The sequence below is a fragment of the Anser brachyrhynchus genome (assembly GCF_964034855.1).
Source record: "Anser brachyrhynchus genome assembly, chromosome: 12".
Taxonomy (NCBI): domain Eukaryota; kingdom Metazoa; phylum Chordata; class Aves; order Anseriformes; family Anatidae; genus Anser; species Anser brachyrhynchus.
The window spans coordinates 20,979,743-21,123,921 of record NC_137707.1 but is presented as its reverse complement, the minus strand read 5'-3'; the positions used below and the strand labels follow the sequence as shown (position 1 = coordinate 21,123,921).

Sequence of the window (144,179 nt, the reverse complement as noted above, 5' to 3'; positions counted from 1 at the left end):
GGCCCTCTTGCAGGTTTCAACATGCTTTAACTCTGAGTTTGTGGCTCCAGATTCTCTCTAGTTTAATAGGTAGGGCACCAAAACTCAGATGCCAAACAATTGCTGAAGGGACTGACTCCAGCTGTTTGAATATGAGAGGAATATATTACTAAAAATCTGCAAAGAGAAGTAATAACCATTACTATTATCATTATTTCTATTCCTATGGACCCTTTTTCTGTGAAAAGCTGCAAGGGCTAATCCTTAGTATTTTGCTACTGAGTGGAGAGTGAAGGGGTGTCAGGCAATTAGCGGTGCTCACTTACATTTCCTACATGAGCGAGTAGAAGAGGAGAGAGAGAGAAGAAGGGCCATCGTGCCTGGGTGAATTCTGGTGAGGGAGAAGATGGTTGCAGTCCTGCTGGACTGCCTGTTGGAAAGGGCAGTCTGACAGCCACTGCCTGTTACAGAGGGCTGATCCTAGCTAGCCTGACCTTAAGCCATCACGTTGGCCAGTGCAAACTAGGCATGAATGCTACCATTTCTATAACAATTTGTAGCCACTTTGTACAATGTACTCAAGGCACATGGTGAAGGAGAACAAAACCCATGTCTCGTTAACAAAAGGTTTCCAGTGGCTGTCACTCAGACTGTTCACTTCATCCTCTTCCCAGCACCTCTGTCTCTTAAGAGATGTTCTTCGGTTTAAAGTGTTTATAGATTTTAATTAACTAAGTCTAATAACAATCTTTGAGAGGTAGAAGCTCTCTTCACCACCACTAACATGCAGCTGCTCTTTCAGTAGTGAGCAAGAATGCTATTTACAGTTTGCAGCAGGAAATTAAGTTTATCCCAGGCAGTTGAAAGTGTAGGTAGGCAGAGAGGAGCTGGAAAGTGGCCAGAAGGCTGAGGCGCAGAGAAAACATCCACCAACTCTGGTTTACATCTTATCTGAAAGCTTTCTCCGTTAGCATTAAAGTTCTTCCCTTCATACCATGCTTGGTCATATTGGCCCATAAAAGAAACAGATGCCTCGAATCACTGCCCACTTCCTGCACCACCCAAGAGGTTTTGAAGATACTCTGTTCAGATACTGACTGGACATGACCCCACCTCAATATGCATTTTTAATATGTCTTAAAACTTTAAAAATCATCTTTACAGACAAAAACAAAACAAAACAAAACAAAAAAAAATTAGTGACAGAAACTGGAAATTTCATCTCTTATTGCCATCCTCCACTACACCAGTAAAAAAAGTATCTTCTAACACTAGACTCATCATCAAATCAAAGCCTTACTGTTACCAGGATAATCTACTTAACAGCATTGGGAAGGATGAAGTATTGTCAGTTGGTATTTAGCTGGGGGCCCTTCTTAACAAATTTGAATTTAACATGAGTCCTTTTGGAAAGAGGAGCTGAGCTTTTCTGGTTCTTAACAGGACAAATGTCACTCTTGTTAACCCAAACATTAGAAAACTTTTGGGAAGCTTAGATTTAAATTGAGGCTGTGTAATTGTGTAGTGGTAACTCCACTTTGGTTGGTCTCAAGGCAACTCCAAATGGCAGAATGCCAGGTGAAATGGCTCTAAGTGCAGAAGTCTTCTGCCCTCTGCAACCTGCACAGAGTCACACTTCATTGGAGGTGGTGGAGGAGGCAGCATACCTACGGTAGGAAAATATCCACTCTATTCCATACAAAATAGAAGCATTTAAACATGTCCATTGCTATTACTAGAGCAAAAACTTTGCAGAAGCAGGAGCAGTTGTATGCTGCAGAGCTGTATGTATACCTGAGCATTTGGAGCACCTCCGAGACAGGAATAGGTGCCAGAAGCTGTCTGATATATTTTTGGGTGGCATTAAATTAGCTTCACTTGCAAAAAAGAAATGATTTGGTAGAGTATACTATATCCATCAATGGAAAAAGGTGGTCAGGTTGGAAAGTATAGTATGACTGGCTTAGGCAAAAGGCCTTTTTTTTCCAATTACAATTAATTTCAGTGGACTTGGGCCTACAAGCCCCTGGCCTTGGGCACTTTTCACATCATAACAGTCGTGGGGAGGGAAAATGCAGAGATGAAATGCAGCCGTTCAAAACTAGCCCAAAGCTGTTCTAGCAAATAGACAGACTTTTCTCATTTTCATGAAACCATCGAATATATGAATTTCACTGGATTCACTTTCTTGTGCCGAAGAAGTCAACATAGTTCATCCTGGCATGTTCAAAATTGGAGGGATCTGATTGACAGAAGAGGGAGATGGCAGATTCAGAATATTCAAATCTTGCTGTTGCACACTTCACTGCAATACAAAAGATACACACACAAAGAAATACTGCTGACAGTCCATCCATTGCACTGTGCCATGTATACTTTACATCTCCTTTAAAATAATTTGTGTTTTTCTATTTTACCATATCATTATTATGTTTTACTCTTCATATTATATTTTCATATTTTAAGCTAGATTCCTCATGGGTCATCTTTTAAAATTGGAGTCCCACAGTGCTGTTCTTCCTTCCTCTATTTAGGGGGCATATCTAACTATATTTTCTCTTCCCAGAATGGTCTCCCTCACTAACTTTAATTTTTTTTTTTTGATTTAGTGTGTCTAGAAATAAAATTTACCTCAAATCAAAAGTATTTCTTGAGAAAATGTGGGATTTCAACTCAGAACCAATAGGGAGCAAATACATGAAGCCCCATAAAGAATCTGTGACCAAAAAGCAAGCTTACGTGGTGCACTGAAACATGGTATATGGACACCCAAGTTATCCTTAAGCAAACTAGGGTGATTAGTGGAAGTAGTCCCCCGTGGTGGTGTGATGCTTCACACAGGTACATCGCTCTGTATCTCCACAGTATAAATGCCCCAAGACTTGCCACAACCTAGAGAATGGGCTGAGCCCTGAAAATCTGGAAGGGTTTCTTTGTGTGTCCCCAGAGAGCAGTGCCATTCAAAGTGAGAGAGATGTTTGATGTTCTGTGACAGCATCGGGCAGTAGTACCCCCCAGCACTTTGTGGAGCTCCAGTATCTGCAGAGACTCATCCTGTGCAGCTGAGCTCCCTTCAGCAGTTCATGAAGGAACAGGTCAAACATCTGGCTCCTGCTTGTTCTCTCGTCCTCTTCCCCAGTGCATCTGCTGAGGGATTGTTTTGCTTTGAAACCTTTCAATAATATATAGGTACATTGGTGTGCATTTATGTCAGAGAGGGCCAAGCCAAAGGCAATGCCTTGCAGTTACTAGAGAGAGAGTGGTGTTGATCCTCAGTTTCTGTGGGATTTCACTGTCAGGGAGCAGTTCCCATGGAAAGGTGATAGGCTGCTGCTTCTCTCCTTTGCGTGGGCTCAATGCAGACCTTCCCTGGGCACTCCTTGTGAAGGAAGCACCTGCAGAGGGAGGCCAGCACAAAAAGGAGGGCAGCTGGGAGATGAGCAAAGCTCCTCCACCCTCCCCTCTGTACCTGGGAAAATGGCTTTCAGGTAGGACTCTGACAGAGAGATGTGGCCATGCTTCCAGGGAGCAAATGGGTGGGAAATTCCTAGGTTTCTGCACAGTGTTAAACTCAGTGATCGGTTTGGTGTGGGGAACAAACATCATTTTTTATTTATTTTTTTCTCAACAGGAATGAGAAATCAGTCACAAATTTCATCTCACTGGAGGCAGTTAAGGAAAACTAAGCATTTGGAGAGCATGTGCATTCTTTCAAGGTTTCCCTCAACTGACCATGCACATTTTCTTAAAAGGGGAAAACACGATCAGTACAGCTTGCAGGTATGTTCTGAAATTAGGGTCTCCATTTTTGCACTTCTTAGTTCTGAGGCACACCCCGAGTAACTTGAGTTATAGCAATGTAAGACCTCAAAACCCAGTCCAGCAGTCAAACATTGTCAGATGATGAATGAATCCCAGTTGAACACTGGCTTCGTAAGGAAAGCAGGTGAGTCCTGTCTGGTCTCAAGTTCAGTTACAAACACTTCAAACAGCTCTAGCTAATATGTCTTCTCATCTGCTGCTTTATTTGTCATTAAGTGATCCTTCCTTGGGCTTTCTTGTGTTCTGCATAGTCATTCATTTGAACTGCCATTCTCCCTGGCAAGTTGCAGGATTTTCAAATGCAGGTTAAGCCAGCTATTTCCCAAAGCAGCTAGTGCACATACTTCTGGGATCTCTTTGTAGCATGTACTCTACTAAGGTCTAGCAGCTCCTATTTGCCATTTGTCTCATTTCTATCTTGCAATTAAACGTTTTATCTTAACCCATCAAAAAGTGCTCCTTACAACACTAAGTAGAACGCTTCACATGAAAACTTTCCTATGAAAAGAAGGTTTCTGGATATGAGACATACAGCAATTAATGCTGCTTGATAGAATCTATAAATGTACACTGTAGCAATGCTATTTGCTTTAAGTACTACTTTAAGCAGGAAAAGGCAATGAATCCCCCTTCCAGTGTCTGATTTTATGTTTAAGAACTAATGAACTGAATTCTTCGTAAACATTGGCAAAAGATGCAAATGAACAGACAGATTCTCCAAATGCAAAGGGACATATGAGAAAGAGCTAATTTTACACAATTGACTCTCTAACCTTTTTGGATCAGTGGAATTAGAGGCTGATTAATCTGCCATGATTAGCATTTATTGAAGCTTTTGACACTGCTGCATTGTTTTTCTTTTCCTTTTCTTTTGTGTCTCAGAGAGTTAACAGTTTATAATACATTTAACTGCCAGTCCATCACCCTGACAGGGTCATAGCTTTCCTTTATGGACTTTTAAAATTAATAACAGACAGTTCTATTTTGACATGCCCTTGCTTCTGCTGCAGAGCTCGGCTGTTTAATTGTAGAGCTGGCCTCTTGTGGCCAAATGCTCCCAATGTTTAGCAAGGGTTGAAAATATGGATGTTAGGAGAAAAACTGGCAGATGGCTGACAAGGCATTTTTACTCATAACACACCAGTAAAACTTTAACTCAGAAGATTTAGTGCTAGAGCTTTGCAGTCAGCAAGCTGCAGCCATATGCAGATTTTTTTTTCAAACTTCTAAACTGATGGTTTTGCAAAGTGTGCATAAGCGGCCTTTATTGATTATGATGTTAAAAATTGAAAGCGTCAGTATCATTTAGCTTGAGATACTTTTAAAGAAAAAATGAACATTTGTTTTCATTATGAATTCCTGATAGGCCAGACACCAGTAGGGTCTATGGTCTTTATTTTTTAAACTAAAGCGAGGAACATTCTTACCGTGCTTTTTTCTAAAAGAAATGTTGTATATATGAATCAAACAGCACCTAACATATATACAGTAACTGTTGGTTCTTACACATTCATAGACTCCAGATGATGTCCCGACCCATGAAAGTGACTTGTTAGCTGGATATAAAATCACAGACACCATAAGCCTGGGTGATAGCTTCACAGCCTAACTTTCAGACACAAGTTAGTATTTATAACACTCTCAGTACCTATCTATCACCGCAAAAAGCGTGTTAAATAACTTTAAAGGCCTGACAAACCCACAAAACTAGGAAATGAAGATTTATGGGTGCACAGTCCATGAATTCATTCTATTGTGCCTAGGTGTTACAGCACACACAGCAGTGACATACGTTTGCTTTAGTTTAACTGTGAAGTGATGCAAGTACATTATCACAGGTATCCTGCAGTGGCTAGGTAGCGCTGCCCACCATTTTTGCTGTTGAACACAGCCAAACTTTGTGCTTGGTCACAAAATATGGTGTAAAATAGTCAGTTACTTAAATCCTTTCTCTTTGCTTCTACACCATAAGATATTCACTTGTGTATCAGCTAATCATAAACATAATTTATACCAAAAAAATGGAAAACACATTTAAGTCTACATTTATGAAAAGAAACATTTAATCTCAGCTTAAAAAGGACAGATAAATTTTCGGTTAGGCAAGTAAAAAGAAAGAACATAATTTTTTTTTTCCATGCCCTGTGAGATAATTCTGTGTCATAAACACAACATTGGTTAAAAAAAAAAAAAGCAACACAAAAACTAGATACGTCAACTAGTGCTGCTGAACTTCAAGTCTGTCTACCTAGAACAACATTAGTAGATAAAAGTTTGGTAACTGTGCGCTTAAATAGCTTTGCTCGCACATCAGAAGAGTCTGCAGGTAGATGACTCTGCACCTTAGGTTGGTGTTTCTCTTGCAGACACACCTCTTCCTCCCACCAGAGCAGTGCTGCCTCCCTGGCAAACTTTTACCTGATATCCTTTTTAGAAAGAAATGCTGGAGGTGGAATTCTCTTAAACCCTCAAACACAGTGGTGCAGTTATATCACAAATCAAATTAATTAAACAGTATTTAAATCTATCAGGGCTTCCAAGAGGCCTGACGAATTTCACCCTGCTAGCAAGTCAAAAGGGAAGCTGAATTGTAAGGAAGGAGGCCCCTCACAGCCATTGCTAGCCTCATTTTTGCAAAGGACAGAGCAGCCCTTCATCATGGGCACTGCAGGGGAGAGGAGCAGCAAGCAGAGTCTGTCTCCAATAACCAACCTGGGGCAAGTCATCCTGATTTTCTGGCCTTTCCCAGCTGGCTGTTGTCAGGCAGCTCCTCCTCTCTCCCCGTGACCAGTCCTGCTCTCCTCCTGGGTTCAGCTTCACACAGCTGCTCCCAGTAAGAGAGGCATGTGTCCTGCTGCCTGGCACCAAGCATCCAAACCCATCCCTCACTGTTTAATGCACGTATTTTCCTAATTTAAGTTCTAATGAGCCTGCCTGCTTTGGGCATCTGGTACAGCCACCCCAAATAGCCTCTACATGGGGCTGAACAAGAGTATGTTCTGCTGATGTCTATGCTGTGAAGGAGGCCAGGGTGAGGAGCCTGTTGCAGACCCAATTCAGCTTTGAGAGAGCAGGTGGGGAGCTGCCTTCCCCAAGTCCTGTGATCAGCCTTCCAAACCGGGGACAGGGTATTTCTGAGAAGGGTTTGTAGCTCTCATGCCAGGTTTCTGGGAGCCAGTAGGTCTCTGCTGAAGCCTTCGCCTTCTCCTCACACCTCCAGGCCCCAAGGAGAGGAAAAGACGCCCTGTGCGCTGCGGCCTCCTAGTCATGGGGAGAAGGGAGGGAGAAAGGGGGGTTGTAGGAGAGGAAGAAATTCTTTGTATATAGCAATCAGGAAAGCCAAAGAAAAACCTCCTTCATGAGACACCAGAATGAAACAGGGACAGGATTTTGAAAAGACTTTGGGTTACAGCAGCAGTGCTGACAGCATCAGCAGATTGCCCGACTCTTTAATTTCATGTTACCAATTACTACAATCAAATTGATTACATGAACTGAATTCATGTGTATTACCTGAGTGTGTGGCCCCTTGTGTTTTGAATACTTATGCATAAAAATTGCTATAATTCTTGTTAATAGTTATTATAGTTCATCTATTGCTCATCTATAATCTCTTGAAGATATAATAGAGAGAGAGACAATGGGGTAACGGAGTCTAACACCCCGACTGAGGCTGAATCGCACCAGAGCCAGTGTTAGTCAAGCTTCGACTGAGGAATGCCCAAAACATTTCAAGTGAGTCAAAACTGCTGAAAACCTGGCCGAGTTCCCTCCTTTATGAAAACTTTCCAAAGATTTACCCAGCTTTTTGCCATGGAGTTATTTCCTTTGAGAAAGATAGTGCAAGGGCAGGAGTTCATTTTGCCAAATAAATATTATTCAATGCTTGTGAAGTCCTGGCATTTCCAAACCTAAAGCAACAAAATCCATTTAGCACCAGGAGTCGGGATTTCTTGCTCCGTTGGTACCCTGCCAGCTCCAGGCTGTGCCAAAGCCACTATTGCCAAGGGGATAATGAGGTAATGTGCCTGGGTGATAAAATTCTGGCTTTCTGGCTTGTCGCCTGAGATATAAGATGGCACACACCTATGATCATATGAAAAGGCAGTGTGGGGTCTTTTAGGAGGCTTTCCTGCTTAAAATAATGTATCTGAGAAAAGAAAGAGCCAGGAATTAGAGAAAAGCATCCCTTAACTGCTTATAAACTGAAAGGAAACTTCAGTGGCAGAATACTAGTCAATGCCTAAACCAAAGTCTGCTTTAACTAATGCTTGTTGGATGTTGAATTACAACAGAAAGCCTATGTTAATGCATGTGAGAGCCACATGAATATCAAACAAATTCATTATGATCAGTGCTATTACAGTGAATACCAAATGAGTTCATAATGATGGAACAATGAAACTGTTACTGATAGATTTTATTTCTGCAACAAATCCTCTGTATAAGGGTCCACTCCTGTAGTATTAATTCTAATATGACTGCATCTGAATATTAGTATCATCAGATAAGTTATACCTTTCAATAGTCTGAACTATACAGTTGAACCTTTTTTTCCCCACCAGTACATCATCTTTTTTATCTCAAATTGTCCTTAAAGTTTGATGACTATTGTAAAGGGGTAACACTTTATTTTAAGTATCCAATCATTAGAAATTCATTTAGTATTCATTGCAATAACACTAATACAATAGAATTGAATGAATAAAAAATTCATTTAGTATTCATATGGATGTGAGATGTACCTCTAAAAGAGTTTCACTCTAATTCAGCATTATTTTAGCATTGTTTAATGGACATTTACTGGTAAAGATGACTTAATTTCTATACTTAGATATTTAGATTATTATTATTATGAATTAATTAATTTTTTATATTTTTAACAAAAAGTATTAGGATATATGGCAAATTCATCAGAATATGATGTGAGTGTTTCATACCTGAGCAAGAGCATCAGCTTTATGAAAATGGTTAAAAGGAATTCTGAACACTTTTTTTTTTTTTTTCCCCGTTTGGTATTTACATATTTACAGAACTTGCTAGTTACAGAGGTTGCATAAATTATTTGATAATGCAATGCATCCTTGCTGATTGGAGAACTATTATTTTGTATCAGACCTTAAAGCACAGAAATATCTTGTTTATTATCCTGAAGGACTTCTAATGTATAAATTGCAATTATAAGAACAAAGGCAAATCAAGCTTTCCTGCAGATTATGATCATTAGAGGCAGAAAAGAGCTACATCCGTGTTCGACTGTTGGATGCAGTTTAAGTAAATTGAAGAAATGCCCCTACCCAGCAAAGGCAAAGCCTTATAGATAACCTTTCCTTCCTCTTTAAGCTTACTCTCTACTATCCATTAGTGATGGTTACTAGCAAGCTGCAGCCACATCACTGAATTTGACAAAGTTATTCTGAACCCAGAGGGATTATGATGGTTTGCCTATAATTTCTGGACTTCAGCAAACACACAAATGCATTTATGAAGTACCAACCATCCTTTCAGCTAACTCTTCATTAAAATGTATTTAGATGTCCTTCAAAAAAAAAAAAATCGTCTTACAGTGAAACTCAAACTGGCTGATTCCCAGGCTTACAGTTACTTTCCTATCAAGAATTAATGCAATATCATGCACACACCATTACTGAAAAATTCTACGCTGTTTTTTGCCAAGTGTTCCTATATAACAGTTTTATCACAAGTCTGACAGCCGCCATAAAAATTCCAGGCATTCTATATCAACAGCCCTCTTTGTACTAAGTTATTAAACATTAAATTTTTATTCGTCATTTGTATTCTGTTATGCAAAATAAGCTCCTTGATAAGATGTGTCTTCTTAATTGGGCCCTTGATGCTTCTTGGATCGGAGTTGTCAGATTAGCTGGAAGAAGAGGCTCTGCATTGAGCCAGCTCGCTACCAGGAGACCAATAGCTTTGTAACAACGATATTAAGTTAGAGGGGCCAAATGGAGGGCAGCACTAGGCTCAGGTGAGACTCTACATCTGTGCATGTCTTATGCTCAGGCACTTTTCTCATAGCATCAGCAGGGCTGATGGAAATAGATTTGTTTGTTGTTTACAGCATGCAGCTGTGGATGCTGCTGCATGGGAGTTGTATAAGATTGAAGCAAATTTGTACTGAGACTAAAATATTGAGCTTTTCTCCAGTCAGCAGTCTCTGGAATCTTATTGTCGAAACTTTATCTAGTTGTAACCCTCCCCAGGGTGATTTTCATTTGCAGCTGCCCTGCTCTCTCTCACCGCCTGTCCCACACTGCCTCTGCATCAGCCAGTGCAGGGGTAGACTCCTGGTGTGCAAGTCAGTGGCTGGGCCGTGCATGGGCAGCAACAACTGGGTCAAGCAGCTTGTACCCTGGGTTTTCCAGAAAGCTGTTTGATTCCCACAGACCCCTCTGACAGCTGTCATTATGAGACATCATTATTTTCATCTCTTTTAGCTATAACCTGAAGAAAGGGCTCAACATTTAATGTGGCGCTTGGTCACAAAGCATAATAAGAAATCTCTCGAGCACAAGGAGGAAAAAAAGTCATGAAAATGTAGGATTTATTATCTTCATAAGGTAGACCAATTTTAACAGAAGTATGGTACCATTCCAGACAGGTGCTAGAAATTTAACTGATTAATACTTTTGGTACTTGTTTTACTGAATTCTTCTGTAATTCTGAAAAAATGACTCTTTCATTTAATGCATTATTTTCTGCATTGCAGCCAGACATGGAGGCATACATGGAGACCTAACCAACTTAAGAGTCTTTGCTGTGTGTGGAAGGAATACAACTGCTGCCTCAGTAGACCAACCACACCAAGAATATGTGAAGGGAATCATGTTTCCATTTTGCAGATGGGAAATGGAGACTAAATGGTATGGCCAAAGTCACACTCAGAAGCTGTGCTGGAACAGCACATTAAACTGAAATTTCTCATATTTGACAAGGTGTCCTAACCACAAGACCTTCATCTTGTCATAATTAAACAAGGCTTATTTAGTATTTAGCAAAACACTATACTTCGGGCTGTTGTATGACCTTTCACAATGCATTGCTTTTACTGGTTTAACTTCAGAAACCCATCTGTAGTTTTCATTTAGGACACTGATTTTTCAGACTTTTCCATGAAACAAACAAACAAACAAACAAAAAACCCTGAGAAATATCAATATGCAATATTATATGGATTTAATAACCTATTGCTCTGAGATTGTTTTCAGTTGTTGTCTATGAAAAGTTTAGATTTTTTAATATGGATTTTTTTAAGAAGTCTTTTAAAGGAGTATAAAGCCTAATCCTATATTCTGGTGTATATTTTCATTTCAGTACACCTGCTGCAATTTAGATTATGGGTGACACCAAGGACTAGCGATCAATCTCACATCTTTACTATCTTCTCTTTAGCCACAGTGATATTTTTTAAGCACCTTGTCTCTACAGGACATTTGACTGAAGTTTTGATATCGAGCTGCAGAAATGATTTCTGCAGAAGGAAGGAGTAGTAATGAATTCCGTATGTACGACCCTATGCATTCTTTTTCTAGTTTAGTATGAAGGCCTTCTGCAAATCTTTCTGTGTTTGTTCATAGGTGTCCTCATGCGGGCTGTGTAACTACAAGGCTGTGGTGGATCAGTGGATATTTCAGCAGCAGAGCTGATAATATGAGTTTATGCCTAACATGCCTTGTGCTTTTAGCTGGGACGAGGGTCAAACAGCAGAAGCATGGTGGGGGGAAAAAGCAGCTGTAATGTCCAAAGCCATTACAAATGCTTTCAGAGACATTCTTTCTCTCTGTTACGCATGCTAAGGCCTGCTTTCTTTCTTTCATGCTAAGGACATCTGTTCCTCTTAAGGACATTCGGTGCTTGCTTCCTATTCTAAGACCACCCAAGCCAGATGTGTGTTCAAAGATGAGAAAAAGTAGTTGGTAAAGGCACGTGTCCCAACATCAGCATCTCACACAGCCCAAGGGGAAGTGGGGGAGATGGTGCTGGCAGTGCCCTCTCCACATCTACAGTCAGCTGTGAAAGGAGGGAAGAAGACATGCATTTCCAGCACTTCTCCATTGATTATTTGGTGTAAACCTCTTCAGTATTCAGAACATTTTCCCTGGAGCAGGGTAGAACAGCTTGCTCACTCAGTGTCCCTGTGCCTGGTGCCCAGCGGGTCTCCCCATCAGGCAGCACACTTCCCTTCCTTGGCTCAGAAAGTTCCTCACAGCACTTAAGACATTTTTTAAGCCTTGTTTGTAGAAAATTATGAAGATTTCAAAAGGAGAAAGGGAGGCGAGTCTTCAGATTCTGGGGGGAGCTTGCTCTTATCTGCAGAATTAAAACCCATGATCCTGAGTGGCTAAATAGATACATTACAACCATAATAATTCTTTTAAGAGATACCAGCTCACCCATGTGATTTCAGCAGCCATGGCTCCAGCATCTGGCTGTGTTTTGACGTTTCGAAGATGTAGAGGTATTGTGTGCAATTGCAATGTTTTTGCTCAAACGTCAGTGATAATATTCCTGGCATGCTCAAGCAGTGGATATTCCTGTGCCGAGATACCTCATTATCTGCAGATGCCATAATGAGAATATGAACGCTGTCAATCACTTTAAGACACTTGTAAAAGCAATAATATAGGAAAGCTTTCCTTGATTTTCTGTTACTGCAGCATGTTGGTTGGCTGGGAAAATTGTTCATGTGTGAGGAACTGGGACTTTGGCCTCTTCTTTACTTGAATCTGTCAAGTCTTGAGCTACTCTCGTTAAATACCTCCCATTCATCTTGTCTTCAGAGGGGGCTAATGACACACAGGAAATTCTCCCTTAATTTCTCAGATAACTGTTACCTGTAAGACTGATTGTAGGGGACCTGCAGTGGCTCATCCCCAGATATGACACCACTGCTGCCAGATCATTCTCAATTATACCATTGAGGTTTATGGACTCTCCCTCACTGTTTACTTCAAGTCCACACAGGCAGTCATACTTTCAACCCAAAAAGCTATTAGAACAAGCTATCCCTGGAAGTCACCTTTTCATCTAGAAGAGCTTTCCCAAGCAAGATGTCTGAAGCTTTTAATAAGTGTTATGAAACCCCTACAGATGTAGATACAAAGCATCTGCAATAGTTGACAGCTTCACAGATTTATTTAAGTTATTTCTGAAAGGCATATTCTGTAAGTAAACATCTTATGGTTCCTAATTATCAAAAGGTTAAATAGTTTGACTACTTTCTCCTTACTTTTTGCTCATTTCAGTTTGACATCCATGGAATACTGGATATATAATATAATCTTCCTTGACTTTGATATCTAAAAGTTAGACAATTAAGTCTGAGCTAGCTACCCTTTAAAGTCAGTGGAGTGAAACAGGGCAGTTTGTGCTAAGACGGAGTCTTAGCATTGGTCAAATGAAATGGATTTATAGTCTTCACTGATTATAAAATAAGATGTAGCTTAGTGAGTAGTGCAGGTTAGATACCTGACTTTACATATTTAATGCTGTGTGAGATTGATTCCACTCGTTACTAGCCGGCATATTGCATTATGTGTTTGTGCTCTCCACACATCTGAACAAAAAAAAAACAATACAGAGAAGCCAGGGGTGGCTCACCAGGAGTGCCAGTACCCGAGGCTATGCCACCAGCTGGGAAGCTTGCCTCACCCATATGTGCTGCAGGCCAGCCCAGCGAAATGGCTTTTTGCCTTAGCAATGCCTGGGTGCCCCTGTTGATTTTCTGTGTGTCGGTGTTATAATGAAAACTGTGTTAAGCTGAATAAAATCAAAAGCAGGGGCAGGAGAGCATCTCTGTTTCCCTGAGGAAGCACCTCTACATTTCCTGCTTCCTTGGCCAAAGTCACAGAGTCGGGCTCCTACCTCTGCACACCCCCTGGGTCTGTTCTGCTCCAGCAGGAGGAGGTGTAATGTTTTATGCAGAATATGCTCCTGCCTGACCATTTCTGGAGGCTGCTGATGTATTCCCCTCTCCTCTTAATTGATAAATTAATGAATTCAGCACTGATTTCACTTTGCCCTTTTGAGCGTTGGAAGGCATGATAAACAGTAATCATTATTGCACTGGTGGGAGGCTGAACATGGCTTTGGATAACAGCTCTTCACAAATGTTGAGAAAGTTGTCTTGGGTGGCCACAGACGAGCAGGCGACATGGCTGTGTAGCACTGCAGAGGTTTTGGGCTCCGTCACTGGATGCACCTGATCTGCTGGGCAGCTTTGATGTACTGGAGTTGCTGGCACACAGCCTTTGCACCACTCATAGACCAACGACACCTGAACAAATCTCTTGAGCTCCTTTCTGCAAATCGGTTGAACTTTCATTCTGGACTTGCACCTTTTGTATTTTACACCAGTCTTGCTACATATTTTTTGAACACAGCTCCTCCCATCTTACCATTGCATTTAACATAAACATAACGTAGCATAAATGTGAACTTGATTTTATCATTTCACCAGGACTCCACACAGAAATTCAAACACAGTGTGTGTTTTCATGGAATTCATTTTACCTGTATAATTTCACATTATAACGGTATTGCTTTCCAAAGGGTCATTGCAGACTTGCACTGAGGTCATTTTGTCACTGCAAGCTTGTGTGATAATAGGATTATCATAGGCGTGTTTTCAAATTGTTGTAAGATTGCTGTGAGGACTTTAAGTCTCAAGTGTTTGCGTCACTAAGTGTAGTACAGACCAAGCTAGAAAACCTGAGAAATGCAAATGTATTACAAAAAGAAAGATACTTGATGTATCTTGCTCATGAAGTAAAACCATTTGTATTTGTAGAAGTTGTGCAACAAGCATGAAAGTAAACCAGGAGAGCTGGAGAGAAATAAAATATTTATTGCAGGTCAGATTTACATATATACATGAAAGTACACACGGAAAAATAAAAACGAAGTTACTATCGGTGCCTATAGAGGCAAATGTGCACGTCAATACCTAATTAAACAGCTGTATATGGCACTGTTTTATCAGAGCAGTAATGGTGTCTGTGTGCTAGGGCTGCCCAATTGTGTCAGCTCTTTTACTCTTAAATAAAAATGTCTGGTTATTAACACTACCACTGCAATAGTGAGTATCCTGGTACATACACAAACATATATGGTTTCTCATTTGAAATGCTGATAGCTATTATATGCCATAGTTCTGATCGAATAGGAAGTGAACGAGACCATAAAATTAACATCATTGAAATAAAGAATTATTATACTCTACTTAAATTTTACACAGGTAGTGGGAAGTATTTCATTTGTGCTTATCCTTTTTGATGCTCTTTGTGTTCTTAAGACTTATTTAATGAAAGAAGAGCTTGTGGATGCTTTGGGGAAAACAACTCCACACAGAAAGGTGTATCGTATTCTATTCTAATTCTGTCAGATTTATTTATTTAATATGGATATTAAGACTACCTACCATTCTGAAAACTAGGCAAACCTCAGATCACCCTGAATACTTGCCCATCCAAATCTTAGTCAGTGACAGGTTAGTTTAGCAAAGGGCCTTACTTGGCCGTCCCAGCTGGCTTCTATACTCACTTCAAAAATATGTTTTCATCAAATGCTCTTCAGCTGACAGCTGATTTGGGGGGCAAATAAGAACAGAAAAACTCTTGGCAATTTAATTTTTCAATGAAAGCTTTGACAAAAGAATATACTTTTTTCATTGTTAAATTCTAATAATTTTCAACATTATTTTCTGAATAACTCTTAAACAACCTGTAGGTTTTGTCATTGGTTCCAGCTCAGAAGCCACCAACCTTTAGGAGAGTTAAGAGAATTTTCAGCTGGTCCTGAGGAGACTCCCGTCCACACATGGCTTGTTTAAATGCATCAGCATGGTATGAGACACATCTGGGGTCGCTAGGTACGGATGATATGTTAAGGGCTGGAGCTGTGGGAAAAGGGCTTGGAGTGGCAGCTGTTTTAAACCCAGTGCTGCCAGACGCTGAAATCATTGAGTCGTAGAATAATTTATGTTGAACAGGACCTCTGGAGGTCTTCTGCTCCGACCCCTTACTTAGAGGCGGGTTAAACTTCTGGAATATCTTCATAACCTTTTAATCTTATCTAATTTCAGAGTTATCTTACCTTTCATTCAAGGGTATGAATGCACCTTTGAAAATGGAGTTTTATATTCATTTTGAAGTTTGGCAAGCTTATTCCTCAAGTAAACTAAAGCTGCTGGCTGAATCAGAACCACAGGTTTCACATCCTGGCTCCCAGTTTTGTGCTCTGCCTGCTAGACATGCTGCTTGTCTACAGTACAAGTGGTTATTATTTACATGGAGGCACGGGATCCTTGTGATGAAATGCCCATCAAAGAAACAAAGTGGTCATCACTGCAGGCAGGCTCTTTTTTTTTAAATCTTGATACCATTCAGAGTTGTATACATGTGTTTCCCACTGGCAGATTTTGACCCTTACTGCACAAATTAGAAAAATAACTTGGTTATTAAAGAAATGTGGTCTGAAACTGCTTGGCTAGTTGCTAAGCATGTCTGTGATTACCTCAATTCAGATTTACCTAAAAATATAAAGCTTCCAGTGAAATGTAAGGAAAGCAAGGAAAAATAATGCTTTCACATGTAAATGACATATGTTGGACAACCCAAATAAAAACCTGCATGTGATTATATTCAGGGCTCCCTTTTATTTTGCAGCTCTGTGTATACTGCATCAAGGTCTACAGTTGCTGACCACTGCTTTGATTATCTCACTGTAGCACATAATGTTTCATACCCAGAGACTGTATTCCAGCAAGCCCCTAAATTGTATTTGGACAAAGAATAATTGAACACTGGACAGAATAACAAATGCTATGGTCAAGTTTGCTTCATGGGTTTATCGTGTTGTATTAACATGATAGAAATATGAATACTTAAATCTTATCTCAGGTATAGTTTATAACTGCATTAATCATTTATTGTATTATATATTTTTCATGTCACTAAGATTGTGAGGAAAAGATTCAATTTTCCCAGTGCAGTCAGTTGAATGTGGTTTAGATAAGTTAAAGGCGTTGCATTAAACAGTTTCAACATGGCTTTCTCTTATAGATCCTATAAAAGGATGGGAAACATACGTCAAACAGTAATAACTGGTATATTTTACTTTTTTAAAATAGTCGTATAGCAGTACATTTTCCATTTTCATTAAAATCAGATAAATGAAGTTACTAAGTTTGCCACTTACAGGTAAACATATTCAAATTTACATGGTCATTTTTACCTACTATATTTGCTTAAAATTGTTAGGGGGAAATGCTCTCCTATCAATTAAAGCAGCAGCTTGATAGACACTGAAATTATTCAGAGATATTGCAAAGAGTGACGACAAATACCCTCAATACTCCCAACAGTGTTTCACTTGCTTATATTTACTGGTGATGTGGAACATAAGCCTTCCAAAAAAAGAGAGTGACTCCCCAGCATGAATCTCTGAGGTTTCAGCACACCACAAAGCACTCCCATTTCACTCCACATAAAAAAAGGAATAGGTACCAGCATATGCATCATGCACTGCTAACTGCCTTTTTAGATCATTATATGAACATTGCACATTCATTGCCCATGAATTATATGTAGATTCTCATTTGCAAGAGAGAACTGATTCATTTCCTCGAAATCAAGAGGTGACTGAAGGAAAACAGCAGATGAAAAGATGAAGTCTGCTGGGAAGGCTGCCCTCTTCTGCAGGCTGAGCTGGGGATGAAAAACCATAACTGGATGAGGCAGCACTAATCTGTGAAGGTGTCTTGTCCAGCTGAAGTGGGTTGGGACGTACAGGTGAGTGTCTGGTGATTAGGTCCTTTTGGAGTGCCTTTTATTGATGGTTTCATATGTAGCCACGGGGGCTCATACCATAGGGTGCTGAGCAGCTCCTCCTGCTCCTTGGGGAGCAGTGTGGGGGATCAGGTCTGGCTGGGATCAAGTGTGGCCAGGATCTGGTCTGGTGATACCAACTGTGCCTAAACACTGTGGCTGGAGATGAATGCAAACTTTCACAATTGCTCCTAGCCACGTTTGGGAAAGTCCTGTTTAATACTAACAAAAACAAACCAAAGCAAAACAAAAATGGTAATTGCATTGCTATTGCTGTCATGCTTTGCCATCAGTCATTATTACAGCTTTTAAAAGTTTTGCTTCCAGGAAGCCAATTGAAATTCCAGAATCCTTACATTGTGACCATTCTTTTGATGCAGAATTTTCCTCAATTGTTTGTATCTACCTGTGGGACTTCAGAATCATGCTCTGCTTGATTGATTATTGTAGAAATAAGTAGGATGTTATAAATATACTGTACAATAGTAACTTATTTTTTTTGGTTAGATTTCTTCTAATAGAGATCAACTGAAAAAATCGTAATGAAGTTGTACAATATGGAAGATTCCCTGCCATGGAAGATTTATGTGCCTAGGCTGTAAGTGATGAGTGAAGTGTTTGCCACCACTCAATTAGTAGTTCGTATGTCATTACTGATTTTTTAGAGGGTTTTTCTTAAACTACTTTGAAGTGCAGTGTCAAAAAATGCTAAATCAATTACATACATGTCCTTGTATCTACCCCATAAGGATATCTGCCATGATTTTTTAATGGTCATTTTAGACTTCATGTTTACTTCCATGAAGTGAAGTAAAGGTCACAATGCAGTGCAAATTATTTCTTAAAGTTTAGAAAAAAAAAAAAAAAACACAAACAGCAGGCCATAGAATAGAAAGGTGAGATTCAAAGACACAAATCACTTTACAGTCACAAAAATTGCCAAAAAATAGCAGCTTGCAGCTGTGCACAGCAGGGACAGAAAACATTAAACACATGTTAAGTAACAAATAGGAGACTTAAATATAGCTAAAAGTGGACCTTATTCTGAATAAATCATGTAAACTGCATCATAATGGTTCTAAGGAATGTAATGGATCATGTGAAATATGCTAAATTTATGTTGTTAAAAAAATCAATAGTTAACCCCCTCCCTCTTAAAAAAAGGACTGTTGAGTCCATGAGTAAATATTTTGTCTCTCATTTTCATTCTATATGTACAGCTGGATTTGTGAAATTTCATTTCGGTTAAGGGCAAAGCAGGACTTGCATTCAAAGCAGTTCAGGTTTTGGGTATGAAACTATTTAACATTCTCTTTGCAGAGGCTGGACTTTTAATGAAATTGTCCTTTTTCCCTTTCTTCCATTACAAATGCAAAGGATGTGGATTATCCCATTTTTGATATACTCCTTGCAGAGTGTCTGAATTAGTCTCTCCAGCATCCTGCATTCATTTGTAGTGCCTGTGAAAGGGCAGCCATTGCTCAATGGGCAATTCTCATCCCATCCTTTCTACTGTCTGGGAAAGAGCGAGTGAGCGCGAGAGTGAGGGAGAGAGGAGGGGAAGAAAGAATCTCTCCTTTTTATGAGAAGCATGAAAAATAAATCACTGGTTTGAGTATTCAAATCAATCCTGCTGGCAACTATCTTTCCCTTGAAATGTTTGTTGCCTGTATATTTCTGTCTTCTGAATATTTTCAAGCCTTTTTGCTTGCCTTCCACAGTGAGGGGCATGTTTTACTTTTCCTGTATGTATCTTGTTTGAGATTAATGCACCTTAATGACATAATTGTGTACAGTGATGGGAAGGTCCCCAAGTTTGCTTTTCTTCTCATCTCAGTTGCACTTAAATCAGCTCTCAGGCTTTGATGTTTTTTCCTTTAGGGCTATCTTTCTTATAGGCAATATAGCTTACCTACACATTTAGCGAGTTTGCATTCTCTCATTAGATGCATTTTTGTCATCAACAATAAGTTCCCAAGGAGCCTAATGTGAGGGGTAGCGGATACAGTGTGGAATGGAGCCATTGTCTGATAATGCAATATCTCTCATAACAATGTAAATAAGAGGCTGAATACATTTCAGGGCTCCTTTGTGTTGCACGTTATTAGATGGTGCCCTATTTCCAATCTGAATATTCATAATATGCTCCTAGAGTGTAGCATCGAAGTAAGTGGCTTTGAGGAATTTTTTTTTTCTAAGTGGAAGAAAAAAAAAAAAAGAAATGAGGAGTGTTCTAATGAGGAACAGTTGAGTACTATGATTTAACATACTTCTGAGGTTTCTATCAGCCTGAAGCCGCTCTTTCTTGGCTTGTACACAGTGCGTTTACATGGAGCTCTGTTTGGATGAGTGCCTTCCAAAGTACTAAATGCTTTAATGTTCTGAAGAATGTTAAAAGTGGAAAATGCACACATGCATACACACACACACGTGCAGATATGTATGCAAACATGTCACACACATCTGCACGCACAAACACCCTATCCCATACAGCTGTTTTCCATTTCTCAGTGGGTGAAATTTCAAAGGCAAAAATAAAATTGTACCTAGTTTATTTATTTATTACATGACATTGCATAATACTGAAGTGCTGTTTAAAGGCACATGCTTCCACTCCTTCAGTGTGGGACTGAAGAACAGGAACAGAGAGAGGGGAAGAAAAACATGAAACAAACAAACAAACAATAAAATGCATGTGAGTGTTAGCACTTCCTCCCTGACCTGCTGACCCTGCTAACCTGCAAATGAGGCAAAGAAGGGTTTGGTTTTAACCTGAACAAGAAGCTGTGCTGCTGGAAATAAGATACTGTAAGTGCAGGCACTGAGCTCTGGAAAGCATCTCTGTTTACCAACAGGCTCTTTGCAATGACCTTCTGAGCTAACAACAGTGATGGGAGTAGAAATGGTAATTGTGATTTTTATAGCACAGGCTTTGCTAATTTCTTTCAGTTCATTCCTAAAAAATCCTAGACCACAGAAGAGAGAAATAAAATCACGAAAACAAAGCTGAATAGGTTAATGAAATGACAATAGAAAAGTGTCCTTAATGGGGATACAATTGCTGCCTGAAATATTTATTACTTACATTTATTTAGATCCTTCACGAAAAAATGTGTCTGTTTTCCTATACTTTGATTTTTGCTCTGAATTTTCGAGGAGTTTTTGTGCTTTTTCGTCTAATATTCCTCCTCTAACTCTCCCAACATGATTCATTTCTTTAAGATCTTGTTTTATTTTTAAGTCATCAATTACTCAAACTTTGTTGGCCTATCTATTCTCTGCCATCTGGACCCCATACCTTATTTTAAAGCATGTTCAAATAATGACAACCTTCTTTTCTCAATTAATTTATGGGCTGTGGGGGCCATTTTTCATTTGTTATCATGCACTTCCATTTGATCTCTCATATCTTTCTTCTGCATCTGCAACCATAGTGTATAAATCTTCCTCTCAAGCATTGTCATGGTGCCCAAGATATATAGGTGTAACTCCCTATTAGTTCCACAAAACTGACCTTAATTTCTAAAAATGGTATCAGATGCGAATAAAGTTTGGTAAGATGATTTGTTTTGATTTACTTTGTACAACTTATCTTGGAGTTTTCTTCCTACTTTTCTTTTATCTAATTTAGACAGTATAGTCTTGCAAGCCCAGTTGCATGTTTATCCATTACCTTGCTGCCAATGCTGCTCCTTAGAGAGACGGTGCTGTAAGATTTTGGATGCTAAGAATAATAAAATGGCATTTTTCAGTAACCTGTAGTAAGTACGCAATTTCTTTTTGCATTTAAAAATGGTAATTTTGCTTCCAGTAAAATACAGGGATTTTGCAGGTCTGATTGAGGTGACATTAGTCTGGTAAAATGAACAGAAACAGACAAATCCAAATAGCTTTCATTTTATTCTGCTGTGTTGACAAATTATAAGACTTAAAAATTCAATTCTCCCATGGAGCACTTACAAGGAGCTGGTTTGGACTCCTGAAGGGCTGTGACTCACAAAACAAAACCCCCTCTTTTTTAGTATTGTTACGAAGAGGGAGAGTGTGCACGCGTGTGTGTGTGTGTGTGTGTGTGTGTTTTGTTTTACACAAACAGCCTTCAGTCCAAACTAAGGATTGCTAATTAAGCAAAAACCAGGACCAGATGTTTATTAACACCTCTCAGGTTCATGGGATTTGGATTGTGTGCAGTTTTCATGGACTAATTTGAGAAGGGAAAAACCTTTATTGGAATAGTGGCCAATTATAATTGCCTACTTTGCCTATTTTTCTTTTATCTGGTGTACAGGGGAAAAAATAGAAGCCCAACCGATCATCCTAGCACTGTTGATATTAATTCTGCACGTTATTAGGTACATATTATTAATAATAAATACGTAATAATGTACAGATGAAAAATTCCTAAGCCATTTACTTTACGACAAGTTTTTGTGTGTGGTGTTATTAGTTTATCACATGCCACCATTGTTAACCTATTTATATGTAGCCTGCCACGAGGTTTGCATCTGCCAAAGCAGCGATGTGTCACTAGGATGCCAAAAAGCACTGAAACAGGAAGAGTTGCTGTTGGGTCCCAGCATGGTGACTTTATCACAGGCCTCCGCTTCAAACTGTGGAGTAATAAAACTGAATAGCACAATATAAAACTCCATGTTTCATAAGACAAATATTGCTTTACGCATTCATGTCCCTTGTACTATGTTAACTGTAGGAAGAAATGGAATACAGTTTTAGTGACCCCCTGGGACCTATAAAGGCTATTTCTGAGTCTGAATCTTGCTGTTTAATTTAATCATTTATTATATTAATATTCAAATGGGCTGCATCTTATTAGCTACTGCAAAGATGTTAGTATGTCTGAAATAAATACCTAATTATGCTTTTGAAGAGAGAGGTTCTAAAGACTTTTGTACATTTGTGCTAATAGAACAGTTCATTTGCAGATTTTTTCTGCAGAAATCAGCAGTCTGAGCATTTTGTTTTTTTCGCCTCCTTACTTTGAATAAAATACGAACACAGATCAAATATACCATTGTGATGCCCAAATAGCACATACGAGTTCTCCCCTTTGTACTGTTAGACTTCATTCTCTGAGTGAGTGAGTTATACAGTAGCAAACTGACCAGTGCCCTCAGCTTCTAGCTCAATAACACATTAATAAAAATAACTGCTTTAACCAAATTACCATGAAATTAAGTATGTTCTTATTCAAATTAAACAAATGGATATGCTTTTGAAAAACATTTTTGAGCCTGACATGGTCATGTTTAAAACACATTGACATTTTATTGTTTTAAAAGCCCATAATTATTTTTTCCCTTGAGTGCAAACCAGAAAAGATGAGGACTTTGAAATTCACGTTTTCAAACAATGGACAGCAGTTTTTTGCAAAACACATATTGCGATAGTGCAGTAAATGGGCAGCAGGATACAGGGACATGGAAGACAAACTGTCGGTGGATGCCTTGTGCCAGCTCCTCTGCAGGATCTCTAGGAAAAAAATGTTTTACTAGGTCTGCAAGAGGATGAATTGAACTGCAAATACTATGTATGTAAATGGCACTAACAAATTTTAAAGTAGATGCACACAGTGTGTTTAGAGCAGTGCAGAAAATTAGCAATAAATGCAAAAGTTACAGTCGAAAAAACTAGGCATTACAAGTTACTATCTTTCAAAAGATCACCACAACCAAACTTGTAATACTCTTTTTTTTAAGTCTCTAAATCCGCAGTTCCTCCTAATACAAAATTACTTCTTTCATAACTGTTTGCTGAATAAATGATGGTGTTAATAAAAGGTTAAAAGACAGAGACTGCTGGAAGCTGAAGTCCTCATCTTATCCGCCAGCAGCCATGTCTGCGAGCTGCAGGATGAGGTCCTCTGGCCAACCTGCAAAGGGGCTTGCCCTCTCTCAGTGGCAGTGGTGTGGAAACCTCTCCAGAACCTCTTCTGCTGGAGAGGAAGACAGGGATCACAGCTATTACCGCTGTGCAGATTATTGTCCCTCATGCACCCAAAGAACAAGGTGGGTCCGTTCCTCCCGCTGCTGCCAAAGGGAGCATCGCCTGTGGGTGCTGAGACAGGTGAACCCAACAGAACTGTCAGGTTGTACCTCGTCTCATCCAGCTCCACAGCTCTTCCCCTGTATTAAAGGCACCCTTAGGATTGGAAGAACAACAGTCAGTCACACCCCACCATTTGCAGGAGACCCTAGTGACAATTATGTGGTTACCCAAAACAGCTGCAGGACTGTAAGGAGGATCGCCGTACGTTACGCTATGCAATGCATGATGTTTTAGAACCACTGCTATTCTTAATGAGCAACTGACATAATTAACAAAGGTCACCTGAACTATCCTGTATAGAAAACAATAGCCTGGACAGTTTTCTCATTAATGGAAGCAACATATAAGTAGGTGATGCATTTCCCTGTTGGAAGATACTTAAAAATATACATTGTCGCTCAGTTTTGCCATCATTATTCCTGCAGAGTAGGTAAAGATTAGATTTTCACCATTGGTTTAATGAGTGGAAGCAAAGCGAGGGCATCAATAGTTAACCTTATATTACCCTCTGCTGCACAGACACAGTATCAATGTAGGGGTTTAACTACCATACCACTAAAAACACATATTCCTGCAGTTTTAGACCAGCCGTAAGAATGCTGTGTATATGTTTTCCTCATTATTTGGATGTGCTGTTTGAATGTTGTGATCAGTGATTCAGAGCACATGATTCATCAGGAAGACATTTGCTAGGCAGACATGTGAGGAGCTGTCTGCCTCTTCAATCTCACTGACAGGGCAAAAATGCTGATTTATAGTAAATCATTAAAATCTGCTTATTATTGCACTGCTTGTTCCTCTTCTCCACTTCAAGCCAGCATCTTGATCTGCATCATGTCTCTTACAATTTTATACTACAGCAAGCAGTTATTTAAACAAGAGAGAAATGATCCTTAGTCTTTATTAGTGCATATGAAAGGATATTTTGTTTAAAGAAGACTAATTAAGAAAGCAGACTCTATTTTCTTGCTCAGTTTAGGGAAAAATAAAGATTTAAAACATCTAAGTGCAAAGAATTGTTGCAAAAAAAAATCAACAGTATTTTAAAATGATTATTGAATAGCTTGTTGTTGTTGTTGTTTTTAAAAATCATAAAGAATCAGCTCAAATACTACCAAATGTATTTGGAAGAGAAGAGAGGTTGGATGGTTATTCGGCTTGTAATAGACCTCAGGGAACACACCGCTAAATATTACGTGATTTTTGGTGAACCCCCCCACCCCTGAAACCAGCACTTGGTGCCACCTGGGTACAGTAACCATGGGAAGGGTCTTTTAAAATCATTTCCAACAAGGAGGGGAAAAAGTTTTGTTTACTTTGAAAGAGATGGTTTTGCGAAATCATACAGTATGTAAACATGCTATCTGATAGAAAAATAAAGAAACAATACAAAGAGGTCCATATTGTGTATGTGTTACTTACAGTAAAAATTTTAATTTGACGCCTGGGGACAGAAATCCTTGCCACTGAATTACAAAGAAGTGAATAAACTGACTCAAAATTAATCCATACAGATCTGTCCCCTTAATAATACTAATTCCAGAGAACAAAGCAGTGCATAATGCATTTTAAATTAACTTGGAAAATGCATAATTTATATTTGTTTTATTTCTTAATATTTGAACACAGGTACATTTTAGAATGCTAAGGACAAGAAAGGAGAGGACAGATTTTGTTCATATATTGCTGAATTTAAAAAAAAAAAAACAGACAAAATTTTTCAAACGCTCTTAGAAAAGGACTTCAGCTGTGAAATATTACAGAGAAAGGATAAACACAGTTAGAGGAGAGAAAATGATTTTTAACATGCTGTGAAATGAATATGTTTGGTTAAAATATAAAAAGGGTCCTAATTCCTAATAAAACATTCTGAAATAGATAATTACATATTAGTTTGGATCAAAAATAATGTCCTTACTCATGAGAAGCAATTGAGGGATACCCCACAGGGCGCCCTGTCGGGCATGGCAGGCAGAGAATACCAGATGCGAAGGGCAGGGTAAGGCAGAGCCAGGCAGTGCTCTGCTCCACAAGGCACACACCATGCATACGGCAAACGTTGGGATTCCCTTCTGCTTCATTGTGAATGCTCTACACCTACACACGTAATGTTGTCACCTGCCTTTTATAGATCATATTGGCAAGGAGAAAACCAGACATCCTGTGAGTAATCCAGAAAAGCCATGCCTGTGACGCCAAGATGCATTTATCCACAGCCTGCAGGGTAGCTCAGCAAGTTAGTGTTCTCCTTCCCAGTCCAAAGAGCAAACCTTCAGTTACCCATGCCCCACATCACCACACAGAAGATGCAAAGAGTGTCATGTAGTGGTATGGCGGTCTCCTTCCAAGCTGTTGCCTGGGGGACAGACTTGTAGGTGCCACACTGCACTGTGTCCATGCTGCTGGGTTTGGAAGGTTATTGTTCAGCTGGAAGGAAAAAGAAAGAAATGAAGAAAAAAAAAAAGAAAGGAAAAAAAAAGAAAAAAGAAAAAAAAAAGATTGCTGTTACAGTACAAGCATAGAGGCAGAAGGTAATGTAGTACAAGGAGAGAGCATCTGGAATTAAAGATTTGCAGTTTGGAAAATTTGTCCTCCCTGTTTTCCTCTCTTTTCTTCCAGAATGTCTTTGGATATAGTAAATTGGAAGGGTGTTTGGAGAAGGTCAGGTGAGTGTGTTTAGCATGGCCATATATGCAGGGATGGGGAGTGCCTATGTTGGATGGGGGCTGTCTGCATTCCCCCTCCAGGGCTCCGTTCTGGGGAGCTCCTAAGAAGAAAGCTAAGCTGTCTTAAAGTCAAGAAATCCTGCAAGCATTTCCTTTCTTGTGTCAAAGTTATGGTGCTGAGTGAGGATAGTAACCAGAGTGAAAATTGAATAATTGGTCTTGGTTGACTATTATTTACTTGGGGGAACGTCAGCTCACCCGGTGTTTAAATCAGTGACGGTACATGTGTAACTGCTAATCAGCAACAATTTAGAATAATTTGCTTGGTGTAGATTTCAGTTAATACAACCAATTGTTAACGCTCTTGGAGTGGCTGTCATAGGAGCACATGAAGGGTAAAGAGTATATTTCATGGTGATTTTGCTAAATAATCTTTATGATGTTCCAAAGAGGTTAAATTTGCCTGAGACCAGACTTGCTTACAACACAGAAATTTAGCCCCCAGTTGCTAAGTTATAAATCTTTCTGCCAGATTGGGTAGAACATCACATTACCTTGAACTAAATTTGTAAAGAATGACCACTGTCCTCACAGCTGTAAGAGAAAAATGTAGAGCTTGTCCCAGACCATGGGCTTTAATAGGCTGTTCACATGAAACTAAAAGGTGAGGAGATAAAATGCAGCCAGCTCAAATTTATCCAGACTGATTACTTCCACCATGACAATTTGTTAAATAATGACTTTACTAGAAAACTAAATTGATTACATTTTGCACACTTTTAGTATTTTAACTACCTGGAAAAAAATATCAGCTTATGTTTATAGGAAAACATTCCTAGTTAATTCCTTCCTTGGTGCTATGGTTGCAAGTTATTTTCAATAACTTAATTTACAGGCTAGCCTTATCATGGGCTAATGCAAATTAATGCTTTGAGTCATAAGTGTTTCCCTTGGAAACAGTAATTTCAAGTTAATGTCTCTTGATGTGAAATGGAGTGCAGTGTCACAAGCTCTCTCTCACCAACCTACAAATTAACTTCGATTCCCTCTGTACAAGAAATATGGATGGCATCCTGCTTCACTTCCCTTAAAAAGTTATATACATGGGAGTGTGTGTGTGTGTCTCTCTCAGTTCACTCGCTAATGACATGGTTATCTTGGATTTTCACTAGTGCAAAGAAAACTATGTGAAACAGCTGTATGCCGCCACTGGAAATAAAAGAGAAACCAAACGCTGAGATTTACTGAACATTTACACAATGATGATTCATGAAGGCTCACTGTTGATCCCCAAACGGGGCCTGCTTGGGCTGGTTGGTTTGGTTTGTACGTAGGACTGTAATACAGAATTTGCAGCTAGCAACTGTGAGAAGCAAGTAACAGAACTGAAGTAGGAAAGAAAACAAAGAAAGAAAATAGTGAGTCGAGGAAGAAAACATGTTTGTTCATTGTATTAATGACTGTATTGTATTAAAATGTGTGACATATTTTAAATCAATCAACAGTTGATAGTCTCCAGTACACTGCATATAATCAATTTAGTATTTTCAGTCCAGTATTTTTAATGCAGCCTGCAGAACTCCAGCAATTGGGTATTACACAGACAGAAGCCAGAGCATTTATCTCCATCCTTGCAGCACTCTGTGCATGGATGCCTTTCTCGTAGTTGGGTGAGACTAAGACCAGAGTTGTCTGAACTGTGAATGGAAAATTCGGTTACTGTTGAGTCAAAGTAGACTCGTTCTCCTGGCTGCGCCCTTGACAGTGCTTTTCCTGAGAGCTGTTGTGTTCTGGAAGGCACCTGTAGTTTGGACTGTTGGCTGTTTCTTCTTCTTGCCAAAAATCCTTTTCTCTTTTCCTTCTTATTAGTCCTGAAGTCAGACCTCTGGTTTTATTTGCAACTATCTTCCAGAAATTATTTAAAGCATAAAAAAATAATAAAAAACCCTTTTCCACTTGCCCTTGCATAAGATAGAGCTAAGCTACACCAAACAAACTTTGTAAACAGAGAAACAGCAGAATCCCATTGTACAATATAGAACATTTTCTACCTTTGCATATTCCTAAACGCCTTTTGGAGATGCTCAGCTCTCTGTCCCATCATGGACAGTATTTGTGGTCTGCTACTCTTTGACCTTCACAAAATCCCACAGCATTCAGCAGACTTGGAGGTGCCCTAGTAATACTACTTACTTTATTCTAGGAAAAGGAACTATTCTCCAGATGCCTAGGGAATAAAAACAAGTCATGTCAAGCCAAAAAGAAAAAAAAAAAAGGCAGTAAATAGCTGTTAATATAGGGTGTCCACTGAGCATCAGAAAGGACAGTCCCAACAGTCCTCTGAGAGAGCACACAGCTCAGCAAGCTTTAAGACAGCTACTGGAAATTATGTGGTACTGCCTGACAGCATCTTGCTCCTGAGAGAAGCATCTCTGCATCCTTGGGAAATACCTTCCCTCATCTTGAATACAGGTGAGAGGAATGGAAGTAGCAGTGCCCGTCAGCAGCCAACAGTAGATGTGGCATTTCAGAAAATGGGGAATCCAGGGCAATAATAAGATCTGAGAGAGAGAACAAGGGAGATTCCTGGAAAATGAAATGGAAGAAAGAAGAAGCAAGACTGCAATAAAAGGAATGGAGAATGGAGGACAGTGCATTCGTAAACCAAGATGAACAAATAAGATGATAAAAACTAGGGAGAAAAAGGAGAAGCATGACTGCTCTTTAAAAACAAAGGTGCTGATGTCTGTAAGAGGAAGAAAGGAATAAAAAGACTGGTGGAAAAAGAGGAAATAAAGACAACTGAGTCTGGTGGAAATAGCAGAGACAAAGAAAATGAAGGAACAACAGTAGGAATGGAGAGCACAAATTCCTTTGGGAGGAGGCAAAAGAGAGAATGGCGATGTGGTCTGGACAGAAAGGGATTGCTTTGTATGGAGAAAACACTGGCAAAAGACAACAGTTGCTATCTGTTAACATGGATTGTTAAATGGTTCCTTTTATATAAGATTTGGAGCCACTTACGGGACTCAGGATGGTAAACAAGGATGGAGAAGAGAGAAAATAGTTTAGGTTCTTCAGGTGAGCACAATGTATAGTTTTCTGACTGTCTTGAAATAGCACATACTGAATGAAATTGCAGAAAGTATAATAGCCTGTTTACAAGATCAAGGCACAGAAGCAAATCCAATGAAAGGTTAATAAGATCAGAGTTCATAAATTAGGGTTTAAATTCTCTTTTTCTTAAAGAGAAAGATTTAGATGAAAGATCATGCAATCTATTTTAATTGTAAGAATAATTAGACGTATGGAAGAACAGAAGGGCTAATATGTAATCAGTGAAAGGACCTGGTCTTCTTGACCAAGGAAATGTCCTTCCAGGCAAAGTCAAAGACATCACATATTCAGAAATCAATACATCTTTCTCTAGTTGAAAAAGTCGCTTATTGTCCACCTTGATTCATGTCATCCAACTTTAAATGGCTTTACTTCATCAAAAGAAGTAAAATTCTATTATTATTATCATTATTGCTATTATTATTATTGCACAGATAATTCATTCTGACTGAGAAGCTAAGAGTCAGATCCATGCAACCAGACCAGACAGACTACTGGGGAAGACTCCATTTAGTGCTTTGATTTAAGAGATGTGAAAAAAGCTGAAAAAATATTTTTAAATATATTTCCAACACGAATAGCTTCATGTTTAGAATTTTATTTGCAATCAAATTCTTAAGTCCAGCGATATCACTTTAATGTAGAGGCATAACTTTTCTCTTTTGGAGATTTGTCTAGCGGTACATTACTTAAAAGAGTGCAGAAAAAAGTACTGCAGATTCAGCACTTAAGAGAAATGATAATCACATTTTAGTCATAATATTGCATTACATTGCAACACCTTGGTTTTCTTACAGCTCATGGTAATTCCCTGAGGACCATCACTCTCTAGAGAAAATAAGAGACTTCATCAGTAAAAATGCCAAGAGAATTCTTGCACTTTGGAAGATTTTTTTATAAGACATTTTACACACAAGAATATGGCTGCAGATGTGATAATTGGGGCTCACTTCACAAAAATGCTTTTTCTTTTCACAGCTGCTCCTTTTAGACCTCATTCTGTGGAAGGGTGAAACATAAGTCCTGGCAGGATGTTACAGCCAAATGGTAGAAGAAAGCAGGCTGCCGTATGGAGAGCTGTGCTGGGCAGAGGCAGCAGAGGGTCCTGCCTAAGGTCACCTTGCCTGTGCCAGAAGAGGCTTCCCTGGCAATGAAGAGTACGTCACTTCTGAAAAGCAGCCATGCTCACTGCTTTTACCTGCCTGCAGCACCTTGCCATGGGGCAGAGGAGGAACACAAAGGCTGCCTCCACTCTCACAAGCATCTCAAGCATCTTCTCCTCCTTGAGCTGCTTTCCCCAAAGCTTGCGTGGTTCCTGAGCACTCAGCCAAGCCTTTCAGGTCCGAATGATTTGAACATCCATCTGCATAGCCTCCAAAAAAAATGAAACGCAGAAATGTAAGCAAAAATGAGCCTGAAAGACAAGTCTGTGCTGCAGCAGGTGGTGGACTGCTGAAGAGGCCAGCAGTGCTCACTATTGCAGGTGGGAGAGATCAGGCACCTGCACATCCTCTGCCACGGCCAAATGCCTGGCAGACACCGGCCACAGCAGGGGGGTGGGGTGGGGAGGGGGTGGGGGGGTGGTTCCCAGCACCTGGGACTAACACATCACCTCAAGGGGCCAGGAGCAACATCAGTAGGGACTGCCGCCTCCTTCCTTGTCAATGAAACAGCTCGTTTCAGGGATTTTGTTTTGGAAGAGAACAAACAGAACTGATTGGCAAACGTTACTTTGCATGTGCGTATATCACTGGAGTGCTCTAGCTGCTCTAATGTGATCTCATACATCAGAGTCAAGAGGGATTAACAGCTCTGTCAAATGTCATCAGTGAGATCTGTGTACGTACAGTCAGCTCCTTTGGAAACACTTCTGAGCAGACCAAGTTTAATTCAAATAGTTTTCAAAAACATCCTCAATTGTCATAAATAGGAGAGTCCCTGGAGAAGCAGATGTTAGTTCTACCAAATACAGTAAAACATATTAAGGAAAAAATCATAAATACGGGCAAAGTTTACTGATAGAATATTTGCTAGAGAAAGACTGAAAAATTAACTGTGGATGTTATTCGGTGCTTTAAAATACTATCATGTGTGTCATTAAAAAAGAAATATTCTCCTAAATGTCTGTTATTTAGTTTTGAAATGAAAAATATCAAATAGTTAAACTTTATTATGTGTAAAATTTTTTTTAGATCATGATGTAAACGTTACGTACAGAAAAGCAAACTTAAAAAGCAAGAATAAGCAGCTTGCTTCAGAAATATTCAGAACACCAAAACCAAACATGTTTTTAAGCTGATCTGAACGCAATAAGGACCATATGCCATTGCCTATTTCCGAGCCCTCGAGGAGGGAGGCCAAGATCACTGGGGCTACAAGCCCTGCTTCTGCTGTGAAGAACTGTGTTGATCTTTGAAATTCCCTGGGTAAAATGCAAAGGGGCCTTCTGCCTGGTGCAACTCCCACCTAGCAAGAAGTCCTGGTTTAACCTGCTGAAGAATGGCTACGGGGACACAGCTCTGCTTCGCTCCCCAGCATCAACTCCTGCCCAAGGAGCTCAAAGAAATACAGCAGAGTATATTGCAGTGGAAAGTCCACTACCTTCTCCTGCCATGCAGATCCTAGCAAAGGCTTGCACCCCATATGTAATAGAATAAAATTTCCTGAAAAGGGAAAGGGTTTTGTTTAAAATGCTGGTCATGCCTCTTCATGTCTCAAAGGAGTCTAGCACCAAGCTTATCCTAGTTAAAGTTGTGTAAAAGTAGTACATTTGCTTGCTAAATTTAATCCTTCAAAATAAACCAAGTTCTAGAGATACAATAGTAAAAGAGCAATATCCCACGACAAATTCTGTATCTTCCTGGGCTGATTTTTTACGCTATCCTTCTTGGAAATGACTGAGATGAGCTATGTTCATGTAACATGTTCGTGGACACTGACCTCCAAATGCTGCTTATGGTGTCATTAAACCAAAAGAACAGTTCATCAGGTAATCAGGTCTCGATTCCTTGCAGCAACATCACTGTAGAGGTGACTGGCCCCTTGCAGACCAGCTAAATCCCTTTCTCTTTCTTTACCTTTTCTGTAGGCCTTGGTAGCTGACCTGTTGCTTTTACAGACTCATACTTACAATGTCATTCACACAGCTATCACAAAAGAACACTATAGCACCCATAACTTTTTGGCAAGTAGGCCACCAAAGACAACATTAACTAACCAGAAAGCAGAGGTATTAATGGCATGTAAGCAGTGTCAAAACGGTTGGGGTTACATGGCGTATTGGCAAAGCATGAATAAATCTTTAGTGTTCTTTAATTTTGCTAAGATTTTTTACTTCAGAACTCTTATGTGCCAAACTGAACATACAATTACTATATCTAAATGGTGACAACCTAGACCAGTAAACTGCACTGTTACATGAACGAGGGATTAACTGTTCCAAATGTGTGGTGGCATGAAGGTAGCCACGAGAAGTCAGTGATTCTTCAGAAGAATATTATTCCAAACTGACCTTGCTTGTTCCTTTGCAGGTAGCCAGCACTGTTCACATCATATTACAACAGGATGCTTACGAGCTCATCAAGGGAAGACTGCAGTGGGTCATGTGCCTTATAAAACTGATGCTGCAGTGCAAACATACAAAGGATGTGCCTGGTCTGATGAGTTGCTGAGAACAGCACGGAGTCCTGCTATGGCTTGTGGCCTGTTTACTGTCCATGGATTCATGCACCCACCCATCCCCCCAGCCTCCTGTCCTGCAACATTTTGATGTACGTACCCAGAAACTGCTGGTAGGATGGCAGCCATAAGCTTCCAAAGCCAGGTATTATTATTATTTTTTTCCTTTTAACTGGAAAATTGTATGTTCTATCCACTTTACAGTCTAAATCAAACTGCAGGATGCTAATAAAAGAAGTCATGACTAACAGATTAAATTTCTTCTGTATTAGCCTTAAACTTCTTGAGATTTATAAGAGCCTCAGATTTTTAGCTTTAAAGAGAAAAAGTATTCCATTACTAGCAGATCAAATTTTGATAACAGATCTATTGTTGTTCAACAGCATAAGAAAAGCCCCAAAGTGCAAGAAACTTGAATCACCTGACCGTAAACTTTGCTTATACCAGGCCAAAATATTGTTGTCTATCATATTTGGCATCTTTCTTTACCTGACAGTTCACAATTAATTCAGCTGCAAGGCCTTTTCTAATATCCTGTATTCCACTGGAGTTTAAAAGGTCAATGTCTATGCTCTTATTAAGGTTCAAAGAGTTTAATTACTATTTATGACCTTAAAATAGTATTGAAATTTTAGCTTTCCGAACATTAATTATACAATGCATAATTAAATCCTAGGAGTACTTTTAAGTGACATTTGTTGGGTGGTATGAATCAGACCTCCAGCGGTAACCTTGTGGCCGCAGGGACCTGAGGACAGCAGCAGGCTTCAGCAGGACAAACGGGGAGAGCCACTGGTCCCATGGCGTGTGGCTGGAGGGCAGCAGGAAGACTGCACAGACCTGCCACGGAGGGGACGCATCTGGCTCAATTTCCATTTATATTCAACTACACTGTGGAAAAGACTTTGTGTGTGAATGTCTCCACGATACCACTCAGTAAGGTGGACATAAACATAATTCTTTTCCTTAGAACCCAGATATATATAGTCAGAACGGTGCTAAAGGGTTTCCTTAGCCAGGGGAGACAGGCTCTCTAAATCATCTTTGTTTTACAGCATCATGTGTTATTTCAACTATTAATGAAAATACACTGGTTAACGTTATTTAAAATTTATTTAGTATAAAGGCTGCATATGAAACAACGTCAAAAGGAAAACAAAAATCAAAATAATCATAAAAGCCAACTTTCTTGGAGAAATATTGCATTGGATTTATGAAAGAAAGAAAGAAAGGCAGGCTTGATATTTTATGTTTGGAGGATTTTAATGAATAAATGCTATTCCTATTTATTATTTACTACTTTCAAAATTTAATGAATAGTCCTGGTGATAATTCCTTTATTTCTATATTTATAGAAATACAGCATTTCATACATACTGAACTGTGTTATTATCTACACATGTTCCGCCTTTCTGTAAATACAGAAATTTGGTGTTTGCCAGCAGGACTATTCATTACAATTTGAAAGTGGATAAATAATGAATAGTAATGCCATTTCTTCATTAAAATTCTACAAAAGGAAAATATATATTCGTTATTCCTTTCATGAATTCGGCCCATTGAAGGTTCATAAATAATTGTGCTTCACAATTGTGTCTAATTAGCAGTGAACTTAATCCACTGCATCTAAAAGCCTGAAGCAAAGGGAGGGATTTTTTATTGTTGTTGTTGTTTTATTTCTCACTCTCAGTGGCAACTGTCTAATTTTCCGAATGCACCTTTGCTGATTACACAAAACGACTCATCTTCAAAGATCAGTTACATGTATACTTTTTTTTGCCCCAGATTCGCTCTTTTAAGTACCGAGTTCGTAACCACTGTCCTCATCGCACTTAAGACGAGCTCAACGGGAAATCAGCAGTACAGTAGCAAATAAACAAATCTTAAAAATACTTCTCAAAATACTCAGAGAGGCTTGTTCTCGAATGTGAGCTTTCCTGAATGCCGTGTTACTGTAGGAATGTCTCTCCAAGAAATAGCACATATGTCCTGGAGTAAGCTCAAGCAGCAGCAGCAGCTGTGGTGAAAACCTTACAGAGAGGTTGTGCCCAAGGCAGGCTCTTCCCAGGTAGCCTGGTGGAGTACCATCACAAAGGCAGCGCCACAGCCCATGTTCTTTCCCTGCACTGGCTTCAAAATCAATATACAAAATAAACTGACCATATTGTTAATACGTATTTCCCCAACAATGCACCCTGAAGAGCCGTTAGAGAATGATTTATATTTAGCCGTCCCCCTTTGCTGTATAGTCTATTTTACTAGAGACTGGATGATATAAAATAGAGCCAGACATATTCAATGTCGCATATTGTTCGGGTTTTGGTATCCCTAGTTTCTGTGGTGCTTAACACATGCCTGTATATCTGCTCCCATTGAGATTCCTAGGCAGGCTTGATAAAAATCCTAAATGCATTGGTTGTTTTTGTCTCTACGAAAACTAGTCAGTTGCCAGCAACGCTGTTAGCTTTGTTCTTTGTACATTTTCAACAGTGCTTAAGCCCATACTTTAACTGATTTGATGTTATCTGATTCCTAAACCATCACCAGCTATGAAACATCTAAGTCTGTTATGAATAGTCGTTTAAACAACCAGTACTTCTTTATGAGACGCCAGCAGGTTATTTGATTATATTACAATCACATGGCTTGCAGTTGAACTTTATTGTTGCCAATGAAAAGCAGAGGAGGGGGAGAAGGAAAGGGAAATGGATCTTTGCTTTTCTTGGTGTCCTTTGTAACTCATACAACTCGTACAGTGAGGACACTAGACAATGTCCTCATTGAATTTATGCCATCAAACTATTTAACACAAGACATGATATATTTTTAACTGGCCTTGTCTTAGAAAACAAAGACAGACTCCAACAGATTCCTTAAGTGAAAGTCTCTCATATCACAGCTTCAATAAAATAAACATCTCTTTTTTTTTTTTCCTCTTTATCCTTTATAAAGACCAAAGGAAAATCTAAAGACAGGCTCCCTGATGGAACAAATTTAACTAAAATAACCATAGCCTGGTTTTAGAAATATCTCAACTCCTTCCAAATGTAGAAAATAGCAAAATAAATGCTGTTTTGTCATCATAATTCAACCCTGAGAAATTCACGTCCTCCTACAAAAAAAAAAAAAAACTATGAATTAAAATGATCAGATCTTTCAAAGTAAGTACTAGATAAAGTTACGTAGGGAAGGGTCAGGTATTAAATACAGAGGCTGGTTTCCATTCCCAGTGCTGCCACAGACATCCAGAATGACTCCAGGCAAGTCGGGGATTTTTTAGGTACCTGCTCCCCCCTAACAAAATCCATAGCCATGAGCTAAATCCTGATGGCTTATAAAATGCATCCAGAGAGTCAGGCACAGAGAATAATAAGTGAAAAGCTGCCTAATATAACATAAATCTAAAAAACGTAGTCACCCTTGGGCATAATAAAAAGGGCATAATACTATTCTCCTACCTCACAAAGTTCTATCAGCATATATTTACAAATGCATAGGTTCATAAAGACTACAGAAACAGTTTTGGAGACCCTTGTGTTATGTCATTGTCACTGAACAAATCCTGACTTTGCCTGTCCCTGGCACGAGGTGTGTGTGAGCTTGGGATGTGCCAGGAAAAGTGCTTATAATTTACTGCTCTCCCAACTTACTGTTTAAACACTTTTTTTTTTTTTTTTATTTTAAACTCGGCACTATTAGTCCATCTATAAGAGTGCAAGAATCATATCTTGGGATCTGGTTGGCAAGAAAACCATAGTGTTTCCTCATGTTTTTTTCCATGTTCCTCACACTGCAGCATTCTCTAAGTCTGGGAGTTATCTGGAGTACCTAAGAAACCCGAATTCAGCAACATGGATTTGGTGTTTGTCTTTCTGTCAGGCCTCTGAGCAAAAAAAACCAACATCTAAATGCTTGGCATTGTCTAAATTCTCAGAGCACAAATTCATGTCTTCACTTATACGTCCTTTGTGTCCACAGACATTTGCAAAGTGGTAAAATATCTGCAAAAGTGATTTCCCATCTGAACACGCTGTGACCTGGATGCACATGTAGGTATATTGTTACAATTTTTGCAACCTAGGTGCAGAGAGTTGAAAATATGCCCCTGGTGACCAGTCATTAGCGAAACTGAAATGAGGACAGCTTCATGTAAGAGGCTTTCTGAATGCCTTGAAATATACTCAGCATATTTTAAATGGCTTTAATTCTACAGTACTTTTAATATAACCCTTTAAACATGAGGAAACACAAAGGGAAGGTTAATTGGAATGGCTAATTAAACATAGTGAAGTTAAAGAACTGGAACACTGGGATTTTGTTTTGATATTTAGCAACATCTCATAACCCTAAGGACATTGATTTAGCCTAAGGTCTGGTATCTTTATAAATTGCAACATAGCCTGGAGCCCCAAAGGAGAGAGAAAAAGGGTCGAGTGCTTGTAACAACAGATTCCCAAAGGAGCCCTAATAACAATTATAAGCAACATGATTATTTGCGTTACTTAAAAAATAAATCCATCTCTCAGGTTTTAGTCATTTTATACTGATCAACTAGGACATGAAAACAGTGAGACAAAATCTGCAACAAAAGCACATCAGATCCCAGGATCCAAAGGACACAAATCCATACGTCAAGACTACCCTGCGTGGCTCTGCAGCCACGAACTACATTTTGCCCTGGATAATCCCAGTACAGTCCAAAACATTCCCCAGATGTGTCAACTACTAATAAAAAATAGCGCTTCTCTGGACTTCCTCAGCGGTCTTAGAAGAACTTTCAGAGAGTCCGGGAAGTGTAGTTACACTTATTGTATAGCAGGGAAGATGAACAACACCATACCCAAGTCATAGCTGGCAGAGAGAAATATGAAAGAAGTGACGATGTCCAGATCTGTTCCTCGCTGTTGAAGTGCCTGTGCCTTGTGTTCTGCTGTGGTTTTTATGCCAGAGTCACAGACAGCAGAGCAGAAACTATCGGAGAGCACTACCAGGTTAGAAATGGTGGCGCCGTACCAGTGGGATCATCTGCCTTACAGTTTTTCTGGGTTTGGGACCAGCTTCACTTCCGTACAAAGCACAGTGCAGGAATGTGTGCTGGACACCAGCCTGGTTGCCGTGTCTCGTGTTATTAAACCGGGAGCACAAATCAAAGTTGCTGAAGCTCTGTTGGCTTTGTTCAGTGAGCTCCACTGCCGTGAGAGTTGTCCTTACTACACAAAATAACAGTTTGCTTTAACAAAGGTGTCCTGATGGCATGCCTAAACACAGGTATAATAGGCTGCTGAATGCTAAAAACAAATGGAAGGAGTTGTTTCTAAATGTTTTCTTTCCTTTTAGCTCACTGAGAATTACCTACAACAGACCACAGTTCACTCATGGACATTTACCTTACCCATTTCTGTATCACCATTCAGCTGACATAGTCTCCCAATGGTGTATGGATTACAATGTTTGCTAAAAATGCTGATTTCTCAGCCTTAGCAATGGTACCTTAAGAGAACTCTTAAGAATTAAAGTGAGATCCTAACCATACTTACACTACCCTGTGTACCTAGTGTGAAAAAGAGCTAGTATCTGTTACCATTATTCACGTGGCTGATGCAAAAGTGTATAATCTTTTTAGGAATGCTGACTTCTATTAATTTACGGATACAGTGATCAGATTACTGGATTATTAATGGCATGAGCATGGAAGAGTAATGAGCTATATGAGCATGTTGTTTTAGTTTCGTAGCCGGATGGAAAAAAACAGGAATGTGAAGGATACATATAAAACCTCCTGTAGCCAAACGTTGGTGATCACCTGCCTCATGCTACATCCAGGCCCCACCAACGTGATGCATATATTTTGCCCAGACTGGGAAAAGACTAGTAGGTTTGAGCCAATGATCTGGACAGGGCAAAAAGAGATCTGACAAAATGAGGCCCTTCCTGCACTACCATGGCAAGATAAGTGGTGGTGCTCTGCACATATAAGAGAATTTTATGATGTTAATCAACCTTAAAACCAGCATCATTCTGCTGAGTTCCTGTTCCGATGGTCTGTTTCTACCTTTGTGAGGTCATTAAACCATGCTGGGGTGGATTGGACCATGTGTGCTCTTCTGTTGGGAAGAATTAGGTTAAGTATTTGACTCTGATATCTCCAAATCTTGCAAGTGTCAGATTATGGCTGTGTATATTCTTTTACCCTGCTTTTATCCTCAAACTGTTTCAGGAGATCGTGACCAACGCATTCCTTTCCCACTCCTACATGAGTTACACCTAGTACACCCTGCTTATGAAAGATCAGCACCAAAACAAAGAATGGCAAAGCATGGCCTGGCCTTCTCACACATCTAATCCTTGGCAGCATCGTTTGGTTTCATTGGAAGACCGCTGGGGTCAGTACATAGCTTCACTGAAGTCACTGAAGCCTCACAGTGAAAGCAGAAAAGCAGGTCCTTGTGCTTCCTTGAACTCAGAACATTTGGATTTGGGTCAGCTCTGTGAGGCCTGCCACCATCTCTGCAAGGAAGATTTGCTGACAATCTACCTACATTTAGATCCATAATTCCGGTTTCATTAATATAGACGCACCATTAAATGATTGTATGAAGCTGCAATCCAGCTCTAAAACAGTTAGCAACAAAAGGTATTCAGGCACCAGATACATCTACGAATTCACTGCTTTCATTAATACTTGCAGAATGCTTGAGAGTAGAGAAGGCCTTTATGCACTATATGAAATATTTAAATGGAAACATATTGCCAATAATCAAATATTATGCTCAGAGAAACCTAAATGCAGTCTAAAAATTGAGAACTTACTGCTGAGATGGCAAATAGCTTGTTCTTTATTTCTTGCAAAGTTTTGTCATAGCTTTGCAAAAATATCTGTGAGAAATGTGAATCCTGCCTGCAAAATTCAGCAGGAAAGGGCCACTTTCCAGCTGTCCTTGTCCATTTAGGGGGAAAAAAATGGTTTTGCAATGATTACTTTCACTTTTTTCCTTTCTTAATTTCAGAGGAGAAGATTCTACCCTTAAAAGGGTGGTGCAAGTCCAGAACTGCTCTGCTGACTTCACAGAGGTGTAAATGAGAACAAAACAAAGACAATTACTTTTAAATGGATTAATCAGAGCAAGATAAAAAATAAGAAGAAAATTCTGTTCCCATTTTATATTCAGGTAAGAAATTGGGGTTTGTTCTCCTTGTTTGCCAGTGCTTCAGAAATAGGAAATAATATCTGAGAATTCTTTTTTCTTTCTTGACAAAGAGCGTTAGTCAAAAATTGGGAACCAGATGGCTGCTTATATATTTCTTTTTCTTTTTTTTTTTATTTACTGCAATACTAAAGCCACCATAAAAAAAGCAAAGTTGAACAGACAGAGCTAATAATATAATCATTCAAAACACCTGCAAACAGTGCAGATGGGCAATTTCTGTCTGCAAAATCATCAGTGAAAGACCGCCTTCCCATATGGGCAAATCTAGCTGCCTTAGAGCTTCCTAAGCTCTGTCCCTTACCTTAAGAAAACCTGCATTGAGCATATGCAGTCTTTTTATAGCAGAGCAGAAGTGTCTGTATCTGCCCGTTTATTTTAGTTAAATATAACGTACCACACTGATAGCCCTCTATCAGCGTATTTGATTTGCCCATCATATGTCCCCAAAGTGCAGAAACCCTGAAGCAATAAGGCAAACAGCTTTTATTCGGGCAGAACATTTGCAATTGTTAATGTATTTTAACGAACCCCCAGCACACAAATTTTATTCCTTTATGTAAGCAAACAGCTACAGGATCAGGGCTGCTGTTGCTGGGGTGTGCGAGCACATGTGTCTATCTTATATGTGCATGCATTTAATATTGGGTTACAAGATTATTTTCCCCCTTATTAAAAGAAATAAATCCTCCTTCTGCCATCTGTTTGGCATGTCACCCCCAATGCTAACGCACACTGAGAGGTGGGAAAGAACCAGGCCCAGGGTATCCTGGAGACGATGCCACCCATCCCCGGTGAGGCTGGGCTGGTCATGTAATGCGAGATCCATTTCACTCATGATCAGGCATCACAGCAATCCCAGTCCTCAGCCAGCAGGAGCCCCCAGCCACAGAGCCGAGTTGGAGTGGTGGCAGGAACGTGGATGGCTTTGCATTGAGCATATTCCACCATCAGCCCCTGGGACCCCCCACCTCCCCACGCAATCCCCGCCCATGGAGGTGAAATGTTCAGCTCTGATATTGGTATTACTTTTGAGTCGGCATTGTTAAGAAGCCTCCACACTTAAACTTCAGTGTTTTATGTGAAAGTCTTATATATAAATTTGATTTTCCTCCAGGATACATGATGTTTAAAAAAAGAGAAAAAAGTGTAATTAAACACTGTGAAAATGAAAGTAGCAAGGATGTTCCAAGCCAAGCAGATCATCTGTAGTACTACTTTATTCAATGAATTCACCCTCTGTTGTGTCTTTGCTCTCTACACAATATAAAGAAAGCACAGATCTAACACTTTTATTTTAATACTAGCTGTGTACAAAAATAGAAGGCTTAACTACATTTTTACACTGCTGTTCTTGTTAGGTGTGGGCACCCACACCAACTGCTAAATAAAAAAATGATTCTTGTTCCAGAATATCTATGAGATTACTTTGAAATGCCCTGTTGTTGGTTATAAGTATTGTTTCTAATGTTTTTTTTGCCTTTTTTTTTTTTTTTTAACCCAGGGTGGTCACAAAAGCAAGCTCTGCTGAAGCACAACTGGTGGGGGAATCCCAACAGGTTTTTTTTTTTTTTTTCTCCTCTTTAAAAAACCAACCAACCAACCAACCAAAAACTTAAAATAACTGTATTGGCACAAGTCTGCAGCCAGGACATCACAGTGGGCTGTAAGCATGGATCTGGCTGAGGCAGGGACCTTCTGCCCCTCTGCGCATGAGGTCTTTCTGGCAGGAGCTCATTGCCATGGCAGGGCCTTAGATTTCATTTTCTTTGAATATGTGCACTACTTGGAAATTTGCTTTGTGTAAATACTTTCTGGCAGTGAAATGCAACTTCTCAAATAGCCAGTGAAAGAAAGCGAAGGGAACAGAAACCATGCCACAAGGAATGCAAACATTCACAGAAAACACTGCACATTATGTACCTAGTTCTGGGGAACATCATCATTAGGCCACCTCACCAGGATGTACGGCATTAGCAGCTCACGTCATTGGTTTAACATAACTATTCAAAAAATAATAATATGTCATAGGAAGGGAAGGAGGGGAGAGTCCAGGTACAGAAAGACCCAATATCTGCATGATATATCAATACCATCCTGCAGATAAGCCAAGTCTGCTCTCTTAGCAAGAGCTTGGGAGACTGCAGCATTTACTATGCCAGCTCATGTAGGAGGAAAAAGATGTAAAGCCTTTGCCAGAGCTTCCTATAGAGCAGTAGCTCCATTATTATCATTAAGCATCTTCCTTTCAAAGTTTCCTGGATTTCCTAAATGTAACAATAATTTTAATAATTACAAAACCAAGAATACTGCTTCCATGACCGACTGTGTTCCCTGTTTTCCTCCAAGCTAAAACTCTGCTTTCATGTAATACATAAAAGAGCAATATTGCTCTGATGAACTAAGACACATGAAATATATAATTAACATTAAAATATTGTCTCTTGTCATTAGCTTCATTTGCACTTTAAGTGTCATTTCTTGAGAGAGAGGTTCAGAAGCAATGACCTGGCCCTTGCATAAAAAAACGCAAGGCAGAAAAGAGGAAAAAATCCACTGCAACATACCATGTTACAAATAAACAGAGCTGTGTTCATTTGTACCAAGACTCAAAGCAGAGCTCTCTAAAGAGGAAAAGTCCTCTAAAAGATAAAGTCCTTCCTTTCTTTCTCTTGGCTCCCCAGCTACTCTCCCTGCCCTGGGCCAACAGACACGATGAATTCAGACACCTGAGGGGCAGGGTCGCTGGGTGAGGCAAGGCCCAGCTCCTTGCCCTCACTGTGCCCTGGTGGATAGTGCCCTTGGGGGCGAGACCAACCCAGGAAGCTGCTGCCAGTTGACAAAAACGTGAGCCCTCGACGGCAGGTCCCCCTGCTCCAGCGTTAGGGCTCCCTGAAAGGCTGGGGGTAGCTGGGCTGGGGGAGAGGTGCAGGCCTGGGGCCGCACACAGATTGTGGGCAGCCTGGCCTAGGAGCTGTGTGTGAAAGGCAAAAATCAGCCCAGAGGGTTAGAGAGCGGTGTGGTTGGCTTCTACTTGCTTGGCAAATAAGCCAGCTTGTTGGATCTAATTGATTTATGAAAACGGATAACCTTTTGCGATCATCCTGATGGGAGCAGGAAGGCAAAGGAAGATCATTATTTTCATTTTAAACTGACTGGTTTGTTAATCAGGTTTTGATTATTTATGTTGCTAGGAGGTTTGTGCCAAATGAGAACAGAATTTATTTATTTATTTGCCTGTTTGTTTGTTTTGTACCTGGCACTGAAGTACTCCAGACCCCTCCCCAACTTCTCTTCAGCACATGGGGGCGTGGGCCTCACAAAGCAGTGTGGAAGAAAGGCGACCATTTTCCAGCGCAATGAGGTGAGGTCGGTTGCATTGGTGTGCTGGGACCTGGGCTTCTGGGCTCTCAGGGTGCTGGGAAGTTGGTCATGTTAGAGGGGGGGAGCTGAGCCGAGATGCTGAGAGCAGGCACTCGCCTCCAGCCTCCAGCAACCCACACATGTTCACGCCAGGCTGTGTGTTTCTGTCCCGTCTCTGGTAATACCCCTTAACGTTCAAATATCAGGGCTCTAGGCAAAGAGAGAAATTTTATGGTGAAAAGAAGGGTGCATATTAATTATACAATAAACACCTACCCCATAAACAAAATAAGCTTTCATCCCACCATCCCTTTAAAAACACCTGCAAGTTAATTTGGGGTGTCGTTACCTTCTCTTTGTGCTTGGCCTGTTTTACAGGATCTTTTCACAGCTCCCCAAGTTGCTCCTATTTTTGGTGCTCCCTGATATCGGAAGGTGGGAGTGTCAAGACAAGACACTGTTCTGTCCCCATTCCCTTGGCCAGGGGAGCTCTCATCTGCTGCTTGTCCCCAGGGCTGGGGCAAGTCACCTTTTGGGGTAGGCAGCCCCGTGCTTCTCACCCACAGCTGGAGGAGTGAAGGTGCTGGTGCTGCAAGGGGCAGGGAAGAGCAGGAGACAATCTGCACATCGTCAGAACCCCCTTGCCTGCTGTTATCTGTGATTTCCATGTGCTGAGGCCTCCTTTGCCTAGACATCAGGATTAAATGCCAAAACATGTAAAACTAATTGTATCACCACAATTCCCTTAGTCAGCACATCTCTTGGTTGCATTGCTGTTATTCCTTGCCATTTGTAGGTCAGGATCTAATGGATGAGCTTTACAGGCCCGCATATTTCTTTTTGGAGTTCATTAAAGCCTGAAGCAATTGCACCTTAACATTTCCATGCAATTGCAAATTTGACCTCTGGCAACAGGCCTTGCAAATCGATCCATTTCCAAACCTGTTATGATTTGTCGTCACTGAAAACTTTTGGCGGGGGGAGCGCCCATCCTGGCACCCTGCACAAATCAGCCAGTGGCAAGCGAGAGCCTGGAGCAGGGCTTGGGCTGAGGCACAAGGACCAGCAGAAATCTGAAGACGGTTTTGACACTGCTTAAAAGTAATTAATTATTTAAGAGTCATCAAGGTTTTTTTATGTGTTAAAAATTGATGACAAAACAACCAAATGTATCCTATGTTTGGTTAACACCTAAAACTTGACTTTGACCCTCTGGTACCGGAGCAAAGAAATTCACAGTTAAAAAACTACGTCTATGCAATGCTCTGTGCTTAACTCACACTGTTTTTACAAGAGGTCTGTGCACAGTTTTAGGTGCCATATGTCCAGGGTAAGAAAGAAAAACAACAACAAAAATATAAATATCTGCCTTTTTTTTTTTTTTAATACTGGAATTTAAATCTTGTAGAATAAATGTAGAGTAATGATTCTATCTGGTTATTGGTTTTCATTTTCCCTGGTACTTCAGATAATGCTTTTTTAAACTATTATAGCATGAGTTAAAGGTTGCTGAGCTTTTTTTCTTTTTTTTTAATCAGTTAAAATGTTTAAAGTTTGTGCAATGCAGACTCCTAAATCAGTGCTGATGGCATAGCGAAGGTGCAACTTGCACACTAAGGAATTTCATTGGTTACAAATAATTTTTTTTTTTTTTTAAGTGAAAAGCCCACTTCTCTTGAACTCCTAATTGCAAAAGTTTGTAAGTGCAAACGTAAACCAAACAGGAAATTACATTTATTTTTGGGTGTAGCAGGTCTGAAAATCTGCCTTAACCACAGAGCAGACTGCAAGAGTAGGTCATGAGTTTGGAAAGACTCTTGATCTTAAAAGTTTTATTACTTCTCTGAATTTGTGAAATTTCAGCTTTTAGCCACAGGGATTTGTAACGCTTTTGTCAGCTGGACCTACAGGGACCTTTAATACAAGTTTATATTCCCTGCATTGGCACTTACAAAGGTGGTCATCTTAGGTAACTTAGGTAATTTCAGCTAGCACAGTATCAGAGAGACTTTTCCAACTTTTTCCATATGTAATTTCATTAAGATTTTATTATTTAAAATGAATGCTGTAGCACCATCCAGAAAGCAGTCAGCTGCACACACATCATTCACTTTACTGTCAAAGCCCTTGGAGAAGTTCTCTGCCCTTCACTGTTCACAGTAATCAATGACTGTACATCATTGCGTTCCTCGCCACATATTACACAGAGCCCTGCGTTCAGTTTCTCAGCTCTCAAAGTATAATCCCACAAGCAGCTTCCAAAGACTTTGAGATGAGGTGAGCAATAACAGATAAAAACTTAATAAACTTATACGTATATAATGTACGTATTTCTAAAACATTTGCTATGTCTGCATTTACTACCAAAGAAGCTCCCCAAATGAAGTTTTTGCCCTTTTTATGTTTGGTCCAGGAGAATAAATCGAGTTTCATATGACTGAGTAAAATAGTTTATCATGAGAAACTTCCTTTAATGTGCAGCCATGACAGCATTACAGTTTAGTTGAAAATGATAAAGGCAAGCCTTGGTCCATGTCAGTGAAACCACAGAGAGATCTGTCCTCCCTGATCCACAGGAAAATTATCAGCACTGTGGCTTTTAAGTCTTTTCAAGCAAGATGTCATTTTTCAGGAATGTACAGTAGTTATCTTGTAGTGAATGCAAACAAAGTTATGAAGTCTACAAATTAAAGTAAAGATGAATATCCTGTTCTCTGGCTAATGTAATGTGCAACTTTCTATACTTCCATATCAAAATTTCATCTATTTTAATATACAATAATTATACCGGATAGGATTTCCATCTCAGACTGTGACAAATGTCTGATTGCTGTACAATGCAGCACCTCCTGTGGTCCCCATCTCTGCTCAATGAGGAGGAGGAAATGAACCTTTCTGGCTTCTGGGACCTGGCAGTTCAAAGGCCATCTCTCAGTGGCTTTTAAACGATTGTAAGGCAACTCAGAGGTGTAAAATTGCTGCACAGGAGAGGCTTCCAGCTTGACTGTAGAGCACTGCCAACTCTCAACAGTTCCAGCCTGGTTTGCTTTCGATTTTCCTGCTGTCCCAATGTTTTTTCTGATTGTCCTGAACGGGGAGCTGGTGAGGAGAGCTGCATAAATGTAGAACCGGATCATTCAGAGGAGCAAAGAAAAACTCTGCAGACTGCACTGTCAGCTGGCTCTCTCTTGTCTAAAAGCTTGTGTGCAATGAATCATTGGCATGAAACAAAGGCAAGACTCCTCAATGTAATTAAAACTGTAGCCCTGCAAGCACAGAAGATGTGCTGCCCTTCCCATGCACACATCGTGCTGGTGCTGCTGGGAGCTCCTGGCTGCAGATCACTGGAGATTTGGGTGCATCCGCAGAGCACAATGCACTGCTGCAAAGTCCTGGCACTGGTGTCCCCGAAGCCCTGGAAGCAGCACAGCCATCTCAGCATGGCAATCCACTTTGGCTAGCTTCCTGGATGCTGCACTGATGCTGCAGATGCTGCTCTAACTTACTAGAAGAACCTGCTTGTTCAGAGCTATCCTGGGATCCTTGCATGATGTTATCAGGGACTTCTACCAGGTGTATTTTGCAAAAACAAAATTACCTTATTTTGCAAACTCTCATCTATGGACATTTTGTAGAGAGAAAACTTTGATAATGCCAGTGATGTAAAAAAAAAGAAAAAAAAAAAGAGACCAGCATTCAAATTCCTGCAGTCCTTTTTCAACCGTTTTTGACTTAAAGTGTATCCATTGGTCAGCGGCTTAACTTCAGTGCCTCACTCATTTATCATTTGTATAGTGGATATATCTGTTTACACCTCCATTGAAGGCAACATGAGGGGCAGCACAGGGATTTAGAGTCACTTAATAACTGCAAAGTGGTGACAATAGAGGCAAGGTGCTTGGAAAGAGGAAAATATCTCTTTGGCAGGTGAATAATTTGTGCCCTGAAGCCACTGAAAGCTGGAACTGACCTCTTGTGTCAGCTTAGCTATCTGTGTCCATTTGGCTCTAACTAACGCGTGAATAAATAAAGACGTGACAGCTAGAGTCCTTTTGAATTTCAGAAAATTCTCTTTCCCATGGAAGTGAGCTCCACAGCTCAATCACAACATGAGGGAAGGCAACAACTTTTTTTCCAGTTTGATATCCAATTAGCATGAATAATGACATTTAGAGACCACATGCAGAACCAGCAACCCACTTAAATCATTATTTTGAGTACCTCCAGTGTATTTTCTCATTCTCTTCCTCTGAAGTACGAACCCTTCAGCGCTCTGCATTGGAAGTGCTCAGTCTGAAGGCACCGTGAAGGCCATGCAGGATGCAGAACGTGGCTGTGATGTTGGTCCCCTAGGAGAAAGCATCACGAAGTGAAGCCACGTTGCTTTTCCTGCCTCTGACAGAAATAGCTCACTCACTCTCATGTCACTAGCTAGAAATGCAGGGACTCTGATTTGAGGGGTGAATTTCTGAGCACCCTCCCTCACCAGAACTCAGTATTTCTTTCTTTTTTATTAACAGCAACTAAATGAACCTCAAAAATTATCCAAACTGAACGATGACAAAACAAACTAAAATTAGTAACAGCAAACTCATTGCCTAGGGCAGCGCTGAACTGATGGCTGACGTGATGGTGACAGACAAATCCTTATTCTAAATTGTCTACTAAATAAATAAACAATGCCATCAATAGCATTTGCAGCATTGCATTCACCTCCTGCAACTTTTACACTATTATTGTATTGCCTTTGACTACCTCTATGGCACTGTTCAGTACCAGGGCTGACTCAGAAGTTGTACAGCAGCCAGTGAACTGATGATGGGAGATTGGCTCAGATGGTGTGAAGTACTTGATGGCCAATACCTTATACCAGTTCTTAGCAGAGACCCAGTGCTTGCCCTGTCTTTTATTCTATACCAACCTTTTGCAGTGTCAAAACATTTTCTGTGTAGGTGTTTCCTTGCTCCACTCCTGTTTTTATCACATCTGCTCTGATAAAAAAGTGTCCGAATAGTGACCTATCTCTACAGAAAGACAAAAAACAAGCAAATTGTAATAGATCACATCAGAAATAGCTAGAAGACCTGAAAAAAGGATGTCTGAATCTAGACAAAGTTACCTGAACCTTTCCAGCTTTTTAGACCGATAAGCTGAGCTCTCTTATTTGGATATCTTTGTTCAAGTTCCCAGTGACTGGAGCCTTATTTTCTCCTCATGCTCACTACAAATCCCAGGGCACTTTTTGTAAGAACAGGGGTTAAATGTGAAGTGTTTGAACACAATATGTTTCTTCCATTAACAAGAAAAATGCTGCTTGCCACCTGACAAGCGCCTGTACTGCAGACTGATTTCAATATCACTTGTGAATCATCCCCTCTTGTCCCAGGATGAAAAGTGCCATATATTATATGACTCGCTCTTAATACTTCATATTTTAAGCAACTTTTTCAGCATTCATTGGTTTAACTTCCCCTCCAGCACCTCTGCTTTCCTCTGGTCTCATACTCGTCGACGCCAGCACTGTTCATCCAGGGGACTGCTCACTGAGGAGCAGGGGAGAGTCTCACAGCTTGATCTTTGTCCCTCTGCTCAAAATCCATCAGGATGCAGTGTCGGGATCCCATCCCTGGATGTATATACCTCTAAGATTCCTCTGGTATAATCAGGTTGCAGTACAGTCCCACTGGAACACTTCCTTGGTATAGACTCCTCCTCTGAGCCCCTTCCTGCAGCTGGTACTTCCCAGTGACGTTTCCTGAAACCCCAAAACTGGCTTTTGAGGCTCTAAGGGATTGCAGAACCTCTTCTCCCAGAAGTTGCACTTGGCATAGTATCTCATTGTTGAAAAGAGATAGTTAAAATATAGAACCAAATCTTCCAGGCAGTCATTTAAATCCAACACATGCTTTGTAGGACACTTGAAAAGACTGATTTCCATGCAGCTATGCAAACTCACCTTCCTTAGGATATTCATCATATGGTCTTCCTGTGTTTAGATAGAAGATGGTCCTCTAAAATGGAAATGCAGAGCTCTTATCTTCTAGTTTGACTTTCTTGGTGAGCGTCAACAAGTGATCACTGCATTGCCTGGATAGCAGCTTGGCTCTAAGAGTTTTTTTTCCCCTTTTCCTGGTCTGTCTCCAGTGCAGCCATCATTTGAGTAGGTTATCAATGAGGTTTGATGGTAGATACATCCATGATGTATATTCATAACATTCATAATGTCAGAAAGAACTCGTCAGCTTTACATAGACTTATTTCCCAAGCTATGAAGATTTTTTCAGAAAAGGCTAACAAGCTCCAGGGTCTTCAGCTGGTGGTGCCTCAGCTGGGATTATTGAAAGGAATCTGGCTAGTGTCCAGAAATTTTTGAGTGCACAAGGTTTTGCAGCTTTGCAAAATCGGTTTACAACATAACAAAGCGCTCTCTGGGAGATCACAAGAGGCTGGAAGTAGGCTGCATAGTATTAGAGAATATACTGGCAATATTAACTTCACTGTAAAAAGGTGAAAATCTTTATCTAGACACAGTCTTCAACAGAGTTATAAAGTCATGATTCCCTTTCACAGTGGGTAGGAGTGTTGGGTTTGGGTCACAGAAGTCCTCAGGTGGAGTAGAGTCCACGGTGGTGTTAAAGGTCTAATATATACATATACACACACACATTTCTGCATCACTTTGCATAGGTGTTCTGGGTCATTTGTTATGTAATGATCCAGAAGGAAATCCATAAAGAGGGCCAAAGAACAGATGATGAGAGAATACTAAAACCCTCAAGAGCACGTACCTTCTAAGAGGTGATGGGTAGGGGAATAGCCAATAGGTATATCACTGGATGCACGTATTTTGGAAACACATGAAAACACTTAAAAATTATGCTGAGGAAGACATCTCAATTTCAATCATTTGCACCTTGCCCTTTGAGGTAAAGGAATACATCCAGATACAGAGTTCAGTTCCCACCGGCACACAGAACTGATAATTTGGGCTTTTACTAATATCTTTCTTACATCTTTATGCAGCACAAGCTTGTCTATACCTGTACAGATACAGATACCCCCAAAATAATTGGGGGTGGTGGTGGTGGTTGGTTGGTTGTTTAATTTAAAGGAAAATTAAAGGGTTCTAAAAGTAGCAAAAGTGACAAAAATGAGATTAATGTGGAGACTAGCCAGAAATTACTATGCCAAAACACACACAAAGATGTCCATATGTTTCAGTTAAGAATATTATTTTCTCTAGGCAACAATATATTAAATAAAATAGATTTTGTAAACCTCTATGTTACTAAACTGCTTAACGCTTGAAAGCCAAACTGATAAAGCAATTTTACTGTGCCTTCACTCCATTCTACAAATGTAGCCAGATGGGTAAAGTTGAGGGAATAAAAACATGTTGTGAGGATGTCATCACTGTGAATCATGCATGGGTCTCCCCAGAAATTAGGGGTTTGGAGGGGACAGTTGTCCTTGAAACAGTCTTGACATTTCCCCAGGAACAGCTCAGGTTAAAGGAAGTCATAAGTAAGATGTACCAAAAGTTGAAGTGATGCTGGGATGACAAATGGACTCTTGCTTTGCCATGCCCTTGCTCATGGATCCCAGGGATCACAGAGGTGTTTGCAATCACATCCATATTGCCATCTCTGTTCAAACAGAAGTCTGGATAAAATTCACAGGGGTTTACTTTTTTTTTTTTTTTTTTTTTCCCCAGTAGAAGAAATTGGTTGAGTCTATCTACTCCTCTCCTCATTCTCAGAGAGGAAAGGAAACATCCAAATTTTCTAGCTGTTATGCCACTGCTGACAAGTGGTGACACAAACGGGCAGCTTAATGCATGGTAAATACCGGGATGATGAGGCCTTAGCAAGTACTTACACATTTCAATAGTTTTGAGATAGACTAAACAATGTTTATTTGCCTTGGTCCTCCCCAGCAGAGAGCACAGGTTGCACAGGCAGGCCAATGTAACATTTTAGTAAGGATTTAGGGATAGAAGTTCAAAGAACTGTGAGTTTATGTTGTCCAGTAACAAGAATGAACTGCAATTGTTTTGATATTTAGGATGGTTGTATTGGTACCACGGATATTTAAGGTAAACTTCAAAAGATGTCTTCGTTGCTGAAATAAAAGGGTATTTTCTGTCTTGGTGTTATATTTTATTACAAAGTATGGTTATCTCTCTGTAACAGATCTCTTAGAAGGGAGTGAGAGCTATTGCCAGATTAACTAGAGCCATATGTCTGTAGCATAAATCCACGTAATGAAGGGAGTCACACACATGGGAGGGTGAACGGATGCCTTGAAGAAGAAACGGTGACAGAACAGCTGCTGAGCTGGAAATCCAGGAACCTCTTTACCAGCTGAAGTATTGCGCCATATCCTAATGGAGAGCTTGACTTCACATTTGGGCAGAGGCAGGCTTGGTTTCATGCTTTTGGGTCTGGATCAGGTAGGGCGATGCCACAGTCTAGAGCAACAGCCTATTATCATGGCAGTTTTAATCTGTAGGTTTTCACATGCTGTCAGGAGAGCTGGTGCATTGTGCAGATTGTGTGTCAGGTCTGCACATCTCAGAGGGCTGTGATGGGAAATTGAGCATGACCAGCACGCCCAGGAGAACCCCTGAACAAAAACGGTGCCTGGGAGTGCTGCAACACATCCCTCCAAGCCCTCTGTTCAGGGCAGAGAACTGCTCAGCCTCCAAAGCAAGCTCTGACGGCAGGCACTGCTCCTTGTGGAGGATCTGGCCCTGTCTAAACCATGCTAATTATTAAGTTGTCTTCTTCCCATTAACTTATGAGGAAAATTACCCTGCTGAGTTTGAATGGCAGAACAGCATTAAGAGTATGCACCTAATTTTTTTCTTAAATCAACCAAACAGAAAATCCACAATGAGGATGATCTTGTAATTACACACGTCAGAACAGAAAGCATGATAGCTTGCTCAGTTTTCCTTGAACGTTCTTTTAGAAGAATTTGGGAGGAGAAAGGGAGGGAAGAGTTTATTGTAAATTAACTTTGGCATGAAACTTTTGTAAAAATGTGCCCAACATGCATTACATTCTTTGTTCTGTGTTTTTCCTACATATAAAACCTTGACAACCTGCTATTCTATGATTGATGCACTTATTTCTTCTAAAGTATCACTAACCAAGCATATCATTTTTATACAGTAAGTGTATATTCAATTTCCTACAGTTTGACTGCTAAACAGGCTCAGCAGTAAAACAAATATACACTGTCACAGTGTACTGTTAAGAGGGACCAACTGAAAATCTTGGAATACTTTGCATTTGTGTTTTCTTTGCTTTTAGTGGCAATGAAATCACAGCAGGGGCAAATGCTAAATATCCATAGTTTTATAAAAGTGGTATTGGCATTGGGTTCAGTCTGCAACTACTGCAGACTTTATGCAATGTTAATAGAATGTTACGATTCATATATTCTTGCACAATAAGACAGAATGACATATCATGTTTGCAGGCTCTCCTGACAAGGTATGAGGTATTTATCTGGGTTTTTATACCACACTCTTATCAGCGTAGTATCTGGATGACTATTGACATCATTATCATTCATGTATTCATAAATGTGTAGGGGTCTTCCAGTTACATAGCTACATTCTACAGACTATGAAGTTGCTCCTTCACAGTGTGAAAGGAAACACAAACTGAAGAAAAAGAATGCAAACTCCTGTTGGCTTAGCATACGATCCCTGGCACTCCTGGACCAGGCGGGAAGATAATGGATCTGTGAGAATTCATGTATGTTTATGATGTACGAGGCATTTCAGCTGACATTGAATCAGGTCAGTGGGTCCATTGGACAGGATGCAATGTCAATGGAACTGTTATGTATTATTGATGTCAGTCACAGAATAGATAAAAACATTAGCAAAATAGCTTCCATTGCCATTTCATTTTTTTTCCTTAAATGACAAAAGGCAACAGTCCATATTAAACACAAGAAGCCTCCAACATTTCTTATTCTCAAACAGTTTTGACTTGGAGCAAATCTATGAAATGACAAACTGCTGCCAAAAATATTTTTACAAAGAATAAAAGGGCTTAACTTGTTTCACTTGCATTTTCAGTTGTGGAATGAGTTTTGCCTAAAAAAGGGAAACATGCTTGTTCAAGGTCCTCTTCTGCAAATTGTTAGGTGTACAAATACTTTTACTCACTATATATTTTTGCTTCTCTCTCTGCTATATACCACTAAACCAGTGAGCTTGGAAAGAGAAAGAATTATTTACATTTATAGCAACTTTATAATACCGTGTCTATGACATTAAAGCCTATATTAGCGCTTCTTCACATTGCCAAAGGTGTAAAATGACTGTCGTGCAAATCACACCCAATGGACTATGCATATACATAAAGAAGGGGACGTGTGCAAATTACCTTAAAAGCTTTCAATTCAGGTTATGCCTGTATTACCTAGCATTAAGCATCTCGTATGGGTATTGCTCTCTGTATACACATACCACTTGGGCTTTTACCACACCTGAACCACTCCTAAGTTAGAAGCCATAAGCTCACAAAAAGGTGGTAAAAAACTGAGCTGCATTTGAAAGGCCATGTAAAAGTTAGCTGTATGTATAGAAATACTTACAGGATTTAACGCCTTTAGAGGAAGGAAATAAATGCTGTAGGGCAGACTGTGCAAGGACTCCGTACAGTTTTTGACTCACTTTGCATCATGTATTCTGCAGATCATTTTAGTGATGGTCTAAAAATTTAAGCAAGTAACATCATTAATTTGAATAGGGCTGTGCATGCCTAAATATAAGCACTTACATTCTTCACAGCTTCAAAGTACAAATCATATATTTCCATTTGCCAATTATCTCCGTAAAGGGATAGGGAAACCTGTATTTACCCAATCTGCATACTCAAAGCTGTTTTGCTTGTGTACCTTCGGCAGGCTCATTTGAGACTTGCATCATTGCACCTGCACCCATGGAAGACAGTTTTGTTCAGAGTAAAACTTAGTAAAATATAAAGTATAATATTAGTAAAGAGTGTTATCTCAAATAAATATGATAAGGCCAGAGGAAATGCACTCAAAAATGTTGTGACTCTTAGTTTGTTCCTTTCTGACGTAGGGTTTGCCTGATCCTTTGCTATTTTATAAATTTGTCCCATTGCTTGATCTTGCTGTGACATTCCATGTCAGTTGTAACCCCAACAAAAAAAGGGAGTCCAGTATTAAACACCTGAGTCCTTGCTGGTAAGGCCACTGGAATCACATATGAGCCTTCAGGAACTGACAAAATGAGGAGTCTTGTTAATGAACTGATACACAATTTGATTGATGCTTTTTAACTTTCACAATAATCCTTTTTTTTTTCCTTGCCCCTATTCCTTGCAACTTATCTTCACTTCCTAGTGCTTTGTTTTGAACTAGGAATGCTTATAAGGTCATTAAACTTTAATTTGTATACTGAAAGTAAGTGTTGGCAAAGATAGGCTACCACTACACATAAATGTTATCTTCAGGAGTGAAAGCATAGTAATAATCTCTCCCTCTTTCCCCCCAAAGAGATACCACTAATTAGTGATTCTTTGATCCCACCACCCCTGAGCAGAGAACACTACAAGGAAGGTCATCAGCCCCCTAGCATAAGTATTCAACCTCTAACATGTAAACCAAGGATCACAAAGTGGACTAGGTTTTACAAAAGGTTGTGAACAGTGAATCTTTGAATGATTCCTCTACCCATCTTGGTGATACTACTGACTACATTCGTGTCAAGTCTGCAAATTTCTGCTAGCTCAGAAACAGAAATGAAAATCAGTTAATAAACCTTCTTTTGATGCAGTGGACATGTGGTAGTGGTGCAATGTGCTTGCTCAGCTCGCAGCATCCAAAGCAGCACTTCAGGACACACTCGCACCATTCAAAGGATGGAACAGTCCCAAGGAAGCTCAAGGTGAGATTTTCATTTTTGCCTTAATTGCTGAATGAACCTACAATGGATGACTCATCTATTTGTGTTCAAGGCTGAGTCCCTGGTGGGGAAGAAAATGACATTTTCCTGTCCCCATTCCACAGTGTTTCTTGCAGCCCAGTGCTGAGCCACAGCAGCTGGGATGAACTCAGCCACCAGGCATTGCACTCATCCCCCCTGCCCCTCAAAAGCTGCACTTTCTCCCTGAGTATACACCTCTAATGACCAAAACCACAAACTAGTTGTTCCCTTTCCCAGGTTCTTCCTTCCCTGGTAGCAAGTGGCTGTTACAATTAATCTAAAGAAATTCCTCTTGGGCTCTCTGTTCAGTGTTTCCCCCTCATCACAAACCAAGCCACCCTGTGCTGTAAAACAGATAACTGAACATTTTTATGAGCAGGTTCTTAAAATATTTTTAAACTTCCCCTTCATCCCCCCCAAGCCTTTTTGATGTACGGAGAAAATCACATGCAGTGCCTAACCTTATCTCCCCAAGAGAAAACAAAGAGAGTTAAAGGAAAACGTCTTCTGCAGAGACTGCCTTTTCTGTGCTTCTCTCCCTACTGTGTGCCAAATAATGGCATCTGTTCCTGCTGTTCTTTAGTTCCCCCATTTGGTGTGTTTTCAACTTCCTGTGAAAATTTGTGGTTCTTAAATCCAAAGGTCATGTTTAACACTTAAGTTCAGTTTGGAAGGATTTGGATTTGTTTCTCTTCATTTTTTTTCCTCCTGCTCTCCTTTGAACAGTTACAAAGGGCTTTCACTCGCTCTTTGCATTGTGCGCATATTACACACTTCAGCATACATCTCTGCAGTGATGGTTAATACTCTGGGAAATATCCATTCATGTATTGATAAGCATTAAAACATTGCTGTTTCCATGCCTTCTGGCGAGGTTCAGCACGCCGTTAGCAGCACAAGCTCCTCTCGCACTGCTATGATCAGCCTGCAGCATGTAGGAATCTCCTTCATCAGGTCCCTAGGAGCATCCAAGCTGCATGTGAACTAAAGTTGCCCTCTTCAAAGCAGAAGCTAATAGAGTAAATAGTCAAACCTCTACTGAAATATGCATAATGGCTTTGTGCAAGAGCAGCTGAAATCAGATCACCAAATTCGTTTTGCTTACTGCTTCAGGTTGGACTCAAACTGTGAACCCAGAGCCGAAATGCCAGTGCTTCATCCAGCGAACTGGTCAGCCCATCTGTTTGCCAGCTTTGTGCATTTTCCAGTAGGCAGCCTGAGATGATCTGACCATTGATGTATTGTGGGCCTTCAAACACTCAGTATTTTTCCCAAAATACAATTTGAAAATGAATGTTTGTCAGCTGAAAGGGTGCACTAAGAGAATGCAAGGAGTAATCTGAGAGAGACAGACAGGAACTAAAGGCAAATACATAACTTTTTACAAAGATTAAAAAATAAAAAGGCAAAGGCTTTTGTTGTTCCCTTGCTAACATGAAGAAAAATTGTCTGTGCATGTTGCTGAACATTCCTCTCTCTTTTTTTTTTTTTTTTTTTTTTTGTGCAAAGGAACTGGGCTGCTCCCCAGGGCATAGGTCCAGAGAACAGGATTTGGGGTGGGCACCTTGAGGTCCCTGAAGCCTGTGCCTCCTGAAACTCCATTTTCCCTATCTGAAAAACCATCCTGCAAACACTACTTTATCTCTAAAGGGGAAAACATCCTGAGAGGGGCAGGACTTTAATGATGGAATTTTCAAAACATTTTGTATATTTCATTTCTGTTCACTTCAGAAAGGGAACAAACCCTACTGATCTGGTGCCTGCTCTGCTCCCGAGGCTTCCTCTGCCCTTGGTTCACAGCAGTAGGCAGAAGCCTTCATGTCCCGACCTTCAGTCTGCACACTCCGTGGTTCTGGTGTGGTCTCTCTGGTTTGGTCTGAGAATCAGATGCTATTTCTGGTCTGAAGACATTTGTTCTCAATTGCCTACACAGTTCAATAGGGTTTTAAGGTACATTTGTTAGGGATTATAAAGCACCTAAAGATGTATCAGGTGGAAGGGTCAATACAAGATCAGTGTGTATTGTGTTACGGTGGGTTGCATTATGTGGTATGTCTCAATTTACTTTTGGAAACCAGATGTGGCAGACCAGCCAAGCCTTTTTTTCTGAACATTTTTAGATATCTTTGAATTATGTGATCAATGTTTAAGGATTTTCACAAAGGTTTCAAGAACTAGATTTTATCAAGTCTTCTAATGCTATCAGAAACTTAAATTCTGTTGGATAATTGAAACACTCTATCCCAATCCAACAAAATAGTAAGTGTAAAAAGAACAATTACATCTTTCTTTAGTAATATATACAGAGGATAGCATGAATTTGCTACCTGTAAGGTGTATTGAATTTTTAATAATCTATATATTTATGGTAAAGAGTAACACATTACTTATAGCACACAAAAGCTTATGGCATACGATTATCCTTAATTAATGGCTAAGTACAAAGCTTTATTATTCAATGAAACTGATTTATTATCTCAATTCTCTGATGTTCTGCTTCATGTTTCCATTGAAACCATTGTTTGCACCATGGTAACCAGCAACCACCATATGTATGTGATCTTTTTTATGACCTATACGTAATTAGATTTTATTGTTTTCTTAAAGCTGAAGTGTAGCCTGTGCAAGCAGTACAGCTGTAGCTTCCAATACCTACAAATGAGGGATAGGTCACTTGCTGCTTTGTTTCTGTAATAATCAGGTCATGTTTTTGTGTATTATTATAACCCAGTGTCTATTTTTTCCCCCAGCGGTCTTGCATGCATCCCTCCTCTTCCTTCCTGAGTGTGACGGCACACTTACCTACCTGTCCCTTGTCTCTTCTGCTCAGCACAGCTAGTTAACTGAAAGGAAGTGAAAAGAGCTGAAAGCTAGTGGGTGTCAGAGCTGCCTGGTAGAGAGATCCCCAGCTAATTGCTAGTCCTAACAGGCACAATTAGCCGCTACAAGCCCTTTGAGATGGCCCTGGGCTTCTCTCAGGTAACAGCCATCACTAGATAAAGGCTGAAATACACTCCATTTAGAGAGACACTTGCAGACAGGGATGTCACAGGCTGCCAGTTATGCTCTGCCTGTACACAGTCACTTCCAAGAACCAGACAAGACATATACACCTGAAGTTAAAGGGACAAGATGTGTACTATTTTGAACTACACAAGTGTGGGGCATGTGAAGATATAATCCTTATCAACTTAGGTCATGTCATCTTTTCAATTATCAGTTCTTGATCTTTTTTCTTTTTAAAGTTTACTCCAAACAGTAAGTCACATAAGCTCCATGGGAGAGTGCTATATATTTCATTTGCTGTATGTGATGTTACAGTAAGCAAAGTTCAGCCATCGCCACGTAGACAAACATGGCTTAACAGGCCTTTTCTACCTAAACAGTGGTTAACTACCCTGTTGGAAGTACAATCCTTCAGTGATCAATTCCTAGCAGAGGAGGATGGCCAAACTGCAATATCTAAGGGTTCTTTGTGAAATTAATAAATACCCCCAGTCTTTCTTATCCATAAATAAACAAATTACTTTCTCTGAGCATCTTTGGCAGTACCTCCCTTCCCTCAAGCAATAAGCTTCTGTACAGAATAAAGTGACACTGTAAGACAGCCTTAAATATGGGTTTTTCTCATTGCCCTTCTGTATGTTGCACTCACAGATCATTATCAACACTTTCATGGAGTCCATAGCCTGGGATGTGCTGAAGCAGATTTAACTCTACTTCTTCAGATGAGATTATCTTCCCTCTAATCCTTCTGCCTCCATCACTGTGCTGTATCTATTCACGGCACCCCTCTTTGCGATGGTACATCTAAGCCTTGCTGCCAGCCCTGGATCTACATCTTCAAAATACCTGAGTGGTTGTGGTCTATCAGTAAGAGACCTGTAACAAGCGTGACTGTCCCTGCAGCAGCAGACCCCAGGCCCAGCAGCTCTGGTCAAAGAGGGAACCACACCACTGCCTGCCTTTTTCTATCTGCCACAAAGATGGAACTTCTCCTCCTCTCTGCCCCACCGGCAAAACCGAGCCCTGGCTTACAGCTACTTTGTCACCATCTTGCTCTTCTGTACAACAAACTTCAGTACCCATTCCTCAAACTAGTAGGAAATCTTAACCAAAGCAAAAATTTTCGGCCACTGATGGGTAGTAAAATTGGGTAATCGCAAAGAGTACCTTCCACAGCATCTCCACCCCATGGGCGCACATTTGGAAGGAGGTAACAGAAACATTTTCCTCCTTAATTTAAGGAGGAAAACCTTAAATTAAACCAAATCTTTTTCAGCCCCAAAAGCCCACATCAGGTTTTCACAATAATTTAGAAAGAAATGAGCAATTTCAAGTGGCTACCACAACATGGGCCCCCAGCGATAGCATCTTACAGACAATTATTATAGTTCAGTGCATAAATATGCAAACACTTCAGAGATGGAGACCATCAGAATTTTAATATCTAGATCCAAGCGATGGTAATTGGTATTAACATACTATTTTCAAAGCATCTAAGAAGCACAAATTCCAGCCCAGATTTTCATATATTAGTAACTTAATTTAGTCACCCACCTCCATACTTGTGTACCCATTTAAAGAGAGATTCAAAAAAGGGATTCAGAAACAACTCAGTATTCACAGCTTCCTCTGAAGAAAACTTCTTATCTGGTTGCTTTAAGAATTAAAATGTTTCCATTGCTTACCTTCAGAAACATGTATTAGAATATCCCGCATCCCCTACCATTCTCCGTTAGAATGTCAGGTCTCCACGATGGCTACGTTAGGAGCACATTCTCATAGTATTCATCAAAGCCAGTTAAACTACCCATAACAAATCAAGCTACAGTTAATTATCAAGAGAAAAAGATACGGAGAACATTGTGCTCATTTCCACCTTGCTCTGCAGAGACACAAGAGGACTAGAAAAAGCAATAGCATAGCATAGCAATGAAAAGCATCAGAACATCTGGGACATCACAGGGGGAGTAGGAAATGATGGAAAACCTTCAGGAATTTAAATTACATTTCATAAATAGTTCTGCTTTATCACAAACACACACTGAAGAATGTGCATACCTATGTACTCCCAAAAGCACTAAGACATACAGAGAAAGCAGAAATCAATATTCATATTCAGGAAGCCAAAATAGTCACTTAATACTCATCAGGATCCAGCACCAACTTCTTCATTAAAATAAGATGCTTCAGGACTAACTTTTGACCAGTTTATACCATCTTTCCATTCCATCAAGGAAGATTTCTATTTCATTTCTTCAGTGCTATGCTATGAAGGCAAAAAGGACATCATTCTGTTTGAAAAGATCATGTTCCTTACTTTTTAGTATACTTTATTTAAGAAAAAGAGAGAAAGGAAGCATTTGGAAATTACTATCATGTTCCACTCCCCCCATCCTCCCCAGTAAGATATTGAAGATGTTTTCCAAATCATATAATGTACAGTGAAGCAGGCTAATATTCAGAAGTCAGCTTCCCCAGTTCAAACTGATATCACACAGGAATGGCTGTTTAGGAAGCTAAACAAAAATTCAAGATATTAAGTATAAATTCCTTGTTTTAGGACTGAGTTTACATTTTCTTAAAAGTTTTGAGATCTTAATATCGAAAGGATGTGAAGAACATGATTGCTAGTTACAGAAGAGCTACATTCTGTTAAAGAATAAAAATTACTTGGCACACTTGGTTTCACCTCTCCAGAATTATCAAGAAAGCTCCAACTGAAGACTTGTAGGTTTTGTTGAGACCTATGCCTATTTGCTTACAATCATGGAAGGAAAGGAAGGCCACTGAATGGTAAACAATGTGTATTATTTACATTTATGTTTTCCTCATAATGACATACTATTGGTCATTCCTTTGATAAATTTGTGAACCAGATTCCAGGTAAAGGAATGCAGGGAACTTGTGCTCACCCAGTAGCTTCCAGTGTTCATCTTAGATTCCAGATGCTTTTTATTAGTTTTTTGTTTCTTTGCTTGTAACAAGCACATTTCTTTTCCTTATTAAAGAATGGATGTCTTTGAAATATATGCAAAAACAGCATGCTAATATTTGATTGCAAACCAAGTAACGATCAGAAAACTAAAAGGAAAGAATGAGTGCTCTATTATTAAACTAGCAAAATAAATAGATATACTTTTTTTTTCCTTTTTACAGATACATTTGCAACCAAATTAGTAACAAGATCTTCTCTAGTATAAATAAAAAAGGCTTGCACTTACCTATTAATTAAGAATAATGGAATGCCATAAGCTTTTGTGTGCTAGTGGTACTGTAATTTGTTACTCTTCACTACAATAAATATATACCTGATTAAAAATGCAGTGCAGCTTACATATATTAAATTCATACTGCATTGTGTATTGATTCACTTTGCTCATCCAGGTAGTCCACTGAATTCGAGGGGAGTAAGATTTGGCCCTCCCAAGTAAGGAAGAACAGCCTCCAGTAGGGCAGAGAAGGGAAACTGAGAGGTTCAACAGATGGTTTTACAACACACAGTTTTACAGAGTTTAGGGCCACAGCTCTCCCAGGCTGACCTGCTTGTACATCCCAAGCCAGTTCACCTGGGTACTCCTGTGTTACTTGATAGGCACTCCCAGACTTCGTCAGACAAAGCATGGTAATTCCCAATGGCAAAACCTGGGCAATGGGATGCACAGGGCTCCCGCAACTGTTAGACAAGAACTACTCTCTGGTGACATCAGCCTTTCTGCACCATGAAGAGGCAAGAAACAAAAGCCTGCTGAACCAACTGGCTTCCCCTGGGACAAAAATTCCTACCTCATTCCTGAGCTGCCCCTTTGGGGGTTTGAAGGGCCAAACAGGGATCCTGGAAAGCAAATTCTCCTTCCCAACTCAGAGGCTCGGTCCATTGCTCTGATATCCCATCTCCAGCTGTGAGTTACCCGAGGGGATTACTGTCTCCAGATCCCCCTCCTTCCCCTCCTCAAAAGTCAGCAGAAAAAATAATACAACTGAATACATTTGGAGAATTGCACAGTAGAGGGAAGACTAATGTAGTAAGAATAATGTCCTAGTGAAAACTACTTAATTATGCCAAGCAAATTAACAGACACTGAACCTGTGGGCTCCTCTAAGAAAAAAAGAAAAATAAAATTAAAACGATGAGAGTCACACAGCTTATGCAGTATGAGAAACAGAGGAACAGGCTCATTGTGTGTGTTCCTCAAGCATGCTACTACAGCATCACAAACTTTGGGGTCATTCCCAAATTGAGGAATTAGGCAACATTATGGCACCACTGAAAGGGTTATTGCATCAGAGTAAACAGTCCAATCGCACTTTTCATGGTGGCCATTCCTGAGCTCAGAAATAATTATTTACATCAGTAATTTAAAATAGATGCACCCTGATCTATACATAGCAGCAATCTGAAGCATTATGGCATCGGGCCAAATTACAGCCATCCAATATATTCACATGATTCAGACTCTTCAGAAACTGAATTATTATTTTGAAAAGTCAAAGTTCTCAGCCGTGTAGCAGAGAGGAGCAATCTCTATACATCACCTTGCTCTAAATGGTTGTTGTTGGGCTTCTGTGCCTTGAAAAACAAATTCTTACAACACCTGTGAGAAACTGAATTTTTCACCCTTGCTGTAGCCTCTTTCATCTAATTAGGGTCAATTATCACTCTCTACATGTTAGCATTGCCTATTTAATTGCTAATAATCTTAGCAGATAAGAAGGAGAAGGGAAGACCTGGTTCTCCCAAGAGGAATCTGAATTTGCTTCCTGAGGGAAATCTAGAATGAAAAAAAGGGAGAGGAAAAAAGGCACCAGAAACAGAGAAAACATGGTTAAGGAAGAAAACAAAGGCAAACAATATGCAGTATTATCCCACTGAGTGATACCAAATGTAACAATCACACACTTCAGGAATAAATAATGTTAATGACCAGAAGCTTATTCACTGCCTAAAACCATATGCTTCTAGCTTTGATCTTTTTGAAAACTTCTCACTATCATCTGTGGGAGTACTGCTCTGGATCGAGTGTAATGCATAGTCCTAAAACATACCATAGACAGTCACAGAATCTGGCTCTCTATACATGATAAATGACTCCCCTGACAATCAAAGAGTCCACTACCATGGACCGCAGAGGACCATGATGTTGAGCCAAGTAACTTTCAGCACAACACTACATTGTGGTGTTTAATACAGAAAATTACGTCTAATACCATATGCAATTGCAATTAATGTAGAAATGTTAGTTAGGTAAAAACAAAAACAAACAAACAAACAAAAAAGCCCCACTGAAATTCAGATGAAGCTAAGGTTGCAGATTAACTTTCTCCCTTTAGAAAAATGGTCATGCATCTTTAAGAGTCAAAATGTCAGTTTTACGTATTAACCATAACCAAGTACCTACAACATGTAGTGTCTGATAACAGCGTGATGGAGCATTTGCCCATTATAAACACTGAAAGAAGAGTGATACCTACCTATTCTCTAACAATATTTCCCAGGCTTGGACTTAAGGGTTTTAAGTATTGGCCATTCTGGATACAGTTTAGTTTGCAACATCTGATAGGATCTTAAACTAAAATGGTATGGCTGTAGGCCGTAAAATATCAGAAAACAGAAAGCCAAGGAGATAAATTCTGAGTCCACCTGACCAATCCAGCTGAGCAGAGTGCTCTTTTCCTGAATCCCATGGAATAGGCATGTAAAATATCTGTTTCTTGATGGGCCTGGCAGATGTGATGCCAGAAATAATTCTACTCTGATTTATTTTTCTAGCTTTATCTAGTTCCCTATATTAAACCTACAATCCTAAAATAATTTTAGAGCCATTTATTTTTATGTCTACAAACAGTAGAGTTACCCGAATGTTAAAAGCCCATGCTCGTAAGTCCATAAAAGCACTGTTGATTAGATTGTAGTATTTCAGTTTTTAGTTATCAACACTGACACTTTTGGAAAAAAATTGAGCACAATATCCTTCTGTACACATTACAGTGTTTTTAACCATTTAGTCAGTACCGCGTACATCAAATAGACACCATAATAAAATAGAAATACATTAAACATACATCTGGAAACACTTTGTAACTGACTTCTGCTTATGAAAACGGCTGTACGTAATTTCATCATTCACTTTAATTCAGTCACATGCTGCAGTCAATGGAGTCAGATAACATGCGGCAATAAGATTCAAGCATACATTTCTCCTCTGTGCTAAATTCCATGCTTCATCTGTCAGCCCAACCTCGTCATCACTTTTGAGTCCATAATGTGGCACCAGATTCTGTGGTAGTAGTACTGGACACAGTAGAGACCCGATGAGATATCATGATAGCTGTCTTTCCCATGTCATTGCTCTACATAGCCAATATCACATTTTGTGGGTATGTGCTATCTGTTCTTTGCTTTTTACCTTTTCTTGTTTGGCCCAAACCATTACCTTATGCACACTCTAGGATGAAAAGCTCCCAGGTATACGCAGGTATTTACATATTGCATGCTTTCAGTTTTAGCCACAAATGTACCTTACCTTATCTACTGGTATCCCTTCAGTAACATCAACTCAATCCCGTGCATGGGCCATAGAACAGGTGAGCTGGCATGCAATAATGGACAGCTGATCTTCTTTCTGCTTTTTAAGAATCAAGTTCATCCTCTGTTAAAGCGTGGTTGAAATGATCAGCACAACAAATGTTTTATAGCTTAAAAATAAATAATAAAAAAATAGATAGAACATTTAGTCTACAGCTATCTATGTTGTTATAACTGAGAACAAAAACACAGCAAAGTGAGCGATGAGTCTCCATTGCAGTGATACTTCCAGGGACACCACTGGTTACCCTATTTTATGGTTGGTGGCTGTGCCTCAGTAACAACATTTTCAGTCTTTTCTTTAACTTGTGCAATTATAAACCAATCTAATACAGACCAATTCATGAGCACAAAACACAAAGTGCTTCCTTGTTTAAAAGATGAAGAGACATCCTTTGACAGAAACTAGAAATTTAGTTAAGATTCAGTACAAGAGAAGTTTCAAAATTGTCTTCTAGTCAATGATCTGAAAATATTTTATAAATATTACATTACCTTAATTTCAGCGCAACAATCCAGGCAACTAAATAGAGATATCCCTTTTTACAAGTTGAGAAAGCCAAAGCACAGAAAGACTAAAGAAGCATTACAAGAAATTGCAAGATTTCTGTTCTAACACCAGAAACAAACATAGATTTCTTGGAGTCCAAGTCTATGCTTTAAATTTCATCTGTACTGAGTTATTGCTTCCCTTTGTTTTGTTAGCAAGAAAGCAGAATACACAGAGACCTTCATCTAAAAAAGGCACCACATTAAAAGTAGTCAGTCTGGTGAGCTCTTGAACAGAGCATCGTCCCTTGCAGACCAACTAGCTGGCCAGGATGAAATTTCTTTCTTGATCATTTTGTTTATAGGAGATATTTTGTTTTGGAACTTTCTGCTACCTGCTCTTGTTTTCCATTACTCTGTGGCAGTGTAGGCACTTGTATTCTTCAGTCTCCACTTACACTGAGAGATCAAAGATATTCTTTTCTCATAAAATCAACTTCAAATTGTTCTTTCATTAGTAAAACATACCGTTTTGTATTATATGGTTCTTTATAATGAGGACAGATGGACCCCAGGGAATCTATGTAGTGGGATGGGTGTCATATAATGCTAACTGGGCCAAAAGTGTGCACATTACCTATGGTGGTGGCAGGAGAGAAATGGGACAGCCTCATTCACCTCTTCCCCAGGGCTCTGGGCCATGTGTCACCAAAGGAAGATAACATCAGAAAGACTCAATGCAAATCAGCTGAGGAAGCCGCTGCCTGCTCCACAGCTGCAGCAGAACTGCAGCAGTGAGACACTGCTTCAGTAAAACCACAGATTAAGAATGATTATTTTCTACTTGGGTTTGCAGTGATCAGCAAGGTTGGAGCCAAGAGGCAACATACTTTCACCATCCTGTGGTTCCCAGGGTGGAACCAGACAGACTGCCACTCTGGATGCCAATGCAGCAAATTTACATGTTCATTTTCAACATGGCTTTGAGGTTTCCTCAGTGACGCTGGTCAAAGCTCTCTTATTCTTCACCATTGGAAGAAAAAAAAAATCTTTCCCCCTCTTTAAATGCAGCTGTATTTTACTGCAAAGGAGAGGGAACTGAAAATAATTTTCCGCATCAGTATTATCAATTATCCAAAGCCCATTTGCACCATTATGACTTTTATGTTCTCCCAATAGAAATATAATTCTCATTATTTTTATTGGGTTTTATTTTTATATTGCTGTTAAATGCATATCGGCAGATTCTCTGTTTTCTTAAACTACATGGGCCAAATATCCAGCCCGGTATGAAAACCTGAATTTGAAACTGTGCCCCTGGGCTTAGGCATATATGAAACATGCACAATGGTGATGACGAAAGAGCTTAGGCATGGGATCATTTATATAAATAAAGCTATGCAAAGAAACATTATGCTCTTATAGAACTATGGTCTTGGATTTTACCATAAACACCAAAATGTAACTGATAGTACTCAGATTTCCAAAGAATCCTCTTTCTTGACCAAAAAGACTAGTATTAGGGAGCAGGTAATGATGCCTTTAAGCACAATTCATTAAAACATTCTAAGCTGTTAGCAGCAAGAGTCTAAAAGAACAAGAACTATGCGAATATGCATTATTTAATATATTTCTATAGTTTTTTATTTAATCCCATATTTAATCCCCATTCTATCTTCTTCAAGGGTATCAAGGGAGGTGCCAAAAGGGGTATATTCCAGTGAGGGACAAATTACTGTTGTGATTCTGGTGTAAGAGGTAGCATTTGTATTACAGTATTCTACACTGTCCTTTCATGCAGGTTTGCTAATTTAGTAAGTGGGGACCCTGTCTCTTTCACAATCAAGATTTTATCTGTTAATGTTAAAATGGCATTCTTTTTACATACTAAATCAAAAGAGCAGAGTACAGAAATAAAACACTTTCTTTTGAAAACAGTTAACTGCCTTAAATGACAATTCCAAAGCAGGCACTGGATGAGTATGAAAAGAAGTTTTCAATGCACTTGTCTCGCTCTTTAAGTACACTTGCTAAAGAAATCCAGAAACAATGTGTTTGAATACAAATTTTCTCCTGCTCCAACCCCCCCAGAATCAGTTGGCTGTTACTTGTAGTATTTCTCAAAATATCAGCTACCAGGTAAATTCCTCTCCTGCTCCTCCCTCAACTGTGCCCTCTGGCTCAGTTTGTATGCCTCCACCAAAGCCCTGGAACCCCATCCACCCGCTGCTGCCAAGCCTGCAGCCTGTTCTCCAGCACAGCACACCCACCTGGGGACCACAGCATTGCCCCATGGCCATGCAAGCTTTCTCCATGAGCTGCTTTGGTCAACATGAGTAATGGGGCGCCGGGGCTGAGTCAGGTCTGAACAGCCTGGATAAGCCCTCTCCCTGGACCTAAATGACAGTCCTTAAACATGCTCCCAATATGATTTTAAACTTCACTTCATCATCATGATAGGCTACAAATGATCCTTCTATAAACATAATAAGCAAGGTGAAGAAGATAAAGTACTTTAGGAAATGCTATGGCAAATACAAGCTGGAAATGGGACGTAAACCAGTAAGGCCACATTGTCAGCTGCCCCCCAGGGTTGCCCTCCTCCATGCACGTGTAGCTGGCAAAGAAACTCTTACAGAGACATGCATAAAAGAGTGGGCAGAAGACCCCTCTTCTTGTTCTTCTTGTTACCACATTCCTCATTTTCAGTTTTACTTACGATTGAGTGAGTGCTCCTCCAATGTTTGGATATATAAGACTTCATTGTTCCATACAGTGATAGCCGATGTATCAAACCTATTATTTTTTTGCCTTGCAATTCCAGCTTGGAGACTTCTGTTTACCTTAATGAATTTTGTTTGCATAGTTGACTGGCATCAGGTTAAGCAGGTATTGAAAAGTGTATAACGACCTAATCAACTGTTAACAAGTATAGAAGCCCTGATAAGGAACAGTCTGATACCCGTTCATGATGAGATTCTTTCTGATAAAGGGAAAAAGAGAAGTGTAGGACCAACTTATGCATAAATTGGTCACATTTTCACACCTAGCCCCAATTATTTAAAAAGGGTTTAACATTATATTTATATTGATAAGCTTAACAATGTTGAACCACGACTCTGGGATGATCTGCTACAATTCACATCCAAAGTAACCAGAAGGAATAACTGGAAACCCTCCAGCATTTCAAGAAATAGAAGCAGCTTTGAAAAAAGATGAAAACTGCCGTACAAGGTCTGGCTTCTGCTGAAATTACAACATAAATTCTGAATGAAGGATGGCCAAGAATAATTTAACAATTACAAATTCCCCTCTAAAGACAGAGGGAATGCTACAAGATTAGAGAAATTGAGTCATCCCAAACGTCTCCAAAGGAAAAAAGATATTGTAATGACTACAGGATGACTGGGACATTTGATAGACTGTATCACTGATTGATTGGTTGCGGGTTTTAGCTGAATAATCAGGTGTATGCTATGAATATTAATAGTTGGCTATATAAATAGAGAAGATACTTGCCAAACAATTATGGAAATCCTTATACTTATCAGCAATGTGTAAGTTAACCTTAAGGTATATTAGGCTGTCTCTAACGGGCTACAATCATTTTGACATCTTCTCCAAGGCAAGAGGAACCATAAATGCCTAACTGATTTCCTGTACAGGCCACGCCAGCAAGGACAGCCTGTCACGTGCAAGTATCTCAAACAATCAGAAACTAAATATCAATCCTTACCCTCCACACACTTTAGCCAATTCGATTGTGATTCCTTCTACGAACTATTTCTGTTTTCAAGAAACAATTCAGACAGTGAGGAGGAAGCTCTCCCCTGAGTACTGCCTACTGGCTGCAGAGAGACCAAGGTGAAGCCACATACAGGCTTTAAAAATATATTATAAAGGAAGGTAGGTAACAACACCACCTACAAAACAAGGCTGTATCTGAGGAGATGCATGGTGAACATACCCCTTCTCCAAAACTCAACACAGAAGTACAGGTGCCAGCAGCCTGGGTGGTAGCACCCTAGGTCTTATGGCAACAGTATACACAGGGAAGAGTACATGTTGTCGCCATCGCCTTCTCTTTTCCATCTCCAGCCACTGTGAGGACAGCCCATGATGCTGTCCTCATTCTTCACTCATCTCCATCCCATCTTCAGCTCCTCCCCATCCCCTCCCTCCTACAGGAGTGGTATGACCAAAGTTAACCCTGGACTGACATTCTTACCCAGCAAAATTTAACTTTGCGTATGTGGCTGAGGAGCCTTGAGTTGTCACAGGTCAGGTCTTTGCATGTAAATGAGAGGTTTTTTGGTCCATGACAGATCTAGAACAATAAAATGAACTGCAACCAAGTGAAGACAATCTTTTCTCCCCAAACTATTGGTAAACTGGAAGACTAGAAAAGATATCCTTTGAGGATGAAGACATTTTCTTGTTTCAAGCCATATTTTCATTTAGATTAAAAGTAAATGATAAAATCAAGACTAAACATGAAATTGAATGAAAATTCAGAACAAAGACAAGTGAAATAAAACTATGTTTCTGTTTCAAAAACATCAGGATGAAACACTATGAATAAAAACAGTGAAATGTCAAACTTGGAAAACACTGGGGTGAAACACTCAAGATTTTCTGGATGTTTTTATTACCTTTCTTCCTCTCTGTGAGCAACTTTGTTCAGCCAAGAAGAATTTAAAAATATTTTAGCACTACTGATTCTTTGTTTCTCACACACACAAAGATAACAAAAGATAAAAATTAAAAGTTTTGCTCTGCTCTTCTTGTAAACCAGCACGTAGGCACTTACACAGCTGATCTAGAGAGGTGTTAAACACTCGCATCAGCTGTTGATGACAAATATGAAATTAGATCACATCTTTGGAGACATGCTGATGACAATGCTAAGTCCCATCCTGAAGCAAGCTGCAGGGGTGTCTGCTATGCTATTGCTTCCCCCCACTAGAAAACAGTAAGTCCTAATCAAATCCATGTAGTTTCTTGGGTGCACATAGCAATAGTGTCAAAAAATGCCCTTTCCAGCATGCACTTGTTGACATGAGCAACACCAGTCATCTCTGCTGGCTCTCCCCCAGCTCCCTGGGTGGTGAGGTGTGTGGAGTATTTTGCTACCATGGCCCTCGCCTAGTTTTGGAAACCTCTCAAACTCCTAAAGGAGCTTTGTACAGCATCCATAGCTGATACTCCAGCCTTGTTTTAGCTCTTTTAGGGGGCAGGTCCCCACTTCTGCCAGTCTGTAAAGTTGGGTTTGTAATTGCCAAAATCTGCCTGCTAAGTCCAAGCCAAGCCCAATTTCTCATGAAAACCAGGTCATCCCTTCTATATATGCCTATATATATATAAGGTATATATAGAAGGTATATATAGAAGGGATGACCTATATATATATATACACTGAGATATATAGAGATACCTGACTGCCCAAGTGCTTGTATGTTCATAAACAATGCCATTGCACTTCAAAACTACAGTGCCAACACCTTGTTTCTATGGGATTTTCAGGGGTGTGCACATGTGCTACAGAGTGGGATGGGAAGAGAGTCAATAATTCATCATGGCCTTCAACAGGGTACTCCTTATAGGACCTCTACAGTACATCACTGACGTTTATTAACAGATTCTTAGAAGAATCTCCTTGAAAAGTACAAAGACAGTAGTATTACTGTCCCATTTTAAAGACGAAACCTGAGGTGGGTATTTAAAGATACGTGCTACTGCACTGAGGCATTGCACAAACTAGCAGAGAGAGACTCCAAATGATTTTTCACTCCCATGGTAAAACTGTACTGGAGTGCATTTCTACAAGAATTTTCACTCACAGCTGGCAGGAAGGAACAACAAAGGTGTACCCCATGTAGTCTATGTGAAATTAGTCAGAAATTTTCATTTTGTAGACTTTGGCAGCAGGTGGGTGCAATATCCCTTCAGAAAAACAAAACCAACCAACCAAACAAACAAAAAAAAACCAACCAACCAACCAAACAAAAAAACCACCACCACCAAAAACAAACAAACAAACAAAAAATTAAGAAACCCCACCATCGTCACAAAAACAGACTATTTTAAATGCCACCCTGGCCAGATGGAAAGAAACCTGAAAAAGTAACTGAGCACAATACTGCAAACTTTTTAGGGTTGTAGCTCTTTGCTTTGAAGGTGGTGCTGCCCCTCTCCAGCCTTGGATAATGCTAAGTCCCAGAAGCAATCTGTCATCTCCGAGAAATACCACTGCATTATATTTATACTTTTCCTTTTTAATTGTTCTTTTTCCCATGGATCTACAGATGGAACTATGCCACTTGGGTCAGAGCTGTATAGATTTTAAAATACTAACAATCCTTGCAATCAGGAAACAGAGACCTGCGCAATGCAATGGGAAGGACAGTGATCAGTATTCATACATACTCACATATTCACAGGAACATTAGTACGTAACTCTACAGCATCTAAAATCTTCCACGTCTCTTAGTCACTGATGTCCTAAATATTGACAAGTGTCCATCACAGCCAAAGCTGCACAGGCTTTCTTCAGGCCAGCCAAGGGCAGGGTGTCAGCCAGGACCATTGTGGTCCTCTCAGATACAGTGCAGGTCCTCCCCCACGTCCCCAGAGAGAAAAAAATAAAACGCAGTATTTAAACATTTCTGTCAGCCTTTGAAAAACAAAAACATGGCACTGCACTGTCTGGATCTCAGCAGGAATAAATCCAGTGGAGATGCAGTACCAAAAAATCTAAGTTTTCAATAGGTAAGATCCAAGTAACTTTTTTCCCCCCTTTTTCTTTTTTTTTTTTCCTTTATTATGTCATTATTAAATACAGCATATAAAAATTTCAAGTGAAGACAAACTTTGTCCTTGTAGTTTCTGTATGGCAATGCTGTACATTATTATTTCCTACACTTGCAAAAGACTTGTTGGATCTCTGAATAATCCAAAAATACAAAGTAGGGCAAGACATTCCTGCAGTTCATCTTCACAAAACATGATGTCACTTATGTACAGGCTCTTAATCCTATTCCTCCTCCTATTTTCCTTTCAAATGTGTGTTTTGTATGGAGTTATCCATCAGACAGCACATTGTCAGTGAGATGTGTCTTTGCTGTGTGTGTATTGTGATAAAATGAACCTAATGCATATGTAAATTTGCCTTCTCAGGAAAAGTGTGCGGAAATACATTTGACTTGAAATCTCTCACAGCAGAAAGATTTAAGAAGGGTAGAGATGAAAATTTCCCCCATCTTGAGACTGAAGTGGGAGCCCTTGAGATCTGAAGAAACCCAGTCCCTGCGAAGAAACCCCGATGGTCGGGGTACCCTTTTGGCCCAGACAATGCAGTGCCCCTGGCTCTCCCACCACTCCCTTGCATCCATTGCAGAGCCCGGAGCTGGCAAGGCAAGGGCCCTTGCCCAGCACGCCAGTGCCGATGGCCCTGTCTGGAAGGGCAGGTGATGGAGCAGCGAAGCCGGGACTGCGAGCAGGGGGAGAGCAGTGCCCTGGGGCAATGGCCCTGTAACCTTGTCAGAGCACTGGGCAGCCTCGCTAATAAAACGGCGCAGACGGCCACTGGACACCACTTGCCAAGCATTGTGCTGTTAGGGACTGGCAAAGTGTGGTCATGGAGACCTCACTGTGAAAAAAGCATGAACAGATCCTGATCACGGGAACGTGGATTTAGCTCTTTAATTGATTTTTTTTTTTTCACTCCGAAGGTAAAACCCATCAGCTCTTTTGAATGGACTCTTAAATATAAGCATTTACAATAATTTGTATGAAAAACAATTTGAGGAAAGGATTTAAAGATATCATCTAGCAAATTGCTTTGTTGACAACAGATAGATATTAAGTGCAGTTTATCCTGGCCGTAATTAGGCACCACTTTCCCAGCTTTGTGATCGTAACTTTTTTTTTTAATCATTTTTTAAAGAGTTTACAAAAACACCGTAACATTAACAGGCACCTTTTGAAAAGACGAAAAACAGGCATATAAGGACATTAATGAAAAGTTCATTTTAAATAAATAAATAAGCATCTCTCTCACAAATAACTAATGCTTACTCAAAATAAAATGTGAAATGCCAATGTGAAAGCAAGCCAGCAAAGTTATTACTGATGGACAAGTACATATGTGTATGCAACTTGTCGTCTGTATGAACAAAATTTGCAGGTATAAGGATCCATAACATGGGAACAAATTTCCTTTTTATACAATTACTTACCTGCTGTTCTTTTTTTAAAAAGTAAAGTATTTAGCCCAAAATTTCAGGAGTCAGACTTGATGATCCTTGTGGGTCCCTTCCAACGTCGGATATCCTGTGATTCTGTGATTGAAAATCCAAGTTTACATTATATATCTTAGATGTTATAGACTACATATAAAAAGAAAGGCTTTCTGTTCTGTAACACTGTTTTTAGGATCAGCTGATGGCTTTGTGTAAATCTACAGGCTTTGAAAGGATGGAGGCTATCCTTAACAGAAGAAAAGTGAAAACCAAAGCTGTCTGTTTATAAAGTATTTTTATGAGAGCACAAACGTCTCTTTGGTTGGAAAGTGGAAAATATAAATATGAGACCTTTGTGATCTGAAAATATGGTAGTTTTTAAGCTGCACCTTTTAAAAGAATATTTCAAAAGATGAAAACCTGCTGCTGTGTCTTGCTGTTTAAAGTAACAAGGTACATCCTTCTTTACAGCAAGTAATATGCTAAATCACTTGTACCACATCTCTCTTAGAGTATGCTGAGCCGAAGTTCAGTGAAAGGCTTTGTTTTGGTTTCTAAGTGTTTTCTTGTTTATTTGAAATGGCAGTATTTACATCACATAGCTTATTAACTCTAATCACCCAGTTCAGTAATTAAAAAAAGACAGGATTGTCTACTGACATTGATCACAATGCAAAAAGCCATAGTGAAAAGAGTCTAATGAAATATTTTTGTAAATTGAAAAAAAAAAAAAAAGGTAGTTAAGCAAAGCTGGGAGATCAGAGACTTTGCTAGAACATTGACAAATGTATTAATGCTTTTGCAGCTTTCATATTATTTCATGTGAGAGTACATGAGATTAAAAAATATATTAAAAATTTTGAGTATAAAAACCACTCACCATTTTATATAAGGAGTTGAAAAAGAAAAGGCAATATGATCCACTTGCTGAAAACTCAGTGAGTGATGGTCTAAAATTTATCTGCAGGAAAAGGTGACTTTCCTTCATTCAAAGGAACTTCTTTTCCTTTTAGTCGTAACCATCTGTTGATCATTTCATTTTATGAGATTATTTTTGAAATAGAAACACTATACATTATGACTTTTTCTCCACATATAGTATTGTTCAAATTTAAAAAGACACTACATTTGATAACTAACACTTAATACTTACTGCTCTTTACAAAATATTCTTGGCAGAAGGTTAGAAACTGACATTTCCAGTTGAAAATAATGCACTGTCAAATAAGAAAACTGCAGGCTGTGATTTTTAACACATGTATCTATTATTTTAAACATGAAACATTGCATCAATTTGACATTAATTTATATAATAGGGACAGAAAAGGATAATGCAATTTTCAGGGGCTATCTACATTTAATTAACTAGCAGCAGTCGCCTGTAACAAAAAGAAAACTGCTACAAAAAATAAAGCCTGTTTGTACACCTTCTATCATGCATTATTGAAACACACAATGTCATTATATGAAATAATAAGTGTTTAAATAGAGGCAGCAACTAATAAATAAAGACACAAAACTTTCATAAAAGTTTGTAAATACAGTATCGTATGGAAATTCTGATGCACATTAGCTCTCATATGCACTGTAAAATGTTTTATTATGAAAAAAGTGGGTAAGATACTTATCTTTTAAATTGGAGTTTAATATTTTATTAGTGCCAGGCACATAATTCTCATCAAATGGCAGGAAACTCTTTTTTTTTTTTTTTTTTTTGTATGGATATAAATGTCTAGAGTTTAATATTTCAAAGATAAGTACCTACTACTGCATCTATCACACTGCAACTTAATGGAATTTACTTTTTCTTAAATATTTATACTGTATGTGTGTTTGGTTGTCAAATGATTGTATAGCTACTGAGGCAGAACTGATAAGCTGGGCAACAACCTTGTGAATTATTATTTTGTAAATTTCAAATGTTTTAAATCTTGAACACGATACGTAAATACAAGCTTTAGAGAATTTTCAAACGTGCAGTTTTATTGGAAAAACAGTATTCTATAATTGACGAGCAAACTAAAAGTTCTGCTAAGTGAGCCCTAGATTAAAGAAATCATCTGACTTTCCCAAAACAAATTACATTTAAAGAAAAATAGAATGACATTAGTGAGAAATATTTCCTGAGAATCCAAAATACACAGTAGTGAACAAATTAAACTGAGACCAGTCTCTGATATTTCCAGTGTAATGTACGGAGAGCATCATTCAGGCTCTGCAATACTGCAAACTATTTCATCAGTTCTGAGAAATGCTTTCTGATCCATGCTGATACAATTACCTAGCCTTTATTGGCAATTTAGACCTGCTTTTAGGGACATTTTAGAGCAAATGATGTTTTCTTGATATTTTAAAAAACGCAGCACTATTTGCTATACCTTTGGGATAAGGTAGAAATGGAGTTAGAGGCTCATTAAATATCTGATTGGTACAATGTGGTTTTTGTTACTGTGGACTAAACTACCAAAAATGAAGATATGTTCCTGGAGGTTCTGCTCCCCCTTGCAATCAAATGATATTTTTATTTGGAATATTTCTGTAAAATATCAGCTGGCCTTTACTACTACTGTACTACATACGAGAGTCCTAAAATCTGCATATTAATTGACGGATGTTGAAACTTACCTAGTAAATTTTTAATATGAGCACATGTGAAGGGCATACCACATCTTCCTTTGTTCCTATAAAAATGTGATGTCCAGACTATGACCAAGTGAGCTTGAATTCCTTTTGATGTTTCTGCAAGAAAAAAGTGAAGCAGTTACAGTTTAGCTAGAAAAACTAAAACAAGATGCTTGCTTTTATTTTTTTTTATTTTTTTTTTATAGGGATTTAACTGAAGTGACATCTGAAACTAGAGAACAATCTACTGAACAACACAAAGCTCAAAAACTCCTACCAGCTTGTCTTGCAACTGGAATAGCTTTAACCTAGAGACTTAAAGACAGCTATGGTAGCCTTAAATTTTAGGATTTCATACAAAACCTGCATTCCTAAGCACTGGCAAAGCACTTAAATTAGGTCCTCTTGTCCCAATTACTTAAAATAGTGTATACAGTCAAAAGTAGTCTTAAAAAAATATCAAAAAAAGTCAACCAATCTATATTTTCAACTGGTTTCAATTTTTCCTCTGCTTCTGGAAAATTCACGTGAGTATTTCTGAGCTCACTATATTACACAGCTATTTTTATGCCATTTTGGTCTGAGTAAATAACATACAAGCAAGTGTGATAAGTCAGGAACATACCATTGTGATAAATAAAAGCCGATAATTTAAAACTCTTTTAGCTAGAAGTGAGATGCCTTGTGAGAATATTAGTGTGGTAAATAAAATCTGCTAATTTAAATCTTTTAAAATAATGCTTCCTGCTGTTAGCATCCAACACACAATGTAGCATGACGATTATTCAGCAGCCCTATAGAGGGGATGATAACATCACTGTCACTGTTACAGGAGGAAACTTTTGTAGTACAAGTTTCTCAAAGGAGATGGATCAAACCTTGCAAATGCTTACATAATTGACACGTATAAGCAATTTGGTATAAACAAACATATAAACTTTACTTTTAAAGCACAGATGTTTTAGCTCTTTCAGTCTGAATGGTTAATGGACAGGCACGGATATTATCTGAAATTCATGTATTCTGAAGTCAAATACTCGTCAACCAGATGAAGAAAGATTTTGAAGCCCCAGTTTTGGAAAATTGTAGCCATCAGATATTACCCTTCCACTCTGAGTTTCACAGTTAGCAAATTTCTGTTCTCCTTTAAAAGAAAGAAAGAAAGAAAAAAAAGCAGGAACAACAAGCAAACTCATAGATACAAGTGTATTGTGTATTTCATGCTCCATGTATGTTACCCATACTACCAGGAATGAAATTAGAGGCACAGTCTTACAAAATAATAGCAGATACCTGGGAAAAATAGCAGCAGCTGAACATACCAATTATGTTGCAGAGCTCAGAACTTGGTAGTAGAGGGTCTGCAGGACACCATTTGGGCAAAGGACAAAAATCTCCACTGTTTTGAGAGGAGGGAGGTGGAGAACAAAGTCCATATCCAGTGCAGCAGGTCCTGGAACTGCCACAGGGGATGGGAGTGGCTCCCAGTTAGAGAGGTCACAAGTCTGAGGAAATTTCACAGAGGCTGCACTGGGAAGGTGAAATGAGCTGCAAAGCGCAGTATGGGATGCACAATGCTCCTATGACCAGACACAAAAGAGATCTATTTGTTTCCCTGTGCATTTAAGTAAAGGACATTCAGAGGAGCAATTCCACAGTGACAAATCACAAGCATTAACAGTGCCTCTGAAAAGCACAGAAATTCTCCTGCACTGGGCTACTGAAGAGGATGGGAGGACCTGTGAGCATTACATCGCTCCTTCCTTTGAGGAGCATACAAATATTGTAGCCATATCTGAGGGCCACACCGTTCCCAGCAGCATCCTGGTAGGTCAGAAACACCAGTGCCATGATCAAGCAGCCAGCTCTGCATAGATATTAGACCACTGCCACAGCAAAGTTTGACACAGTTTGGAAAAAAAAAGAAAAAAAAAAAAAAAAGAATAATTGTTGCAATGCCATACGGCATCTGTATTAACATGAGCAAGTTATTTTGGTAGGGATTCAATTTCATAAATGTGGCTTCAAAGGCTGTTCCATAAGCACTATAATGTGTTTTTTTTCCTTCTCACCAAAATGATTAAAAACTTTACGATATGTTCAGCACAGTACTTAAGTATTTGTTTTGTTAATTTCTTAAAACAAATTGGATTCCCAGTAAATACAAAACTTGGACAGCTGCATTAAGCAAGCAGTGGGGAAGCAATCTCATAATGATTATCATGCAGAAGTGCACTACAGAAGAATTCCCAGAATTTCATCCAAACTGTTATTTGTTCTATTATAAACCTTCTATAAAACCCAATATAAAAATTCCTGAAGGAAGGGAGAGCATTTCTAAATATTTGCAAATACCTTCCAATGATTAAAGAAGTGTGTGAAGGATGAGATGTTACCAAACAGCAGAATTAGGAGATATGGTCTCTCTCCTTATTTTATCACCTTGCGGGGGAATCAGAGCAGTTGTAACCATTTTCCTTCCAGCTGGTAGTCAGGGGTTGGACAGGCCAGCTTGTGACAAACAAACCCCGTACAACAGTCCACTCGCTCGTCACAGGTTCCTGTGTGAGCTGACTCCATGCATGACACAATCTCTGTGGAGCTTGACTCCATGGTATGCCTTATCTACACAGTGAGGCTCTGGGATTCCAGACAGCAGCATGCACTGGGTGAGAATACCAGAAGTGGTAGTCTGGTGGTTTCAAAGAGTTACAACACATTAAAAAAGTGAAATTCAATACCAGCCCTTTGTGCCTGGGATTTTGCAAAAGTTTTTTTTGTGAACTTCTGTATCAAAATTTGCTTATCCATGGCCTGAGGGCAGGAGAAGACAGGGGTGGCTAAAGTGTCAGATGTTCTCACCAGACATACAGAAACCAATGTACAGCCCCTGTGTTGCCCCAACTGCCATGCATCTGTACAGGGAACTCCTCACCTGTTGTCTCTCATCTTTTGTATGGACTGTGTCTTTCAGAAAGAAAATAGCTTTGCACAGCAATTTTCATAACACTTCAAGGGGACTCAGCAAGCTTTCTGCAGTGATATATGAATGCACTCCCCTTGCTACTGCCATAAGGGAGGTCAGCGAGGAAATATCCCATACAACTGATTGCGTTAGAACAACCACAACTCTAATTATCATTTATTTAACCTTGGAAAAAAATCCCACTGTAAAGCAGAATAATAAAAAAAAAAGCCTTAAAAATAAAATCTGTCATCCCATGGAGCAGCCCTTTGCGGATTTAACAGCTAAGGCAGACTCCCAGGAAGCAGGGGTTTGGGATCCTTCCAAACGAAAAGATTCAGCCAAAAAATTGAAATCTCTCTTCTGTGAGTAACTAATTAGACTTTGACAAGTCTTATAGCCATTAACATCCCTCCACAGGCTTCCTCAGGACATGTTTGTACATGCAATGCTATTTTGGAGAGCTCCGCAGCCCCTGGGAAAGAAGGGCTGCGTCCAGGCAGGGCCTGGCCAGGCCTTGGGCTGCGTGAAGCCAGTGCTCAGGAAGCGGCCTCCCAGCAGAGCTGCTTGGCTTGGGCACAATGCTGTGCTGACACTTCTCCATGGACAGGGATATCTCAGTGATTTTTGCACCTTGTTTCTTTAGATTTTTGCTCTCACTGCTCAGCCTTGAACAGTCCTATTTAGCCCAGGTAGGGCTTGATCTGAAGTGGATCCATTTCTCCTTGTTGCTTGTGCTCTCTGCAGTGGTCACTGCCAAACGGACTCCTTAGGAACCAAACAGTGTCCAGTGCTGACAGACCCTTACCTCTTTGCAGGCCGAAAGGGGAGTCCACAATCCACCATCCAACAGCTTCACAAACCTATCAGCCTTTTAGCACCCAGCTGACACAGGAAGATGCAACTGTCAGCCCACTCACCATTTAATGGTAGCTCATCTTCTGTGGAGGCTGGTTCTGGACCTCATACTCTTCCCTTGAGGACTGAAGAGCATGAACCACCAGATTGGTATGATATCTGATCACAGTCAGTAGCAGAGGTAACTGTCAGGAGGACATGGTGACATCCTGCAAGCCCCACGTTATGCTCATGAGTAGACCCTATAAAATATAGTCCCATAGGTATGTAAAGTTACAGACAGAACAGAAGAAATTCTCATTTCTTGCAGTGTAGTAAAACATGCCCTTTTTTATGCAGCAAAGGCTTCAGAAACTAATGACTTTCCACACTTCTTGGCCTAGGGGAGCAAAGCGGAAATGATGCAACTTTCTTCATTTCAGTAACAACAAAAGTTACACTGCAGTAAAATGGAAATACTAGGCAGGTTAATCCAAACCATAACTCAGTACTTTCTCAAAAGTAGTAGAATTTACCTATTCACTGCCTTATTTTTCATTTTTATTTTTTCACTATATAACCACCTTAAAAAAAAAAAAAGTGTACTTTTCACTGCTGGATCCCTAAGTACCACCTGTCTTCTGCATATCTATTTTTAAGACAGTAAATGCTGCAGACTGAAATTGTCCATACTGTTTGCAACCCACAGCACTGAGTCAATTGCCAAGACTAACCAAATAAATGAACAAACAATAATGATTTTAGTGATACTAGCTCATATTTACACTGAACTATTATTTCAAATGATGTTTGCTACTATACCACTATGGATTTATACACATTATAACATGCAATAAAAACTAATGTCAAAGAATAAAGGGACACACAGTAGAGATGATACATTTTTCCACCTGAGTAAAATGTCTCCAGACTTGCTATTGGTAAAGTGAAAACTGTGCAAAGTAATACAATAAATGAAAATGAAATGGGAAAATCTCTTTCATTTGTGTCTTCCCTCTATCAATGAAGTTTTCCTGCTGTTTGGCGATATATTAACCATGAGGGAAAACTGATCTTTTGTTTGAAATAGAAAGGAAGGAAAAACAACCATTAACACAAAATGACAACAGTTTTAATCTCCAAAATATACTGAAAATACAAACAAATATTTTGCATGATTTATAAGAAATACATATCTAATATAAGAAATACATATGTAGCAGAAGAAGGTATAAAATAGATGAATACTCCACAAGGCACTTCTTTTCTGTGGAAGTGCAGTGCCAGATGACTGTTCACGCTTTCTTCATCTAGAATGCTTTCTTTCCATGGAGTCATAGCCACCTAGTATTTTACATTCCTTGCACTGCATCAGGGTTATGGTACTATGTTACAAAGTTATTCAGAAACCTGATTGGCCATGTTCCTGCAATACATTTTCCTAACCCCAAGATAAAGATCCATGCATCTCTTTACCCTTTAAACAAAAAAAGCTATTGTAATAGCATGTAGTGTGATGCATGGCATGAATACCAAAACATGTACATGCACTGCTAAACTGTTTAAGTATGGAAGAAGTAGTGTCTAATAGCATCAGGAAATTGAAATTTAAAAATTTTTCTCACTCACTTATTTGATGAGAACTGGGCTGCTGACAGGTGAAGCAGAAAGTCATTTTTCAAGTTAAATGCCAAGTGGTTATATAGCATAATATTCAGTCAAAATTAACCACCTCACTGCTGCATTGACATACAGCATATTTAATGGCAACTGTTTCTGCAGAGAAAACTATAGACCTTGGGGAGTTCTAAGAAAATGGAAAGAAATTCTTGCTAATACTTCAGTTACTTGCTTGAAACAAAGAATGATAGTGTACCCTAAGTCATGGCAGATAGAACAAAACATAACAATTTGTCAAAATTATAAATATAATATTTTAGAATATTTAACACTTTAATATTTAAAGATTTCATGTTTAAGTAATCAAATGTGCCAAACTAGCCTATAAACCAGGTTGGATCCACAGCACAGTTTAGGCAGAGAAGAAGGGCTTTTTGATGCATTTCCAAAAGTTCTTCCTAGCACCTCAAGTGCAATCTCAGGGCCCTCGTCCTGCAAAAACAACACCCATGAGGTTTTTGGACTCATTATCACCTCTGAGGACTTTACAAAGCTCAGCTTCAAGGCTACAGATTGAAAGTGAAAATCTCTCTGCAGGGAGCTTTGCTTCGATCTTCTGGATTTAATCTGAACTTAATCTTTAAAGCACAAACCAGTAAGATATATTTTGCTTTCTGAATGCCTTTTGGAGTTATGGCGAGTTTAATGCATAACGTAGCTGGCCCTTAGCCCTGAAGCAGATGCTTCCATTTTGGGATTGCTTTTTAACTGTTTTGTTCATTTGTTTTCCTCCTCCTTTTTTCAAAATATAGTACTAATTTAATGCAAAAACTTACTGGGATAGGCTACAAGGAACTACATTTCTTCTTATTATGCCAAAAAAAAAATAAATAAATCCTGACCCATACAAGGAAAGCTTTATTGCCCAAATAATCAGAATATATAAAAAGTAATTCAGAGATAAAGGGTGCATACTGTTTCAAAGAGAGGACTGTAAATAGAATCTTAAAATGAGAATAAACTCCTAAGTGTAATAGCAAAACAGAGGGAATGCCAGGCAGTAGCACACTAAAAAATGCATTTAGTTTTTCTAGCCTTTCCTCATAAAAATTTACACTACATGTGGTAAAATTAGAAAGGAGGAGAGCAAAGAAGAAACCAAGAAAATTAGCTTTGGTAATATTTCTGTCTTTTCAGGAACGTTTAGGCTGAATTTGGAAGGATTTTTATCCCGTGTCACGAAGGGGCTGGCAGGGACCCCAGCTCACCCTTCTACAACAGCCACTATGAACAGGGACTGGGGCAAGCTCCCAGCAGGGGGGAACTGGTCAGTGGGGGAAGGGGTGGATATAGCACGTGGGTTTTGGGTATTGCTTGTCTTCAAACAGAAGGATTGACAGACTCATGGCAGGTAGGCTGCTGGGAGACTGAGGGAGAATTTGAATTTTCTTGAGAATAAGCAGAGCAGAGGAAAAAATCTAAATCAGCAATCTAACCCAAAGAAAGTCCTCTGAAAGAAATACAGAGAAACTCTTAAGGCCAAAGATCTGCCTGTCCTTTCTCATCAGTAAAGTCAGGCTTCATAAATGAGTATATTATGAAAGGAGATTATTAACGAGAAAAGCATAGATGGCTTTTTGTATATATCAAAATTCTTTCTTCTGCCTTGATAGGATCAAGCAAATAATTCCTCAGAAAGTCACAAAGCTATTCAACAGGTGAATAGCTGCCAAGATAATTTCAAAACTCTACATTATGGTCCATCATGTAACTCATGTTTGCTCAGTAAATATTATTCTCTTGGGACATCTCATGCAGAGAAACAGATGCCAGTTGATGACCCAACCTTTTCCTGGTCTTTCACTCTTGTTTATGTACAAGAAATACACGTAGATATTTATAAATAGAAATTACTCAAATCTCACCAGTGTGATGTTTCCTTATGTTCTGCTCCTCTTCCGTGCAATATATCTGAGGTTTTACTGGTTGAACTCCAGGGCAGGGGGGGAAAGAAAAATTGTAGTTAACGTGTATGAAACTATCTTGAGGATTTATTGGGTATGGGAAGAGTAAAAACCATAGATTTGTATAATTTTTACTAGAAAAAAAAAAAAAAGATGTATTGAGCTGGCAGCAGCAGTAAGGTGAAAGAAAATCGTGAAATTCTTCATAGTATTATATGAAAATTGTCAAAGTGTTGGGATGCCCTAATCATCCATGAGCCAGCTGAAAATAAAGTGTATTTATACTGAAATTTTTCAGCATCTTTGGACAGTAGCTTAGTTTTGTTATAAGCTGTAATGTTCCACAAAATACTGTTTATTTTATCTTGCCATAGAATATAGTAATAAAAGAATTGTAAATGTGTCTTATTTATCAATGTGTCTGCATGTCTGGGTTATCACAGGAGACATGGGTTGTTTTTCCTTGAAGTAACTGAAATGTCTGGTGGTTACTTTAGATGAAGACAGGAGCAGCAAAAAGCACTACAGAGAGATTCCTCCTGGTCATTGAATCTGAAGCTTCTTACCAATTATATCTTATACACAGTTATTAGAATATGGTTTAAGGGGGTTTGTGACAAAACGCAAATACATCTGAAATGCACATCATTAGCAGTACCCAGTAATGCTGTATTACATGCTGGAATTTATGTAATAAAAATGTTAAACAGCCGGTGATTGTATTTGTTTACAGGATCTAAAGATGGGAATTGGGATGAACCCACGAGTAACTTGCCTTGGAGGAGTCTGCTCTAACTGGATATGGATGGATTGGAAGTGGAAGAAGAGACTGATTCAAAGTGACTGTAAAACATTACTCACTTATATTATTACTTGGAGTATATCAACTATCACGAGTAAGTTTCTTCATGGTCAATCAATATCACACTTGTATTAAAATATTTTGTAATGTGAATCATGGAACCTGCTCTTGCAGAAAAGGTGGGAGAAAAGGAAAGAAAGCACAGAGGGGAGAAAAAAAAACAACACAATAATCTCTTTCTCCACAGAGCAGGAGTGGAGACAGCCAAACCATCAGCCACACTGATCATAGGACCCACCCAAATGGGGCCAGCACCATGCAGAAGTGGTCCCCACACTCTGCCATGTCCCAGAGTTTGCTCCGGTGCACCAAGGGGCAACTTCACATGTTGGAGGCACCCTCATTGCAGAGAGACTACAGACACCCACAGCTCCGATTCTTAGCCTTGTCACTGACTGCTTGTTCTTCCCTCATGTCTTACCCACCACAGATGGACAACTGTGGTCCTAACGCTTTAGAACTCCACTCCATTAGTGGCCCTGACTTGCACACATTATTTCCACTGCTGTATTTGTAAGCGAGAACTCTCAAGATTTCCGTATCATTGCTATTTCAGTTAAGCAGCTCAAAGTTACTTCACAGGAGTTTGTATTAAATTCTGTGGCATGAATGCCTGTGTGTGGATATATGGATGCATGTGCGTATGAAGAATTTCTGCAGAACGTTTAGCACTCATTAAAATCAATTATCTCTTAAGATTGAAAAATATAACTCCAGAGATTAAAAACAGGAAAAGACTCTAAAATGACAAAATCTGAAAACTAGAGAGAGAGATGCATAATAGCAACACAGACACATTTTTCCTCCTAGAAAGCAGGGGTCAAACTTTTGGATGCATGGCAGGATTTAGTAGTAAGTTCTGAAAAACATATTCATTCAGCAATAGCTAATGCCTTAATTTACTTTCAATGTACTTTAAGACAGTGAAATCTGTATTTTAAGATTTGATAAAAAGCTAAAATGAGCAGAATTTCTGTTAAAATTGGCAAGATGCATTAGCGTGACCACTAAGTGAATGGCACTTCTCAAAATAAACTCGCAATTCTATTAATTCAGTATATATATATATACATATGATTTTTGCTACCTGACTACAGACACAAAGGTTGATGTTAATGCCTGACCTTTTATTTAGTCTTTGAAACGCTCTTGTTGGGTAAGATGGTTATTTCCCCGTGCTAATTATATCATGGTCTATAAATAATTTAAATCAATACAAAACTAACAGTACATAAAAAGTCGTACTACTAGGCCTTCAATATCACATTTTTTTCCTTGTCATTAAAGTCTATAGATACAGAAGCAGTAAGTTACTCTCAAGAATTTGTAAATGTAAATGCCAAAGTTGAATTTACAACCATAGCTGTGTCCCTCATGCTGTCATATATCACTGATGTACAAGTCTATCAATATATATGATTATTACTTCTAGTTCAGTGGGTTGCTTTAAAGATATAGAGGACCTTTATATCAATCACTTCTTCAAAAATGAGACTTTCTGTGCTGTAGGTCTTGTGCTGACCTTTCAAAAGAGTGACTATTACCCATAAAGAGCTTGATCAAGAAAACTCTTACTAATGCTTTTTTTTTTTTTTAAACTGTAACTTAAGTAAACCACCAGCAAAAATCTACTGATTAGCTTCTCTCTTCCTCTCTACACCATGAAAATATACTGATTAGCTTCACCACGCATCCTATTCCAAATAACGCTGCTGTCAGCTTTGATATAAGACTTCCACATCATTGACATGCAAGGCATGCTCTTGTCTTGGATTTTTTTATTTTTTATTTTTAATTATGATACCTGGGTAGATGCATAGAAATATGAAGCATTCAAAAGAAAAAAAAAAAAAGAAAAAAAGAAAACCTTACTGCCAAACTGGGCAATAGTAAAAGGTTTTCTTCTCCCTGGAAAATACTTCCATGTTGTTCCTGGCTTATGCTTAAATGAAAGGAATGGGTCAGGGATAACACAAAGTAATTTAAAGGACTTACACTGCAATACATAGGATTGCCCACAGCTACACCTTGCAATCACCCAGTTCATATTTTAGGTCCTGACATAAGAGTTCATAGTATTTTACAATTCTATGTTCCATGTCAGTGGCTGACTGTGGAGTTGAATATCAGTCCTATTTAAATCTGCAAGAAAATAGCTGCAGGTGACATAACCTTTCATGTAGTACCACTGAGTACATATACAAATAATTGAGGCTCTTGACCCTGTCTACGCACATACAACTGTAAGTACAAACTTGACATTTTGATACTGCTTGTAGCCTTTCCCGTTGTTATTTTCCGTTTCAATAATCCATTGCAGGTAGAAAAATGAAAGAAGGAAGCATGAATGATTAATGCTGTCAAGCTAAAATAATGTATTTAGAAAAATCTATAAATCTGTTATTTGTGGCATTTTAAAACTAAACACGACACTTTGGTGCCACTCAGCCTATTTTACAGCAGACAAATGTAAACGTTTTGCAGCAACAATGGCAGCATAACCCTTTGAACACTGGGTTTGGCACCAAAAGTTAAGGGGATCGTCTGTAAACTTCAGTGTACAAATGAATATTAAAGATATACGAATATTCATATAATGCTATTAATATTTAATATATATGTATGATGCAAAGAGAATGTGAATAAACCACCCTTCTTATACAGCCTTCCTGCTTTCATTTTCCTGGCTGTGCCCACATGTGCACCATGCGTTCACTTCTGTTATTTTTTCCAGCATTCCTCTGTTAGCAGAAGGATGTCTGGGTCAGGTTATACTCTCTTAAAATATTTAGTGCACCTTCCTGTCAGACAGGGGACGCTGCCACTTCAGACCACTTAGGTTCATCTAGATATATTTCTGTGTATTTAGTGGTTACCATTAAAATATCAGCCATTGATGGCACAGCTGAATGCCTGATGACAGATCCTGGATAACCAGAATTTTTAATTTTCCATAGAGAACTTCAATATTACTGTTAATTGCGATGGAAGGACGGGTGCCACGTTGTGCCCCCTTGCCACACAAAGCCTGCTGCCAAAATCTCCAGCCCGGTGCTTGTTCCACCCACTCACCCACCCACCCCGCAAGTCCTCGCTGTGTGCAGTGCTTCTGAGGCTGCTGCTGGCCAGAGGCTGGCAGCACCCCTCACAGGGGGCTGGGAGCAGGGGTCCCAGGGGTGTCGTGAGCACACCATCAGCTATCGATGTCACCTGTGTTGGGGATAAGATCTTTGCAGAACTGTATATATGCTAAAATTATATCAGCACCCCAATCAGCACTTCTGTTGCTTTCTTTCACCTCCAAAATAACAGTCAGGCAATCAATGCAAATGTTAGCGTATAAACAAGATACTCTCTTTTAAAATCGTGAGGGGCCGTTTGTGCTAACAAAATGTTTTCTCACTGTGAAGACAAGAGTGTACAACAAAGCTGCAGCTATCTGTTAAAACGTCTTGGAGATTTTGCATTTGTTAGGTGCTCTAGCAAGCCATTTAAAATTAAAGTTAATTAAATTAATGTGATATTAGCCCAATTGTTTCACTTGATAAATCTGTAGAACTCAAACTACGAAGCTCAAGTTTCAGGAGATAAGTGAATTAACAACACATGTAAATGATCAGAGCTGTTCACAGATTCAAAAAATAATTAAAGCAGATCTCTAGCTTGCAGCAAGTTTCACCTGAAGTCACAGCAACTGAAGTGCTTTAAGATGCTGCCTATCGCTGGATATCCATACTGCCCTCAAAGTATAATTTCACAATTTTAAGACAAGAGTTAAGTATTCTCAAATTTGTTTCCTTAATTGCTATATCTCACCTAGGCTGAGACCTCTTACCTACTAGATGCTGCTCTCTGGAACAAGTAGCTTTGCAACTGGTTTCTCCAGTCAAATGCCTGAAGAATTGACAATCACTGTCTCACTGAATTCAAAAGTTAGACTCCTACCTAAGTCATGCCACTGAACCACTGACAGGAAAGCAAACATCTTTGAACATCAAAATAAATAAGTAAATAAAAACAAAAACATTTATATTGCAGAAAAAAAAACTTTAAGAAATGCAAATACATATTGATGATGGAAGAAATCAGTTTCCTATATAAGCAAGCTTATATCATGGACTTTTAAATTTTTCCTTTAAAAAAAAAAAACAAAAAAAACCACCACAATTCCTAGTGAGTCTCACTGTCTTCTGCTGGAAGAGCCACATTGCCCAGGACAGGTTGCTCTCCATACTGCTGTTAGTATGTTCAGCTGCTATTTAACTTCTCAGGCCAGCAAGTGAAACCCCGAATAACAATTGCCACATATATGGATAAAAGCAACAAATGCAAAGCTATTTGAGTTAAGTTTGTAACGGCAGTCAATTGGAATGCATCTGAACTGCAGAAACTTGCTTAAAGATGCTCATGTCACACAGCCAATGGCGTATAATAATTTAAAATTAACTAAACTCTTTTAGTATAAAATGTAATGGCTCTGTCAGAACCAAAGTGCAGAATGCTAATTTAGGATTTTAAATAATAATTCTGAATAAATGGAAATGTCATTAAAAGGAAGGTTTTTTATTTTTTTATTTTAAGTGCATAAAGGGACACCTTGAATTAATATAAGCCATTAAAGACACTCCTAGAGCAAGCAAAGACTTACAAATGTCAAAACCCTGAGTGAGCTAGAAAGAATTTAGCTCACAATTGAAATATTCTGGGTCATAAACATGAACATGTTCATATTGAAAATACTGTAAAACTCATATGTATATTTTGCCAATCCTGGAGGTCACAGGCAAGAATCCACGTTTCTGCAAGTAATATTTTTTGGAAGCTAAGGCCCCTTCTGCACATTACTTGCCATCACCACTGGGCACCCTCCATCTCTTCTCCACGCTCATGCTTGTGGATTTTCAACATGAATCTCACAAGCAGCTCACTCCCTTCCTCACCAGCAACAGTGAAAACAGGCATTGGCAGGAATTTTGGTCAAAACATTATTTTTTTTTGTCCCATCAGGAACAAAGTGCAAATCCTGTGTGCTCTACAGGGTGAGGAATCCCCATGCAGGGCTAGCTGACAGCAGCACATGCTGATCTCTGACTTCTGCCTTTGCATCCAATGTACCTGAGAACCACAGTGCTACATCCACTCTGCTCCACTCCTAACCCTTCCCACAGGTTCTCTCTCAGGTCTTCCTGGTCTGTGTTCCCACAGTGCCAGGATCCAGGAATACTGACTCTACAGTGCCATGCACAAATATTTTTAATAATCTTAGCGTATGTCAATGTACACACAGTTGCAGACTACAGATTGCTTTCCCCATAGCAAACTGCTATGGCACCCCTTTATTTCTGGCATCAGCTAATGAGCTTCTTCACATCATGTGGTGACAAGAAATGCAAAGGCATTTGAAGTGAAAACCTGGAGGACATGAAGAGGGCCTCCTTCTGCCATACCAACGTTTTCCTGTTAAAACAGAAAGGAATTGCTTCTTTACTAAATGAGAGGTATGAACTTACCTTGTGCCACATCCAAAGGATTCACTTCTGAATTTCATCCATTCCAAAGAAGGAATAATATTCAGCATTTGTGTACAGCAGTGCATTTTAAGTGCAAGTTCAAGCCCACGGTATGGCACAGCATGCATGGATCTGCTGGACTGAAAGACAGCAGGAAACAAATGCACCCATCTGGCCACATAAATCAATCACTGAAATCTGAAGATACATCCACAGAAGGGAAGAAACGATTAATAGATCTGTGATGTGTAAATTATTTAACTCTAAAATCACACTAAAAATGGCTTTTTTTTTTTTTTGAGAATGCAGTGTCAAGGACATAGAATCACAGAATCATCTAGGTTGGAAGAGACCTCCAAGATAACCGAGTCCAACCTCTGACCGAACACTAACAAGTCCTCCACTAAACCATATCACTAAGCTCTACATCTAAACGTCTTTTAAAGACCTCCAGGGATGGTGACTCAACCACTTCCCTGGGCAGTCCATTCCAATGCCTAACAACCCTTTCCGTAAAGAAGTTCTTCCTAATATCCAACCTAAACCTCCCCTGGCGCAACTTTAGCCCATTCCCCCTCGTCCTGTCACCAGGCACGTGGGAGAATAGACCAACCCCCACCTTGCTACAGACTCCTTCAAGGTACCTGTAGAGTGTGATAAGGTCTCCCCTGAGCCTCCTCTTCTCCAGGCTGAACAATCCCAGCTCCCTCAGCTGCTCCTCATAAGAATTGTTCTCCAGACCCCTCACCTGCTTCGTTGCCCTTCTCTGGACTCTCTCGAGCACCTCCATGTCCTTCTTGTAGCAAGGGGCCCAAAACTGAACACAGTACTCGAGGTGCGGCCTCACCAGAGCCGAGTACAGGGGGACAATCACTTCCTTAGCCCACTGTTTCTTATGCAAGCCAGGATGCTGTTGGCCTTCTTGGCCACCTGAGCACACTGCTGGCTCATATTCAGCCGACTATCAACCAATACTCCCAGGTCCTTCTCGGCCAGGCAGCTTTCTAACCACTCCTCTCCCAGCCTGTAGCTCTGCTTGGGGTTGTTGTGCCCCAGGTGCAGGACCTGGCACTTGGCCTTGTTGAACCTCATACAGTTGGCCTCAGCCCATCGGTCCAGCCTACCCAGATCCTCCTGCAGAGCCTTCCTACCCTCAAGCAGATCGACACACGCACCTAACTTGGTGTCGTCTGCAAACTTATTGAGGGTGCACTTGATCCCCTCATCCAGGTCATCGATAAAGATATTAAAGAGGACTGGCCCCAGTACTGAGCCCTGGGGGACTCCACTAGTGACCGGCCTCCAACTGGATTTAACTCCATTCACCACATCTCTTTGGGCCTGGCTACCCAGCCAGTTTCTAACCCAACGAACTGTACACCAGTCCAAGCCAAGAGCAACCGGTTTCTCGAGGAGAATGCTGTGGGAAACGGTGTCAAAAGCCTTACTGAAGTCAAGGTAGACCACATCCACAGCCTTTCCCTCATCCACCCAGCGTGTCACTTGGTCATAGAAGGAGATCAGGTTTGTCAAGCAGGACCTGCCTTTCACAAACCCATGCTGACTGGGCCTCATCGCCTGCTTGCCCTACAAGTGCCGCGTGATGACACTCAAGATAATCTGCTCCATGAGCTTCCCTGGCACTGAGGTCAAACTAACAGGCCTATAGTGCCCCAGGTCAACCTTCGGCCCTTCTTGTAGATGGGTGTCACATTTGCTAGCCACCAGTCGACTGGGACCTCCCCTGATAGCCAGGACTGCTGATAAATGATGGAAAGCGGCTTGGTCAGCTCTTCCGCCAGTTCTCGCAGTACCCTCGGGTGGATCCCATCCGGCCCCATCAACTTGCATACATCTAAGTGCGGTAGCAGGTCACCAACCATTTCCTCGTGGATTGTGAGGGCCACATCCTGCTCCTCATCCCATTCCACCAGCTCAGGGTACTGGGCATCTAGAGAACAATTGGTCTTGCCGCTAAAGACTGAGGCAAAGAAGGCATTAAGCACCTCAGCCTTTTCCTCATCTCTTGTCACTAAGTTTCCCCCCGCATCCAGTAAAGGATGGAGATTCTCCTTAGTCCTCCTTTTCGTGTTGATGTATTTATTAAAACATTTTCTGTTACCTTTAACAGCAGTACTTTGCAATAGTGAGAGCCTTCTAAATCTGTCAGAAGAGGCAGGTTAGATTAAAAGCGTACAATGAGCGTGAAGGCACCAGCTGGACTGGTGGCAGTTAGCACATTTATGTCACTCCTCCCTGTGGCTTTCAGGTGGTGTGCCACTCAGCTCTGAACACTGAGGCACACAGCCCCCACCTGCAAGCCTCCACCATGTCTTGGTTTAAGCGATTCCCTGCCATTATAAGTGATGTAACTTTTGCTCTTCATCTACTTCTCTCCGTAGGTACACCTACAAGTACACCACTGACGCTGGGAAGGTGGTGGCTCATACCCACGGTGCAGCAAGTTGGCAAGAAGGTGACAGATTCAGCCTTTCTCACTAGATATTTGGCCTTCACAATGCTTATGTGGCACAACGCAGCCCCAAGACACCCCAGCCAGATGCGAGGGCAGCACCTGAAGCCCCTGAGGATGCTCAGCTCTCCCTGCCAGCCAGAGTGGTGTCCTGCCTCTCTGCTGAGACTGATGATGTCACTGCAGGGTGAAACACGGCATCTGCAGGAACCCCAAAGGCTGTGCTGGCACCACAGGATTAAATATGCAAGTTACATTTAACATGGGCAGGAAACCTCACAAATATTTGAGTAAGCAGGCAACATACTCTGCACAGAGCTGTCTATCAGAGTTCAGCATCCTTTGCTACCTAATCCCAAGCTGGTTTTCTGGCACAGGCTCATGTCTGGGGTAAATCCTTCTGAAAGCAGACTGATAAATTGAGGTGATGGAGGAGTCACTCCTGGAGCCGGTCACAATCTCCCTGCTGACTCTGCGTGGCACCTGGGACTCTTCTGCACTTTATGTCTATTGACTCACCTTAGACAAGTGTTATACTCCATCTATTCCCCAGTATATTTTGTCATTAAAAATGCAGTATATTGGCTGACCACGGCTAGGGGTCCAAGTGTCAGTTCCTTGGAAGCTGCCTGCCTCAGAGACAAGCTGGGCTCTCACTATCTACTTGCTTAAAAGAGATTTGACATTCAGCCCATAGCACTGTGAGACACTGTCTCACAGCTTTTGGGTTGTATTTTGAACACTTTGCATATTTTTTTCTCTTAGATGCACTTTTTCCTGCCAACAATGTGCTGATGCCTTTACAAGCATCTTTGTGGGTCACTTGGGAAGGAGCACAACCACATACCAGAACATGGATGCAGCTGAATCCTTTGGTACCGTTAACAAGTTTTGCCATGCCACAAAAGTAGTAATTGTCTCCACAACATTTCAGGCCCAGAAACAGCCATCCACATTGAAAAGAGCCCTTCTTACCAAAGGAAAAACCTTGAAAACCCCGTCTTTTTTAATTGTCTGACATAAAGCTCACCCCTATCTCTATCAGCATTGCAATAAATAAATGATTACAGCCAAAGTACTGCCACTATTGTTATTAGCAGCCTGCAAGCCGAAGTTGAATCAGAGGAATACTGAAGAATGAAAAACTTCTGCTGCTCATTGCTATTTCCAGGTAGACCGATGCCCCTCAAGAACGTGTTACATACTCACCAGCACAACATCTCCAGCCTAGGGCTCCTATCACCGTGGGCATCCGATTTACAATCACCGCAACTTTTTTTTTTTTTGTCTTCCTTTATTTGCTGACTTCTGCAAACCTTTGGGAGGAGAAATGAAGACTATTATAGCAGCTTTTAAATTGACTCTTATATTAAGAATGTTATGTTTTTTATATCCTCTCTGAAAGGGTAATATGAAACTTATGAAATATTTACCAAGTGTGATGCATAAACAACAAATCACCTCTTTTCCATTAAATATTTTTGTGAAAGATATTTTTAATAAAATACTGCAGCTTGCAATTTAATTACAATGAGTAATTAAAACTTAGAGGATAATCATTTTTGGCAAAAAGTCAGGTTTTGTTAAAATTTTAAGATAGAAAAAAGATGCATATTACGACCATAATACTGTTAGTAATTAAGATAAATGCATCAATTATTAAAGATGCAAACATGTCAAGCAAGCATAACTAATTATTTGAGCATGTTAACAGTTGTTTAATGTTAACAAGCAGTGAATTATTAAAGACCCCATGTGTCACATTTTGGACTGCATAAAATATAATGTTCTGGAAGGGTTTATGATTTTCAGGTTTTGCTTAGATCTTTCCAGTCAGATAAGCAATAAATTTAAGATAAGTTGCATTTAAACTGTATTTCTAAAATAATTAGCTGTAATTGTGTAATGAAATGTTGTATTTCTCACTTTATGAAGACTTCCAAATTCAGTTAAAATGACCAAAATATATCAATAGGTGTTCCTATGCAGTAAATACACAATTTTTGTGAGTGTGCAATTTCTTCATTAAAAAGAGATATGGTATTTGGGAAGTTTAAACTGTCAGAGTAACAACTAAACTGAGATGAAAGAGTATGCTTTATGTGAGCTAAGACTTAGGTTGGTACCCAGTTCTGTGTTTCACTGTTCACACCGCGTCCTGCAAAGCAAAGCAGGTTCGTGCGTGCCTGAACCCAACTGTCTGCCTAGGAACTGTTGCTGGTCCTGGGGAGAGATGTGGCTTGTACTGGCTCTTGCTAGGTCCATGTGGGGTCCCTGACCTGCCACGCACATCAGCAGGCAGTTCGCGGCTGCTGTTTCTTTGAAGTCTTACAAAGGGGCCACAAAGCCTCTGCAACAGTCCCCTAGAAAATCCCAGTATCAGGGAAATCCCCAGCCCTCTCCTTTCTACAACAAAGTGCATGTAGCAAATTAACATAATTTTTTAAAGAAACCAGAAAGGGAGAAAAAAAAAAAAACTGTTTGCAAGTAGAACTAGATGCATACAAAAAAGAAATGAACTTCCAAGACAACATTGTGAAATGTTAAACTAATTTTCCCTACTTGTCTTCACACTATTAGGACCCCCCCCTTCAAGCCACCTCCTGGTTACTGTGCTGAGCTGGCTACTCTCCCATCTCGCAATACCTGCTAGTGACCTCACAATGCCTGACACAAGAATAAAAAACATCAAAATGGTTTAGAGTTACACAAACTTTCACTATAAATTTCACTATAAACCCTGAAACTTTTTTTTTTTTTTAAGACAAGCATAAAATTAGGTTTATTTCTTATGAGAAGGCTTTTTTGAGCTGGATGTGTTCTTCTAGCAGACTGAAAAGTAAAATCTTTACATCCAAGCATTAACTGTTAAAACCTGAATGTGGGTGAATCTCTAAAGGACCTAATTCAAATGGGAGGGAAGTTGCAGTCATATGACCAGTCATTTGAATTCCTGGACATTTACCGTGATATCTTGCAGCCCTAACTAATGGTGTTTGCAGGCAGACAGATGGCAGCCTGCCCATCCCAAGGGGTCTCAAAGCAGCTATACCCAGAGCCCAGCATCCCCTGAGCCTCAAATGATGCTACCTGGGGGCTCGGCACCTCTCATACCCTTGGCAGCTGCTGCAGTCCCACAGGCACAATCCCTCCTACCTTTGCACCACCTAAACAGTCTGGATTGCAACAGCATCTGCTAATCTAGATTATTTTGTCAGGATCAAACCACACAAGTCTTTACCTCTGCACCTTGCTCAGCTGGAGCCAGGATGTTGGCTGATGGCCTTGGAAGGCTGCAGGCTTTCACCAGCAATACACCAAGGTGGTGGCCCAATCGCCAGAACGGGTGCCTCGCTCCACCTCAGACATCTCTGGTTTGGATCTGTGGCAGGGGGAGGAGAGCCCTGGAAGCACCAAGGAAACGTTTGTTTGTTTTTGGCAACATATTAATACGAACTAATGTTTGCAAAGCTCTTTGATATCTTCAGATGAAAGATGCTCTGCACAAATATTAGGCTGTTAATTGGGTGGCTGGAAGGTGTGCAAACAGTGCAGACCCAGCGTAATACTTACAGCTCTTCACACTAATGCTTAAAATCTGCTCTGCCTTGAAGCTAGGCAGAAGTTTGAGCCACGTGGTAGGAAGACATGTCCAGCCTCCCAGCACCGATGACATAGGGTGGCTGCACCACCAGCGCTGGCCAAGGCCCCACGCAGAGTCTCAGGGCAGGGAGCAAAGCTGCTTTGCCACAGTCTGTTTTCTAATGAAAACAAACTGACATATCCCCTTCTCCCAAGAATAGCTAAAAGGCAACTGCCACAAAATGTAAATGGAATTCATAAAACCAAGCCATCACAAAAGCACAGAGGCATAGATGCTGGTAGAAAGATGCTGACAATGCTACGGGAATTCAGAAGAGCGGCACCTCGAGCCTAAGACAACAGTGGGGTTTCAGGTGCTGGAAGACAAGCATGTCTTTTGCAAATAATTTACTGCTCTCAAACACACACACAAAGGAAGTTTGGGGACCCTACTGGTCATCTTTTTAGTTTATCTTATTTAGTATTTTTCCCCCAATTTTTCTTCCCGTTTCTAGGTGACCTCCCTCCCGTGACAAGGTCTCCCCATTATGACAGTGAGCTCTGATGATAATGTAGGTAACATTCAGACTGAGACCAAGTGCAGCAGAAAGCTATATTTCACTCCTGACCTTCAGCTCCCCCTCTAGTGCAATGCACACATTATATTTCCCTTCACTCAGAGCAGGACCAGTGAAACAGCACCAAATGAAATAAGTGACATTTCCTTAGCTAGATACTAGAGAAGAATAAAACAGTTTTGCCATTTCCACCGTGTGCGCGATACTTGTGGCACGACTTTGCTTAGCTGTGCTAGCTGCTCGGCTCGCTGCTTAGTGGGGCCGGGACAGGAGACGGAGACAGGCTCAGGGGAAGCTCCCAACACCACCCCACCAGGGCTCCCATCCATCTCTGCCGGTCCCAGCCAAAATAACAACCTCGATGCGCCTGAGGAGGTCCCAGTGCCGAGCTGCTCCACAGAGCCCCTGACCCAAAATCGCAGGTTTGCTCCTCTCCAGCACCAAATGACACACTGCACAGTAGCTCTGGCAGAGCTCCAGGTGCATCCCTTTATGTGTCAGGCCTGAATCTCGTCATATGTTATGGTAGAGCTGCATGTACAGTTCTTTCTTTACTTCCAAGGCAATTTTACCATCTGTTTCTATTATGGGAGTTTATGGCACAGAATACCTCAGACAGTACAGTATCTGTTTCTTTTCTCTGCTGCAGTTATGGTTGCCTTACTGCTTTATGAACAGAATGATAAAATTTAGAGCCTTCTTAATTCTCTCCTTTCCACCCCCATTTTTTTCATAGCACGTTGCAGAAATGGAAGGATTTTTTACAGTTCATATTATTATGATGAGAAGTGATTTGAAAGAAAGTATGGAATTTATCAGGAAATGGAAATGTGACTACAAGGCAGCTTTTAAAAATTCTTTAATCATATCATGATTAAGAAGGTTTTTATATTGTTACTTCTATGTTCTGAAGTATATAGAATTTTGTTATAATCTGATATTTGCCTTTTTCTTCCCTTTTTTTTTTTTTTCCCTCCTCCAAGAAAGATGAGCATCCTTGGCATACACGGTACCCCATTCACATCCTTTAAGATCCTGCATTAAAGCAGGGACTCCACAAGGAGAATGGCTCCATGGATTTTCATGAGTAATATTTCATAGTTATTTGCACCCCAAAATCTACACATTTACCTGAATCAGTGTGTCAATACACTCCTGTCCCCCATCACGTATTCTCTGAGAACTCTTCAGTCCTTATGGAGAACAATTATTTTGCTGCTGTAAACTCCCCCCCTGCCTTTTTTTTTTTTTTGTGACATGGAGAGCTATCATTTGTATGCAACAGCATTTTATTTTAACAACATTTAGATAGTGAATGTTTGTAATCACCCTCATTGTCTCTAGTCCACGAGAAGGTGAAGTTATTGCACATTTCTTTAAAGAATGAATGAATGTAGGCTTATGGGCAGAAGATTAGATAGGTATGAATTTGGCAAAGAAATCAAATATAGACACACAGAAATATCCTATTTGCCCATGGCTGGTTTGATCACATGGTGACCATCTGGAATTTAGATCAAGCCTTCAATAAAATACAAGGGACCACACTTCTGCGGCACTCTCAATGATAAATTAATATCTGAGCTGGAAGTACTACAAGAAAACAGTGATAAAGAAGACAAAAGCCACATCTCACATACTCCAATTGCACTCCATTTCCTGGTGTTTCTTCACTTCCCCCCCTTCCCCCGCCCATTAATATAAACATTATATGAGAAGTATAGTGAGAGCAATAAAAAATAAATGGCAATTAGAGCCAAGATCCAGAGCTAAGACAGGAGGAAAAAAGGAACAGAAACATTGGTCCTGATGGCCTTTTCCTGTTCCAATCTTTTTTAATGTTCTTCTGACCTTGATTAGATCTGCAACTTCTCATGTGAGGCTTTGAGATAAGTCCTATATTTAGATAAAAAAAAAAAAAAAGCAGTACCACAACCAAAGTGCAGAGCATGCAGGGATCCATACATATTTTGCCACATTTTCTGAATCCCACTATTGCTGCTTATTTGCCCTCTTGCTAGAAGCTGATTCACCGTATTACCTTTCAGAGACAACCTGCAAAACACCAGCCCTGGACCCTCTGAACCACTTCAGGAGGTCTCTGCTGTCCATGAACTGCTCGTGCCCCTGGCAGCATCCCTGTTTACAGCAGTACCTGGTCAGTACAGCGGCTGTGGTGAGGGATCTTAGCAAGTTGTATCTTACCGACTTCGAAGCCAAAGCATAAAGCTATTCCCCAAAATCAGAACCTGTACAGGCTCACTGTGGCAGCACTGCTGGAGGTGACAGCCCACCATTTTCCCGCTTGCATGGTCCCCCGTCATGGCATGATGCCAGGCACAGCCAACATTGTCCTCTCTTGTGGGCAGCACCACGCAGGCAAATACCTCTTGGGTCAGACCAGCAGGTTGGTTCAGCTGAAAACCAAGTCAAGAAAGAGTGAACACTTTAATTTTCAAGGCTCACCCTGCAGCCACACAACGGTAGCACAAAGGATGCCCTATAAGCAATCCTAACCTCCACTGTCTTAATAGGACAGCACCACAGTTCCTGGGCTTTCCTCCTCTTAAGAGATGGGAGGTTTTACACACAACCCACAGGTACCTCTTCAGTTCTTAGCCCATTAGTTCACACCTCATAGCAACTTCCCATCACCTTCCAGCCAAAACCATTTACGTGGTCCTTGAGAGCATGGGAGAGACCTCCCTCCTTGGCCTTCTTCCCAAGGGATGGAAAGCCACACACAGTGAAGGCCATTAAAAAGGGTGCAAAAATACAATGCCCACTTGCCACAGCTTCCAAAAGGCTCAATGCAGCTGTCTTGCATCAGGAGCCCTGGATACTCAGAGGGAAAGGTGGAAGTCAAACATAACAACCGTCATTGCCTTTTCCAGCAATACAGATCAGAACATGTTTCATTGCACCCTTCTGCAAAGCCACTAACAGGCATGGGACTGGCATCCCACCATGGCAGCCATTACAATGTTGGTTCAGAATTATAGATGCCCTACTTAAGCTTTTTCCTACTGAAAATGAAGAGACCTCACCTTTCATGGATGGTATGGATGCATATCAATTTGGCCCATGGAGGGAAAGCCAGGTCTCTTGTGACAGATAAGAAAATATAATACTGTCAGGGAAAAGGTTAAAAAAACATCTTCGGAAAAAAAATAAAAAATAAAAATGGAGAAATAAACAAAAAACCAGGGGTGCTTTGTGCGCCTCTTCAGCAAATAGAGTGCTCAAAGTACGTTTTAATTCAGAGGTAATGTTCGCCCTTCCTGTGAGTCTCCTTCAGCCCCTATCAGAGAATAGTAAGGAATCCCTCTGTGGTTACCAGCTCCTTCATGCTGTCAGAGAACAGATTTTAAGAATTAAACAGAAAAGATTAAAAAAAAAAATCCAACCACCTTTCATTGTCATTTGTATTTTAGGTTTTAAAGGAGTGTTTTTTGTTTGTTTGTTTTTTCTTGCTGCTCAGATCAATACATTATTTCAGTAATAGAAATACTAATGTCCTTAAATCTATATTTTTTCTGCAAATCACCAAAAAGTCTCTCCTGGATTAGGCCTCCCAACCAAATGATTTAGTTATGTGTCACAGGAGCCTCAGTCTCTCGTTTTTCTCTTTTCCTGGGCTGAAGGAAATGCTTATTGGTACTGTACTTTAAATCCCAGCCAATGGAAAGCAATGTTGCACCATTTATCTGCCCCAACACATTTTTATGTAAACTGCTGCAAAGGGAAGGGATTCACATGTGTTTTACAAACTCGGCTGAAGTATGAATAAAAGGCATCCAAGGTTCAAAGAGTTAAATTACCCAACGGCTTCCCTAGCCATGCTCGCCCCTCAGCCCGAGCCCCTCTTCCCTCTCAGGGCTGTGCTTGATTTATGGTGTGATCCATCCCTGTTGGGAGTTGACAGTGACTTTCATTTTCTAGTATTTTTTTTTCCTTCCACTGCCAAGGTCACAAGAGAGAGGGCCCTCCAAGTTTTCTGCATTCGTCCTCCTTCACCCTTCCACTGACTTGGCCTCATGAATCATCCCGTCTTCACATTGAACTCCTGATGCTTCTCTTCCACCAAACTGCCCGACTTCCGCAATTTTTCTTCATTCTCACTAACAATTTGGTAATGAAATATTGATTTTTAGTTAGATTCAAATAGATGTTATTAAGTTTGCATTGATAAATCGTTCTCTTTCTCAGGCTGGAAGTACCTCAGTCAAATTCTAACTGTGCTTTCATACCTGGTGATGTATTAATTTGACATATTTGTCACCCAAGCTGCCTGGCTCAGAGTTAGAGGAGGGTGCCTGTCCTAATTGCTGCTATTTCACAGAGAAGGGGTAATTCTAGCTGATTTCTTCCAAGGGTTTTAGCCCTAAAATAAGATCTACGTAATTATTTTCCTTTTTTTCTTTTTTTTTTTTTTTAAAAAAACAGGGGAAAACAAGCAAGCCAACATTGTTTTCCAGAAGGGTGGGGCAGGCATTCAAAAAAAAAAAAAACAGGCACTGGACAATTCATGTAAAATGTTTCCAGTTAATTTTTATAGTTAAAATAAATTAAATACCAGAAATTCTTGTCAATGATTCATTTTAACATTTCTCCATGATAAACACTGGACACAAAATTTCTAAAGATAAGCTAAAAAAAATCACTGCTCCCTTAACTGGTTAACCAGAGTGACCATGCCCTGCTTGCGCCTGCTGTAGTAACCCCTCAGTCAGAGTTGAAGGAGCCCTGCAGAAATGGGAGGCAGCAGAAACAGAGTTGGCATTGCATCATCTTTCCCCTACACAGGGGATAAGGTTCCCTGAGACTTCACTGAGGGCAAAAATTGTGATCACAGATAAAAATACAAATAAATTACACTGAAAAGAGACATGCACTTGCCCACTCTGAAATACCCAGGCCATGTTCCCTACCACTGTGCTGCTTCAAAAATAGCTGGTTCCAGCCCTTCAGCCTCCACAGCTGGCTGTGGCCAGAGGTGCCCGGTGGCACTGCACCTTCCACTGCTCCGGGAAAGGCTCACACAAATCCAGCTCAAATCTAGCTGGCAGATAGAGAGGCGATGATGCTCACATTTTTGTTTTAACTCTACGTATATCTCAAGTAACAATTAGTTTTAAATTACACACAACTCAGTTAAAAGTTTAAATGAAGGTTTGCAGCTGCATCCTGTGAAGGCTTGTGTTTTGACTGGGCTACAAACTGAGCTGCCTTTTTGCACATGTGAGCCTTCACCTGTAAAAATCGCACCTTCCCAGTGCCCCTGCAGCAGGTACCAAAACAGGTCCTTCGTACCACAGCAACAAAAATGAGTTCCACATTTACTGTGAAAGGATAAAGTACAAGTATATCTTACCCACTAAAATAAAACTACCTGAAAAATCACTCTCCAAAAATAAAAAAAATAAAAAAATCATTAGCAATATGCTAACACCTGTCCTCTCATGGAGTATCGAGCTCCAGTTTGCTGATTGATTTCAAGAGACAGGCATTGACGAATAAAGCCCAATTGCTTCCTATGCTCCTGTGTTACACCTTTTTATTTATAAGATAATTTAGTGTATAAGAGGAGGTTATTCTTGGAAATTAGCTTTCAAAAGGTCAAACACATTTAGCTGGTGCCAGCTGAAAGCTTAATTAAAAAAAAATTACAAAAGGAAATGTTTTTCAAAACAACAAAACTCTAATTTTGAGCAGCGGAAATATTTACTGCACAAGAATTTAAGTTTAGTGTCATGTTTTTCTTATTCCCCACGCTATGTGAAGAGAGGCAAATGCAACATTTTAGTGGCACTGGTGGCTGCTAACTCGATCCGTAGCTACCATTGCATTTCTTAAAATAAAACAAACTGGAAAAAAAGATATAGCAGCATAAAGCAACCTTCATTACCTCTCCACCACACAGATACAGTAATAAGACTGTTTAAATGAATCAGACAGCAGAAGGGATGCATAGATTTCTCTACTTATGTAAGTTCATTTGTTCTTCTCACATTCCTCCTCTAACATAATTCTAGGATTATTTAATGCAATAAGTAATTATCAATCTGCTTTGGAAAGCCATTACACATTTACATACTATTTGAAGCTGCTGTTACTTTTACTGTTTCTAATGCCAAAACGGCAATGTGAGGCAAGAGTCTCTCTAAGAGCAGGTTATAGTGAGTTCAGCATTCAGAATACCGTTCGTAGGGTACATATGGGAATGAGTCATTTCTGAGAAACATAAAACTCTGAGTTATCAAACCTTTCACTAGTCAATTATTTTTCTTTACTATGCTTGCTAGTAATGACAACTGTTGTGGGAAGCACACTCTGCAGTATTTTTCTACTAACCATTATTAATCTGGTGGAAAGCAAAACATACCTGGACTAGAGCATCCCATTTAGAATCAAAAAAAATGCATGACAATTTAGAAGGTAAAGCTAAAGTTCAGATAACCTCTGCAGCTCTTCCTTCCTTCTGGTGACAGGCAGGTACTACAGAACAAAGTGAAATCACCCACCACACAGTCCCGGTGAATTAAATAGTTGAGCAGAAGTGTGACAGACACCCTGCCAGAGCGTGCTACCAGCTCTGTTGGGAAAACAGGCACCTCAGGAATGAACACACCTACACATACAAGCAATATTGATTGTAATGACCTCTCGGGATGATCAAGTTCTAATAACATATGCTAAATATGGAATTAATGTTGGAGTATCGCAAAGTATTTAGGTGTAACTCCTGCCAGGTGAGTGGCTGGCTGCAGCATCACCATGCCAAGGACCATGGAAGAAAGGATTCTCTTCTAAAGGCTGCTCCCTGGAAGTGGGTGGCTCAGTTTAGCACAGGAGAGATGCTACCCTCTAGCACAGCAAGAGGCATCTGTCCAGACATCTTAGATAATGCAGTAGGAATTGAATCACCTACAGTGAAAAGGCCTCCCCTTTGCTTGTGTTTCCAGTATAGGCCTTTGATGGCCTGCCGTCAAGACGAGAGGAAGATGTTGCTGTCCACAAGGCTCCATGTCTTGCCGCAGAGCACAGACGTGCCCGTGAAGTCTTCTAGGAGAAATTCTTATGAATCCTGCTAGGTGAAAGTGACACATTGATAGTACTGCTGTGTTTCTTGATGCTGTGCCCCAGGGCTGGGTAGCAGACAGCCCTCTGTACATCATGGGTTGTAGAAAATACGTAGGGTTTCTGCAGACCAGGATGAAGGGTCTTTTCTTTGAGGTGTCTACTACAAGAAATATTAATAAAATAGGACCCAGGTCAGACTGTCTTGTACTCTATTCCTCATCTTAAAATATTTTGGGTTTGTTTCAGAAATTAATTAAAAATTGCTTACCATCATTTGTTAGGGACACTTTTCAAAGATGCAGCTGCTGAATGAACTGGAGATGAAATAAGGAAGCCGATAGCAGCATTATCCTGTGCCACCTTAGTGATGAAGAACACAGACTGGTCTAATTCCCAGTAAGAGAGAATATTAGTTTTCATTTTCCTGGCAGGTACTTCCACTTGTCTGCTTCAAGACAGGAGCTGAAAAGTCCCATAGCTTGGACCTTCCCTGTCCAAGGTCCACAAATCTTGTGTCTTTTCCTATACACACCCACACTCACAAATATGTAAATAAATAAAAAGATTTCCCTCTCTTCCTACTGCAATATCCCCCTGATTGAAATTGGAAAGAGGACACTTCATTTTTCTCTATTTTACACATTTAAAATGTGTTTGCTTTGTGAACATACTAACAGGTGTTCTGAATACAAAACGTACCAAAAAGGCTTGACTACAGTAAGTTTTCCTTTCCTTCTTTCAACTTCACTACCATTCCTTACAGCTTCTTTTTTTTTCTCCTGCTGCTGCATTTTCTTTATTAGTTCTGTCCATAAAATATGAATCCCAATTCCATGATCATCATAAAAATCATAAAATTCTATGCCTGCCATGAAAATATTACATAATTTATTTTTGTGTGAAGTACATATTAAATCTAAGTATTGGAATAGTATTTTGCCTCCTTGACATCAAGAACTTTAAAAGATGCAGAACTTCTACTCAATTGCTATCATGTTATGTTTCTTTCCTTATTTTAAAACAGATATTTCAGAAGCTATTTATAGATTGAGGTTAATATTCATATTGCCATATGCTGTACGGTATTTTCTCATATACTCTCTTCATTTTTATTTTATATGACATATGGTTGCTACATTATACACAACATTCTCCTAATGTATTGCATATGCATATAGAATTTAATACAATAGTGTGTATATACACCATGCATTTTACACTAAAAGATTGTGAACTAATATAGAAGATAGATCCTCAGCTGAGCTCACTGCTTGGTCTATTTAAGGAGAAAAGGTGTGCTCATAAATGTGCTAGAGTTCCCTGCTCTTGAGGCTGGTACAGGCCCATACCCAAAACACTGCAGGGACAAAAGAAAATGCCAGATAAACAGAGAAGCAGAGGTAACTTTTCTGGTGTCTGAGGATCTCTTCCCACCCAGAGATGGTCGCAGCGTCCTTCAGTAGCTTGGTTTGAGAGGTGGGCCTTAAACTCCCCATCAGCCTTAAGCATCCCACTGTTACAACCTGTGGGACACATTATCAAAAGGCAGGATTTTTCCCCTCTTGTGGACACCAGAAGTTTAAAACTGATTTTATTGCCTTCGGCTGATAGGCTCTTAATCTCACACCCTTAATGATTCCCATATGCAAGGTACTGTGACTAGATCTAAGCAAAATTATTCCACCAAAAGCCTTCTCTCCAGTTTAAAAAAAAAAAAAGACAAAAAAGGCAAAAAAAGAAAAAAAACAAAAAAGGCAAAAAAAGAAAAAAAAACAAACAACAACAAAAACGCAAATAAGCAAACAGGGAAACAACTAGCAAATTCAGTTCTACTTTACTGCACCATTTGCGATCGGAAAAGCACAGCAATATTAAAATAAGAACCTAAGAATATTGAAACATTTTTTAAAAAATTCAAACACTGTAGTTTTTCTTTCCATTTCCTTCCTTCCAATTTTGAAAGCTAAAAAAATAGAAAAAAAGAAAAGAAATATAAATTAACAGTCAAGTAAACGAGAAAAAAAAAAATTGCCTAAGCTATTTATCTACATTTAGTATTGCCAAGGAATGGAAATATCAGTTATTCACACAGCTCTAGTCATCATAGCACTCTGTAAAGATCAGTGGTCACAGATTACTAAGAATTAATAATTAGTTTTTCTTCTTTTTAAGCAGAAAGAAGTTCTCATCCTGATACTCAACAAGTACATAATGCTTTCAATTAAACCTGTCAAGGTTCAATATGTCTACAGTATCCTAATGACGAGACACTCAGCTTATTGAAAATTTTTTGTAGCTGTTTCCTAGGGCAGGGTTTTCACCACCGCTGGCTGTCCCGGCTTGCTGACACTTGGTGTTCATTTATCAGGCAAAGGCAGGGCTTGTTTTTGCAACAGAAGACTTTGGTCTGTGTTTATGAGAGATTAATTATGTGATCACAAAGTTAGCAGAGAGAAAGGTGTAGTGGAAGCCTGACTTGCACCAAACACTTCCTTGGGATTTTGTCAGCTTTTCAAGGGAAATGGGAATTTGCTGCTGCTAATTCACAACTCCATCCTGGTGTTGCTGGAGCATCTCATTCCCTTCCCCACTGGGCATCTGCCTTTGCCATTTCAATCCCACTCCTGCCAACTAATTAATATTAATAAAAAATGTTAATCATTATTAATATCAATAAATAACTATTAAGAGCACCTCATGCTGCTTTTGACAGATACTTACATTGCAAATATAAATGCTGACTTCACAGATCCAAAAGCCTCCGTCTTTGCCAAAGTCACCGCGGCAGCTCTTTTGGGGCTCATTCATTGGTTTCTGGTGATTTCTGTAGGAAAAAGGAGCACAGCTCATCTTTAGGGATACAGTTCAGCACCACATGATTCCATAGCCTTGTATGTGTCAAATCCCCAATTCAGTCAAAAAAACTTTTATAAAAGTGGAATTAAAAGTACTCATTCTAGAAAAACTTGACTTTTGTAGTTGAAAGGTTCCTGAAAGTCTATTGACCTCAGTGGACTATAGATTCCAGTCCGAGGACCTGGATTCAAAAAGACAGGCAACGAAAAAACATGTTTTCTTTCTATACAGATGATCCTTGTAAAAATAAATGATTGTAAAATATTTGCAATACCTCAAATGCATTCCCCACACATCCAAAATACATATATAATTAAGACATCTGATCTTCAGATGCCTTTTTTTTTTTTTTGTGTGTGTGTGTGTGTCTGTATGAAGCAATGAAGAAATGAGCAGATTTCTTCTAGAGTCCTAGGCTTTAACTACTGGAGCATGTACAGGCAACAGAAAGAAAAACCTGAACAAGATGCAGAAGACACGAAGAAGGATTTTTAAAGATTTAGGAAACAGAAAAATCCATCAAGAAAGATAAACAAACCTGATTAGGAAAAAAAGATTGTATGCTCCTATATATATACGGCTATATTGATGCTTATATATATATATAGGCATGTTAACGGGTGACTGGTTCTCCTAAGATTAAAGAAAATAACCTAAGGTTAAATCTCCTTTGAGTTCCTCTACTACCATCTACAAAACTGGAAACCTTTTTGCTGTGGCTCCAAGCAAAAAGCTGATAAGAGAATATTTTTGCAGTTAAATTCTCTCTTTTTCCACCAGCTCTTGAAGTCATGAGACAAATTCACTTGCCAGAAACTGACTGAGTACAGGGGATTTTTCCAAGTCTCTTTTCTGACCCAGATTTGCATCTTTGTGCTTTTTGAACAGATGGATAAGATGATCATTCTTTAAAGATCCTAACTTAACTGAAAATGTGTTTAGTGGTTCCCATGCAGGGAAATACAGTAAGACATTAAACCATGACACACCATTTGACACACACAACAACTTCAGGGAAAAGAGGCCAAAAATAAATAAATAAATAAATAAATAAATGGTACATCTCCCTTACCAAAGCAAAACCTGAATCTGAGTGATTAAAAAAAAAAAAAGGCAGTGAGGGAGGTACAAGAGCCCTAACTCCCCCCCCCGCCCCATGCTCCCACTATATCCTAGCGCAGCATGCTCCTAGCAGCCGCCCCCACCCTGATGCCCGTCTCCCAGCATTGACAAAATTAACACAGAAATGCAAAGATCACTATTAAAAAGATTGCAGAGCTCCATGGAAAAGGTAACGAGACACATTCTGCTAACTACTTACCCACAAATCACAAACGAACATGGCCAGGCTAAGTTAAAGTAAAAAAAAAAAAAAAAAAAAAAAAAAACAAGACAACAAAACCCAACTGAACTGTGATTTATAGTAAATCTCTAATGTTTTTATGGTTCTGAAACCAATAATGCAAGAAGAAGCAGCAGACAGTGAGCTCTTAGCACTAGTATTGACTTCAAGGTCAGTGGAGCACAGAAACCTATTGGTTACTGATAAAATGGCCTCTCCTCCACCCAGCTGCTTCTGGTTTTCAGCAGAGAACTTCTTGGAAACCTGCAGGTGTTTGATATTTTGTGGTACTTAGCTCCCCTACTATGGTTGATAGAATAATTACTTTGTTTAAACTTTTCAATCAACAGAATTTCTTCTTCCCTTGAGCCTGGAATTGCCTTATTTAGTGTCGAGACTAAAGAAAGCAGGTTAACAGCCTTTAGTTATTTGCATCAACGCAGAAGTCTTTTATTCTTGAATCAAAAAAGTATTTCTATTATTATTCTTTTAACTCATATGTAAGGATAACATGATTGTGTCTGTAAGTAAGTGCCACATTGAATTTAATCATGGTATTTATTTGCTTTGAATTATCCCGTATTAATTTTTTCTGTACTCTTAGGCATCAATAAAGTGGTTCTTACTATTACAGTAAATTAAATGCACTTTAAAAGATTATCTTTTACATTTGTCATAACAAGAATTTGCATTGATGCTTTTCTCTCTTTAAGTGGGTATAAAGAACTCGTATACATTTTCTAATTTTTTGTGTAGTATCTATTGCATGAAGACCAATTTCTTAACTAATCACAACTCATTAAAATCACAGATTATTCACGATAACACACAGAAGAAGACCTCTTGTATCAGGGACAGGAAAATAAAGATTTTTGGCTAAGAAGCATAACTTGCTTTTTGCTGTGAAATTAAGTATTCCAAAAAAAAACAAAAACTCTATGGTAAGCACCAAGCCTTGAGAAGAGGGCAGAAACCAAGCTAAAAGGAGCTGTGGGAAAGGTGGATACGAGCGGCACAGCTTCGAGCAGGCGAGCACAGCAGAGGTGGGATGGTGATGGCAGGGAGTTGCTGCCTGCCCTCTTCCCTCTCTCCCGACATGATTCCTGGTGATCCCTTACCACCAGTGGAAGGCACACGGCAGTCTCATAGCCGCCCTCATGTCACGTTGCCTAATGGCCACCGTGTGAGTCTTGTGTTTCCTGAAGCCGGTAGTCCCCTAGCAGAATATATAAACTGCACAAGAGCACTCTTCATGCAGATCTACATAAAGAGCCATTTAAATCTTAGTTGTTGAATACTGCATTCAGCCTGCCAGTTACTTGCCTTTTTTTGCTTCAGATATGTGGCATTTTCCACATGTTTAGCACTGAAGCAGACATTTGTTTGGACTATACGCCTCTGTGTACTTTTTTTAATGTAATAAAACTGACAGATGACTTCTTTTTGCAACAGGTTTGGTGGAAGAAAATGTTCTTTTTTTTTCTTGATGGCTGTTTAGACAGCAGTCTTAAAAAATGACTAGTCACTAAAATTCCTCATGCTCATTTCATATTGTGTTGATTCATATTAAATTCATGACAACAAAAAAGCAACTTGAGGCACTTTTGGAAATGACCACTCTTTAGTGCTTCTCTCCTCCAGGCTTGATAGGCCCAGAGTCCATAAAGCTGCCTGCTGTCTTGTGTCATGAAAAGAAACAGCTTTGCCTGGGAATGCCATTACTGTGTAATGAGGCATGCAGCAAAATATACCTTCAGCAGCCACTTGATGAAGGCTTGCTGACACACCAGACCAGACAGAAATGTTTTTTTGTGTGTTCTTCCTTATTTTGTCCATCAATCACATTATTAGTCAAAGCAGACAGCCCTGTCAGCTGGGCACAGATGCAGACTGGCAGGCGATCAGTGGACAGGTGTTAGAGCTCTCCCAGAACAAGATCTCGAAATGAGAAAAGGAGTGAAGACCTTGTTCCAAGGGCTGGAATGTCAATATATTAAAAATAAAAATTAAAAAAAAAAAAAAAGGAAAGAAACACCCATGAGGGGAAAAGTTCAGAGGGGGTGCTCAAAGCCACTCACTGCACAGAATCTTGGAGAAAAGTTGAAAGGAGCTGCCACTTTGCATTACATCCTCATTCCCGCCTGTATTAGCTGGTGTCGGCGGATAACAGCGACGTCCAGCATTTGCTGTTTTGAATAGAGTCTAAAGGACATTATGTAAACAGTATTGTACTTCAGTTTCATTAGGAAAATCCTCCATGGCACATGGATTTATTTGTCCGAGGCTTCTGTCATTAAGCTGAGACACTAATACCCACAACGAGCATATATACTTTCACTTTGATGTGCAAAATGGCAGAGGGCTACACAAGGGATCTCATTTTCATTATAAGAACCAAAAACACAGAGCAAGATACATCCAAAGCGCCCCTGGATGCAAGGAGTGCTAATCACGCAGAGGCAACCCAGTGCTTCCCACCTCCCCGCTCAGGCCAGCCCCTGCAGCTGGGGGGCCCTGACACTGAGAGCCCCCCTTACAGCGCCCAGGAAACACAGGTAGATCCTCTCCCCAGTCCATTCGCCCTACTGACCCCACAAAAGGCCACTTGGACACGCTCCACTAAGCGATTTGAACAGCGTCGTTTTCATCTCCCAGCCATTGCTTTTATTTCTGCAAACTGGAGCAACATTTTTGTGTAGGTACTTTAGAGCAAAGGGTGTTTCATTTCCTTCCCATCCTCTCAAGCTAGGATTTTGTCTGCAGTCACACTTTGAATTCTAGAAGGTTTTTAATAATGAGTCTGGCTGATATTGTTTCTGAACAGCTTTGCCTGCATCATGTGCTCTTTTCTGAGTAATATTTGAGATAATTCTCCAGCTTCTTGTCACCAAGCACATGATAAATCTCCAGCAGAATCTCATTGTTCTGAGTCATGTCGTTCTCCCAGACCTGGGCAAAATGGTGCTCTTGTGAGGTCCAAACCAAAATCCTGGAAATATAATTTTATCTATAATGTACTCCTCGCAGTCTTTCTATGGTTGATTTGGCCAAACGGAAAATAATAATAATAACAATAATATCTTTTTATTAATCACAGCTGAACCCAGCTCCATAGAAGCATACAGCAAATCCCCTGCTAAAATGAGTGGGAGAGAATGACCCTTTGGGAAGAGACTGTCAAACAAAGAGTGTCGCAAAGATCATAAAGAAAAAGGGCAAAGACATTTAGGATGAAAGCGTAGGATCTGAACAGCCCAAGCAGGGATAGATACCACCTCCAGCTGCAGTTGGGTTTAGTTTTATTTTTAGCAAGAAAGACAAGACCCTAGCATGCAATGATTTTGAACAAGAAATCAATTAGTGCTAATTCCCAGATAAGTGGAACCAACCAAAGAGCTAACAAGCTTCTCGCTGACAGAAAACAAGTTTGCCAAAACCATGTCACTTTTCAATTAAAAGAAATACATCAGATAAACTAGAAAACTTCCCCTTTAGAAACAGAGGTAAAGTGGTTTGGGGAAAGGGACAGCAATTCAACTGAAAAGGAGATGTACAATGCACAGCTGGAAACCCACAGTGATAATTAAGGTGTATAGGTAGGGTTACAGGATTTTTTTTTACTTTTGCCTCCTGCCCATTGCAGCTATCTTTAAAATCCTGCAATTACTTGAACCTTTGCTTTTTCCTCCAGGTCTCCACTGTTCCCTTTCTCACTTTGCCCCTTTGCTCATATTTATACTCCACTTCCTCTTCTGTATTTCAACCTCCAATCATCCATTAGCATATTATATAATTGCATTAGCTAACTTCTCCCTGTGCAAGTCAAAGAGTGACAAGATGCACAGCTCAAAACTTTATGCAATGGGATTGCTCTGAAAAGAAAAGGTTCTTGGTGAAATATCAAGATAACCTGAATTTTAACTTGCATCTTTGCTGTCTTTGGTCACTTGTTTTAGAAACTATTTTGAAAAAATAGAGGAAAAAAGGTCTATTCCACTTCAGTAAATAATAGGCCGAGGGGAGGGAGGAAAAAAGAAAGAGAAATTAGGATCACTGAAAGGTCAGGTGCCTCTAAACAGCACAAGGGAAAAGGAGCAGACTTTCAGATCTTTCCAAGATCTGACCTTTCTAAAGATGTGCTCAGCATGAAGGGGGCAATACATGATGCAGAGCCACGCTCTTACCTTTAAAGAAGAATTAATGCTAGATACGTCTCTGGAGATACAGTTAATCTAGCCAATCTTTAGAGGTCTCTGTTGTGCCAAACAGACCTAGGTGGGATACATTTATCTGGTGAAAGAAAATAGTGATGCTTCAAGGAAGGAGTATTGCTCTACCAGACTTCTTGATTTTATGAATAAGCTTGGCAAAATTGCCCTTCTCCTGGAGAATGGGGAGTAATGGACATTAGTAAATTAGCTTTATTTCTCAGCTGTTAACTGTGTGGACATTGGCTTCAGACCTCACGCGTGGTCCACAGTAATGAGGGGAGCAAAAAAAGTAAATGCAGCCCATGTGCTTATGCCTGCTGATGGCTAGACCTTCCTGCTCCTCTGGAAATGGGTAAATTTAAGTGAAGGGACCTCAGTTCTCACAAGAATGGAAGGGAAAAAAATAACATATGATCTTGATTCAACTGATGGAGACTTGGAGTTTATCACAGATTTCGTTTGTGAACAAATTACATTTCTCCCCCAGCCATCAAATGGAAATAATTTGAGGCTGGTTTGTGACTGAATGGATGTTAGTGACTGTGGATGCTCCTATGTGGTGGCAACAGGAATGGCACAAGGATATTGAGTAAATTCCTTATCCAACAGGTGAATTTGCTGAGATGTCAAGGTTTGCTTGGAGTTTTCAGGTTCATGCAACGCATACTCTTCACTGGTTACAATCTTTGGTGACTCCAGGTTGTCACTTCTTCCTGACTTTAGGACAAGCCCAGGCCTCACTGGGAGATGGCACCATGTGAAGTTATTCTGCAGAGAGGAGCATGAGAAGAGAACCAGGATCCATTCAAACAGCACATCATTTCAGCTATATTTGTGTTCCAGTGGCAGCACAGAAAAATCATATGACATCCCCTCACTTTTGCAGTCTGGATCCTGTCTCTGCAGCATTGTCATCAATCTCTTGTTCTACATTAGGCTCTTAGGTAGCCCATTGGGGCTGATTTGTCAATAATTTCAAAGCTTATTCAAACGTTCAAGCTTTATTGTGATTTTTAATGGACCATCTCCATGGAGCAATTTAGAAGTGTGGGAGAAGGAAGGTTATACAACACTGGAGAAGAGACGGAGAAGGATGGTGGTGGTGTTGCTGTAACATTGCATGCTGCCACAATTACACTTTATGTACCAGAGCCATCGTGCTAGATCCATGCGTATGTTAGATGTATCAATGCTTTCAAGGAAGACACAATAGTTACTATGATCCAGGACGAGGGAGAGCACAGAATTAATATAAAAGAGCAGTGCCAGCAGAAACACACCACCACCATACTGGAACTCAACAGTATTGGGTTGGCAGTAGTCTTATTAACTTGAGGACAGAGCTTGTCATTCTCAAACCTGTCTGTTAAATGAAAAGCATGAGATTCAGGAAAAAAGCCTGCAGTCAAAACCATCATTTAGCATGAACTTACCAAAGTCTTCTTGAAGTGTGGAAAAAATATTCACGACAAATAGCAAACTATTGGTGAGTACATCTCTCTGAGAGTCTTACCTCTTAAAAGCACTGAGAAATACCTAAATCTGCCCTGCCTCCAGACTAAAATTTCTACAAGAATTTGACCTAATTATTATGTCAACTCATCTGTTTGAAACCTGAAATAACTGCATTGAAGTTAATGAAATTAAGTCAATATAAATAAAAGGTGGTTTTGGCCCAATGGGACCCAAACTATCAAATGAAAAACATTTGGTTTAAAGACACCCAGCTGGGAGGGGACAGAGAAGAGCACAGAGCACAACCTGGCAGCATTCAGGAAGCAGGAGCAAAGTGAAGTGTCAGTTCCCTGTCTACCAAAGTTGCTTCAAAGTGGGAGTTTTGCCATAGCTCCTGGCCACACTAAAGGCAATGACAAAATTCTATCTGAATTCATCAGGCCCAGTGTTTCATATAAAGTGTCTTTTTTTTTTTTTTTTTAAGTTTTCTTAAGCTAGAATATTTCATCATTGGAGAGCTACTGGATATAACAACTATGCTGGAAGGAACTGCAAATTTTATCTAAACCATGCAATAACCTTTAGAAAAAATATATATTTTTTAAAAGTCCATATCTGTAAACTCAACATACCTGTCAACCAGATAGGTTATATTTCAGTCATCACAAAATATCAAGTAGATGCCAATCAAATGAGTCTTTAAAAAGAACTTCTATAGTAGAACCACTGAAAAGACATATGTAATTAGAACACAAACATATACTTATTTTATTGCATCTCATATTTTATTAAATCATATTCTAAATAATGATTTCAGAATTCTAAATATGAGCTGTAGGCAAGGGCCTGCCTGATGTCCCCTTTCCAAATAGACAAATACAATAACTTGCACATTCAAGATGGCAACATCCCACTGCTTGGAGAAGTTTTAACAGGAGAGAGCAACAAGGCAATATATTTTACAGTGACTATGCTAACAAAGTCTTAAACTTTACACTTACTGCATGTATCCCTTAACTGTGAATTATTTTTACCTTTCCTTGGGAAAGGACAACTCATGTGAGTAAAGGTGTCAGTAAAAGGGAAACTGTTATAGGTAAAGATTAAAGTTACAGATTATGTGTCTCATAATACAAAATTACTGTTATATATTTTGCTGTGGAATACTTTTTTTTTTTAAATACAAAAAACAAATCCTTACTAGTGCAAGGAGGAAAATTCTTCTAATCTCTAAAAATTTGAGAAACAAGCAATGTCTTGTCCAAAGCCATGAAGAACTCAAATGCATTCATGAACCAAAATGGGAAAAATAACCCAGTACAAAACAAATGAACTATTAATTATGAAACACTTTAATTCTGCTTCAATTCCTTTAGGTTTCTAAAGAAAACCCTTTTAACCTGAACTACAGGCTTGCAGATTGTTATTCAAACAAATTTCAGAAGTTTTCCCCTGATATTTAAGAGAGAAATAAATTGAAATGAACTTGTATCTATAAACAGGCTTGTTTTGATTAATCAGCATTTTCTGATGAAAAACATTTCATCAGCAAAGACCAAACCAGCTCTACAATTTAATTGCTACTTCACAACATGAAGAAATTTGTGATAGATCTTTCTTTTGTCATTAAAACAAATCACTGAAATTCAACTTGATTTAAAATGCATGCAGTAAAACTACAAATAATAATATTTATAAGGACTGACTTTATATCTCAAAGTTCTTTTTTTTTTTTTTTAGCATCACCTTTCTTCTTCCAAGCAGAAGAATAAAGATTAAAACAATCCAAAAATGCAATAAAACCAAAGTATTCTTTAATTACTTTCCTTAGAAAAAGCCAGAAACCAGAGACAGCTGCCTGAATTTTCAATTTTCAAGCCATTCCCTCTGGAACATGTGACTTTCAAACTGATTTCTGGTTTAAATAATCGGTAATAGATAATCTTGGAAAAAACCTCTTGGATGAAAAATGTGCAATGGCACCAAACACTGCTAGTTCTGATGCCAAAGCAAGTTCTCCATCCCATCTAGGTGATTTTATGATTCCTCCAAGTCCAGAAGGAGTGAATTTTTATCAAAACAACTTAGCACAGTCCATTTACTTACTAATGTCAATACTACTTTTTACCTCACTTTGTTCTTCTAATTTACAGAGTCAATTTAGTCAGGGTAGTTGTACTTGGACTTTTAAGTATTTTAAAAACACTGGGACAGCAAAGTGAGATCTATTACAGGTGTGGCAAGATAGAATGAGCTACAACACAATTACTACCATTGCTAGCAGCATTGTCATGTAGTTACAATTTAGCTTACATTATCTATAAAGGCTCAAACGACAAATAGAACAATGTACCACCTATAAATCTCCACACATCTTGTATTATTAGGAAAACTTCTTAAAATTCATACCTGATAAAGTAATAAACTTGCTTGATGCATAACGCCCCACATATCAACTGCTGAAATACAATGAGGGTAGTTAAAAGAATAAACCTGTTGAATAAATCTGCTAAGTAAAAATTTATCTCAATGTTATATATAATGAAACCCTTCTTAAACAAAAACCTGATAAAAAAATAAACCTCTTCAAAGATTAAATTTGCTGTGCTCTTGGGCTATACTTCTCTGCTGTATTTGGAGCTGCCAGACAACTTTCAACCTGTTTAATTTCAGCAGTCCTCTTTTCACAACAGTTTTTAGCTATACTGTTTCAATCACCCCATACTTGTAAAATCTATGAAGTGTCCTATGGTCTGAGTGCAATTTGATGGAACATTTTTGCCAATGAAGGTTAACAGATAAACTTTTACATTTTATCGTTCTTCTATTTATTTATTTATTTATTTATTTATTTAGATACAAATGCTTATCCAGATACGAGTAACAGTCACCCATTAGCTCATTATAAAGAAATGGAAGAGAGTAGAGATGCAAAAGAGATCTATGTTGCAGAAACACTGGAGAGTGCCCAGAGCAACTGCGCATTCCACCCCATACTGCCGAGAGAATATCTGCACAATCTGGCCCTGCTAGTAATGAAGTCCCAGAGGAATAAGGGAATGTGAAGAAGATTTTAGTATTTTGAAGAGGCAACCACCCCTCTGCAGCATTAACTGGTAAGATTGGATCTTACTCGTGAGATTCATGGTCTATTTGCTTGAACAAAGGCTCCTGGGTTTTGACCCTGACTCCATAAAACTACATTGTAGGCAGGCAGGATGCTTTTCTAAAAAACAAAACAAAACAAAACAAAAAAAACTATATCAAGCATCTGGAGTGTTCTTTAATAGTGAGTAATTATATTTCTTTTGTCAGGCAGCTGGCACCTTCTGCCTCCTGACACCCTCTAACATCACTCTTAGTTTGAAGGCCTTCATTAGCTCCCAGCACTCCTCCCACTGCTCTCCAGCTTTCTACCTCTGCACTTACCATCTGAGGAAAGCAAGTGAGCTGCCACTGCAAGGACCTGCCATCATCTGGAAGATGGTTTCAGCTTTCAAGAGCTGGTTTTGCACCAAGCAACCCTCTTTCAGCTAAGCGTTGGAAGAGTTAGAACAGGACTTAAATATCCATTGGTTATTTAATTCAGTTGTACAGCTAAAGCACAAAAATGCTCATAGCTGTCATGCATCTTTTTTAGGTGTTGCAGCCTTTCAAGACAAGGCAAAGAAACTTCCTGAGGCTGCTGTTGATCCAAGGAAGGTCAGCAGCCTCCCTGGCCAGCTGAGCACTGCCCTCCTTGCTGCCAAGGGCAGAGTATCCTCTGCCTTGGGTACAAAACCTCACCCAGACCAGCAGGCTGCCTGCTCACCCTCTGCCAGGTAGAGGGATGGGGATGTAATCCCACCACAAGATTGAGGCTATCCTGGTGAACCTTAAAAACTCATTTCATTCAATTAATTTTTAGTGATAATCCAGTTAGAGGTGCTGTGGTTACAGAGGGAAAAAGCTCAAGTAGCATTCCACCTTTGCTGAACATTTCCTATATGAATTTTTTAATAGGACCTATCCTTAGTCTCAGGGTTGCAAATGCCAGGCATGCACTCATCTTGACGGTGTGGTGGGTTTCTGCTGTTTCCCATGCACTTCGCCCATGAGAGACCTGGGGGAATGTAGGGCACTGGCACCCGTGCTTCCTGCACCAAAGGTCAGCTTGGGAGGAAAGCAGTGACAGACAAGCATTAAACTCACTGCACACATGCAATGGAGGAGCAGATAGAAATGAACTGTTCAAAAATTGGCAATAAATGCTGCCAGTAATATTCAGGATTCATCATTTTATTTTGGCAGGGTTTTGTTTCACCATGGGTAAGTACTTTCAGAGTCATCTTCCACTGAAAAATGTGAGGTTCTTCCAGAACCTGCAGTAAGCAAACCAATTAATCCTCTCTCAACTCCTTACAAGGGACTGCAATGAAAGGCCTAATTCCTAGAGACAAGGTCACTCTCCAGGAGCAGTTGGGCTGGCAGAAACCCCTGAAGTATAGAGGAGACATGCTCGATGCTGTCTGTGCTCAGACTCTGAGCCAGCAAACCTCCATGCAAGAACTGATCAGAAATTGCATGTTCGAGAAGCTGCAGGGACTGCCCTCACTGATGGCAAGTGCCAGACTCCTGAACCTGAATGGAGTTAAACATCCAAGGTCTGTCCTTCTACCCTCCCACAATGAAGCTCAGGTTCAGGATCTCATCAACTCCTACTTTTATTTTTAAAACCTCCTTTGAGGAGGATGGAAGACCTCTGCCATGTGCCAGTTGCTGCCTTTTGTCATCGGCAATGCTGGAGCTCCCCATCTCCTACCTGCTGGGGTTTGGCCATCTCCTCTCCCACCAGCAGCCTCCTGCTGATGTAGATTTGTACAATCCTTTCTAAGTGGTCTTTCCCATGTGTTGTGATCACCCTAAAAAGCTCTCTTTCAACATCCATTTATCTCCCAGCAGTTAGTGAAAGGAAAACACTTTCTGTCTTCGACCTCCCTAAAACACATCAGCAATCACTTTGGTGGATGTGGGAAGGAAGGGGGAAATCTGGGAGGTCTGTCCAAGACAATGCATTGGCAGTGTGGGACCAGCTCCACAGATCACCTGGAGCCCATTTCTCTACTCCACTCAACCAGGAGCCTTTTTACTACCTCTTGTTGTTACTGACACACTGCACAACCTGCCTCTCCTCTCCAAATAATACAGAAATGGCTCCCACGAAGGTCAGGATCCAAATAATCAGTCACAGGTTCACCGTGGTCAGGACTAAGTCTGAACACTTCAGTGTTGCAAGTGTTGGGGCCATGAGGATAAACCTAGAGTATCTGCAAGAAACAGCCAAGGCAAAGCTGTGAGACACTGAAAGTTGCACCTTGGAAGAAACAGAAATTACGTTGCGCTCATTGACAAGACTAAAAAGACAACACTGATGACATTACAAGAACAAAAAAAGATGCAGCGTGATGCTACTAGTGATGCGATACATACTACACTTTTCAGTATCTAACAATCCTCTTGGTGCTAGTGAGAAATAAATGTTAAAAAATAACGGTAAAATTATCAAGAGCAATTAACAATAATAGTATCTGCGGGGCTCCATAGCAATTAGAGAATGAATCAGATTACTGTACCATTGTGCAGGACTTTTTTTCCTTCCCCATCCTTCCCCGCCCTGCACATCCCAAAACGCATGCAGGGCTGCACACCTCTGTATGCATGGGCGCTGCTGTCGGTGGATCCTCGAGGGCTTGCCTGTGTGTCACTCACCTAACGCTTGTTTGTTTTTTTCTCCCCCTTCTGAACAGCCACCGGACTCAGCTCAGGCACGGTGATCTGTAATCCAGCAGCCATTTTTCTGAACATAAGCAGCTTGCATTTAAAACTCTCCTGCTCATCTGTCTTCATTTGAAGACTGGGTTAAAAAATAAAATTAATGATTGCTATCAGAGAGAAGATGAGCAGCATCACCAGTGAAAAGTAGCACTGCCACATTTTACCAAGGCTAACATTTTTCACTGGCTGGAAATGGCTGGATATACTTGTAAACATTATTAAAAATAATAACTTAATGTTTCCTTCCTGTGACTAGCTAGCATTAGCAAGGTATTTTCAATTAGCATTTCCTCCAAGCAATGTAGGCCTTTTACTTCATTTTATTTAAAAAGGGATTTGTTTTCTAATTTTTTTACTTCTGCTGTTGTCAATAATAGAATTCAGTGGAATGGCTGCGGCTTTTTCCTCCCATCACTTGCAGTTTGTAAGCCACTGAAAGGGAATATATGCGTTTGATTTTATTTGCTTTAGCATAGCTGTCCAATGAAAGAAAAAGACATAAGTATGCATTTCAATCTACTGTATAATATTATGCACAGTTTTAAAATACAAGTAAATAACATTGCACATTTAAATCAAGTCATTTTATTTTTAGGCAAAATAAACAAATAATAAAATGATAAAATAATATAGATGTCTTCGCACTTCTTTTTTAAAAAAATATGCATGATGAGTAAGAACACTCTAAAATCCTTCAGCCAATGTTTAACACTCTTGTATAGAGGAGATTGTTGCATTTCCAGTTCTAGCAAGCCTCTCCTTGATGGACTAATCCCACTTCATTAAAAAAAAAAACTATACATACACGTTTTTGAATGCTAAATAGGCAAATATTGCAAATGCAAAGTTGTATCATGGGTTTGGCAGCCTCAAGGTGATAATTTCCTTCAAGTTTAACACAAAGTGGGTGAAAATTTCAATTGATTACATTGGGTAATTCTCTTTTCATTTAATCAGATTAACATATAACTTGCATATTCAATGCCAGTTTTACACGCTGTAATCCTATACCGTATAAAAGGCTGAAGTGCAATACAACAAGCTCCACAAAATACAGTATATATTGGTAAGCTTTTAAGTAACACATGCATACACACACAAATTCAACTAGTGCAACCAATTATCTGCTTGTATCAATAGAAAACAACTTTTGAATAGAAAAATACATCAATTCCTCATTTGGAAGTAAAGATACGTATTCTACATATAACATATGCAGCAATTCCAGAAAAAAAAAAAAAAAAAAAAAAGGATTTTCTCTTCTATTCATACACCTGCTAATTAAAAATTTACTTTTTAAGTACAGCATGGAACCTTCAATGTCCTTAAATATTTCATATACCTCAAATAGTAAAACTCAGTGACCCGTACAGTAGTTTACAACTGCTTTTAAGATAGGTCCTGATTCATGAAGCCCTTAACTGCTGACATTTCATTGACTAGTCACAATTTCTAATGTGCTAGTAAAACAATTCTAGAATATAAGAATCATAAACTAATCTTATCATTCCTTCATTTAGAATTGCTTTCAAAAAGGAATTATTAATGCTTCAGGCACCTACACACACAGGTAACACCAAACAGCCTTTTTTATATCTACAACAAGCCAGAGAAGTCAAAGGGTGTTTAACCACGATTAAACATATTTCATACAATAGCAATCTCTTCCCAGGAAACAAAAGCTTGGTATGCCACCATAATTAGACAAATGTTGTTAGTCGCAAAATGAATGTCTAAACACAAGCTAAAATTAACTCAGTGCAACATCCTAAATCCATAGTTATTCCATGGAAATGGAATTATTGGCATATTAAACTTTCACATTCACTACACACAACAAATATCAGCCTTCTCCGGCAATCCCAGGAGGAAAATCCATTGCACCAATACTGAGGTCCATTTAAAGTGCATATGTACGTAAAGGATTGGGCCCTAAATCTGTATAGACATTTATTTTTATATGCAGATAATGTGTTATATGGAGCCAGTACAATGAAGTCTTAATGTGAGACAGAGGATAATAAAAATGGTACAATAAGAAGGGAAGTATATTGTCACACAAAGTACTCAGTGTGCAAATGCACTCTGTAGCTGTTGCATCAGAACGTAATACAATTTGGGGCTGAAAATAAGGTTGTATAGCAGCTGATCAGCAAGACGGTTCCTGAGTTGTGCAATGAATGTGTGACATTGTACATCATGAGCTGGACTCGCTCAGAAGCCAGTGAGGCTCTGGTTCCTCTGAGCACTGTTTCTACCTCTTTTGGAGTTATTCCTACATTTCTGTATTTGTAACAGCAAACAAACATTTTTTTTGTTTGGAAATATGTTTAAAATATGTGTGTGTGTATATACGGTGCATGTACACATTTGTTTCCACACTTGCCATAGAGAGGAAACCATTTTATGGCAGCTATCCAACCATTCACATTATTTCTCTGGCAAACGTTAAAATGTCTGTCAACATCATGTAAACAGGCTGGCAGGGAATTTTGAAGAAAGAAAATGAAAGCTGCCATTTATTCTGTGCATGACACCATTTCAATATTTTTCAAAACATTAAATGTTGAATTGCCATTTAAAATTTTGAATCATTCATCAACATGACATAAGGTGGCATGCATGTCCTTATAAATTCAAACAGATCAATCCCAGAATGACCTACTAAAAAGCAATCAAGAACCTCGAAGCATGTAAAGGTGCTATAAACTATGGCAGATAGCACAGGGATAGGATGATGCTAAGCAACACATCTGGTCTTGATCCTCCATGCAAAGACAGTCAAAGGTGGTTTAGTTTTGCTGAAGTTCAGTGTGAGTGGTTACAAGGAGACTATTTTCTCGTGTTGGCTAGGGGGTTTCATCAAGAAAACTCTTAGTTCTGGAGGCCTGTTTGCAAAATCATCATGGCCCCATCTCTGAGAAGAGCCACCAGAAATGCTGTGAAGAAGCTGGTGGAGACACTGCTTGCACAAGGCAAAAGTCCCAGCTGGCCCCTCTGAAGGGTCTGCCCCATGTTTGACCACAGAAACTCAAGAGCACTTGGGTGTTGGTCTGATGCCATCCCCAACACACAGGATTCTTGAAGTTCTGGTAAGAACTTCAGGAAGGAATAGTGTCATTTTAAAATTCCTTTGAATCCATCCTGCTGATCCCAGTGATTTGTTGGGCACCTCACTGTTTGTTGTGTGACAAGTTGGACTTTGGACAAGGTCAGCTCTTGAATCTTGATTGTTTTTTTCCCCTTGAGCCAGAAGACATTGATTTGTACATCTAGTTTACCTTGTTTTCTTAGCCATTTGTGACATAGTACAACAGTTCCCATCGAAAAAAGTGTCATGTAAATAAATTACAACTTACGACGTATACATTAAATAATTTTATAAATGAACTTAAAAAATGAAGGAATAAAAAATGCCAGCCCTAGCTTCTATGGCTGCAGTGATTATTCTGATCATGTTGTCATGTGTAATGAAGCACAGTCCCATCATTAATCAAAACAACCAATCAGATAACTAATTTAGGCAATATTCTTTACCACAGGACATGTCGGTCAGTAAAAATGCATTAAAATAGCAAAAGATCAATAGTAGACACTAGGGACTCTGTTTACAAACCACTCTTAAACTTTAGGGTACTCTCAGTCATACTGAGCATGTTTTTGTTGTTGTTTTTTTAAAAAAGCTAAAATAACGTATAAGATAAATGCTGAGGTTTTATTTTCAGTTAATAATGTGTATTAGAAGCTGTCTGTTACAAATGTATGAATTACTGTGTTATTTAATGATTTCCACAAAAGTGTATTTAGCTACTTTCTAAATACACTCTAACTAGACTGGAGTGACACTGCACAGGAAATAGTTAGCAGGATCAGGATTTGCCAGTGTGTGCCTTCAATACTTTATGTGGAAGCCCATGTCAAACACTATACCTCTATACCTGGCAGACTTTATTTATGTTCTGACTTGGGCAGCCTTATGTTTTACATAACCAATACCTTTATTTAAGTGCAGATTGAATGGACTTCATTGCTAGCAGATTCATACTTTTTCTAATTTGGATCCTTTTGTCCTTTCCTTTTTTTTTTTTTTTAAACTTCCTTTCATCCATCCATTCTTTTTTTTTTTTTTTTTTTTTAAGAATGAGGTTTTTGTTGTTGTTTTGTTTTGTTTTTACTATTTTTTCCAATCACAAAATGCATCTCAAACTTGAAATCTCTCCACTGCATTTAATCCTATTCAAGATGGTAAAGACAGCAGTGCCTCAGAATATACTTAGCCTGTGTAAAGTTTGCTGCTCAGCCTCAAATGTAGCATTGCTCCACTGAATTCTGCTGAGGCTGCCTCCTTCCATGCCTGAGGAGCCCTTTCCAGCTGCATGGCCAGCCCAGAGAGCTAGTTACATTCCAATAACAGTGTAAAACCACAATGGAATCGCAAGCTCAACTAGTAGTCTCAACACTTAACCAAAACCATAACGAGACACATCATTCAACTTCCACACACAATGTGCGTGAACAGAGGGAGCAGGAACAGTGTATTAGGCAGATGCAACATTTATATAATACCTGTTTGGGAATGCACAACTTATTTCAGAAATACTCAGGAGTTTCCCATCCTACTGTCAGCAAAGCAGACCTGTAAACACCTCTACAAAGCAGAAAGGCAGTCAGCACCTTCATCAAAAGTGCGATGGGCTGGCCAGCCATAGTAACAACTCTCACAAATTAAAAAAAAAAAAATCCTATAATTTGAAATAATAAACATCTTAACAACAAATAGAAACAACAAGCTACAATGCAGTTATTCCAAAATGGCAGAATATAATTTGCAAAGCAGGAGAAGGACACAGGTGCAGGAGGCAACATGTGAGCAACACCTGCAGACCAGTGGGGTCCTCAAGTCTGGGGGGATGATTTACACAGCCCTCCTCCAGAAGTGTCCCCCTACCTCAGCACGTGGCACCTGCACCCAGCCAGCCAGATATACTTCACTGGGACAAAGATTTCTGCATGGAATTAGATTTGCTTACTGGAGTTAAATTGTACACTTAATCATAAGGGGGAAAAAAAGCACCTACGACACAGTAGCTGTCTTCTGAGTGGGAAGCATCTTCAAGCCTAAGATGCTGCTTTTCAAAGAGCTCTACAGAGGGAGACCAGGAGGCCACCTAGTCCCATCCTCTTCCCCAGTCTCAGCCAATAGGAAAAGAGCAGTAAAAAGGGCAGGTCCACGCTGATGTTTTCCTCCTTTTCTCTCCCCACTGTGTCTTTTCAGCCTACCACAAGCTGTGGCTTTGTAGCTTCTCAAGCTAATGGTAATATCTGCACCTGTACATCTGATCACACTCAGTGGACTGACTATTCACACTTGAAATTCTTGAATTCCTGCTCAAACTACACTTCTGGCCTCCACAATGTTCTATGCACTTAGTTTGTGTTTGTAACATGTAGAAAAACACTTCCATGTTAAACTTTAAACCTCCTGCCTGATAGTGATGTCTCCTAGCTCTTGAACATTTCCCACCTCTCTTCGCTATGTTGCACATCTCCTGTGTCATATCATCTCATAGCCATCTCTATTCTGAGTCAAAAAATGGTGGTCTATTTAATCTCTCATCACCCAGGGAGCTATTCTGTGTCTTGTGGGCTTCCTCAGCACTTTCTCTAGTTCAATGACAGAGCTATTCCTTCCCAGGGACTTCAGGGGCCTATAAACATGGAAATATTTAGGACACCACCAGTAAAACAAAAAACAATTGCAATGTATGTGGCTGTGCTGCTGGCATGGGGACCAGATAACAGCTAAGAATGAGCCCCTCTTTCCTCAAAACACTTTAAGTAGTCTCATTGAAAACAGTTGTAAAGCTCATGTGCTTACCAGTAAGCATATGCTTAAGCATTTTAAGGCATGACAATTGACAAATGAGCTGATAGAAGATTACTACCCTTGTCTAAAATGTACATAGTAGTACTTACTTTCAGAGGAGCAGGGAAGCATCTAAGAGATATTTGATCTGCTGAAGATCCTTGTACTCTTCTGTTGTTTCAAGAGATTTTACACGATACTATTTGATGATGTATTTCTCAAAAAATCCAGGACCTTACTTTATTGTACATAATTCAATTACTTCCTTCCATCCAATAAAATAAGCTCATTCAAACAAAATCAGAACTACTTCCCTCTTTTGGCTTGGGTACAGCATCTTTTGTACCCAGCTAAGCAATCTTCACAGCGCTTGGCAATAATCCTGCTTAGAAGGGCAGGATTTAGAACAGATGCAGACTTCTCCATGTCGGGGTGCTAGCAAATTCTCTGTTGATTAGTAGGGTGCATAATTGGGTATGACAGAATATAGATTTCTGGCAGAAAATCATTTCTAATGGGAGAAGCCACTTGCTGAGGACACCCACTTCAATTAAAGGTAGACCAAACCTCTACGTTAGGATGTTAACCCCGTGACTTCTCCCATATCTGCTATTTCTGCTATTAGGATCCAGGAGTCAAAGTGTCTGGTTGCACCATTAAAGGAGAAACAATCATGAAGATATTGCATAAAATTAGAAGCAGAAACAATTTGGATCACAAAATATTATAAAAAATTATGCATACACTGTATACTGTAATATGTCCTAAATGCCAGCTACATGAAGGAGCACACAAAATTTTAATTTTTAAACTAACTACTTCTGTGGGTGTAGGTACACTCCTCATGTGTGCAATGTTGGGGTGGAAAACCAAATCCTCCTGATTCACCAGAGAAGTTCCTATGCAGACATCTTGATATGATGCCTATTGCAAAGCTCACTGGCATCTCACAGAGCCTTTCTATTGGCTTGAATTCTACCTTTTCTTTCTTTCTTTCTTTCTTTCTTTCTTTCTTTCTTTCTTTCTTTCTTTTTTTTTTTTTTAAATCTAATCTAAGCAACTAATCTAAAGACTAGTTTTAGCCTAAAACTAAACTAGACAAGTCTTGCTTGTTTTAATATCCTCATTTACTTATTTTTTTATTAGACAGCATGTTCGTCTCACCCTAAATCAGATGAAAGGGTGAAGCAGACCTAGAGATACAAGGTTTCCATGAACCAGATATGAGTCCCTGTTTTAGCATGTGGTTATCTCCTTGAAATCAGCAATAACCCTTATGTTCTTAACGTAAGGCATGTGCTCAAGTGCTTCATTTGATTAAAGCCTGACTGATTGGACTAAGGCTTTTGATCTCAGCCTCTTCTTTTGAAATAAAAAGAAAGAAAGCAGATCGGTCCTAGACAATTATATTTACAGCACCATGTATGCCACCATTGCTCCACAGCAGGGATGATCTTATCCACAATGAGAAGATGAGGAGTTATGTGCCTTATGTGTTGCACACTTACACAAAACTTCTGGAGCCTGCAGGGAGCAGCCTCCAACGTTTACTCCCAGAACTTCTACAGCAAACTTTGCTTGCACAACCAGTTGTACTCTAAATCTTTCCATGAGTGCCTGGACTATGATCACATACAAGACTCACATCTAAGGCACAGCAATTCAGAGAGTAAAAAATGTCAGCTGCTTAACACTACACAGCAACAGTACAAACCAAGATGTGAAACATATCGAGCTGAAACTACAGGGGAATTTCAGGCATAAAATATAATTGCTCAAACTGGAGTTTAGCCAGCACACCAGAATTCACACCCCTGTCTTGCAAGAATAATGCAATGAGGTGTGTGAACCACAGATAATCATGACCTCAAATTTATGACTTACAGGCATCTTAGCATGGCATTCCCAGCAATACTGTCTTCGCCCAGCACCATACCAGGACATTTGGTCTGTGTTGACTCAAAGAGGAGAATAATGCTTACTTATTTACCAGCACCACCACATGAAGTGCAATGGGTCTCTTTAGAGGTCCTTTTCTCAAGCAATGATGCCTCACAGCTTGTGAGATCTAAAAACATCACAGCATTAATTGGCATAGCTGCAACTACAGCATGAAGACTCTACCTTCTAATTTTTTTTAAGAGACTGTGATTATTTTATCTAAAGCTTTTAATCAACAATGCCATATATTTTTATTGTAGTTTTTAAGATGACAATAATAAACACAGATCATTTGTAGAGAAAATACTAAGAATGATGTAGGGTACTATTTAATTCTTTACTACATTACAGTTAAATTTATGCCCTAAAAAAAATAAACTGCTGTGATCTCCTTCACATTAAAAACATTTCATGGTAAAACAGGTCTAACATTTGCCATCAAAATGTTTTTAGATAAATTCACATCTGTTCCGTTAAAAACGTTTCAAGGAAATATTTGCTTGCTTTTAAAAAAATATCAGGAAATTAAATAGTCAAAATGTGCCATGACAGGGGAAGATACAGTTTTTGGGAAAACTGTTGGGAAAAACATAGTAAAGCATATGTGTTGGTCCTTTCAGGAGATGACAGCAGCTCTCCTTCCTTCTCCAGTATCTCCTACGGTAACTTGTCCCATCAGAAAGCAAGCAGAGCCCACACCCAGGGCAGGAAACACTAGCCCAGCTCCTTGGGCTGGTTTGGCTCTAGGTCTGACAGAGCTCATCAAAGAGCTCCCACAGGAGTGCAGACTGGCATTATGCTCTTATTTTGACATACGTTTTTTTGGGCTATGTAAACCAAACAAAGCAGCTAAGACTAAAGAAGCCTTTCAATTGTATTTTTTCTGACAAGTTTTGGTATCTGTCCAACAGATTGAAAATATGTATGTTCAAACACAACACAAATGCTGCAGCTCACTGACCTGTGAAACAGTGGGAATATGAAGAACAGCGAGGATTAAACCACTTTAAATCCCTCCAGCTCTCACTCACACTCCACACTGGAAGAAAATACAAGCAGTTACACCAAGCTCCGTCCTCATTTATAAAGTGATTCCATAACACACACAGACGCCAGCATACCGGATGGTTATTTTTGAACTGTGCTACATGTTAAACACAAATTTTAAAGTTAAAGGAATCTGATTAACTCAGAATTCCAACTGACAGAAAAGTGACAAGGTCCAGCAGAAACAGATGTTCCCTGCAAGTTGCTTCTTCCATCCCACGCGTCTTTTAAGCAACATTCAATTCCATTTGGCACTTCTCCCGATATTTTTTCCTTCATCTTTAATGCAATTGTAGGAAAATCTGATGCTTATCTCACTGTTATAAATGTAATAGTAATATTAAGGAACGTCTCTCACATTAAATCTAAGAAAGTGAGACCAGGATAACGGTACATAGTTTTATGCTAATCCCTTTATAATACTCTTACCTTGTGCACTCTCTGTTGCTTGCATTAAAAGTCTGCTCAAGGTAGATTAGCCTATGCAAACCTGCCCTGCCTGCTGTACTCTGCTAGAGACCCTACCTACATGAGCAGGTCTGGTTCTCAGAGACAAAAGGTTTGTCTGTGGCAGGTGGAAACTGGGACAATGGTCCATGCCTATGAACCCAACAATTCAGATGAACCAAAACCACGAGTCACTGCAAACCAAAATGCTAATCTCTTATGGGTGTATTGGCACAGAGAAGTATCGATACGTTGTGGAAAAATCCTAAATAAATGTCTCTTAGTGGTTCAGTATGGAAGGAGGATTTAGATAGAAAGATCCCCACCATACCATCATATCTGCTGAATTTTAAAAGCTTTAAAAACAAAAGAAGGGAATGTATGTGTATAAATATTATACAGTTTAATAACTCTGCTCTAACTACAAATTAATTCAAATCTTGTACTTGCATTAAAAATGAACTCTATCTATTTTATGTTGATCATTAACTAAGAATATTTCACACTAGAGATTTGTCATATTAAGGAGAATTGAAACCACTTATATCAATTAATTGTATTATACATAATCTTTACATAGATTACAAAAAATAATTTAGATTCTATATTAAGAAAATATTAAATATGAATTCTGCAAGGAGTCATGACCCAAACTCCTGTCTAAATGATATTTTGGGGTAGGGAAAGGAATGATGGAAAAAGAACTCTTAATCAAGAGCTGATTGTGAGTTCTTCAGTGAATATTTTCCATTTCAAAGTGCAATGTAATACAATGTCTGTTTCATGTAAATGTGTCAGTGTGCTCAGGGATGGTGTCTCAGAGATGGGTTGGAGAAGGAGGAATGGCAGCCCAGTGTGCCAGTAATTGCAAGAAATGGGAGGGAGGTCCTACATCCAGCAGGATGAGAACCTGAAGCTAGTTCTCCTTCATGCCAGAAATGCTTATTTTGGAGTTTCCTGTCTTTGTCTATGTTTTTTTTCTTTTTTTTCTTTGAATACTAAAAAGCCACACAAGGCCTGATACTACAATATGCCTCATCTTTGCTTTTCATGGACATAGCCCTACTGACTTATGGAAACTGTCAAATGAAAGAGAGTAAAAGAAAACTTGTCTCTGCTAAAAGAGTATTAGGTCAGGCAGCCCCAGAGGGGCACAGAGCCTGAACAATTAAGAAACTTTTGAGTAGCTTCAGAAAAATACCAGGCAAAAAATACCAATGTTAATTCTGCAGTGGGGCAGCAGTTTTGGCAAAGGAAGTGGAAATAAATGCTTACTAACAAGGTGTTTACCTCTTCAATAAAGCCAGCTTCCAACACACTTAACAGAAAAAGGAGGTTAAATTGACTGGACGCTCAGTTCATAGTGAATTATTCATGTAGGGGCTATGCCAATGCACATGAACTAAACCAGTCACAGAAGACAACGTACGCAGTATCATTTAGATGATATGGACCTTTCTCAGCCCAGAGGAGACAACAGTGTGGTCATGACAGGACACATCATGTGTGTCACATCTGATGTATGCAACTGTCATGACATATCCACAAAAAATATGTATCTTCTACATGTGGAAAGATTGAGCTTTAAGTTTCCTCATCTTTCACAAAGGAAGAAACAGTAAGTCTTGGCCTCAATGATCTCCTTGGGTGTGTGTCCATTATCTTGTTTTGGCACTGTGCAGTGCCTGCCCTTCTTCATGCAATCTGCAGATAGCCCAAATGCTTCCTAGAAAGAGAATTCAATACAAACTTCCCCAGAACGTTATTGGAGATACACTCAATTTTTAAGCATAACCTTGCCACAACTGATAAAAAGGACTTTGACATGTTAACTATCAGATTTGCAAGCAGCAAGTGGATCTATAGATCAACTGATAGCATTATATACTTTTCAGAAAGAGAAACAACTTGGCCAAATATTTCTGATTTTGTGTGAGCTCCACCATCACCAGGCAGTCCATAGAGAGAGTACCTAAAAAAAAAAAAAAAAAACACAAAAAACAAACTAACAAAACAAAACAAAAAAAACCACCATATTATTTTCCTGAATAATTCTCTACTTCATTGCTGTATCATCCTCACATCCATCATTACCCCCTGCCTTTTCCACGCAGGAGAGATTAACAATAGGGGAAAGCTTAAGAAGCCCTATGAAACCTGAAAGCCCAGACTTTGCGTGCTGCCATATATGTCTCAGCATGCTGCCAACGCAATCTGAAAACTCTGGATTTGGAGATGGGGCTGTTAAGCTCTTGGGTGATGCAGAGAATGGATTAATCAACAAGCAACGTGTGACCTACATATCTCTTCCCTTCAGTGTCCCACCAGGAAGCAGAAGGCGCGCCAAGCAGTTCCCACCTCTCAGAGGAGCCGAGACCCGTCAGCGCTCACTGCTGTCAGATCAGCTCCGAGGCTTCCACCACCACCTGAAACACAGAAAGGAAGGAGAGCGGCCATGCCACAGGGAGGGAAAGGATGCTTCTAGCACCGTGAAAAAAAAAGGCTTCAAAGATGGGCCACGTTACAAGACAGTTTTCCCTTATTGAGGAAAATGGGAAACAATCAAAATTTCAGTAACCATTCTGATAGAATTTTTAATGCAGCTGTTGTTGCCTTATGGTCAAAACCAAAAACAATCATCAAAACACAGAAGTATTTTCAAATTTTAAAACAAAGTATAGCTTCAAAACCTGAAACATTCTAGAAAAGGCCTTTTTTTCTATTTAAACAAAAAAACAAACCACAAACTTTTCTATGTAGTAAGCATCCCCAGCACTGTCTGTCCACGAACAGACAGTGTGACTAAACTGTCACAGAGCCAAGGAACTCAAACTCATGTGACACTAAAAGCCAGCTCTCTGGACCCCCATTCACCAGTTTCAAAGTGAAAACTTTGTTTTAGCACAACAAGGGTAATTAAAAATTAAAGGCGTGATATGCTGCACTTCTGATATCGAATCTTCACAGGGGAAAGGAAACCCAACTTTTATTAAGCAGAAAATAGCAGAATAAAGACAGAATTTTCTAACGGGGACAGACAGTGTAAATCCTACTTTTTATGTAGACCATAGGTCTACAGACCAAAATCGTGCTGTGCTTCAAAAAAACATACTACACTAGCAGCCAAATTATCTTTGGTGCTATACAAGTAATTGCAAAATTATGTCTGCAGCCTTTCCATCTAAAAGCTAAATATTTTATCAATGGCCTGACCACTGTGCTGCTGCTTGTCAGCCTTAGCTTGAGCAGGAACTTTGTTAACAAGCTTTCCACTTTAGTGATGCAGCCTCCGGATGGCTGCATGCTTAACATGTACATTAACAAAACCAATTTCAGCCTCAGGAAGCAGAATGAAGATGTTCATATGACACACAGAGAAGTTATGTATGGATGATATTTCATTATGCTTAGTTTCTACCATCAGCAAAAACCATAATCTTGCAGCTCTACAAAACGCCGTATCCCGATTTCCAGTAACTAAGTGCAAGCTGGGCAAAATGGTATTAAAGAGAGAGGTCCTGGAGAAAGGAAATGTACATCACTGCTACACACACCCCGAGCACAGGGGAAGCAAGCGACCAAGGGGGAAGCTCTACGTCCTCCTGTAGAGCTGAGCACAGACCCTGCAGACCAGGGAGCCAGCCAGCAGGCACCAGCAGCGTGGCTGAGCCCAGCATCAGCTCCAGTCTTCGGTCCTCTCCCTCCCCTTCCATCCCTCTGCCTGAGGCAGACAGATAAAGTTAGGAACACCCACATAATAGTGGTCTTCACTCAAACCGTTTCTTGTTTACTTTCTGCCATCTACTTTGTCTACAGCTTTCTTTCAAGTAAATCATACAATTACTCTTTTTCACCCACTCTACATTTTAAGTGGCATTTGATTAACTAATAAACTAACTCTTAATAAGAAAACTATTGTCTAAATAAGCACTAATACTTTAAAATAAATACTTTAAATACACCTAATTATGTATTTAATCAGGATTTAACAGGACATCCATTGTATGCTAACTAACACAAAAATTAAGTTACTTAAAAGGTACTTATTCAGGTTTAACAATTATATAGAAAATAAGTATTTTCTACAAGCTGGTATATGATAACTTTAATTTACTTGAAATAATATTAATGAAATAAGTACTTAGGTCCAGTAATACCACTTATACTTGCTTTGTGAATAGCTCTAAACTTGTCACACAAACAGGATTGTTTGTGTGTGCTACGCCTCAATGCCTTTAACCCGGCAGCATCAAAGCTGGCTTTCCATCTCCCGCAGCTCACCTACGAACCTCACTAGTTTGCTTCTATCTACTGGCATGTGGGAACTGCCCAAACACAGAATTTGTGGTCTGCAGGAAATGTCAGCATTTCAGAGACAGTTTCCATTCAGATCCAGAACAACCACCCCTCTTTCTTTTTTTTTTTTCTTTTGCCCTTTCCCTAAACTTTTCACAGGATGGAAATCCACCTGAGCTGCTCCACAGCCACGCACACTGGAAAGCTGGGGGTCTGCAGGGAAGTCTCCCTGTGTTCAGGGCCGGGATCTTCCTACACAGATGTAAATCCAGAAAGCTGAGGTCTCCGATGCAGGGCAGGCTTTCTGCTGTGGCTACCTTGGAGCTGCAAGCACTGGCAGGCAGCCAAGGAGCCACACAGGTGACCTGGCAGGAAACCAGACAGATTTACAAAGAAAATCTGCTTAGCAGGCTAGGTTCTCCGGGAAGATTCATTGAAAGCCAGATGTTTCCATGAAATGTTTTGCTTTTGATGAATCGGCATTTTCTGATGGGGGAAAAAAAAAACAAAAGCAAAAACAAAACAACTTTCTATCTGAAAACTTCCCCTGAGCTTTGCTGGTAGCCAATGCCAAGAGGAGTCACCCTCTGGGACAGCATCCCAGGGCTCCCAGCTTCAGGTCATCCTCTGTCACAACGCAGTGCCCAAAACTGCTGAGGTTTTGGGGCTGGTCCTCTGTGGGTGGATGTTCATGGAGTACTGGGAACCTGCTGTGCACCAATTCAGCGGTGGTGGCCCAGGAGCCCCCAGGGAGGTGCCCTGGCCACCTGCCTACCCCGGGCTGTATGGCACACACCTGACCCCTGCAGCAAGCCCACCAGGGATCTCACAGGCTCCTGGTCCTCCTGCTTCCAGGTCCTCCTGCCACCTTCTACTGACCAACGCTGGCTGCCGATATAAGAAAAAAAAGGCAACTACCGCTTGGCAGCTGTAATGCTGCTCAGGCAGACAACCGTTTATGTCTAAGAAAGCCACACCTAATAAAAAGAAACAGACATAAATGTGGAGAAAAGGACTATGGGGCACGAAGGACTTGGGGAGTTCTTTCAAAACATGAGTTATCTTGAAGTGGCACTGAAGGCAAGCACATGAGAAGCGCCAATGAAAACTCCGCTTAAAGACCACTTTTCTGAGGCAAGAAATGCCATATGTCTTTCTCTCAGCAGCAGACTAGCAGACTTTATTTCTGGTGCTACAGCAAAATGGTATACATTAAATAGTCACCAGGTCTTCAGAAACTTCACCTCTGTTATTATTTTAAAGGACTTTCAGCTGTGAAAAACGATGGCATTTTATTCTGCAGACATATTTATCTTACAAATCAAAGCTTTTTTTTTTTTTTTAAATGCACAAAGTATTAAAAAATCTCTTGAATCCATCGCATTTGGAACATCTGTCCAACCCAAAGTCTCAAAACATTAACAAGTACTTTGTAAATACGTTAGAATATCCAAATAACAGTGTGTCAAATACAACACTTTCTTGTGCTGGTGAAACCCAGATGAGATTCATCAGCTTCAGTAGATTGCAGATTTAGAGGTCTGTAAATAAGGGAAAAATTTGGCCCTCTGCTTTAATTAACATTTTAAATCAAATCTGCATTTGAAAAGGTTCCAAAATTGGAAAAGATCGTAAATAAACTTGATGTGCAATATTAGACTAGAACATACTTGTGCATTCTTTGCTTTAAAAAAATGTGGTTTTTATCAAATAATAATTATGGTTGTGCTTGAAATGATCCTCCTTAAATTATTTGGGAAGGTTAAATGACTGCTGAATATTAATATTTTCCCTTTAGTCAGGGCTTCAAAACAATTTCCAACAAAATGTTGGGGACAGCGGATTTGGAGGGCTATGTCATTAAAAGCCGCTGTAGTTATTCCACATACATGCTTGTTCTGCAGAGACCGTGCGTTCAGTAATAAATAATGTTTTGAAACAAACAGGTGATTTCTGTAAGAAGAATCGACAGTATTTTTTGAAGGCAGTGGTTTCTGCAGAAACCTTTCCTCTCTTTGTCCTCTCCTATCTGCAGGGTATTGACAGCTCTGACAAGACTTTGATTATCTAGTCAGCAGGAGCCTGAGACTTGTCACTTGTCAGGTGTGAGCTGGCAGTCACGCAGCTGATGAAACAATTGAAAGGAAATATGCTGAGCATGAGGAGGATCAGGGTCATCAAGCCCAAAATGTACAGCTGTCTGGTAAGGGGATGGCTTACACCCTCATTAGTGACTCCAATAAGGCAGGAGAGGGAAACAGGGAGGAGCTGAAACAGAAAAATAAGCAATGCACATGCAAGGATTGGGATGGAGGAGGAACTCCACTTGTCAACAGCTGTTCCTTGCCCAGGACTCGGTGGGAAGGCAGTGAGGCAGTGGCCAGGAGCACCTGCAGCTCCAGGAGAAGCCCCAGCACCACCGGCATGAAGCCTCCTTCCTGGCTGTTGGGGGTCAGAGGGGAAGGTGCCACACTCTGATGCCCCTTCTCCCCCTACACTGGCTGCCCCACAGTCACCAGCCCTGCTCCCCAGCCAGGCTAGTTATGTTTACACAAAGCTTCCATCTGCCATCCAATGTCAGGCTCAGCCAAAACAAGATGAGGAGGATTTCAGGGAGGAGGGGTGTTTGGATGAATGTAAAATTTCATTGCAGGGCTCACCAGTGGGTTTTCAAGCTGGGACAGTTCGCAACAACCAGACTGCATCTGAGCTACTGGCCTCCAATTGCCACCAGCATTAGGTAGAAATCTCAGCTGGGACAGACACCTTCAGTCCCTGCACTAAGCCAGAGGGCTGGGCTCACACAGGGAATTCTGCTCCCCTTTGTGAGAGTTACCATCCTCACACAGTTGAGGACGTCTGCCCAACAACCTGCACTTCAGAGCTCGGCTTTGCAACCAAATATCGAAGAGGGGCATTTACTAATCCAGGTTTAGTCAAAGAGGGCAATATAGAATAATAGCCCTTGTCTTGCAATTGGCAGGAGTTAACAAAGTGCTTTGTGGAGAAATGTCTGTAATCCATAACTAATATCCTCTCTGTATATATCGCACACAAGTAGTGGGTCAGTTGATAGGAGCTTATCCTAAGAACATTTCACACAAAACTGGATTAGCACAATATGCTTTGCACTGGAAAATCATTCACAAACTTCAGCTAGTGTAAAACCCAGGATGGTTTTCTGGTTGGTTCTCCTCACATTGTACACTGTCTGTTTTTCTGTGATCTGCATTAGTTAGCTATTCATATTAAAATGTAGTTCAAGGTGTGCTTCGCAAGATTTAACAGGAAAAATAGTGTGACCCGGAAAGTCTCTTTAAAATTTAAATGACAACATAAATTATTATACACGTTTAGTTAATGCCATGGGAAAGACCATGAATATTGGGGACAAAATCTGTCAGCTAGACGCATGCAAACCTGTAATCATTTCACTGATCTTGGAGCTTCCCTCCAAGCTCATGCAGACACAAGGCCAGCAGAGTTTGGGCTCCCATCACTGACATGTTGTGAGCTGTATTTACTTGTTTACCTGAGCCCCGAGCTCTTGCCAAGAAAAAAAAAAAAAAAAAAAAGAAAACAAAAAAAAGAGCCTGCAAGTTTGGGAGTTGTCTGCTATTCCTCATAAAATTGACCATTGGTGTTCATTAAATCTTTGGGATACTTACACATATGAAACAGATAAGCATGGATTAAATAATTTGAACATCAATTAAGGAGAACATTTTGCTCTGAAATAAGGCAGCAGTGAAAATCCAAAAAAATTGGGGATTCATTATGGTTCGAAACAGGAATACATCTTAGGAAATACAGCATGCAGAGTTACTTATCCTATGGCTTTTTGGTGTACCCATCATAGTGAAATAGCTGAATTTCTTTATAAGAGAACTGGCTCCAGATTTATTAACACAAAAAACACAGATCCAGTATGGAATGGGTACTTGATGCAAGGATGACAGTATGATAAATAAAACGCTCACCAAGAAAGCCAGGGAACAATGCATGGCAGGTATGGATCAATGGACTATCAAGTATGTTTTCAGTTATTGTTATTAATACTTTAACTTAATCTCCAGCTTAAAGTAAATGATAATGTATTCACTGCTGTTCTTCAGATTTGATTTCTCATCTAAAGCACTGAATCAGAAATGTAACCTGAGAATGATAAATTTACACCTTCATAATAAACTCGTTGGAGCAAACTATTTATGCCATTCTCGGGAAGAGACTCAGCTTGGATGAGCAGGTGGGAAACTCTGGCTTCATCTGTGTGTCCTGAACCCCCACAGTTGGCCACCACAACCTGCAGAGGTATGGGGGCATGAAGCCGCTGCTCCTACCAGAGGAAGAAAGTCATCCCTCTCACCTGTGTTTCTGGGAGCAGCAGGTCTGGGGTGAATCCCACTTCCTACACCCCAGGATGCCAGCAGGCTGCCCAGCAGTGATACAATATCCCTGCTGCTCGCTGTGCAGGCTGAGGATGCAGAGAGAAGGAGCCTTCAGGTTTCCCTACACTATCCGTTTAGCAGCCACAAGGCCACGTGCCTGAATTATGCTTTATGCTCCAAAAGTAAATAGTGTCCTCTTGAGAGGAAAGCTTACCATGCATTTTAGTGATTATTTATTTGGAGAAAAAAAATGAGAATCAGGTCTGGTTTTAGGTGATGCTCAGACATTTCTCTAATAGTTTCTAACTCATCAACCTCCCAGTGCAGGGGCATACCCTGCACTTGCATAATTACTTCAGAATTATCTTACAGTAAGACTTTGGCTGCCCTAGGATGCACAAGAAGAGCGATTCAATGAAGTGCAGAGGGGTACCGAATTATTCTGATATTGGCAATAATTTCCTGAGTAATACCTAGGGCTATCCAGCACTAGCAATAAGAGTTCAGCTCCCTCAGTATGAGAGAAGAGCCTATATCACAATACATGGCTCTAAATCCAGATTATGAATTTCTCATTTATCAGACTTATGCTTTTTGTTTTTGTTTTTCAGCTGGGGACACTGTTTTACTACATTCAAACCTGAAAATCTGTATTAGGTCCAAGTAAAGCAACACTTCAGCTCCAGCCAAAATACAGGAACATTTCATCCGTGGAAGAGAGTCCTAACACCATCTACTGTCAATTGTAATAATTCATAAAGGGTGACACAGGATTTGAATGTATTATTTCATCACTTTTTCAGCTCTTGTGATTTTGTTACGAGAGCAGAGTTTGTGAGATGATCAAGCTCGAAAGCTATCAATGCTCAGCTACCAATATACATATTTTCTAGGATACAAAATCCTGCAGTTAATATAAAATAATTGTGGAAATGGTTGGCAAATTAAAGATGGTTGTTATAGATTCCAAAAATACTTTTGCTTTCAGCAAAATACATTTTTAATTACTTTCCTACTAGCTGTCATTTTTCATAAACCAGTCTAGACAACTCATGCCAAATCATGCAAAAACCGATTTCAATGACATGCCTTCCTCTAATACCAAAGATCAGAAAAGGTTACCTTTTTTAAAAATGCACGTGGAGTTTAACAAAACAGTTCCAGGTAAACTTGGCTCCTCCTCAATCAAAAATTCCCTTTGGAAAAGCCAATGTATTAAAATACAAAATAATTATTTTTTCCAGTTTTAAAATGAACTTGAAAATATAAATATATATATGTCCACATCGTATGTTTATTTTTGTTATGTTCTGATGTCAAGCTCATTTTCCCAAAGCATATTACTACAAAGCACACTAGCAAAAACTTATCATCTTTGTTACAGAAAATGTACATACATGTTTCTACCATGTCTATTATCCTAAAAATCTTGGCCATATGAAAAAGAAGGGGAAAAAAGTGAAAAATAATCTGAATTTATATTTCCTTTACACTTTGGACTGGAATTATTAAGCTGAACTGTAACTCTCAGAAGTAAGGAATTATATATAGTAAAGACTGTAGATTTTGCTTTTAGTGTCATAATCAATGTCCAAAACTAAAATTGATATAATTGACTGTTAATTAATTCCCTTGATATTTTCATTAGCACATCCAAGCAACAAGTCTTCTGTTTGGCACTTCTGAATTATTCAGGAAGTACTTGGATTGCTATAATGAAAGCGTTACTGCCTGATACTATGCTTGCCAATAAAGTTAAATGCAAGGCATGCTTTTATTTTTCTATTCTGATTGGACAGCCAAAGATTTCCCTTAAGATATGTGAAATGAAATTTCAGAGCTGCACAAAAAATGTCAAGAGAAATGTCCAAAGATATTTTTGTGGAAAGAAAAAAAAAATCCATCTCTGTGCTTTCAATAATGGGAGCTTTCCTTTAAGCCCCGTAACACTGCAAGGAAAAGGGTTGCTGTGGGTGGCACCTAAAGTTGTTTTGGACACTCCTGAGCTAATGTTGTTCATGTCATTCAGTAGCATTTCCAAAGAAAATGCCCAGGACCATTTCTGGAGGTCACCATACACCATCAATACTTTGACCCCATAGCCAGTGACCTGCTTCTGACCCAGCCAAATGGTGAGCAGAGATCTGATGGTAGAGTTGTCCCTGCTAGCCGTCCCTCCATTAGGGGTGCTACTCGGATACTCTGAAATACTTCTACAAGTACCTGAGCAAATGTTGGTATCCTAACTTGGGTAAACCCTCTCTGAACTCCAAGAAGATTTTACCAGGGGAAGGAATCCAGAACTGGCCTAACCAGGAGAAAGTTAAGAGTGCTCTGTCTGGATGTTCATGGCTGGACTGAAAGCCATGAGAGCTGGTAGGGATGACGCCAAACTCAGCAGCTTTGTGTCTTTTTTTAATCTTTTTTTTTTTATTTTTTTTTTTTTGTAAGGTACTAAGTGGCAGAAATCCCATAAATCTTGCCATTCCAAAAGAAGAAGCTCGAGGGGACTGGGTGGTATATTTGATGGATGCACTGTCCTTAATGCACTAGCCTCTTCCCTAAGGGATTATGATTTTGAATTTAGTGCAGAGAAGGAACTGTTCCTCAACTGATGGCAGTAAAAGTTTATCAGCAGAGGACAGTTTTACCTTTCAGATCGTCAGTGTTCTCTCACATGATCCTACTCTGTACAGATCTTTCAGTGCCACTAACAAAACCAATAAATAGCCACTACAGGTGCAATTCAGGGTGTGTTTTTTACCTGTTTTTTTTTTTTTTTTTTCTTAAACAGAAAGCTGCTTGTCCTAATTGCTTTAATATTTGTTACTTGGACACCATCTACCATATGACAACCTCCAAAGACTTTACAAAGATTAATGACACCCCATTATATCAATGAAGCAGAAAGAATAAGAATTAGTTCACCCGTCACTGAAATGCACTCTCTTCTGGGGTGGAACAAAACAGCTACTTAACAGTGTATAACATGGAGGAATCGGGCGTTGGGGAATCAAGAACCCAACAGTTACTTCAAGTGAAATATTGGTCCTACAGCAAAGAAGTTGTTCTCCAGAGCTGGACACTGAAGGGGTATGTTCTTCTCAAGCCTACTTGAGATGCTATGGCTGTAAGAAGACATTGCACAACTCGAACGGAGGAAACTGGAGGAAGTTTTGGTGATACTCCTGACGTAACAGATGATAATACCACAGACTAACATCAGCAGGGGTATGAGCATAGGCACCTCTCTGAAAAGTTGGGTTTAGATCTCATTTTGGAAATAAAGCAAAGAAGCTCAATGACTTCAAACACTGAAGGCACCTTGTCCCTGTGCAGAGTCAAACCACAACCTGTGCAGTTACCTACCCTGACACCCTGACCAAAAATCAAAGGAGGATTTAAGGTATTTCCCCTTGTCACCATTCACGTCTAGCCCTCCTGAGAAAAAGGGTCTCTTCCCACAGGGAATTAATTGCCAGTGCTACAGCAGACTGGCCATAAACCCAGGAGTGCAGAAGCCAGAGCAGAAACAGCACACAATTTTATGTATTTCCTTCCCTCCTAATAACTGAGGAAATTATGTAAATCAGAAATAAGAGCGTATTTCTGTTGCTGCAGCAGAAGGAAGGGATGAGCTTGACACCACACCACACCCATTGATCAGCTGTGCCAACAGCAAGCAGGCAGCAGGGCAATAGGTGGGTGCTGATGCCTGCGGGCTGGGGGGCAGCACACGAAGGATAGCTGCCCAAGGTGGCCACTTGTTTTACAGCTGAGGCACTGAGCTCACCCTCTGCTTGCTGCACAGCCACCCCTCCATAACAAGTCAAAACCTGCCTTCCCATTCTGTATTTACTGCATAGGTGGCTGCATTTTGCCACATAAAAACTCTCATATCAGTCAATGATTACAAAAAGGCTTCTAAGCATACACCATACAGCTTTATCAGTTAATTTAAACTTGCTAGATAAAAATCCCACATTTTTAGATTTGATCCTCATGGCCTTAAAATATTAATCAGACACACGCTTGGTATATTTTTTCAATCCAACTGTCTCCAGAATGCTTATTGACAATTTACAAAGAGAGGTTAGAAAATAGTAAAGGGAAACATGTAAGTAATTATGGTTCTAGTATTGCAGGGCCAAGTGAAGTAAATGAATGTAATGCAAACATTTTGTAGATTTGTTTAATTATTTGCAAGTACAATTAAATCTGCAAGTATTATTAAATAATATTGCAATAGATGGGGTTTATAAATGGGAACGCTCCTAATGAGTCTTCAGAACACTCAAAATTCATTGCAAAATATGCACTTTTTTAGTCGTTTACATCCACTTTCTGAATAGCTGACTGTAAACAGCTAGGGCTGCATTCAGAAAACTTCGGAACAACTACCTTCAGTTAGTTAATGATGAAATTCCCCTTCAGCTCAGGACCAGTACAAGACCTTCCCCACCTTTGCTTTCCCATGCTCTTCCTTAAAGAACTTATGGAGGAGACTTTGTGGAGGTTTTATGTGGCCCAGCAGAACAGAAAAAGAGTCTGGGCAGTAACTGAAGAGATTTCAGATCTGGTCAAGGGATTACCCTCCATAGACCTCAGATGTCCACTAGTCCACTCCTATTTCAAATCTATGAACACATGAATGACAGAAAGACGCCAAAAAGCTGCAGCACTGTAACCCTGCCACCAATGAAGTCAATGAGTTCATCCCATAGCTCACAGGGAGCAGAAGCAGGATAACCCTAGACCTTTTGAGAATTCAATCCTAAATGACTAGTGTCTTCAAGTAAAAAAGGAATTGATTTTGTTTAAACCAACAAGGTTATACAGTACTCCTGCTAAATTGAAAATCATTTTGCAAACTATGACTTTTTTTCTGGAATACATTGCAATCTACAATTCAATGTCCTAAAGTTACAGTACAGATTTCACATGCTCATATACAGTAACAGCTAGAATACACTAAGCTTTTTCCTCCCTTTTTCATTAACAATTGAAAAAAGTGCTGACCTAAAAAGTATTGTCTCAGTGGCATTCGAGATGACTTGAATTCCTGAATGAAGGAGTCAATAAAATCATTCAAAACCTAAAGGAAATTTATGAACATTTGTCGTCTAAGTACAATATAACATGAAGGACCCACTGCACAATGAAAGTCATCCAGATCTTTCTGTTTGAAACTCACAAAGTTGAGATGTTTTGAAAACACATCTTTGACTTTGGGTCTTCAAAGAAATCCTGAGAAGAGGTGAAAACAGAGAGACTGTTCGAAGCACTCCAAAAGGCCTGTGTTCTTCCAGAAACTAATTACCAACTGAGCTGCCAATCCTTTCAGAGATGGATCAAAAAGCTACAGAAAGCAGTGACTTAGCAAAAAGAAGCAACTTCCTATGTTTTGTTTCATTTAGAGAGAAACTTTTTCTCTTTTTTCTTTGCATTTCTAGGAATTTTACAACTACTGGCAGATGTTCTGTGTTGCATGGCTATTCCTCTTTTAAAGAGATGAGCATACACACATAGCATTCAATAATGCATAGGAATGTCATATCCTTTATGCTTTACCTCATTCCTGTGAGGTCATCAGCCTTTTGATATTTCTAAATTTAATGTCACTTTAGAGCTATCAGCCACAATTTTCTTCTTGATCTCTTTCTGAAATTCACAATATATCTGTATTTTTGATTTAACATCATTTCAGGTGGTTCCTGCATTCATGACGGGTGGAGGCACTTAAATGGGGGCGGTTTGGTTAATTTTTTCAGTGAGGGATGCTCTACAGTCTTGACCCTAAGCTATCCAACTTTGGTCAGCTGAGGGCTTTGGTCTTCCAAGCTGGAGATGATAGCAGAAGTCCTGCTTGTTTGGTGAAGCGTTGATTGACTTGCAGAAGGATGAGTGTGAGCATGCTTGTGGGGGAGGGAGGCTACCAGAAAGCGAGGAATCTGCTACTAGCCTTTAAATTGGAAGCGTTATACTCTCTGCTTTTTTAAGTGATGTTTTATAGATGTAAAGTGTTCACAGCCTCAGTGACAGCATCCAGTATACCTTTCTGAAATGAACAGGCATCTGACCTCAACTGCGTCTTTGATGTGGTGGCTTCAGCTCTCAGTATGTAAATATGTTTATTTGCTACAGAAGCCCGTTCTTTAAGATGACTGACTATAATTGCTCTCACATAGGCATGCAAGCATGGGGGGGACCTTCCAGAAGCAGAACTCTATGTGACCACTCATATTTTGTATATCTTAGACAGAGGACATCATCCAAAGCACTCCTGAACTTCACATGTCGAAGATGTTTTTTATCTGCTTCTTTACAGGTATTGTTTTCCCAAGTTCAGAAAATTCGATAAGCTTTTATTATTATTGTT

General features: G+C 39.7%; 4 long non-coding RNA genes across 4 annotated transcripts in view; 2 read left to right on the top strand and 2 right to left on the bottom strand.

The window, feature by feature from the left end:
- The window catches only part of LOC308176507, a 75,694-nt gene extending 64,457 nt beyond the window's left edge, over positions 1 to 11,237 (top strand). Inside the window, exons 4-5 of the long non-coding RNA XR_013938289.1 lie at positions 3,611 to 3,759; positions 10,535 to 11,237. This is a non-coding gene — a long non-coding RNA (uncharacterized lncRNA). The remainder of the gene's footprint in view (positions 1 to 3,610; positions 3,760 to 10,534) is intronic.
- A 27,518-nt stretch (positions 11,238 to 38,755) lies between these two features.
- Positions 38,756 to 41,942, top strand: LOC308176513. Its single transcript, XR_013938296.1, has 3 exons — positions 38,756 to 39,561; positions 40,186 to 40,347; positions 41,888 to 41,942. It is a non-coding gene; the product is annotated as an uncharacterized lncRNA (long non-coding RNA).
- LOC308176510 lies at positions 41,845 to 97,416 on the bottom strand. The gene is made up of 13 exons (XR_013938294.1): positions 96,136 to 97,416; positions 94,104 to 94,210; positions 90,422 to 90,561; positions 80,549 to 80,728; positions 76,667 to 76,780; positions 74,922 to 75,064; positions 74,039 to 74,140; positions 72,232 to 72,415; positions 65,251 to 65,422; positions 54,364 to 54,480; positions 48,668 to 48,770; positions 47,968 to 48,095; positions 41,845 to 43,956 (listed from the first exon to the last, which is right to left on the bottom strand). It is a non-coding gene; the product is annotated as an uncharacterized lncRNA (long non-coding RNA).
- Positions 97,417 to 105,954: 8,538 nt separating this feature from the next.
- Positions 105,955 to 108,519, bottom strand: LOC308176328. Its single transcript, XR_013938232.1, has 3 exons — positions 108,315 to 108,519; positions 106,859 to 106,961; positions 105,955 to 106,100 (listed from the first exon to the last, which is right to left on the bottom strand). It is a non-coding gene; the product is annotated as an uncharacterized lncRNA (long non-coding RNA).
- Positions 108,520 to 144,179: the final 35,660 nt, after the last annotated feature.